Source organism: Cavia porcellus, unplaced genomic scaffold, assembly GCF_034190915.1.
Source record: "Cavia porcellus strain 051 isolate PalLab524CR breed Dunkin Hartley unplaced genomic scaffold, mCavPor4.1 scaffold_2, whole genome shotgun sequence".
NCBI lineage: Eukaryota > Metazoa > Chordata > Mammalia > Rodentia > Caviidae > Cavia > Cavia porcellus.
This window is the reverse complement of record NW_026947485.1, coordinates 131880760-132024938: the sequence shown is the minus strand read 5'-3', so window position 1 is coordinate 132024938 and position 144179 is coordinate 131880760. Positions and strand designations below refer to the sequence as shown.

Below are 144179 nucleotides of genomic sequence, written 5' to 3'. Positions count from 1 at the left end.
AGTTTCTTTCAACGACATTGGAAAATTATGCAGTATTCTCCTGATAGAATAGTAAAATCTTATTATTGTTATTGTTCATTTAATTTTACCCCAATAAAGGATATTGAAAAACAAAAGTAGGCAAAAACTCTAATTCTGGTGGTGGCAAACCAGATCCCAAGAGATCAGCAACTCCTCTGTTGTGATTTTTTCCCCCGAGCTTGATAGGAATGAACACAAGATTTACTCCCCTTTCGATTCCATCGGTCTGCTGCGCCCAAAGCTAAGAGGAAGCCACAGCTGAAAAACACTTCAGGGAGGAGAGTCTCTTTAGGTTTTATGAAAGTAAGTTTCAAAGGGGAAGAAAAGCCTGATCACTAAACTTTTTACCTCACTTTTAGTAACATACTTACATGTATTTTATAGCTCTGATTTGGGTCCACATTATTTTGTATTCCTTTTTATACTATCTCATGTAAGTCTTTGTGGTCTCACGTTTCCAGACTCGTGAAGAGTATGTCATCAGCATGTTTATATGTTCTTCAGGCCAATTTTTGTTGTTTCCAGTATTCAGCATATTTGCTAGCCCTACTCTGAACATACTTCTACAAAGCACTTTTTTTCTGCTGGTTGGATTGATTTTCTCCATGGGTACTTCTGCTAGACAGTTTGGAGCTCTGCTTTTAAAATCTGTGTTGTATGTATGCGTGTATTTTGTATGTATTTTTGTGTTAAGCATTCTAGTTTGAGTACTCTTTTTAACAATAATGTAATGTAATTTTTTAATATAAATGGCCGCCATCCTCTTTTAAAACCAAATAGCAAGTAAACATTTCTTGAGTGGAATCAACCTGATGAAGGGTTTGAACATTTAAAAACCCTTAACAATAATAAATACTTAGTGCATATTAACAGATTACTCTCCAAAGATAGAAAACCAATTACACATTGTAACATAACACAATTATCCCACAATGCCACCTTTAAAAATTTCTAGAACGATTGATATTGTTGCTGTAATATCTAAGTTTCTTCTTAAAGACCTATAAATACTGTCTACTGGAGAAAAAATAATAGGCATTGGATTTCAAAACCAAGCTTGCTATCTAATTAAAAATCTACTCTGGCAAGAAGGTTTATTTCTTTGTCCTTCTATTTTTCTATTCTCACTAGTAATTTTTACTTTACTAAATGAGAAAAAAATATACACAATGTTTAGAAATGCTCAGAGATAGGAGGCAATTATGTTTTTACAAAGTGACTAATGTTATCATAAACATTAAACACAAACACATTTAAAGACTAAACAGAGTGTGTCATTCAGATTAACAAATAAGAACTATTAGAATTTTATACAAAGATGAAAAAGATATGTTCCTTGTAGAAAGTAGCCTTATATAAATATGTTATAACAAATGCCCATATTGGCTCTTTCTGCCAAATGGGGTATGCATATAAGTTTAAACTAGTTCTGTTTATCAGAGATTTATCTTAAAGTACTCAAGCCAATAACTGTGTCCCCTCCACATACCTTCACTGTTCACTAGGTTTTGTTGCAATCAAAGGAAAGAGAAAACCCTGCCTTATGCCCTTCCGCTGGCTGCTTCAGCCCTGCCTCTGGTGCAACCGACTACAGCATTAACACACAAAGTGCCAGCTTGAAATGTCCCAGTCAGAGCACATTAGAAGCTTCTCTTTTCCATTTCTATGCTTTCTACTTTACACCAGTCTATTTGGTAATGCCACTGCATACTTTTGTTTCTAGTCTTTGGTTTTTACCAAACCTTTGGCATAATATCATACAGATGCTTCATATTCTATAACAGGCTTATGTTCTCCCATATATATTGCCTCTGCCTATGAAAGAACAGGTTGGGACATGAAAGGATAAAGAAAAAGGACATGAAAATAGGGGCTCACATGGGGCCCATGTGCCGGGAATATCCTTACTTTCCTCAGTGGGGTTAGCAAGTGATGTCTTGAGCCAATTGTGTCATTAAATGAATGAGTTCCTTTACCCTCACAGCCGATGCCTTGACAGAATCCACTTGGTAGGCAAGAGGGCCAAGCACACAGCTGCGCCTCCTCACTGCCAGAGGTACAGTTCGTGGGGTAGGTGAAGCTCTAAATCTGTTTAAAGAAACAAAGGCAACCGGGAGAATTTCCTCCCCTCTTATCCCTGGTTTTCCTCTGACCCAAATGAGCTCTGTTATTCTGATTGATTCAACTTTAAGCATTTTAAACAAAACAGATTTATGTGTCCATGAGAGTTATTCTAGTTTGCTCAAGTAATTAAGAGAGAAAGCTTCAGCATTTTAATACCTGAGAAGTTCAAACTGAGCAAATCCTGGTACAAGAAAATCTTTGATCAGGAAGATTTTCTATCAACAGAAGAAGTTTATTCCTCAAGAAGACTGCATTGCCTTATGCAAATATCACCTAACATAGAAGATAAACACCAGCACACTCTTTGGCCCAGAATCAACATGATTCTGCTGCTTCATTTCTGAACTGTTATTATCTCTGTGTGTAGACACATTTTATGCATATGTATGGAAAATATTCTCTTACCTGAATATTTGAAAAAATTATTTAAGTTTACAAAGATGGAGAGGGTTTAAAAAGATGTATTAATATTAAATTAAAAATGATCTACTTCAGTTACCACAGATTAATGAAGGGGGGATACTGGATTAAACAGTGAATATGATGAAATAATTATCACAACTGATACTTGAAATCTCACAAAACATTGACTCAAGCTGTTCTCTGATTATATGATACATAAATGTTTGATATATTTTATCACAATATCCTTAAATTTACCCAGTTAGAGCTTGGAAAAGAATAAAAATGCCTTTACTCTGTCCAACCAAAAAATGACACAAGGGCTCTAACAATTGCTAACTGTGCAGATTTAGATTTGACAGTGTGCATGTTAGTAGGGTAATAGTGTGTACCTATAGTCTCAGCTCTTCAGGAAGCTGAGGCAGGAGGATCACTTGAGCCAAAAAGTTCAATATCAGCCTGGAAAACACAGTGAGATCTAATTTTTAAAAACACAACATGCATTTTATTTATTTATTTATTTATTTATTTATTTACACAGGGTCTAGCTGTGTAGTTGAGACTGCTCTTGAACTCACTATGTAGCGAGGCTGGCTTCCTGCCCCAGCCTCTTGAGTATTGGGAATACAGACACACACCACTATGCCTGCCTATGCATCTTAAATTTAATTAGCCAGTTGTTGTGTATTATGCAATATATTTATTTAATGTATTATAAGATACATTTTATAGAAGCTAGGGGTGCAGGTCAGGGATATATAATGTGCCAAAGACTCTGGTTTCAGAATTAGACTCCTAATTTTAAGGATACTGCACAGTCCACATTGATTCAGTTGTTTAAGATCAAATCAGATGTAAATAATAAACTGTTATCAAGAGGTTAGAAAACAAAATCAAATTCCTATGAGGAACATAAGGTGAACAAGTGGGATCATCTATGATGAACATTCTCATAGGTGCTACATTCTAATGCCAAAGTTCTTAGAAAACAGTCATGAGGACTGTTAGAACAGTCATCGCACTCTTATTGGCTCTGCTTTTCTTAACAAACAGACTTGAACAGAAACTCAAGTTTATGCTTATAAAAGATAGAAGAAATCATAGCTTGCCTCACATTTTGGCACACAGTCTGTAAGGTAATTGTTGGCTTTTCCAGCATACCTGATAAGATGACATGGCTGATAGAAACTCTCAACATTTCCTCTAGGTCCTTCAGTGATAGGAACCAAGGTTAGCATCCTCTGACTTCAGTGATTTTGAGTCTCCTAATTTCTACTCTGTGTGCCATAGGTTTGTTAAATAAGAACATCCCCCCCATACAATAAGTATCATCCTAATACTATATATTTATGAGCACACTTACCCTCCAACAACTCTGTGATGTAGGAACTTTTACCTTCTCCATTTCTCATATGAGGCAGAGAGATTATGGAGTGAGCCCAAAGACACACAGCCAGGTAGTGATGTCATGTCCATCACTCCCCGCGGTTCTGAGCAAGAATGCTTCCTTATCAGTGGGATTCTCTCTGTATCAACTCAGTATTTGTCGGACTTTCAAGAGAATAAGAATCACTTGAGGATCTCCCCAACTTCAGTGCCTCATTCTGGATGAGTCCAAGAAGTCCCAAGTTTGCCAGCGACACTGATACTACCAGTGTGAGGATCACATTTGGAGCAGAAATGTCAACCACATCTCTATCAATTCTATGGCTCAGGACTGCGCTGCGGCACATGGGCTGTCCTATTTGCTGCCTGTCACCTTGTGTCAGATGTGGAAGGAGGAACACTGAGAAGCCGTGGGAATCCAATGTGACCATCTGAGTTCTGCTCTGACAATTATTCGCTTTTATTTGTACATTAAAATTCCTTGGGAACCTAGCACTTGTCTGAGTTGTTAGTCTCCTGTTGAATCCATTCCCCATCATCAGTATGAAAAAGCAGGGTTACATAATATTTTCAGTCTTTTTCAATTTATTTCACACAGATGTGCTCAAGAACTTAGGGACTTAGAAACCGGTGTAAAAATATGCTTCTGTTTCTCTGGGAGAGGCCGGTAGCTAGAAAGCTACTGATATAACCTCAAATCCTCAAGACAATTTACCCAGGAGCTGTAGCGGCCAACAACTGTGCTCCTGAAGAGAAAGTATACAAGAGAAAGAAGGCATTTTGCAAGCACATAATATTACCAGAGCTACGAAAACTGAAATATCTTTTTCTTTTTGGATTGAGGATTCAACCCAGGGTCTTCACACTGACTTCCCAGCTCTCTCCTTCTTCTTTTCTTTTTCTTTTTCTTTTTGAGACAGTCTTGCTAACTCTCCCAGGTATGGGTCACATTTGCAATCTTCTTGCATCAACTTCCTAAGCAGCTGGGATTACAGGTATATGCCCCTGTGCCTTGCTAAAATAGCTCCTCTTATCATATTAAGCACTTCATTACGTGACTTCAAATTAAAGTCCAGATTTTAGTTATCACAATTACACTGTGACTTTCTCATCTATAGGTGAAACAACCAAGGCTTAGATTTTTATAAGATAATAGGAAGCATTTGGGACTTCTGCAAACACAACACATTCTCCGCATCTTGCGTGGGACCATGGTGTCCTTTCGGTCTCCACAGGAGCCAAGACAAAGCCAGGCTCACCTGCGTTTGCATTCCCAGCTCTCAGACTTACTAGATACATAAGCTCGAGCAAGTTGCTTATACCTTCTAAGGCTCAGGTCTTCAGTATTTGAGCAGAGGATACTATCTTTTCAGGTTTGTTGTGCAAAGGAGTTTAGGGCAAGGAGAATAATGTGTGACACATAATAGGTGCCAAATAAATCATAACATGTACAATTACTTTGTAAGTTTAATAAGGTTATCAACCAAGAAACTTACTATAACCTCGATTCAGCTAGTGCCCTATCTTATCTCCAAATGCTCCATGCCTTTGTTTCACTGTCTTAGATGAAACTGTAGTACAATTGCCTGTTTATATGTCTGCCCCCCCACCAGACTATACACCCCACTTTGTCTTATTCTTGCTTGGACTTCAGCCCTACCACTGTTACCAGAACATGATAGGCATGCAACATATGAGTATGGGTAAATTATATATTGTGTGAGAGAAGAGAATCTTAAGAGCAGTACATAGTCTAACTGTGCTGATGAAGAAAGAACTGTCTCAAGAAAGCCAGCATGTTCCACTGGAATCTGGCTGAGAGAAAGTTACAGTTATTCATTCCTGTTGTTCAATAAATACTCATTGAACCCAGGTGGGTAGTGTAAGCCTGTAATTCCAGCACTTGGGAGGCTGAGGCAGGACCATCACTGCAAGTTCAAGGCCAGTCTGGATTATACAGTGAATTCAAGACCCAAGCTTGCATATTATTTGGCACCTATTATGTGTCACACATTGTTCTCCTTGCCCTAAACTCCTTTGCACAACAAACCTGAAAAGATAGTATCCTCTGTTCAAATACTGAAGACCCCAGCCTTAGAAAGTATCTCAAACAAACAAGCAAACAAATACGCATTGAGTAACACAATGGTACCCACAATGATAAGCCTTATTCTCATGGAGTTTGAAAACCAGTGGGAAGCTGAACCCTGGCACAATTACAACAGGGCTGTGCTATCGTAGTAAGAAAGGGGCGTGTTCCAGGGAAAGTAGGAGAGCTATGTCTTGGATGGATCAGAGAGTAAGATCTGAGTCCTTACAAGTGCACAGAGAGTCTTAAGGCAGAATGTAGGATGGGACAGGTTGAGAAAAGTACATCAGTGGAAACAACTGTGAAAATTTATAGGGTTAGGGATGAACATGTGGTTATACAGGAAGTAACAGGCATTCTGAGTTGTTGGCTCCTTAATCTCTCCTCTACCAACATGAGCACCACCAAGGCAAATGCTATGATCTCCCAGCTCAGGATAAATTCTCATTGTAAGTATTTACTGGCATTAATAGATATTTCGGAAGTAATGACTGAATGGAATAAATAGATGAATGAAAATGTTTAATTCCTTTTGCTGAGCTGGGCTGCAGGAAGATTCCTGGTGCTACAGATTGGATTCTGAATGCTCCCAAAGGACCACATGTTAAAGGCTTCATCCCTAGCTTGGTGCTTTGGAAGAGGTGTGGAAACTTGAAGAGGAGGGCATGGCAGGAAATCTCTGGTCACTGAGGTTGTGCCTTTGAAGGAGACAATGGGATCACAGCCCCTTCCCCCGCCCGACCTCTGGCCACAAAGTAACTAGTTGTGCATTGCTACATCCTCTTGCCCCGGCATTGTCATGGGCCCAAAGCAATGATGTCAACCGATCATGGATGGAAACTGCTAAAACTCCAATCCAAAATAAACCTCATCTCCTTGTAAGCCAATCATCTGCAGTATTTATTATAGGTGCAGAATCCAACAGGACTGGTCATGTATTGCTTACCTACTTGCTATATATTTTCAGTTTTTTCCATTGGCCTCATAAAGAATACAGAAATTTGTTAACTTAGGAAGAAGCCTAAACTCAGTCTCTGCACTCTCTGGAGAATACATTCAGAGTCACATACATTGCTTAGTTATTTGGACTTTCACTTTAATTGCTCTAACAAACCGTAGTCTGAATGTTTTAACAATAGAAATTTTATTTTTAAAGTTCTGGAAGTGGAGAAGTCTAAGGTGAAGATGCCAAAAGATTTGATTTCTGGTGAGCGTTCTCTTTCTGGCTTGTAAATCATTTCCTTCTAGTTGTACTCTCATACAGCAGAGTGGCAGCTGTGGCTTCTCTTTCCCTTCTTACAAGGATAAGAAAAGCTACAGCATCATGACCTCCTCTAAACTCAATCCTTTCCTGAAAGCCCCAGCTACAGGCTATCTTATTGAGAGTCAGGGCTTTAAAATGTGCATGTTGTGGGAGACACCAACATTTAGTCCATAAAGGACCTTAACCTCTACGTCTAAAGTGAGTATATTTTACCTCTGTTTTCATAGAAGTATATTTCTATCTTTTATGTTTCAGATACCACAATATTTTAAGGATACAAATATTACAATGATGAAAACAACATTATTCTCTGACTTTGTCCTTACCACATCCCATTTCTTAAAGAAGTTCTGATTCAATCCACATTCTTTCTGTAACACTTGGTATCCACCATTTTATCTTTTTCTGCTCTGTTGCCTCAGCGGCTGCTGATACCAAAGCCCTGATAGGCTCGAAGCATCCCAAGGTCAGTGTCTTCCTGCTGATCATGTTACACTGTGGCCCTTTGCAGGCTGCTCGGGTGGGAGCTGCAGCTCAGGGGTCAACTGTGGAGCCTGTCTCTAACCTCAGCCACCTCCCAAGAAACAGCGGGGAAAACAATTCCGACTTGGCAGAAATCAGGTGAAAACCTGGGTCCATTATTAATATCCCCAGCAACCTCCGAAACCTCAGTAAGCTGTGATGAACACAGCTAGCCATCCTGTGGAGTCCCTGTTTTCAGCCCTGCCATTTTCCTGGACATGGGGAGGCTCTCAGTCCACATCCAGAGGCCCCCACCCTCTCTGGAAGAAATCTAACCTGATTGTAGCAAGCTTGAATTTGAACTGAACAGTAAAATACAGTTGGACCAATCAATATGCTCGGATTGGAAGGTTAAGTTTCTACCAATTTGGACCAATCGGTAGGCTCAAATTTAGATTGATCAGAGACTCAATTCTGGACCCATTACCAGGCTGAATTGAGCCAATTACAAGCCTGCTGCTTCTATGTAAGAAATCTCCCTATTAGGCACTCCTGTGCTTCAGCCCACTTCCTGTTCAAATAATGTTTTGCTCAGGTGGCCAACAATATACTATTGTAGTTCATTTCTCTTGTAGTGTGGACTTGGAAGGGCCTGTAAATCTACCTGGGATTCTTTTCTTTGTATGTGTGGAAAGAGTGGTTGCCTTAAAAAGAGGTATAAATAAGCCCCTGACACTAGCAAGCTAATGAAGACCAGCAACAGAGACCAGCAACCAGCTGGATCAACTGAGGGTGTCTGGCATTAGCTGGTATCAGTTGGTGAGGCCAGCAGTGGAAGATACCGGAAACCAACAGAGTGGCCTGATGGTGTCTGAGTTTCACTGGCATTGACTAGTGGCCTCAGGGCCCAGACTTGTAGTACTAATGGTTAAGGCTAAGTGTACATTCCTCATGAGTACTGGCACTCAAAGCCTGAGGATACCAGCAGAGCACCATTTTGTTAAATCATGATTTCTATCTGAGTCAAACAAGTAATTGGCAATAGTTTCACCAAAGAAGATGATGTGGTAATGCCACAAACGGTGACCAAAGATAAACTTGCTCCTGCCAGTGGCAGACAATGAAGGCCATGAAAGAAAGAGGCCTGTTTTTATGCCTTCTTGATTTAGAATGAGGTTGTACTTGGCCTCTCAGACCCTTCAGGCTCCTTCCCTGGTCACACGCCAACCCCAGAACTGTTATCTGATATTCAAGCCGCAGAGCTGGACCTACTTGAGCTTTGGCTGCCTTGCCAGACAGCTTTTTGTTTTTTACACAAAATTTTTTACAACTTTCTTCCAAAGTCAGAGGCGTGCATCCACAAGGGCTGAGTATTAAACTCCTCTCTCTTTATCACTGACCTGTTGACTCTAGATCAAAAGCTTATAATTAATTTGTCCTTTCCATTAAATACATTCATTCATTCTCCTGAATTCCAGCGGACAGACTGAATCCAGGCTTGATGAAGCTCCTCATAAACCCTTTCTCTAATACACTGGACAAATAGTACTTAATTCTTTTTTATTTAAAACTGGTCTAAGGATATATAGTGTTTATGTTCCATAAGGGGGAAAGCGACTCAAGAATTCTAAGAATTTCAGTGTATTTCAAGAAGCCTGTTTCTGTAAGCCTCGCTCAGCATATCATGTCAGAACATGATTGCCCTTCCACAAATACATCACAGATGAGCAGCAAGTATAAAGGTTTGCTTTGAAACGGAATCAGTCTTCCCTGTGGAGGGTGCAGGCTCCAGGACATCACAGTAGAATGACCATGAAGACTTTCAGTACATGGAAAATTAAACCTCAGCAACAATAACGCTCTCTTCTCTATCTTTTGAAAAACTTACAAAACGTAGTATAATAGGAAGAGAGAAAAGAAAACATTCAATGGTTTTCCACCAACCTTTCACGCATTGCAGCCTTACGCACCTCTTGTCTGCTGAACATGCCAAAAATGTTCTCTTCTCAGGACTTTCTGGCTGCTGTTTCCTGCACCTAGAATACAGTGACCTCAGATAACTCACATGGCTTGGTCCCTGGCTTCATTCAGGCATCTCTTACACAATGCAACTTTTCCTGGACACATTTCACAGCAAGCGGTCTCCTCTAGGCTTTGTACTCCACCACATCTCACGCTCTTCATAGTGTTTAAGCACCTTTTGGCATCCTGTTCCAATAAGCCCCACTGAGGCACTGGGTCCATTATAGCAGAACACTTGTTTTGCTTACCATGCTATTCCTAATGTCTGACACATTATTGGTGTTCAATTTTTTAAAAAATTAAAAATGATTATCGAATATATTTTAGGATATAAAATACTGTTAGACAGTGTTTACGTACTATAGGGGAGGTGTTTAGTGTATTACATTCTACAGGGGAAGTGGCCCCTATGTCCATCCACAGAGAGATGAAAAGAAAATATGGTGTTTAGACACAACAAAGAAGTCTCCTAATTATTGGCACCTAGCTTTCAGCCCCAGACATTTTTTATGCAACTGATATAAGGTGTGGCTTGAATAATTTTCTTTCATTTCTATCTTTTGTGAGGAAAGAGCACACCTACTCTGTATAAGCACCATACACTAACTGCTTGTGCCACTTGCACCCCTAGAATACACTTACTCTGCAGAAAAGACTAGCTGAAGCATCTGTGACTTTTTATGCACAGTGTCCTGGTGTTTTGTTTGTTTGCAATACTAGGGATTGAACTCAAAGTGTTACACAAGCCAGGCAAGTGACATACGCTGAGCTTCATCCCTAGCCCTTTTTAAATTTTTATTTTAAGACAAGGTCTTGCTAAGTTGCTCAGGCTAGCCTCAAATTTATGATCATCAACCTCCTGCCCCAGCCTTCAGTGAAGCTTGCATTGCACCCAGCCAGCATCCTGCTTTTAATTTTAAAGAATCACTAGGAATTCTAAGAGATGAGGTTATAAGATTTATAAAAAAATCTGTGTCCACAGATTCCATATTGAGCTAAATATTGGCATGATCTGGTAAGATTTTTAACTGCTTACTGTGTGCAGAAAGGAAAAGATGACAAACGAAGTTGGAATTTTATTTGTAATAAAGAGCTGAGCGAAATTCTAGACTTGAAAAACAACATTTGGACTAAGAATTTTATTATGGCTAGTGTCTAGATGTTCTTCCTAAGCCTGCAGGTATGGGGGTGCTTTTCAGAGGTGACTGGATCTAGAGAGTGTGGTGCTGGGATCACAGATATATGACAACTAAATCAGCCCACTGATTGGTTTGGCATAGTGGCTGCACCTGCTGTGCTGGTTACTTTTCTCTCAATGCTGGGACAAAATATCCAACCCTCAAAATTAGGGAAGGAAAGGTTTATTTAGCTTACAGTTTTTGGAGGTTTTAGTCCATACTCAGTTGGCTCTAAGGCAGGGTGTTGTGGCTAAGGAGCAAACATTCATGGTGGCTGTAAGCAACAAGAGTGAAAAACACGAAAGGAGAAGAGCACTGAGAGAAAACTCTTTCTGTTCCTTATATTATATGTAGACCACACGCACTGTATGTAGGCCACAATCCCCGCATGCAGTCCTGCCTCCATGACTGCATGAGGCTGTGGGGGGACATCCAAACTCAAACCATGACACCTATCCTAGGGTGGGTAGCCTGCATAAAATATAAGGGACCAAAAGAGGGCTAATGCATTCTCATCTGCCTTCTCACTGTGCACTATTTCTCCTGTTTCACATTTGTAGGCCACACTTTACTGGAGCTTTCTTTCTAGCCAAACTCAAAATATTTTAAATCATTCTTCTGTGTGCTTTGCTCTTTAGTCTCAACATAAATCTGGCAAAAGTCCTCAGCAGTAGCCATGCCACAGACTCACATTAGACTGTCTTGAAATTTCTTCTTCAAGATTAATTAGTCTGCCGCCCTTAATCTCAGACTCAGGCAAAGTCTCTGGACATGAGCAAAATGTAGGCTAAGTTTCTGCCAAGCCGCAACACACACTGTCTGGAGACCAACAGCCGATACAGTCCTTCCCAGCAGAAATCCTTGGTTCCAGCTTTACCAGGAGTATTCTCTCAACATTTGTTCTCTTTTCCCTACCACGAACTGTTTCTCCTCTGCGATGGCTCTCTGCCTTGCCACCCTGCCTTGGAGCCAGCCAACTGGACTAAACTCTCTACAAAATGTGAGAAATTAGTAACCTTTCCTCCTTCAACGTTTGATGTTGGGTATTTTGCCTTAGCAACAAGAAAAGCAAGTAAGGCAAACTTTATAGATAAATGCATTAAAAATTAGACATAAAAACTAAAATAGTAAAAGAAAGAATTACTCATCTATAAGAAGTCAATAAATGTCATCAAAAATGAGAAAAACACATTTTATGTGTAATGTTTCATTTAGATTAAACAGAGATTTCTGAAAATTGGTATCGTCTAAGTATATTTTTAGGTATCAAGAACCGTGAAGTTCTGATTGGCTTCAAGCATCCCCAAAAAGAATGAATCATGATTATATCCTCATACTGGATACTTCTTTTAGGAATACGCCCTCCTCTTGCTGTTTGGGTAGGGAAACTAGGGGGAGTGAGAAGGACTTAAAGTCAAATCAGAAACCCCTCACCCCTGCCAATTCCTGCCGTGGCCTGGAGACAGGTCTGGCTGTGTCCAGCATGAGGACTGTGCATCTGGAAGAGGTGGCCTGCGGTGGCCACTGAGGGTGAAGTTTAATCTCGCAGTGCCATGTGGGCCTGAGAGAGGCAGGAGTCAATGGTGGAGATCAGGTTAGTCGGGATGGATCATGGGCTAATTACACAAACTTCACTGCTGAATCTGTATCCCAAGAAGTTTCTGCTTTGATTAAACAGAAATGGGTCCTCAGAGTGTCTGGGCATGAGTCTTCAGGGGCTGAGCATTTGCCTCTTTATTTCTCTTTTCAGTCCAGTTAGAATAACTGCCTGGCCTACAGTGTGGCTCAAACAGAACAGAGAAAACCTGAAGGTTGACTTTCCTGAGACTATAAAGTAACAAAAAATACTCTAGTTTTTAAGAATATTTATCTATTAATTGTGCTGCTGGGATGGAACCCAGGGCCTCTTGGAGCTACATCCCCAAATTAAAACGATAAAGAACAAGAAATGACAGAAATCTCAATTGGGCCCATAACTACGAGAGGCGCGTCACGCAGTACCATCTCCTTAGGAGCCTGGAATCCAGTGCCCCATTGTGATTTTCAAGAATAAACACACCGGAATGTAGAGAGAGAGCGCTGCCCACTGGCGTGCAAATGACTTCCAGGACTCGGGGTTAGAGGACTAGGTCTCCCGAGATCCCATTCATGAGCAGGGCCGGAAGGTGACTGACACAGAACAGTTGCTGCTGCTTGTAAGCTAAGACGTGGACTAGTTCCAAGGGAACAGAAAAGCTTTGCCCACACTCACCTTTCAAAATAAAGTAACAGGATAGCTTTAAAAATAACAGCAACAAACAATATATCACTAAAAACCAGGTATCAACTGAAGCAATAAACTTCTTCAGTCTCGGTGGGTGGGAATCAAAACCAACTGTCAGACTCACACATCTGCTTCTTTTCTGTTTTAATTCAGTTGCCCTTCATGTGAATATTGGAATGGGCCTGGTTGTTCTGAGTAGCGGAGGAGAAAACCTAGGAAAGTGGCTGCTGCACTTTACAAGGAAAGAATTGTGGATAATTTGCCTCTTTTCCTGGCTTCCTCATTCTCTGCCTCTCTGTTTGGAGGTCCCACCCCTCTCTACCCAAGCTCCTTTATTTTATTGTATTTATTTGTTTATTTTGTCACAGAGAGCATTCCACAAAACAAAACATGGGTAGAATATATTCCAAGCTGAATTAAAACTATTAGCCTATTGAAAAATCACTCCGAGGGAGAGGAAAGGAAGGAACTTCTGATGGACACAAAGGAAGGATGGTGCTTACCTGGGAACTGTGTTCATCCTGAAAGGCTTTTACAATTAGATTATTTAATGAAAGCAGAGAAGGAATTCAGGTTGGCAAATTAGTTTGCTTGTCTTTGGTCAGGTACGATTAGAGCAAAGGAACCAAGTTTTTCAAAGCTGTTACTTTTCACGAGTTCTTCACAATTCATTCTGGGAATCTAGTAACATAAAAACATTAAGCCACACTTTGTTCAGTAAAAATATGTCTGAGATACACAGCAAGGAAAAAAAGAGACTGTATCTGTCAGGTTCTTTCAAGTTGCCTGAGCTTGGGAGGTATAAGAAAATGACACTAAGAACAGGATTTGATTCCAAATAATGGCACCATGGAAAGAGTACAACCTGGCTTAATTTAACATGCCTGCCGAGGGTGTTCACTGTCCTGTTTTGAAAAATAATAATAATGCTATAAAGTACTCCACAGTTTACAGATTTAATGGAGAAACCTTGGAATGGGCAATGGACAAAAATGAAAACCACATTCTCCCCTTTGTTTCTTTCCTTCGTTCTTATAGGTGGTCTTTCCCCAACCGAAATGTGATTGTAAGTGAAGCTCCACTTTCCGTTCCGCCTTAGCAGCTGCAGCAAACTTCATTGAGGGCTCGGCCGTGCCAGTCATCTGTCATCTGTGCCAGCTAGCACAATTGAGTAGGTGTCTGGTGCTCCTGAAAGTAGCATTTTTCATTTAAAAAAACACTGCCAAGCTAGTCCTTGGTACTCAGTTGGAGCCCAAACTTGGTAATGAATCTATTATTTAAATTAGGAAATGTTTCCGGGACATATTTTTAAAACATTGTTCTTATTTTGGAATTCAAATGGCACCTTGCCTGGTCTGTTTTTCTCAAGGAAAAAATGTTATTCGTTTTACGACATAGTTACTTGTGTTTTCTTCATCCTTAGTTCACTGAGTTGGAAAATACATAGCAAGGGATGATAAAATGAAATAGAAAAATAAATAACATATTCACGGTATTTTTCCCTTTTTTTAACTTACTGAAAAGCAGACTTGATTAATTCAACATTGGAAGCAAAGAGACACTGTGTGTACATCAGCAAGAGACCTAGGACCTTGCTGAAGGGAGTTAGTCAGGCAATGTGTCTCAAAGACTTGTCAGTATTGGAGGCACCGCTCCCACCCCTTCCTGTTTGCATTCCGTGAAGTCGGATTTCAGCAAAGGGGATGGAAATTAAATAAAGGTGCGTCGGAGAACACATAATTAGTCCTTAAATCATCAGATCTCCAATTCATGAAATTTCATCAAAAATTTAGCTAGAAATCAAAAATAGCCTCTGGGGCAATCCAAGTTTCCGCTCAAGAATTTAATGTTAGCATATTCAAGTAATTATTACTTATAATGCGCTTTTGTGTCAGACTGAGAATATTAGTTTTTCCACCTGTGGAAGACACTAATTCACAGAAACGTGTTCGTGCAGGCCTGTGTCCACGTGAAGTTCACGTCCAGGTCCTCAAGGCATCCTGTCCTTCTGGTAGTTGTTTCTTGCCATTGTTCTCATTGGCAAATGCATCCCTGTACTATAGGCAATCTTGAGATCCTTTTTTAAAAAAGAGGATAAAGAGCCTTCCTGTAAAGACAAAGGATACCGTGGGTGGGAAATCAGAAGTAACCTTGAGGGAGGCACATATTTCAAGCTGTAGCAATTTTAGGGGAAAGTAACATTGTATCACAGCTTACATATGTGCTGATTTAACCCCCGTTGGGGGGAAAAACAGTAGAAAAAGAAAGTGATCAATAATATACTGACAATGAAGGTTCTATGGAAAAGAAAGTACTTTTTAAAAAAAGGCTCAAAAAATCCTTCAGAACAGTTGTAGCTAGATGTTCTTAGACTCTTCCTAGCTGAAATGTATGAGGAAATCATCTGGCTTAGAATCAGTCCACCACCTCGATATCACTATGGTTTGACAAATATTCCCCAAAGGCTCCTATGTTAAAGGCTTGTTTGCCAGCCTATGGAGGACTCTGCCAGGATGGAATAGAACACTCACTACATGGAGGAGGCCAAGTCCAGGGCCATGCCCTTAAAGGGAAGCTGGGACCCTGACTCCAACATCAGAAGGTCCTCCAGAACCACCACAAGCTCTATGCCACAGACTCATACATGCCAGCTCTCAGCGCCTATGTGGAGGGCAGCCCTAGGAAGAAGTATCAGAATACAAATTGTCAGAATGCAGGGCTGGGGATTTAGCTCAGGGGCAGGCGTGAGTTTGATCCCTGGTACCGATAAAAAGGAAAAAGACAAAAAAAAACAACAACAACAACAAGAACAACAACAAAAAACTAATTGTCAGAATGCAAGTGTGTGATATTCCTGGTGGATGTGAATCTATATCTCAATATATCATGAATGTATTTAATAAAATATTTCATAATTATTACTAATGAGATTTTACATCAGAGCTTTTGCTAGATGTAATTTTATAAAAAACCAAAACTTCAATTTTATGCTTATTAGCCTTCCTTAACACTCAAGGAAAATTCTATGATGCCAGCCTCCAAAGGAGATTCTTGGGCAACATGAGGAGCTGTGACCCACAATTTGGAACCATTATGCCATAAAACAGAAGCAATTTGCGAAAGCTACCACGCAACTCATAAAGTGATAATGCATTTTCACATAATGTTAGAAAACATTCTGAATCTCTGGACTCTACCATTTAATGTAAACTAATCTCCGAAGGATTTCCCACAGCCATATCAAATAGGCACTATGTTGAGTGCTGTAAAATGCACCGCTTTTCAATTTTGGAAGCTTCCTTCTTTGCTTTGGAGCCTGAGCTCTTCACAGAGACATGGACGCATACCCAGAGTACTGAAAGACAGATGATAAAGCTGATGGATTAGGAGAAAAATTTACTGTTTGAAAAGTAGAAACACAAATATAACCACCAACAAGATCTGCTCTGTTGCTGGTCAAGGAGAAAAGCCATGTGCATCTCTCAACTCAGGTGATCTTGAAAGGTTCTTTAGAGCAGCATTCCTGAGAGTGACCACCGCACACTAGGACCAGTCAGTTATGGGCAGAGATACCATTCTAGTTATTTTAGGCAAAAAGAGGCTTAATTCAGGGAATCATTGGAATAGCTAGAAAGATGTACTCAAGGCTGAGATTTAGAAATATTTTTCAAAATAAGTATGAAGCCAATAGCAAATGCTGGAGGGGATATGGGGGAAAGGAACTCTTCTCCATTGGTGGGAGTGCAGACTGGTGCAACCACTGTGGGAATCAGTATGGAGATTCCTCAAAAAACTAGGATTGGAGGTCCCATTCAACCCAGCTATTCCCCTTCTGGGTATTTTTCCAAAAGAATTAAAAACATCATACCACTGTGATATATATGCACCCATGATTATAGCAGCACAGTTTATAATAGCCAGATCTTGGAAACAACCTAAATGCCCATCGACTGAGGAATGGATAAAAAGATTTGGTATTTGTATATAATGGAATGTCATTCAGCCATAAAGAATGAACTGAACATTTTATAGGTAAATGAATGCACCTTGAAAGCATACTTATTAGTAAAATAAATATGGCATACATGCATAATCATCATATTATTTCATTAGTATGATATGGAAAAAAACACTTGTATTTTGTCCCAGAGAGAATGACTTCAGGCAAGCAATGACTCAGACCATACTTACCTTCCCTTTAACCCACTGTGAGCCATTTTGAGTTGACTTTTGGATGTTTTAAGAAATTTTTGATGTGCTGTAAGGTTCGGGTGTTTGAATGTGGATATCCAGTTGTTCCAGTATATTTGTTGAGGGTACAATCCTTTCTCCACTATTTGCTTTTGCATCCTTGCCAGAAATCAAATGTCTGTTATGTGGGCGTCTATTTTGGGACTTTATAATGGTACTTTGTTTCTCTATGTTGATATTAATGCCATTTTGTCATAATTGGTAAGTTGTGGGATTGGGGAGCATTGGAGTTCTAATTTTGTTCTTTATCAAAGTTGTTTAGAGTATTCTGAGTCTTTTTTATTTTTACAAAAATATAAGAATCAAAATGTTAATCTATATGAAAAATGATGTTGACAGTTTGATAAGGGATTGTGTTTTCCGGTCTTTATATTTCCTTCTATTAGATTTTTGTTTCATTCTGTCTTTTATTTTTAATTTTTACAGCCATCCAGATACACACTAATGATTTATGCTGTTTATAAATTAAAGGACATTGTCTCAGTGAGATTTATTCGTGTTACTTAGACTCATCAGACAATCAAAGCTTTCCCCTGCTCTTCTGTTTCCTGTCCGCTCCACTCTTCAATCATTGCTTCAACTAATCACCATTTCCTAGATACTGAATTTGACTCATAACTATTGAAAAGAAAATGTAAAATCTCCACCTGTACTTATTTTCATTCCATTGCAACCCTGCCAAGAAAACTTAAAGTCTCCTCTCAAAACAGAGCTCATACCCTAGTTAGTCCAAAATCATCTACGCACAGAGAGACACAAACAGGTCATTCTTCGCAAGTTTAGTTTCATAGACAGAAAGTCTCAGCAGTAGTGAAGGGCCTTATACTTAGAAGGACCTTGCACTTGTTTAATGTTCTTTTGTTAGAAAAAAAAAAGTCTCTGCAGGACTGGCCTGCTAAGGGAAGTGGTACCTCACTTACAGTCAGAGAACTGGGACTCTGAATGCTGCTACAGCAACCACAGGCCCCAGGATTATACAACTTCAGTTGAGATTTAGGAATCAAGAAATCCCCTCTGCAACCGTGGTTGCCCTGCCCTGGCATAAACACAGAGACTAGAAGTTGTTTCTAGGACTCTTGGCTCTAAAGTCATCCTGCAACTGCTACATCTGGACTGGCTACAGAGGGTACTCCTTTCCATTGCCTCTTCCCTGAATTAAATCTGGACTAAAACTTGTACTAGTTCAACTAAACTAAAGAAGCCTACAGCTCATTAGAAATCACAGTAGGAAATGCAGTTTCGTCTTCCTTAACCTGAGAGCTGTTAGTGTGCAAATATATTAGAACATCTAAGATGTAGAGTACACAATCTCTCCTGAGATTGTTAATGATCACCCATCAGACTGTGTTTTCAGTGAGCAATTTGTAGAACTGGAACTAAAACCTGGGCTTCAATTTGCCAACTCCATACACACACTGTCCCTTTATACAAGATAATATTGTTTCCTATTCAGGATTTTACCACAGCTGTCTTACTGTAATTTAATCATACTCATAAATGATATTCAATATGGAGCTACATTAAAAGACAATGTTTGCTTTTCAATAAAGTTAGGATTTCATGATGACTGTAGGGCATTTTAAAGCATTTTAAAATGAAAGACTGGGAGAAAGTCGTCAGGACAAAATGCCCTCAGAAATAATCGCCTGTACTTTTCCTAAACATTGGAAATAATAACTCTACGAGCATTAAAAATAATGACGGGGGCTGGGACAATAATCTCAGCAGTAGGGCTCAGGCTTGGAATGCATGAGGCCCTGTGTTCAAGCATCATCACCACCGATAATAAGAGGACTAAGAGGGAAACTGCCCCATTATTCCTGTTTGAATGCCTTGCTGTGCACAGGCCATTTTCTCTCCAGGAAATTCTCACAGAATGACCCCACATCCTGTGGACACCATTCCAGGACACTGTGAAGTGTGATAATGTGGCCAGGGAGCCCTTCAGCACAGCACCTAATGACTTTCCCAGGCAGGTTGTGCTGTCCTGAAACAGGGCCCTGGAGGAAACCTGAAGGCACCTTCTTTGCCTCAAATTCTTTTCAGCATCCCTTTACAAATATGGCCAAGTGTGAGCCAAGTCCTTGGCCCTGCCAATGTAAAGGCACTTTGGTTCCCTTGGGCAGAAATTGCCAACCCTAATGGGTTCCAGATGTTGCATGGTTGAGTTCCTGCTCAGCCAGCCTGCAGCTTGCCCTGGCATTTCAAAGGGATACTACCAGGCCTGTGTCACCCCCCATGTACAAGGCTGAAGCTGTCTTTGAACATGTGGCCTTGCCCAATTGATGTGTATTACCTCCAGGGGAAAGGAAATGGCTTCCTTCCGGTGGCATGGCCTGGCCAGAGAACTAGGGAGCTCAGGTTGCCTGGATTACTTGGGAGACCAGCACAGGAAAGCAGCTTCGGATCTGCTCAATTAAGGTGCGAATTTCAGCAATGTGAGCAAAGCTCAAAGGCACCTAAGAGAGGACAAATTTTTCATCTGCAAATCTTTGTAGCTCTTGGGGACTTTTACACTCCAATACATTATGAGGTGAAAATCCAGTGGACGTTAGAGCTGAACAAAGAAACGATCAGTGTTTGATCTTCATTTCACAGAAAGAGGTTTGTGCACGGAGGAGGGACCCAAGTCCAGAATCCCATGTGGGACCTCACTTTGGAACTCACTTTGTTGCCACAAAGAGCAGTCACCCCTGCTGATGGAGCAACACTTGGATGCTTTAGCCCATTGTCTGGCTTAGAAAAAATGGTGGGAGTTCTTAGAAAACTGAGATGTTTACATCTTTTATACTAAAAACAGAATGTTTACTCAGTTTACTAAATCATTTTAAGCTTCTATATGAAAAACATGTATGCTACCAAATTTCAATAAAATGGCCTTAGGGTAAAGGGGTCTTATCTGAAAGTCTCAAATTGTTAATCCGTATACCCTATTTACAGAAGTTTAGATTGGATCTATGTATTGCTTTTGAAAAGAGACAATCTAGCCAACATCTAGAAATTGAGAGGGCTTTTGTTTTGTTTTGAAATTAAACAGCAGAGGTTTGTTTTAAACCAGAATATCCGACTACACCCTTCTCAGAAATGGACTCTCGAATTTTTGAATTGTTGATGGCTAAAGGAACAGTTCTCTGGGAATCAAGGTTCCCCAGTGCCCTCTGATGCCTACTCAGCTCATCAGCAGCTTCTGGCATGTATCCTGGCACTTGAACCATGTTTCTGTGTATTACAAATTTACAGCTCTTGGCTTAAGGTTATCTGTGTCACCAAATTAATACAAACCTGCCAGGGCTAAGGAGTTTGGCATACAAAAGTTGATGATGGGCAGATGCGGTTAAGAACAATAGAATATTTACTAAATGGGTACATGACACGTCAACATTTTATAACCAAGTATTTAAGACAGAGGTTGCCAGGGATGAGACATGTGGCATAACACAAGGGTTCCCTAGTGGGAAACCATGGGAATCACTGTTCTCAATTCTTCTTTCTTACACCTGAATTAAAAAGTTTTTCCTCAAAGCCCTGCTTTTAAAATAACAATGAAATATGATAAAGTGATTGGTAGGAATTCACAGAAAGTATTGTTCCCAGTTAAATACATTTATAAGTGTTTGTAAATGGTTACCTTAAGGCAACAATGCCTTCATCTAAAGATTACCTATAAAGGAAGGGACCTCAGGCACTGGGCAAAAGTATTTGAGAATAATTATGAACCAGTGGTTGGTAGGTGCCTGTTCCTCGTACCATCCTGTTATGATCTGGGTCATAAATGCCCTCCAAGACTCCTGTGCTAAGGCTTGGTTGCCAGCCTGTGGCCCTATTGGGAGGTGGTAGGACATTCAGTGGGTGGGTCCAAGTGGAAGGAAGTTAGGTCACTGGAGGAATGACCTTGAAAAGGATCTTGGGCCCTCTCTCTCTTTATTTCAAATGGTGGCTGCCAGGAGGTGAGTAGTTCCCTCCGTGATGATGAGCACCTGCCTTTGTTATTTTTCATTGCTGAGACAAAACACCTGGCACCCAAAGTTAAAGGAAGAAAGGTTTACTTAGCTCGTGGTTTGTAGAGGTTTCAGTCTACAATTGGCTGGCTCAAAGGTAGGGCTGTACATGGCAGAGGGGCAACTATTCATGGTGATGGAAGATAGCAAAATGACAAGAGAGGAGAGGAGATCAAACCTCTTTCTGTCCCTTATATTGCATTCAGGCTACCTACCCTGGGGCAGGTGTAGTTCTCATACCCTAATCTCAGCGTTAGACCATGACTCAATCACAAACTCTAGATTCAGCCACCTCCGAAAAGCCCATCCTCCATGACCTGCATGAGGCTTTGGAGGGATATCCAGACACAAACCATAACAGCACCCATTTCATCAGAGGCCCAAAGCAATACAGCCAAGACACCATGAACTAAAACCTCTTAGACTATAAGTAAAATCAAACCTTCCTGCCTTTAACTTGTTTACTTCAGAAATGTTGTCACATGATATAAAAGTGACTAATGGACAACCCTTACCTTACCTTGGTCCACTTCAAGTCCTGAACCAAACAGTCTCAAGAATCTAGTGATGATTACAATTCTCTTTCAAATCCAGCTGGTCCTTGCATGATTTGAGGAATTCAGAAAAACCAAGCTTAGGGTCCTCTTCTTTGCCTGACATATGAAGTACTTGTCACCCCCAGGGCTATCTCTGTATAGATGATCTTACTTTACACCGCCCAACTTGGCCAGAAAATACAGTAGTTTAGCTGCTACCACACCAGGGGATGAGCCCTTAAGTAATATCTAGTTGTCCCTAAGCTTGCCTGTTCCTCTGTGTTGCTCAGTCTTTTTCCTCGGAACTGGAGCTCTTCTACTTCCAGAACATGAATAACCTATACACCTGCCTTTCATCTGGATGCTTGTTAATAAATCCCATTTCAAACTGGAAGCCCCTAGAACTGTACTTTTGACTATGCTGTTTCTTTGAACAATGCTTCCTCCTAAAATGTGGCTCTGCCAGATTATTCTCCTTCCCTTCCATCTAAAGTCTCAAACCATGCATCCATCTCTAATTCCTATTTTTGGGAACTACCCATAATGCCTGCACTGAAGGAAAACCAAAATATTGCTTCTGTGTTATTCAAATGACCACAGAAAGAAGGCATCAGATGTTTGCTTGACCTGTTTTATTGGCTGTGAAGTGGTGCTCTTGGATTTCATGCTGCTTCCAACTAAGGACTGTTCCAAAGTGCCTAGAACACATCCTGCAAGTTTCAGATATTTCTGTACCATATGTTTTATATTTCTTTTTTCTAGATTCTCTCAGCTTAGCTTGTCTGCTTCCATGGTTAACCTGTCATGAATAGATTGAGAAAGGACAGTTACTTAACAGAGAATTACGAAAGCTATTTGAAAAATCTTTTAATCATCATTTGGCACCCCACAAAATGCTCCAACTCACAGCCACAGTTAATGTTCATTCCATCCTTTACAGTTCTCAAACACAGCAGAGTTTATTCATTCATATAAATGGAAATACGCTGTGGAATAATAAAGAAATAAACAGTAAGTAATACATTGCTAAACATACACCTTTTGAAAGAAGCATTAGCTTTTTTTTTTCATAAAAGGAATGAAATTTAATTCCTTTTCTGACATTTATTTTTGGCATGCCATGGGCATATCATTTAGCTCGCTGGTCTTTATTCTTGCTTGGAAAATGGGGAGAAGGATGGAGAGGAGCACATTAAGCTAACTCTAAAGTCTTGTGAAACAACTTCCAGAATTATGAGAATCATAGCACTAAAGAAAGCATCTTGGAGAAGAATTACAGTAATAGCAGCTTTGCTGGAAACAATGCAGAGACCCGGAGCATCCACTCCATGGTCTTCACAGTGGTCCTGTCAGATAGAACCGTCAGCTTTAGCCGCAACAGCCTGTGCTGTGGACACATTTGAGTTTTAGTTTTAATTTTTAGGATTCTTCTCATTACAAGTTACAAAACAAAATCATCAAACAGAGAGTAGGTATGAACATTTATTAAAAAGCAGGGCGATCCCCACTGAAGTATTTCCCATTTGAATCTCCAAAGCGAGAGGGAACCTTTGGGGGGGCAATGTCTCCCTTACTGTAGCTATTTTTAAATTTAAACATTCACTATGTGTTTTGATCATCCCTTGTTTATAGCTGCTCCTTAATGGTGTCTTTTTAGGATGCCTACCACCAAGTTTGCCTGAGACTGAGGGGATTCCTGGGATAGAACTTTCAGAGCTCATCCAGGAGAGTCTCAGGCAAACCAGCACCGCTGCAGTCCATGTTTGCCCCAGAGGGCAGCTTACCAGTTAGCTTCACAAATTCAGCCCCTGTAGCTCCTTGGAACTAATGCACCGAGTCCTTCTAAAACCATGTCTGGGAGGTTTGGAGAATCTAACGGAACCTGCTCAGACTGTAGTTTGTTTCCCTAGCACTACATTTTCATCATGTCCAATCAACTTTGATGACAGGCAGACACATTACCTACCCACAATTCTGTGTACCAAGTTCTCTAGGAAAGGAGTAGGGACAATGCTGGGCATTTGTAGTTTACATGTATGGCCTAGCACATCTTTCAGATGTCCCCAGCAAGGGTGGTCTGACTGGGATCAGGCGGGGAAAAGGATGAGGAGCATGGTGTAATTGTTGGGTTTCCTCAGTATGCTCTCTCTCCTTTCTTCTCCTTTCACTTGCTTATGTCTCCTAGAGTACTGCTGGTCCTCATTCTGCTGGCTTTGATAATGTACAGAAGGTACTTATACGCTTCTAATGAAAGGAGAAGTCTATGGATCCTTTGGAGACACTCAAGACTTTTTCACGACAATTCTGGGCTCAAAACTAATTTTCAAACTATTTTGTTTCATTGTGTGGACATTTGCACTCACGGTGTAGAAGCAGTGCTCATAAAACTGCTGATGCCTTAGAATGAACACGACATGGCACCAAAACTGTGTAAGTAGTCATTTCATTCTTTAGAAACATATGGTAATACTAAAATAGACAACAAATGGGTGTGAGTACATAGTACTTTTCTATACTATCTCTGAATTTTTCTGTAAATATAAAATGGTCTTTAAAATGAAGTTTATTTAAAGTTTCACTGAAGAATGTCTTGATAGCACAGTGAAAAGTAGCAGTCTTATTAAATCTCGACCTTTGATCACATACCTTTCTAATATTTTTTATGGTGAATTGGAAAGCACTCACAAGGCTCTTTTACTCCTTCGAGAAACAGATGGTTATCTCCAGGCAGTGTACTTGCACATTTGAAATGTGAGCGCAACTAGCCACTTTTCTTCAGGTAGCTCCATTTATACTAGAAAGAATAGTGAAACATTGTGATTTCTGTCCAACATCAGTATTTTAGTGGATATTTTTTCAAAAATTAATGAACTGATTAGCATATAAGAAGACATTCACATATTAAGAAAATGCAAATTAAGGTGATTAAATGAAACAGTTAAACCTGGAAATGAATAAAAATCCCCCCCCCTTGAGGAAAAGTGATGTATTCATACCAAGGAATACTACTCAGCAATAATGAGAAACAAGTTACTGGAACATAAAACAGCTTAGATATATCTCAGAGGCATTATGAGAAATGAAGAGTCATGCTTAAAGGGTCCCATACTGCATGACTGCATTTATGGAACATTCTAGAAATAAAACTATGCAGATGGAAATCAAGTTAATGTTTGTTAGAGGTTAGGATATGAAGGGAGAGATGTGGGTTTAACAATAAAAGGATCCACAAAGGAAATCTTCATAGTAAAAAGATTGTATCTTTTGGTTGTGGTTACACAATTCTACACATGTGATGAAAGAATACAAAGCTATGTACTCCTTCAACCACTTGATATTATAATTATGAAAGATGCAACCTCTGAGGTAAAGGGTATCTCTTGTACTAATTTTGTAACTTCCTATGAAACTAAAATTATTTCAAAATAAGAATTTAATTAAAATTTAAAAGGTTTAAAAAATTAACAAATGGATCCTGTTACTTCAAGGAAAACAAGGTAGAGTATTTGTTGCCAAGGATAAAATCTGAGCACTCAAGAAAACAAAATTAGTACTTTGGAAATCTTTTATCAGTCACTAAGCATAAAACTTTCTAAAACCTACGGATTTTTTACTTCATGAGAAAGTGGAAGAATTAATGAATGTGGTTTTCTTTTTGAAATGTATGCAGAAATGAGTATCTATTTGGATTATTTTCATAACTAAGCCAAAGTTTTCATATGACCACTACACAATGTTTCAAAATGATTCACAAGTAGCACTTGCATTTAAGGTACAATGATACACCAATGGTTTTTAAATGGACAGAGAATAAAATTCACTGTTACAATTTCAGATTTGACATTGCAACTAACCTTTAAGGAATAAAAGGTTAGTTGAGTTTTGATGATCCAAGTAGAATATCTGGAAAGCTTATGAAAATGCTCCTCCTTTATCCAGCTACATATTTATATGAGACTCAATATTTCAACTAAAAATACATATTATAATAGATTGAATAAAGAAGCAGATCTGAGAATGCAGCTGTCTTCTATTAGTCCAGACATTGGAAGTAATTTGCAAAAACGTAAAACAATGGATTTTTAAGTTTTGGAAAATGTAGTTATTTGTCTTAAAACTGTAATTTATGTTAATATGTAATCAGTTTCTTCTGTTATGAAAGATGCTATTAATTTAACATTTTTTACATTCTCAGTTTTAATTTCAAATAGAGTTAATATTAGCTTTACAACCCACATAAATAAAATGAGCCAATAAATTTTCATGCATAATTACAGTACTATGCAGTTACAGTTTCAAAAGGATAGGAGAAAAGTTACAATAAAAATATATTTGTGCTGTCTTTAATGTTTACCTGCATAGTAAATTTTATCTTGAGTGGTGTCCTTCATTTTAGCCCATGGGACTCCCTTTAGTAATTCTTCTAAGATAGCTATCCTAAAAACAAACTCTCTCAATTACGGTCCATCTGGAATAATTTAATTCTTCTTTATTTTTGTGACATATACAATTCTTGCCAAACTTTGTTTTTCTATCATGTTTTTAATATGTCATTACACTCCTGGCCTCTGTGTTTCTTGAAATCAGCTGGTTAGTCTTCTTGAGTATTGCCTGTATGTGGGAGGAATTGCTTCTCTCTCGTTGTTAATATTATCTGATCTGTTGCCTTTGATAGTTTATGATGCAGGTATCTTTGAATTTATCTTACTTGTAATTCATAGCACTTCTTAAAGGTGTGAATCAAATTTTTTATTCAAGTTTGTGGAGTTTTCAGCCATTCTTTATTAACAAATTATTTCTGTCTCTTTCCTCTCCTTTTGGGACCCTTGTTATAGTTATGATAGTATGCTTGATGGTGTCCCACAGGTTTCTGAGACTTTCAAGAACCATAATGGATCATTGAACACAGCTGTTTGCAGTCTCTCTGTTTGAATGTCCACTTTGTAATCTTTGATACTGTGATTTGAGCAACTATTTCTAAGATGATAATATGTAATCTATTAACAGGTGATTTCTTACTGTTTTTTTTTTTTTTTTGGTATTTCTGTATTACGTGTACCCTTACACCACTTTGTTTTGTTTTGTGTTTTTCTCTTTTTCCTTTTAAATAAAATTTTAAAAAAAGAACCATTCTTTATCTTTCTCTTCCTCATATCAGTGTCAATTTCACGAACTGCAAATTTATAGATTCTTTTTGTTCCTGTTCAGATCTGCTTCTAAGATCCTCTAGTGAATTTTTTATTTCAGTCATTGTATTTTTCAACTCCAGAGTTTCTATTTGCTTTATTTCTATAATTCTGTTTTTTGTGGATATTCCTTATTTGATGATACATCATTGTCATATTTTATTTTGACTTTATAATTACTTTAAAATAATTTATTCAAAATAAATCTGATATATTGGCTTTTGCAGCAGCAGCAGTTTCTACAGTGTGGATGTTGTTACTATATATAACTCATACTTTCTTATTTGTAAATTTCTTTGTTGTTATTGAAACTGGAGATTCACATGGTATGGCACTTTGGAAATCAGATTCTCCCCTCCCATGTTTTGTTGCTGTTTCTGCTACTGCTTGTTATATTAATTTGTCTAGTGATTTTCAGGAGCTATTTCTCTAAACTCTGTGTATTTTTCATGTGTGGACACTGAAGACTTTACTTAGTAGCACTGTGATCAGACACCTAGAACCTTAAACACCTAGAACCAGTACCTCCTAGTCTTTGCTATGTGCATGTGGAGCACATTGTTAATGCTGTTAGCTAGTTGACAACTCTGTGTTAGTCCTTAGTTCCTTTTCTTGTACCAGGTATTTAACTCAGGACCTCACATTTGCCTGGCAGGTGCTGCACCACTAAGCAATATCCTCAGCCACTATCCCTTACTTCCTGTTTTCACAGACATCACTCAGTCACATAGGGAAGTCTAGGAGTTTCTCATGTCTCTTCTGCACACGAGGCATAGCCTCAAATATGTACATGGTCTCTTAGATTTCCAGGAATATAGTAGAATTTTTAGAACCTGGTTTTGAATATTCCATTTCTCAGCTTTTCTTTTTAAGCTTCCTAGTTATTTGTCTCAACAAATCAAGATATTGAAATACTCAGTAAAGACTTCTCTTCCCACAAGCTTCGAACACTGAATTCAATGAGACAGCCCTATTAAATATAACCTTCCAAGACTGACCAAATAGTGACCTTTCTTCAGAGATAAGGCCTACGCTGCCCCCTGCATTATCAGAAATGCAAGCTGTTATTTTTCAAGGCTGCTGCGGAACTGAGTAACAGGGGAAGGGATAAGTTTAAAATACAAAAACTCATTGTTTTACTGAGATACTCCATTTCTATTTTTCTTACTATATACTCCCTAGGATGCTTATGAGTCTTTGGTTAATTTGGAGGTTTCTGAACAAGTTGGTTCTCAAAAATTTTGCCGGTTTTTTCTTGCCCTTTCATGCAGTGGTGAACTCTCTGAGGTCTTGCTTTCCCATTTTCACTGACACCACTATGTAATTACATTTTGAATATTTGGTAATTTTTTCTTTATGGTGAGTTATTTTTTCTCAAATTATTAAAACAAGAGAGTTACCCTTTTTTTGGAAGACATGATTTGAACCCTCTTGTTTTGTGTGTCTGTTTTACCCATTTCCCTCATGCCTCCTTCATCCTACTATAGTCCACAAATCACTGAGTCCTCACTACACAGAGTTGTTGATTTTGTACCTGGTTTGTGATAATCAGGTCCTGTTCATATTTGGTTTATATTTGGAGAAAGTTCTCCAGGGACATAGATGAGGCAGATTACAGCTGCCATATTTTTGGAAGACTTCAATAAAACACAATGCCACAGAAGTTCACATATAAGGCATAGTGAGCAACGTGAGTATGACTTCCAAAAAACTTTATTTTAAGCAAATGATGAATTTTACTGCTCAATGTAGGATCATAATTTCACAAGCATGGATGGGTTTGCCATCCTGGCCTTCAGTTTGTATTGTATGCAGAATATTCTGAGGCCCTGCCAGCAGTCCTGACTACTGAAGAAAGGAGCAGGTATTTACCATGTATGGTCTGTACTGATTGAGAAGGAAGCTCCATCACGTGCATTACATGGCTAAAACTCCTAAACTTCTATTTTAAGACTTGCCTTCTTCTTTTCACTCCATCCAGCATGTGCTTAAACATCTGTCCCTATTCTTTCTCCTGGCTGACCTGCTCAATTGTTCTTTATCTCTTTTTCTAATCCTGTTTCCATCCAAATGCACCTGCTTTCCTCCATCCCTACCGAGCCACTGGTGAGCTTGCATGCAGCAAATGAGAGGTCCCAGAATGCTTCTTGGTGTCTCAGAAGGTTCTGCATGAGTGGGCTAGAGTATGCACGGAGCGTCAGCAAAGTAGGTATTTTGCATCATGAAGCATCTATCTCAACATGTCATCACTGAACAAGCCCTTGAGGAATCTGGAGCTACACCAACTCACACAGAGAGTATTTTCTGGGAGTGGTGGTGCACACCTGTAAGTCCAGCACCCCAGAGGCTGAGGCTGAAGGATTGCCATCAGTTCAATGCAGCCGGTGCTAGAAATCAAGACCCTGTCTCAAAACACAAAAACAATATTTTATCTTCTTCCTTGGAGTCCAATTCCTAATACTCTTAACTCTCCTCCTTGCTTGGTTAATGTACTCTGAATGCATCTTCTGTGTTTGTCTGCCAACTGTTTTCAGAATTGGCCCATTAAAGAGTAAAAGGAGGAGCTGCAGGTTGAGGGGCCTGAACTGCAGTTCTCTTCCATATCTTAGGGGTGGTTACACTCAGAATTACTTTTCATGGCAAACCCACAATCTGCGCTTCAGGGTAAGCATGGGTTGACCTTGCACATAGGCTAACGTCTCCAAGACAATAAGGCACACCTTGAAGATGAACATTCTTCCTGCCTGTCCAAGGAGCTTCATCTCACAGACCCCTTTCCTATGGGACCTGTCACCCCTTTGAAGGAAAACAAGCTTGCGTTGTTTCCCCTTGGAGAGCATTCTGGGTTCCCTAGGAAGATATTGGCTTCCACAACTCCTCCTACCTTTCCCAACTGTTCCTGGTCACTCTTGGTGAGCACTAGGCATGGACAGAGCCATCAGAGTCCCTCCCCAACCCCGGCCCAGCCCTTCTGAAGGCTGCATCCCAAGCACATTTTGAAAGGTGTGTGCAGACTGCTGATAATTTAAAACAAGGACCTTGGTGGATCAGAATTCCCACTCTGACTACCAAGGCTACAGTGTAGCAGCTGAAACAATGGAGGCAGGTGCCTGTCACCTAGAAACCAAGCAGATAGTGTGTTTTCTGTAAAACACATTCAATTGATTATTTTCTGGAATGTTACCCTGCAGGCTTTCAATCACAGGTGAACTATAAATCCTTTTATTAACCTTTGGTGCAAATCAACACCTCTTGCCTGACAAGTCTATCTTAAACACTCTTTGTTCTTGCTTACCACACAGAGGAACTCAGACAATGTAGCGCCCTTACAACTCACATTTAAGTAATAAACCTCATTTATTGCTAACTAGAATTTAACAGACACCTGGAATGAAAGTGAAAGAGGTGATTAACTTCCCACCTTTTGTTATGCACTTGGAACACCCTTTGGAATGAATACCTGTTCGGGCACTCAGCGGATCAAAGTGTCTCTCTCTGGTACCCAGGCAATGACACGACTGTTAAACATGGCATGTAAGCAGCATCTGCAGAGAGGCCCTTGCTTCTCCTGCTGCACACCCAGGTGGGCAGAGAGGAAATCTAGCAGGAGTGGCCCCAAGTCCACCCCTCTCAGGCAGGTGTGCTGTCTTGAGGTGGGCCACAGCAAACCTAGTGACCTAGTATAAATTCCCCCACTATGATGCTCTCTGCTTCTGTCCATGAACAGTGGAGGCTCCATTCCCAAGGAGCAGAAATGAGGGCTCCACATCTACTATGTACCACACAGGCAGTTTTATAAAACCCAGATGGCACACTCCTGGCTGAGCCAAGTGCGGCCATGACAGCCGAGCCTCCTGTGCCCACCTGGCACACATGGCAGATGCAGTATTTACTAAATAAATGACCCATGGACCATATTTACAAGCATGTCCTGGATTTTCTCTTCTCCTCAATGTATGGCTGCTTCTTCTCACCCAAAATCAGGATGCCCTCACTATTGAACGCAAATTTGCATGCTGGCCTGCCAGGAAAAGCATAGTTCAGAAGAAAAATCTGTTGCCAATTGAAAGATATAAAGTTTTCCTCTGGGTATAATGTGTTTGTTCGAAGTAAGTAGTTGATAAACTGCTTGCAGTAAGGAGTAAACTCCCAGCAGTACTGTGTCCAAGGCAGAAGGGGTGCAGACTGGTGCTCTAAAGTGTGGGGCCAGGGGCAGAAGTAAGAAGTCAGCAAGGCCTCTGTGTGTGTGTGTGAGTGTGTGTGTGTGTGTGTGTGTGTGTGTGTGTGGCAAAAGTAGGTAGAAAGATACACCAGAACTCCAGAAATGGAGAGGCTCTGGAGAAGAGAATTGAGGATAAAGCTCTTCGTCGCAGCATGGGAGGGCAAACTTCCTCTCAGACGCTTCTAATACATAATGCCTTAGGGAAAACCTATCTTGTTAACTAATGCTTTAGTGTTAGGGCATTTAGTCATAGTCATAGAAATCATTATTTAAATTTTAAAAAAAATTTTTATCGTACTGGAGTTTGAACACAAGGCCTTTGCATGAATTACATTGATTTGCTATTGTTGGTTTGTTTAGACATAGCTTTTTGCTAAATTGCCTAATTTGGGGTTGAAATTTCAGACTTCCTGCATCAGGCTCCCAGAGTGCTGAGATTACAGGATTGTGCCACCACACTCAGCTGTGAAGGAATCTTGAAGAAGTGCTGAATTTTCTTCTCAATGAAGATAAAAGACTGCAGACACACTTGCCCAGCAGACGAGGGTCACCAAATATCCACACTATGTCCTCTCAAGAAAGATCTAATGGGGGCTGGGGATTTAGCTCAGCAGCATAAGCGCCTGCCTTGCAAGCAGGCAGTCGTGAGTTCGATGCCCGGTACCGATAAAAAGGAAAAAGAAAAAAAAAAAAAAAGAAAGAAAGATCTAATGGACAAAGTCACTGATTTAAAATTATCTGTCTTCTCATAAATGTGAACTTCCTTAAGTTTCTCTTTTTGGCAACATAAGGAGATCTGTTGAAAAACCAAAACCAACAGCAGTGTATGGCTAAGGACAGAAAGTCTACCTCAGCTAACTTCAAACTATTTAGGAAAATGGTTCACTTTAAATTTACACTTATCCAGGGAAGCTTGTATTTATGTACCACCCATCTAGGTCATGAAATGTCATGGCACTTGTCACTTCATCAATAGTAAACAGCCTTTTATTTCTCTATACCGTTGGTGGTGGAAACAGAGTCTGTCTGCACTTAATTATGTTAGTACCTTCAACTTGAAAGAATTGTAAAAGCTCCTCTGTAGAGATTGCAATATTTGAATCATTCACACTATCACATTATTTTGTTTAAAAATTAGGGTAGTTTAATTTAGTTCCACACACAGCATTAATGAAACACATACCTTTTTCAATAGCAAATTTCATTATTCTCTTTTTTAAAAATTTTATTTAAAGAGAAAAAAAGCAAAAACAGAATAAAGAGTAGTAATAATACAGAATTTCAAAAAAAAACACTAAGAAATCACTAGTTGATAAATTACATGCTGTCATCTTAGAAATAGTTGTTCAAGTTACAAAATTAAAGCATACAAAGTGGACAGTCAAACAGTAAGCTTGCAAACAGTTCCACTCAATGATCCAACAAAAACTTAGTAATGTGGTTATCTGCCTTACACACTTAAACATACATGCAGTTATATCCTTTAGAGCATTGTCTTTTCCTCTTTTTTACAATAGCAATGACACATTTTGGGTTTTATTACTCCTACAGTTCTTACTACTTTTTAGACTAGAGATACAATGTGATATTTATGATTCTCACTTATTTCACTTATGATGATGGTCTCACGTTGCCTCCATTTACCTATGAAGGCCCCAAGATCATCCTTTTTATAGCTCAGTAATATTCCACTGTATAAAAATTTCACATCTTAACTTCATGGCTTCTGGTTGCACTGGACCAGCGCAGCAGGTCATGAGCGGGCATGAAATGGCCTCCCCATTTCCAGCCATGCTTGGTGGACTCTGGAGTTCTAAGCAAGCGGTTGCCTTTGGTTCCAGAGGCTGGGTGGCCTAGGGTGAGTGTCCTCCACACCATCCCCTGACCCTAGCTAGCTTGGGCCCTCGCTGGGCCCTGGACAGGGAACTTCATGGCTTCCGGTTGCACTGGATCAGCTCGGCGGGTCTTGAGCCGGCCTGCCCGACCCCCAGTGCCCCTCTCTCAATCTGGGGAACTGAGCAGCCAGAGTCTCAGAAGCTGAGGGCATAGTAGAGGATTTCCAACAGACCCTGGGGAAGCCTTGGAATAACACTTGAAACACAAAAATATAAGAAAATGACAAAATGAAAGACCAAATTACAATCTCAAACTTCCAGTCCATCCCAAGAAACCTTAGGAGCCATGTACATAGAAGAAAATGTATGTCATACACCTGAAATATGAGACATAATAGCAACTGAAATAAAGAGGCAACTCTGGGAAGCTTTAAAGGAATTCAAACTAGAAATAATCTCCCAGGTAAAAGAAGAAATGATAAAATAAATGAAGGAGATGCTGAATATATCTAAAGAAAACACAGTTAAAAAGTTGGAGGAACTAAACAAAAAGATAGAATCCATAGATGAACAATATAAGAAACAAACAGAATACATAAAGCAGATGCAAAGAGATATACAGGAAATCAGAAATTCCATTGAAAGTTGTAAAAAGCACCTCAATAAAAGTGAAGACAGAATTTCAGACCTCAGAGACAAGATTGCAGCTAGTGAACAGGAAAGGAAAGATCTTTTTAAAAAACAAGGAATCAGGAAATAACAATTCAACAACTGCAAGATGATGCAAAGAAAAAAACATAAGGTTGATAGGGATAAATGAAAGAGAAGGGGACAACATAAAGAATGTCAAGAGGATATTTAGAGAAGTAGTAGCTGAAAATTTCCCAAACATGAGGTTGGAAACTGACATCAGGATCAGTGAAGAATATAGAACTCCAAATAGTCATAACCAAAATAAAACTACACACAGACATATAATAATCACCACCCCAGAAATCCAACATAAGAATAGAATATTAAAAGCTGTCAGAGAGAAAAGACAAGTCACCTGTAAAGGAAAATTTATCAGAATCACAGCAGGTTTCTCAGCACAAACAATAAAGTCAAAAGAGCACGGAGTGAGGTATTTCAGATCCTAAAGGAAAATGATTTCCAAACTAGACTGATGTACCCTGCAAAACTGCCCTTCAAAATTGATGGAGAAATAAGATACTTCCATGACAAAGAATAGCTGAAGAACTTCATGATCATCAAGCCAACCCTGCAAAGAATACTGAAAGACAGTTTAGATATACTTAGGAAAAAAACACTAAGCAAAGCAGACAATTAAAGAGAACAGAAAGATAAAGATGCAACAGCAGAAAGATAACATGTCAACAATAAAGCAACATATAACAGCTATAACCATTAATGTAAATGGTCTCAATGTACCAATTAAAAAACCAGACTGGCAGAACGGATCAAAAAACAAAATCCAACCATATGCTGTCTACAAGAAACCCATCTAATTCAAAAGGATACTCACAGACTGAAAGTCAAAGGATGGAAAACAATACTTCATGCAACAGGAACCCCCAAAAAGCAGGGGTGGCTATTCTGTTTGCAGACAATGTGAACTTCAAGCCAAGAATTATCAGAAGAGATAAAGAAGGTCACTACATACTGGTTAGGGGAAAACTTCAAGAGGAAGAGATAACAATCTTAAATATATATGCACCAAATTCCAGAGCACACAATTATATAAAACAAGTATTAACAGAAATGAAAAACCAAATTATCAGTAACACAATTATAACAGGAGACCTTAGCACACCATTGACACCAAGGGACAGATCTACCAGACAGAAAATCAGCAAAGAAATAACAGAACAGAATCACACCTGTGAACAAAATGGACTTGATAGACATATACAGAGTGTTCCCTCCAACATCAGAATACACATTCTTCTCAGCAGTACATGGGTCATTCTCTAAAATAGACCATATATTAGATCACAGAACATATTTAACTAAATGCAAAAGAGTTGAAATTTTCCCTTGCATGTTATCGGATCTTAGCACCATGAAATTAGAAATTAATGATAAAAATACTGCAAAAATCCCATAAACACATGGAAACTGAATTACACACTCTTGAGTAATCAGTGGGTCACGGAGAAAATTAAAGAAGAAGTTAAATAATACCTGCAAACAAAAATACAAATTCCAGTAAGTTTACCAGAATTTGTGGGATGCAATGAAAGCTGTCCTCAGAGGAAAATTTATTGCACTGAGTTCCCACATCAGGAAAACAGAACGAATACAAATAAATAACCTGATGTTACACCTCAAACATCTAGAAAAAAAGAGAAATTCAAGCCCAAAGCCAAAAGAAGAGAGGAAATTATAAAAATCAGAGCAGAAAACAATGCAACAGAGACTAAGAAAATAATCCAAAGAATCAATGAATCAAAGAGTCGGTTCTTTGAAAGAATAAATAAAATTGATAAGCCCCTAGCCAAACTTATTTTAAAAAAAGGGAAGAAAAAGCTCAAATTCATGCAAGAAAGAATGAAAAAGGCAATATCACTCAGAGTCTGCAGAACTACAGAAGATCATCAGCACCTATTTTGAAAACCTCTACTCTTAAAAGGTTTGATAACACAGAAGATATAGACAGATTCCTAGAAACATATGAAGTACCAAAGCTAGGTCAAGAAGATGTAAAACTGCTGACTAATCTAATTTCTATTAATGAAATTGAAAATGTAATTAAGTCCTAATCTACAAAGAAGAGCCCAGGCCCAGACGGATTCACTGCAGAATTCTACAAGATACAAAGAAGACTTAATGCCAACACTCCTCAAACTCTTCAATGAAATTGAAAGGGAAGCAATCCTTCCTAAGTCATTCCTGGAAGCAAATATTACTCTAGTACCAAAATCTGAGAAAGACCCAACTAAAAAAGAGAACTGCAGACCAGTCTCCCTAAAAAACATAGGTGAAAAAATCCTCAATAAAATATTGGCAAGTGGGATGCAGCAAATCATCAAGATTATACACCATGACCAAGTGGGATTCATCCCAGGCATGCAGGGATGGTTCAACATATGTAAATCAATAAATGTAATTCACCATATCAATAAAGCAACAAGTAAGAATCACATGATCATTTCTATAGATGCAGAAATAGCTTTTGATAAGGTTCAACATTAATTTATAAGAACTTTACAGAAAATTGGAATAGATGGTCTTTAACTCAATATAATAAAGGCCAACTATGACAATCCAACAGCCAGTATCATACTAAATGGCCAAAAATTGAAGGCCTTTACTTTAAAATCAGGCACAAGACAAGGATGTCCCTTAATACTGGCCAGAGCAATTAGACAAGAGAGAGAAATGAAAGGGGTAAAGAGAGGAAAAGAAAAAGTCAAATTATCGTTATTTGCAAATGACATGATACTCTACATAGAAGACCCCCTAAACTCCATTGAAAGACTCTTAGATATAATAAATAAATTCAGCAATGTAGCTAGACACAAAATCAATACACAAAAATCAATAGCATTCCTATACACTAACAACAAAATCACTGACAGAGAAATAAGAGAAGCCACACCCTTTCACTAGCAACCAAAAAAAAAATGAAATATTTAGGAATTACTCTCACGAAAGAAGTGAAAGACCTATACAGGGAAAATTATAATGCAATGAAAAAAGAAATTGAAGACAATCTCAGAAAATGGAAAGACATCCCTTGCTCATGGATAGAAAGAATTAATATTGTGAAAATGGCCATTCTCCCAAAACTGCTATACAGATTCAATGCAATCCCAATAAAAATACCATCAACATACCTCATAGATCTAGAGAAATCACTCCTAAAATTCATCTGGAGTGAGAAGAGATCTAGAATAGCAAAGACAGTTCTAAGCAGCAAAGGCAAGGCAGGAGGCATCACAATCTCTGACTTGAAGTTATACTACAAAGCAACTGTACTAAAATCAACATGGTACAGGAATCAAAACAGAGATGAAGATCAATGGAATAGATTAGAAGATACAACCACAACTACAAACATACTCAATCACCTTATCTTTGATAAAGGGGCCTAACAAGTTCACTGGAAGAATGGCAATCTCTTTAATAAATGGTGTTGGAAAAACTGGCTCTCCATATGCCGACAACTAAAACTAGACCCAGGCCTATCACCATGTACTGAAATAAAATCTAAATGGATCAAAGATCTGAATATTAAAACAGAAACACTAAATCTATTGGAAGACAAAGGGGGTAAAATCCTTGAAGACATAGGGGTAGGTAGAGAATTTCTGAACAGGAATCAAACTGCATGGGAAATACTTCCCAGAATCAATAACTGGGATCACCTCTTCTTAAAAAGTGAAAAGAAAACCCAAAACCTGGGAAAAAAATCTTAGTGAACTGTCCCTCAGACAAAGGACTTCTGTCTAAAACATATAAAGAATTTTTAAAAAATCAGACCCCCAAAATTCAAGGAGCCAATCCAAAAATGGGCATCTGAGATGAATACACAATTCTCAGATGAAGAAATGCAAATGGAAAATAAATACATGAAAAAATGTTCATCATCATTAGTCATTAGAGAAATGCAAATTAAAACCACTACTGAAAGAATGGCCAGGATCAAGAAAACCAACAACAACAAATGCTGGAGAGGCTGTGGGGGAAAAGGAACTCTCCTACACTGTTGGTGGGAGTGTAGACTGACTGGTGCAACCATTGTAGAGGTCAGTCTGGAGATTTCTCAAAAAGGTGGGACTGGAAGTCCCATTTGTTCCAACTATTCCACTGTTAGGCATATTACCAGAAGAACTGAAAACATCATACCACAGTGATATATGTGCACCCACGTTTATAGCAGCACAATTTGTAATCGCCAGATCTTGGAAACAACCTAAGTGTCCATCAAATGAAGGTTGTGGTATTTTTATACAATGGAGTACTACTCAGCTATAAAGAACGATCACATTGAGATATTTATAAATAAATGGGCGCAGCTTGAGACCATACTCATAAGTGAAATAAATCAAACTCACATGTATGAATACCGAATACTTTCCCTAGTGTAAGAAATGATAAGAATACATAAAATTATGTGGTAATCATGATTCCCAATCATATTGGTTTGAAATCTTATAATGTTTTCACTCATTAATTGGAATGGTTTTATTCTGAGTTGTTTGATTTTATTGTCTGTGATGGTATGAACAGTTATTTTGAAGAAAATAAGATATAATAGCTAGTGCTGGTTTAGTATCATCTTGTTTTGCAGTCCCACCAAACTGTTGTTCTTGTCTCCATTGGTTTTATCATGTTGTATCTTATTGGATTTTTTTTATTGGTATCAGGGATCAAACTCATGACTGACTACTTGCAAGGCAGGTGCTTATGCCGCTGAGCTAAATCCCCAGCCTCTGGATTTTATTATATGTGATAGTATAAACAAAATTTGTATAGGCAAGGAGATAATATAGAAACCATTGTTCATTTTCTGTTAGTTGGTTCTAAATACTCTATAATACTTTCATTCTCTTGAATGGTTTCACGCTATCTTGACATGACTGATGCTATAGTATATGAAATTGTACTCAAATATTTCAAGGAAAGAGACACTGTGATAACTACTATTATGTCGGTTTATCTTGTGGTGAAACACTATGTTGCTTAAACTGTCCTGTTCTGACCTGTGTTGTTATGTTGTTATGTCCTATTTTATCTCAATCTCCTTGTTTTAAAATTTTATTTATTTTTTAATTAAGGGAAAAATAAATAAATAATAGCAGGATATGTTATAGTAACTTTTTTGATTTCCTATTAACTTGATTTGAAGCCCTGTATTGCTATCACCATCTTGTTTTGACTGATTTTACTCTATTCTGCTTTGTTTGATAGTATCAAGTTTGAGGGTATAGGCAACTACTTTGAAGGCAGTAAGATTCACTATGATGCCCATTCTGGTTTGACTATTATCTTCTTTTGAAGTCCTGTAATGTCTCCAATGTTTCGGTTTTATTGCTTTTGTTCTGTACTGTTTTGTTCAATTTTATTATATCTGATGATATAGGCAATTCTTTTTAAGGTAGCAAGAGGCATTATGATAACCATTGTTGATCACCTTGTATTCTGCTTTTACATCATGTACTATGTCCATCATTTGTTTTGACTGACTCTGTTTTGTTTTGTTACATTTGGTTTTATTCTCTTCCAAGAAAAAGTAATAAGAACTGTGAGAGTAATAAAATCCAAAATGTGTAATTGTTATTGTAAAAAAGAGAGGAAAAGAAAGTGCTCTAAAAGATATAACTGCATATATGTTTAAGTGTGTAAGATAGATAACCATATTACTAAGTTTTTGTTGGATTATTGAACACAACTGTTTGCAGTCTCACTGTTTGAATGTCCACTTTGTATGCCTTAATTTTGTAACTTGAACAACTATTTCTAAGTTGACAATATGTAATCTATTTACTTACTGTTTATTTTTTGAAATTCTGTATTACTTTTACCCTTTTTCTGTTTTGTTTTTTTCTCATTAAATAAAATTTTAAAAAAATAAATAAAACTTCACATCTTTTTCACCCACTCTGCAGTTGATGATGCAGTTTTGGTTGTTTCCGAGATTTAGCTATTACAAATTGTGCTACTATGAACATGGATGCACATATACCACTGTGACATCACCTTTTCAGTTTTTCTGGGCAAACACCCAGGAGGGGAATAGCTGAATTGAATGGAACTTCCAATCCTAGTCTTCTGAGAAATCTTCATAGTGACTTCCATAGTGGCTGTACTAGTCTATACTCCCATCAACAGTGGAGCAGTGTTCCTTTTTCCCCACAGCCTCGCCAACATTTGTTATCAATTGTTTTCTTGATGGCAACTATTCTTTCTGGAGTGAGATGAAATCTCAATGCTGTTTTGATTTGCATCTCTTGAATGACCAGTGATGGTGAACATGTCTTCATGTATTTATTTGTCATTTGTATATCTTCATTTGAGAAATATGTGTTCATCTCAGATGCCCATTTTTGGAGAGGGTCTTTGAATTTGGGGGGCTTGATGTTTTTCAATTCTTTATATGTTCTGGATACAAGTCCTTTGTCTGAGGGGTTGCTGGCTGTAATTCTTTCCCATTCTGTGCGTTTTCTTTTCACTCTATTGGTGATTTCTTTTAAAGTGCAGAAACTTTTCAATAATATGAAGTGTTTCCCATGCAGTTTGCATTTTGTTCATGAATTTTCTGCCTACCCCTATGTCTCCAAGACTTCTACCTACCTTGTCTTCCAGTAGATTTAGTGTTTCTGTTTTAATATTTAGACTTTGACCCACTTTGACCTTAGTGTACAGTGATAGGCATGGGTCTAGTTTCAGTCTGCAGCATGTGGAAAGTCAGTTTTTCCAACACCATTTATTAAAGAGGCCATCCTTCTTCCAGTGAACATGTTTGGGCTCTTTGTCAAATATCAGGTGGCTGAGTGTCTTTGTAGTTGTGCTTGCAACTTCTAATGTTCCATTGATCCTCAGGTCTATTTCTTTGCCAGTACCATGATGATTTCATCACTGTGGTTTTGTAGTATAGTTTCAAGTCAAGAATTAGGATGCCTCCTGCCTTGCCTTTGTTACCCAGAATTGCCTTTGCTATTCTAGGTTTCTTCTGTTTCCAAGTGAATTTTAGTAGTGTTTTCTTTAAATCTGTGAGGTATGTTAATGGTATTTTGATGGGATTGCATTAAATCTGTATTAGAGTTTTGGGAGTATGGCCATTTTCTTTTTCTCTTTTCTTTTTTTTATTTTATTTAAGGAGGAAAAAAAAGCAGAGAAAGGGTACAAGTTATACAGATTTACAGAAAAAAATAAACAGTAGGAAATCACTAGTTAATGGATTACATATTGTCATCTTAGAAATAATTGTCCAAGTCACAAAATTAAAGCTTGTAAAGTGGACATTCCAACAATGATACTGCAAACAGTTCTGTTCAATGATCCAATAAAACTCAGTGATATCATTTTCTATCTTATACACTTAAATATACATGCAGTTATATAGTTTAGAGCACTTTCTTTTCCTCTCTTTTGTACAATGACTATTACACATTTTGGGTTTTATTGCTCCCACGGTTCTTATTACTTTTCTGGAAGAGAGTAAAACCAAATGTGACATAACAGAACAGAGTCGGTCAAATCAAAAGGGTGGACATAATAGATAATGTAAAAACATAATATAAGGTGATCAACAATGGTTACCATAATGCCTCCCGCTATTTCTAATAGAATTGCCTATATCATCAGTTATAATAAAATTGAACAAAACAGTAAAGAACAAAACCAACAAAACCAAAACATTGGAGACATTGTAGGTCTTCAAAAGTAGATAAAAGTCAACGAGAATGGGCATCATAATGAATCTCACTATCTTCACAGCTGTTGGAGTATGGCCATTTTCACAATGTTGGTTCTTCCTAGCCAAGAGCAAGGAATATCTTTCCATTTTCTAATATGCTCTTCAGTCTCATTTTTTAGCATAGCATAATTTTCAGCATATAGGTCTTTTACATTATTATTTAGGTTGATTCCTAAGTATTTAATTTTTTTTAGATGCTATTGTGAAAGACAATATTTCCATAATTTCTCTCTTGGTGAGTTTTTTGTGTACAGAAATGCTATTGATTTTTAAGCACTGAATTTGTATCCAGATACACTGCTGAATTTGTTTATTACCTCTAGTAGTCTTATAATGGAGTGTTTTGGGGTCTTGTATGTAGAGTGTCATGTCATCTGCAAATAGTGATAGTTTAGTTTCTTCCTTTCCTCTCTTTATTCCTTTTATTTCTCTCTCTTGTCTGACTGCCCTGGCTAGTATTTCCAGAACTATATTGAATAGGAGTGGTGATAGTGGACATCCTTGTCTTGTGCCTGATTTTAAGATGAAAGCTTTCAGTTTTTGTCCATTTAGTATAATGTTGGCTATTGGTTTGTAATAGATGGCTTTTATGAGATTGAGGTGGATACCATGCATTCTGAGTTTCTGAAGGGCTTTACTATGAACATGTGTTTGACTTTATCAAAAGCTTTTACTGCATCTATTGAAATGACCATGTGGTTTTTGTTTTTAGCTCTGTTGATGGGGTGTATTACATTTCTTGATTTGCATATATTAAAGCATCCCTGCATTAATGGAATGAATCCCACTTGGTCATGATGCATAATCTTGATGATTTGCTGCATTCTATTTGCCACTATTTTATTGAGGATCTGCATCAATGTTCACTAGTGAGATTGGCCTCTAGTTCTCCTCTTTGGTTGGATCTTTCTCTGGTTTTGCTATGAGAGTAATACTTGCTTCCAGGAATGATTTAGGGAGGATTGCTTCCTTTTCTATTTCATTGAAGAGTTTAAGGATTATTGGCATCAAATTTTCTCTAAATTTCTTGAAGAATTCAGCTGTGAATCCATCAGTACGTGGGCTTTTCATTGTTGGTACATTTTTAATTACATTTTCAACTTCAATAGCTGATATTATATTTAAAATTGCTATATCTTCTTGTTTGAGCTTTGGTGGTTCATATGTTTCTAGAAATCTATCCATTTCCTCTGTGTTTTCCACTCTGTGTGAGTAGAGATTTTCTAAGTAAGTATTCATTATCTTTTGAATTTCCATGGGATCTGTAATAATTTCCCCCTTTTCAGTCTTTATTGTGTGAATTTGGGTTTTTTTCTTTCTTTTTATTGATAAGATTAGCTAGAAGTTTGCCAATTTTATTTATTCCCTCAAAAACCAGATTTTGATTCATTAATGCTTTGTATTGTTTTTTTTACTTTCAATTGTACTGATTTCTGCTCTAATCTTTAAAATTTCCTCTCTGCTATGAGCTTTGGGTTTAACTTGCTCTTCTTTTTCTAGAAGCTTGAGATGAAGCATTAGGTTATGTCCTGTGCCATACCCCACCCACCGTAGCCACCCTAAAGCCGTCACTGTCACAGCGCGCCCGGGTCTGGCGCGGCCCGTGAGCTTTTCAGACCAAAGCCCGCCTAACTTCACACTGTGCCTCTCCCGCGGCCACAGCATACTACTCGCCCCGCCCCACGCGCGGGGCTCCACGCAGCAAGCAAGCCGTGCCTCTGACTGCCCCTGCCGCCGCGGCCACCCCCTCTGTCGCCCACCTCAGCCGTCGCCCCGCCCCTCCGAGGGACCAAACGCAAGCCACAGCTCCCATTGGCGCCAGGCGTCAACTGGGATCACCACTTGGGGCCTCCAAGCCCCACCCCTTTACGCGGTCGCAGCGAAACAACGTCATTTCCCTGCGCCGCTTAGCGCGGCACAGTAAGCCTCTGTTCTCTGCTTACGGTGTCCCGCGTTCGCCCTGCCCACTCTACACGTTCCTTGCCTGCCCGCCCCTCCGCGGCACCGGGCACACAGGCTGCCACTGCTGCCTCACAACCAAACACGCGCCGGGCGCGTGCCACGGATCTCAGTGTTTCAACCTGCCTTTAACACTACACGTTTCCAAAGTCTCACGGCCCTGCCCAAACTTTTTTTGCAGTTCAGTTCCACTCGAGAGAGGCTATTTTTTCCTTTTTTTTCCTTACAGTTTTTCTACCATTTGTTCACTATTGCTGGCCACCTGATAATTTTACCAACCGGCCTGCCTTATAATCTTAAATGCTAATATTAAATTCCTACATACTTACTTAATTCTACTATAGTCCAAATCCCAAACAAAAAGGCAAAACTTGACCTTCAAACCTTATAGAGATCTTAATATGGTTTTTCATATTTTTAACACTTGTGACACTTGGAGTTCTGAGACAGGTAAACCTACATAAGGTGGAGCTGCCTGCCCCCTCCATGGACCACGCTCAAATGCAGCAGAAGACGCCCCATCCTGGCATTCTTTGAGACCTTACTCCAGGGCTACTGGACTGTCCTAGCCACCAGAGAGTGGGTAAGTCATCCTAAGTAATAGCCCTTACAAAAAGTGTCGACACTGCCAGATTCGTCACCGACAGAAAATCGCTGCTGGAGGCTGAGGGGGTTCAGGGCAACAACAGCCCCCTTTAAGGTGTCTGTCTCAGATTCCAAGTCACACTACAGACTCAGGTAAGATATTCTCTATATTTGTGGACATCGAGGCCATATATACAGGGTTCTTCCTGAGTATTCAGGTTGCTATATTAAATCAATCTCTATGACATGGTATTGATGGTCAACCTATGCCATTTACAAACAGGCCCATTTTTATACAGGTCCCAGTCCTAAATCATAAAATGCTTTTATTCCCTTTTAAAATGCCATTCTGGTTTCACATCACTCAGGCCCTAGATCTAACCATCCTTTTGATGCTCATCTCTGCCTTATGACTCACAGGTTGTCATGTTTTGTTGTCCAGTTTGATTCTTAATTTCTTACATTCTATTAATAATCATTTCTATAGCAGGAGTCCCTAACACAGTTGCCTACAGACTCCAACATCGTATATACCAGAGACAAGCCTTACCTACCTACCTTTTAACTTTTATGCTTTCATAGGGGGGAGTAAACACCTCTCATAACTTCACTCCTCCTAATCCCACGTTTATTTTTCAGAATTCTGCCTTGCCACCTCAACGTCACCCTGATAAAATACCATCTCAAAACCAAAGTCACCTTCCTATCTACCTCACCTGGGTCCTTAAATATAATAGTGCCATGTCTCCTAATAACATTATGTCTCTTTGTTTTTCCAGTCTGACACACGTACATTCACCAGTAAAGTTGTCCTGGCTAAAACACCTGGCATCAGTGTCTACCTGGGCATCAACCTTCATCCCGTCAAACTCCCCTAGACCCCCAATACAGCGCCCTCAGCCAGCAGGAAGTAGTTACAGAGAGAAATCTTCGCCCCTTTTCCTAATAACCATAAGACGGGCTATGAAAGAGTTGCTGGCTCAGACTGAACACTGTAACCAGAAAAGGCTGCAGCTAAACTCCCCCCCCTGCCCCCTATGGACTTGATTGTAACCCTATATCCCCATCCTTAAGAACCTGTGCGCCAATGAGATACCTATGCATCTCTAATGGCCTTAGGGCGCTGCCCTAAGCTTAGGCTATTTAGATTCCCCCACGCCACGTGTCCGAGAGAGTTCGCCAGAGAGAGAGAGCTCGCCGGATTCCAGCGGCCAGCGCGCCAGTCTCCACTCCCCGTGTTCCCGGAGAGACCACCGGCCCCGGGTGCAGAGATGCTGTGCCCGGGGCCGGCGGCGGGGGGCCCCCTCCCCGTATTCCCGGAATAAAGCCACCTGCTGCCCACTACTTTCACGGCTGTCCACTCCATTCCTCCCACGGACTTCTTCTCTCTCCCTCTCCCTCCCATCCTCCCCCTTCTCTCAGACCTAACATATTTGTGCTCATTCTTTTTGATATGACAATTTATTGCTATATATTTACCTCTTGAGACCACTTTCATTGCATCTCACAAATTGCAGTATGTTGTTTCTGCATTTTCATTGAATTGTCATATTGCTTTATTTCTTCTTTAATTTCATCTGTAGCCCACTGGTTGTTCAGAAGATTGATATTTAAGTTCCATGTATTTATGCAGGTTTTGCAATTTCTTTTGCCATTAATTTCCAATTTCAGTGTGCTATGGTCAGATATAATGCATCGGATAATTTCAGTGCCTTTGCATATACTTAAGAATGTTTTATGGGATAATATATGATTTATTTTGGACAATGTCCCATGTGCATCTGAGAAGAACGTGTTTTCTGATGTGGTTGGGTGGAATACTCTGTAAACATCTACTAAGTCCAATTGCTCACATGTATGATTAATTTTATTGTTTCTTTGCTGACTTTTTTCTAGTTGACCTATCTCTTTGTGACAAAGGGGTATTAGGGTCCCCTGTTATAATTGTGTTCTTGTGTATTTGGTTTTTCATGTCCATTAGTATTTGTCTTATATAGTTGGGTGCTCCTGTATTTGGTACATATATATTTATAATTGTTAGTAGTTCCTCTTGAATTTTTCCACTAATGAGTATATAGTGACCTTCTTTATCTCTTTTAATCATTTCAGGTTTGAAGTTCACATTGTCTGCAAATAGAATAGTTACCCCTGATTTTTTCTGGGTTCCTGTTGCATGAAATACTGTTTTCCATCCTTTCACTTTTAATCTGAGTTTCCTTTTGCGTCAGATGTGTTTCTTGTATACAGCATGTTGTGGGATCAAGTTTCTTGACCAATTCTGTCAACCTATTTCTTTTGCTAGGTGAATTGAGGCCATTTACATTTATGGATATCACTGATTTGTACTGGCTCAACTTTGCCATGCTATGTTCCAGTTGTTTGGTTTCTACTTTTCCCATTTGTTTAATTGCTTGTCCTACATAGTGGTTTCTTTCTGTTGTTGTTCTGGGGATTCTGTCATTTTTTTTTTTATCTCTGTCTAGTCTGTCTTTCAACATTCTTTCTAGGGTTGGTTTGGTGGACATGAATTTCTTCAGTTGCTCTTTGTCATGGCAGTATCTTGTTTCTCCATTAAATCTGAATGAAAGTTTTCTGGGTACATCAGTCTGGGTAGAAAGTTGTTTTCTTTAGGACTTGAACTACCTCACTCCAAGCTCATCTTGACTTGAGGGTTTGTGCTGAAAAATCTGCCAGTATTCTAATGGTCTTTCCTTGATAGGTGAGTTGTGTCTTTTCTCTAACAGATTTTAGTATTGTTTTTATGCTGCATGTCTGGGATCTTATTTATGTGGTTGTGATTGTTTGGAGTTCTACATGCTTCTCTGATCTGCATATCATATTTTTTCCCCATCTTTGGGAAATTCTCTGCTATTCTGTGAATATTTTAGTTATGTCATTTGCATTGACTCCTGCATTGTTACTGATGCCTATTAGTCTTATATTGTTTCTCTTGGCATCATCTTGAAGCTACTGGATTGTCACTTCATGCTGCTTTATTTTTAAAAGTTCTATCCTTTTATGATTGCTAATTGCAATCCTGTCCTCACGATCCAAAAGTCTATTCTCAGCTTCATTTAAATGGTTTTGCCAGCTTTCAATTGAATGTTTTGTTTCTTGGATGTCTCTTTTAGTTTGTTTCCTAAACTGCTTGTTTTCTATATTGTTCATTCAAGATTTCAATCAGTTTCCCATGCTCCTGTACTTTTTTTTATCTATTTCTTTTCTAGCTCCACTGAGCAACTCCTTTACTAAGGTTGTTATTTCTGTCTTTACATGAGACATTAATTCTAGTTTGATTTCCCCTATAGTGTCATGAAATTGTTTTTTTATTTCACTTGCTATCTTTTCAGAGATTTCCAGTGTGTTACTTTTGAAATGCTCTATTTTATTATCTCCTGTACTTGCCCCTGCTGGACTAGATATTTGAGATTGCATGTTGCTTTTTCATTTTGCCATTTTCCCCTTTTGGGTTAATATTTGGTTCTTCAATCCCACGAGTGTCAATCCCACGAGTGTCAATTGTGTATCCTATTGTAAGGTGAATGTTTGTCCAATTGCTGGGTCCCACAATGAAGAGGTGGGCCAGTCATCTGAATGCTCCCTGTAGGGCCTGTTGGTGAAGCCCTATATTATTCCTAGGCTTACAAGTTTAGGAGTACTGATGGAAATCAACCCCTAGTTCCTGATGTTATACCTTCAGGTTGTTCAGTCACCAGAACTCCGTTTATAGTGTTTGTCTCAGCTGGGACTCTACTGTTCCCTCAACCTACGCTCCTCCACCTACCTGATATTCTCTGTGTGGAAGAAGAACTCACCCACCCACTTGCCAAGCTCACCTATGGCTGACTTCTGGAGGCAGCTCCTCTATTGCTCCTGTTTACCCACTGAAGGTGGTAAAGTTTATTCCTATTTTAGGGGCAAACTCACCTCACTGATGGAAGCCTTCTGAGTTCTTACTGAGTCTCCCCTTGACACTGCATGGTTAATTCACTGTAGTCCAAGGATCTGGGGGTAGATGTGGCAGCCAAACATCAACAGCAATATTAGGTCCAGGAGGTGGGGGGATTAGGTCCCCCATGGCAGCAGTGGGACTGCGGGGGTGTGTATCACAGGTTGGAGTTCCTAGGTCCTGAGGTGAGTGGCCAGGACTGCAGGACATGGGAGGGGCCCAGTTCTGGCCTGGCCCCATGTGCGCCACTGGCTGGAGTTCCTGGGTCCTGCAAGGTCATCTGCAGAGATTGCAAGAGTCACAGGAGGGGCCTGGGTCTAGCCCAGGGTCTAGCCCGTGTGTGCTGCTGGCTAGAATTCTCAGTATTGGGGGGGGGTACTGAGGATCAAAGTCATAACCTCATGCTTGCCAGGTAGGCACTTGTGCTGCTGAGCTAAATCCCTTGCCCCTTCAGTATTATTTTCTTCAAGAAAATGTCACTGTATAGTACTTTTCAGAGGTGATGCATACAGTTTCTAGATACACATACAAATCTAACATCTGTTATTGCATGGGATTTTACCTGAGGTGTTACCTTTGGTGCCCTTAATCTGTGCACTAGAAGTAGCTAGACTAGGTCATATGGGAAATTCCTGGAAATACTAACATTCAGAGATCCTAAAAGATCTGTCAAATATTTGAATCATGCTATCCAATGCATAATTTATAACTTTTTTCTTACTAGAATTGAGATGAGTGTGTTTCATTCTGTTGGATATTTGAGGCATATAAATTGAAAGACTTTATTGAGCACCTATAAAGCACTGGCCTTACTTTCCCATGTATCTGTGCCTTGTGTTTTTACTGCAAAATGTCTCACTATCCACACTGCAGATTAGAAGTCAGTTTATTTTACATTTACCTACAATAAATCAAAATTTCCATTGTGAAACCAATGTAACTACAATGCCTCCAATCAAATAAAATCTTGGCAAATTTAAGGCTTACATTTATAAAAGGCAGGTTAGACTGATAGCTACTTTTCTTATTGCTGCGACAAAATAATACCCAAAGTTAAATGAGGAAAGGTTTATTTGACTCACAGTTTGTAGAGGTTCCAGTCCATAACTGACTGGCTCCAAGGTGGGGTGGTCTAACAGACACCACAGAGGGGAAATACTTCACAGCAGGCAGAAGGTAGCAAAGAAAGTGAGGCATGATCACAGTTCTTTCAATCCCTTAATCCTAGCATTGCACCATGAATCAATCCCAGTGTCACACACTCTAGATTCAGTCACCTCTGAAAACCCTCACAATGACTGCACATGGCTTTGAGAAGACATCTAGACAGAAACCATAACAGACCATACTTCTATAACTTCCTAATTAGCAATTTATGTAACTTCACCCAATTTTAAAAATCTACTTCCATTTGTAATGGAGCACATTGCATCCAAATATTTCAGAAAGCATTAGGCAACAGAAGTTAGGCCTCTGCGTGTGCTAAATACTGTGCTAGGAACATCTGCAGGTATTTTATTTAATTCGAACAATCACATAAGGTAAAAGTAGGTAATATGATTTTAAGTAGAAGAAAGTCAGATTAAAGACAATTAATAACAACTCTCTCTTTAGGTGGAAAATAGTTGGACCAGAAAAAGTTCCACTCCTATGCTCCAAAACCTTTCATGCATTTTAGCTTCTTGAAATCATTATCCTTTAAATAGTAGCAGTTAATATTTCTGTATTTTTGTTGAACTTAATAAAGACAGACATCCTTCTGAGACAAAGAATGTAAAGATACAAAAAGCTGAATCCATTGGGCAACTAACCTGAAATCCTGCATGCAACATCTCAGGATCTCTTCAACATTTACATGGAAGAGGAGCGACAGCATCAGTAAATAGTGAACTAAAGGACTTTCCATGTCCACCTTCAGCTGGTACAGAAATGGCCCCACTAACGCCTTGACTCCCCTATCCTGATGCGACTTCATTTTCAGACTCCCTTGCAGTCTTTTGCCTCCTTGTCACCTGCTTGTCAAAAGTTCAACTTTGATACCTCTATTTTATTATGCTATTACATTCTTTTATGAGTATGAAATTCAGGTTGAAAATTACTGATGTGAAATAAAGGTCTCAACTATAATTAAGCTCAGCCAACAACAGAATTCAAAGTGGTCCCAAAAGTGTATTTAACTTCAACAAAACTTTGGTGTTGACTGGACATGGTCCACGGAGGAAAGAGAAAGTATTAAAAGCACAAAGGATTGGAAACTTTTTACTGATTATTGGAGCTAAAGGGTGGATGAATGCTTGAAAGTAGTTTTTGTTCTCTGATAATATAATATCACCTCTGCAGCATTTAAGCCAGCTGTTAAGTTTGTATGTAAGTTTTAGTAAATACTGCTAATTTCACACGTTTTGGGAGAGGGGAAGCTTTATGGTGAGAACGAGAGAAGGGAAACAACGAAAATATATATAACCAAACCAAATTCTTCTGTACTGAGTTCTCAAAGTGATTGTAAAAAATAGGGAAAAGGTTATTAATCTCCATCCAAAAAATCTATTGGATTCAAAGCATTCAAAAGACTTACAGTAGATTTTTGTTCAATTGTTTACTGTGGATAAAATATATTAAAAAATTTTAGCCAGAATTTTGAAATAAAAATCTTTGCAGCTTCTAAGGGCATCTGCCTATATATGAGTAATGATCATCATAAGACATTTTAAAAAGACATAGTATCAAGATTTTGTTACCCAGGAAGTAGGACTTTGGGCATAGGAGTTAAGGGACTTAGTATTTTGGCCTGGAAATGTCCAACTTTAAATCTTTATAATTACTTTAAAAGAGTACTGTTTCTAGTACTCATATCTGGAAGCCTATGAAATTTTCAATTCTCCCTCAAACAAATACTCCACTTGTATACAGACCTTTCTAGGAAAATAACTGTGGCACTGTCCCTTCAAAAATGACATGCACTCACACTTTGACTATACCTGAATCCAAGCAAGGAATGTTCTATCTTCAGTTTAACACAGAGTGTGTTCCTTGGCTTCATTGGCATAGGCAGTTCTGTGGCTCCTACTGAGTTATGTATTATTACTGTATTTACGGTTGCCTAGAGGATTGAGTGTTTGCAAGAACTGCTTCAGTCCAAGTGTCATAGATACCTCAACAGAGGGCTGGGGAGAAGTTGCTAATATGATCTAATGGCTGTAAGTTGCAAATTCCCTTAAAAGCCAGAGCTGCCATTACATAGATGCTCACAGCAAAGAACTCTCCAGCCCAAATGCCAACAGTGTGAGCCTGAGAAACCTTGAGTTATTCACATAAGTACATGGGGGTACAGGTGAGATAGGGAGACAGTTAGGACAAAAAATACTGAGGTTTTCTTTCACAAAAATGTCACATTCTGGCTGCATTTTTTAAAGTATGAAGAGTGGACACAATATTTGTATTTAAATATTTTTATTTCACAAAAAAGCAACAGTGTTTGCAGTTACACATGCCTTTCGATCAGTGCTGGTCATATGCAAAACAAGTTATCAGAAATATAAAGAAAAATAAGCTTTTCCCTTTACAAGTGAAACAACACAATTTGCATATACAGTATTATATATACATATTTTTAAAATCTTTCACAAAAGACAGGTTTTTATTATACAAATTTAGAATTCCATCCACAAGCTCAGACTGAAGGAATTAAGTATCTCTATAGGTGTCTAAATACAAAGATGTAATACATTTACAGTTTTCCAAGTAATTACTTTCCAAGTATTGAAGGAGACTTCTTCACAGCAACATGGAACACTTGGCTTTAATCAAGGCAGCTGTGAGACTCAGGTTTGTCTCAACATGAGCTTACTGATTAATGCAAATACTCCAATTATGCTGTAATTCTCATTTTATACACAAACACACAAATGCATTACTGTACTGATGGTTTACACAGTCCGATTTCTGGAGCATTTCATTCAGCTAAGCCATGACCTTTACCCCCTTTGAAGTATTTCAAATAAAAACTGTTCAAAAATATCACTAATGACTACCATGACTAATTCCAAAAAGGTGCCCCTTTCTCTTACTTATGATCAAAGTTAAATGTGTCATGAATAAAAGTTATTTTTTTTTACAGCAGCAAGTATAAGTAATAGCAACATATAGGCTAATTTTTCAACAGTAGAACCTGAGAGTTTGATATAGCAAATAACATTTTGATAATTTTCTAGAAGTCCTATCAATGTTTCTTAAATAAGATATGGCAAATCTTCAGCACGGAATAGTATCACTACACATGTGAAAATAAACAATGCTAAAATGCTAAAAAAAAAGAAGGGAGGGAGGCTTACACATGCATTTGCTTTGATTTGCAGACAAATGTGTAGTCATAACATTTACCATGTGCTGGATGAAGAGACAATGTGAAATATGATACAAGAATGCTCAAAGCAAGCATACAGGCCTGGATGAATGAAATGCACACAAAAATGCAAGAGTAATGTGGCAGCATTAGTTTAAATTTTTGAGTGCAATTGAAGATAACATTTAACAGTTCAGGGATTCCAGACAAAAGGGAAAAAAGAGAGAAATGGTTCGGCTAATGGAGAATGGATGGAGGAGAGAGATGCAGCCACACAAGAGCTCTGGGTAGGAAAGGGCCAACATGTTCCGCCTCATGTGGGTGTTGAAAGAGAGAAAGGGCTTGTGCCAAAAATTTCTTTTGGGTTACTTTTCAGGCCCACGTTGTCATTCACCAGAGCAATGACAGTAACTCAAAAGGTTCATTCCAAGAATAAGTCATTTCTACTGGATACTCAAGAATATGCTACTGATGGAACTGCACCAGAATTTTGTAGATGAATCCAATTCCAGGCCACAAAAAAAAGCTACTCTTTAATCTCTTCAAATGAGTTGTTGGGAAACTACTGCTGGCTTATCAGCTCCAATGGCTTACCAGTTACTGAAAGATTAACCAGCAAGGAAGTTAAAACACACTTTTACTCAGCACTGTCTTCTGCCTCCATGATATTTACAAAAGTAGAGGACCCTTTTAACTATCTCATTCAGCTCAACACAAAAAGTGCTGGGCCTGATTAGCTTTCACAGCTCAACCATATCCAATGTCCTCTCCAGTCGGACTTGCTGCATGCCTGAAGCCATTAGTTACACTACCACACTGCCACACCTTCAAGCCAGATGGCTGGAACCTAGTGAGCCTGTACTATTAGTGACATTTAGAGCCCTGCAAAGGATTAAATATTAAGGGGAAATGATGATGGGGAGAACAAATTACAAACATAGATATAGATACAGATCTCCTAGGAAATAACCACAAAGCAACTATACTAGCTATTGCTAAATGAGAAAATATGTGAGAAAGGAAGACGTGCTCTGTCATATTATGAAACTATTTTCATTAGGTCTTCACACAGCCATGCAAAGAAATAATACAAAATGAAATAAGGAAATAAAAATAGATTTGCACATATTCAGAATACCAAAAATATATATCCTTCCAAGACAAATAAGTAAAGTAACATAAAACTATTCTACTATTGCCTAGACAGGCAATCAGGGGAAGGGGAGAATGGGAGATTTGTCATACACTGATCCTCGATTTTCATTGGGTACCTCTATATCCATGCAAAGGACTGAGTACCCAATCAATAAGATAAAGATATTTACATACATTTAAAAAGGATTATATGCCCTATTTCCCCTGTTACCTACCCCAATATCCCTCCCCACAAAAAAAACCCCAAGTTATAAAATGATTGCCCCTAAAGGCAATGAGGGAAGGGGAGCAGAGGAGAGTTATCATACGTCTGGACCGCCATATTTCATTATGTATCTAAAGTCCCAGCAAAGGACTGGGGTCTACAAGAAATAACACACAGAATATAGCAAATATTTATATACATTGAAAAACATATATGCATACAACCAAGACCTGCATCCCAAAAAGAAATCAGACATCTATTCTATCATTGCCCAGCAGGCAATCAGGAATGGGGAGTATTGGAGATTTTTCATAGAATCAATCTCAATGTTCATTAGCTACCTACACAGTCATGCAAAAGACTAAATTCAAAATGAAATTAATGCCCAAAAAGGGCAAAAATATATATGTACACACATTTTAGTTTAATATATACATATGTAATGAAATATAAATATTTTCTAACAAAGAAATTCCCCATTAAAAACTGAAAAAAAACTAAAAACACAAATCAAGTCCTGCAGTAATCACACACTATCCCCTATGTACCCAGGGTACAGGAGAAGGGAAAAAGCTGGACCACACCTCTGGGTCCAAGCCGCTCATTACATTTGATACCTAAAAGTTTAAAGGAAAAACATGTTTGGGAGTGAAATAATGAAAAAAGTAACACATTTTTATATACACTAAAAAAACACGAGCCCCAAATCCCCACCCCAATCCTTGACAAAGAAACCCAAACAACTATTCTACTAGCCATTGCCCAGTCAGGCAATAAGGGAAGGGGAAGAGTGGGATTTTTTCATAGAATGAACCTTAGTTTTCATTATGTACTAAGTGCCCACAGGAAGGACTAGGTACAAAATGAAGTGCCAGAAAAAAGGAGCAAAAGCATTTATATACAGATACAGAAGTACATACCTGGTTTTTCTAGATGAGTGAAGTTTTAAAAAATCTACGCTACTGTACAACTATTGCCCATAGAGGCAATAAGGAAAGGGGAAAAGAGGAGATTTTCATACATCCGGACCTCCATGTTTCTTTAGGTACCTCTATGTCCACGCAAAGGACTCGGTACAAAATGAAGTAACTAGTAACACACACACACACACAATTATACACATTTTTAAAAATGCACACATTCTATTAGCCACCCCAACTTAAAAAAACTCAAAGTATTTTAAAACTATTGCTCACACAGATCAAAACGAAGAGGGAGTAAAGGAGGCTGTTACACATCTGGAGCTCTACAGTTCATCAGGAAGCCACAGTCCAAGGAAGGACTGGCACCCAAAAGATGCTCCAACAGAAGTAAAAACACACACATACATTTAAAAAAGCATACACCCAACACTCACACAAGCCCTGAAACTATCAACTACTCTACTAGACACTGCCCACATAGGCAGTATAGGGAAGAGGAGAAGAGGAGACTTGTCATAGAATGATCCTCAATTTTCTTCATATATCCATGTAAAGGACAGATATGAAGTAAAGAAAAAACTATAAAAACATGTATATACATTTTAAAAGTATTTTATTCTTACTCTGCAACCACTTTTCTACTCTTGCAAGAAACTTGAGCTACTCTAGAAGGTATTGCCCAAAGAGGCAAATAAGGGAAAGGCAGAAGGGGAGACTTGTTATACATCGGGAACTCTATGTTTCAATTAGGTACCTTCCTCTGGGTACCCAAGAATTAATACAATATAGCACTAAGAACATTTATGTACATAAATACAAACATTAAACATACTTTCCTGCTTCCCCCATCTCTTCTGCCCACCCCTTAAGACTCAATTATTTACTGCCTCCAAGGCAGCAGAGGTGAGGGAGGAGGAGCAACTGTCAGGCATACAGACCTCTACATTTCCCTAGGTACTTTCACAGCCATGAGAGGGATAATGTAGTAGCAAGTGTGTTTATCTATACCAAGGACATTCTCACTCTCTCCTACATCCAAACAAAACTCATCTATGATCTATTACCTAAAGAGGCGATAAAGGAAGAGATATGCCATTCTCTGGACCCCAATTTTCATTAAGTATGCATGCATCCATGAAAGAAACAAGAATAAAATGAAACATTAAGAAGGGGCAGAACATTTACATACACTTGAAAGAATGGCAGACAACCTAATTCCTCAAGCCAGATGAAAACAACAGCTGCTGTGACTGCTCTGTTAGTTCTGTCCATGCAGCAGTAAGAAGCCTGGTGAACGCCACAAGGCCACCCTGTGGACTGCCCAGGGTTATATGCATGTCCACAAGACTGGGGAAGTCCAAAGCAAAGCAACACTCACACCATAGGAGCAAAATCATTTGCACACACTTTTAAAAGAAGTTGTCTTCCCAACACAACTGCCTCCTTTCAAAAAATGAAAACCAATCTGTAACTACTTTGTAACTATTGCCTGTAACCGGTGACATACAAAGGGGAGATTTTCATTAGACAGTATTTCACTTATTAGGACACAATTTATAGAAGAATTGTAAAAACATCTAAATCCACATATGTACAGTTTTAAAAAATCCCCCCTCAAGAAAAACTCAAAAAAAAAAAATCCTCAGCTGTTCTACTAATGACTGCCCCTGTGACCTGTAAGAGAAAGCGGGAAGAGGAGGCTTATCATCCTGTCAGACCTTTTGCATTTAGTCCTTGTCAATGCGGAGAATGAAGCACAAAAGAAAAGAACACAAAACCCTGAAAAAATGTCTACCTTAGTTTAAAAATACACAAATGTGAGAGGGAAGCTTTTTAACAAGTGAGTTAATCCCAATAAAAACCTGTAATGAAGGCAACGGTGAGGAGAGGCGCACAGCCGCACAAGCCCAGCTCTTCCACAGGCTGCGTAATCAAACCCAGCTTGGGTTGTGCAGTTCAGCCCAGGAACTGCTGTGCTTGGTGACAACACATCTGAGATGCATTATACCTTTCCTGCAGCTCCATGAAATGCATGGCAATTACGTAAATGTTCAGAAACCTGACTGTGGACTACGGTTCCAGATGCTGTAAGCTGAATACACTCTTTTAAAAGCCAATTCAGTAACAGGCTATCAGCAATGTAACAAACTGAGCTCTTAATTTTAATGTCTTATTTCTCAATACATATCCAGAAAGGATTCTATTTGGTACCCAATTACAGTGAAGCAGCTTGATTTGCTGCCTGTACTTAGGACTCTTTTGATGGCTCCTTTGTTCTTACAGTAGCTTAAGTCCCATAGAAATGAAAACAGTTAATGTTAAAGAAAAATTAGAACTTAAATACAACTGATGATAGAAAGTTTGCACACTGATACAATGACAGCACAATTTCATTTGAAGAGACAAATAAAACAAGATAAAAGCACAAGCTTATAATGGAAGCTGTCACTATTTACAGATTAATATATCTATATATCTAATAGTTTTCATTTTAACAAAACAAACTGGACTCTTCCAATTTCTACTTTTATAACCTTTCAAATCTCCAAAGCCTAAGTTTTTTTTCTGTAATTCTAGATTTCCAATTCTATCTTTCCTAATTATCTGGTGTACCTTTTATATTACATTCATATTATAGACCATTTCTCTGTAATGAACAGAAAACTTATTTAAGTAAGACATTCAAGTACTCAACTGTAGCAAGAATCTGTGTGCTTTGTATGAAAAGCATACTTTGACTTCTGTGCTTCAATCTGAGTTCCCACATACATATGCACAACAGAACGTTTTTGAGAAGAAAATATGAAAACTATCAACACAGTTACTGTAAGTTCTACCTTTTACTTAACTTTATATTCATAATTTAAGACTTAGTTTCAGGAGGTCCTATATAAATAGATGAGTGTGACATTAAACAGAATTGTGTGGAAAAAATGTAGATGAGGTCTACTAAAGTACAAATAATTGAAGGGCAATACACAACTAAAACTGCAATTACCTATCCAGTACCATAGGAATGAACAGCCTTTGAGTATAAAGATAGCAATGGATCATGAGTTACCCTTTTTAGCACATGTTTTGATGAAGTTTTACTTCTAACACCCCATACCACCCCCCCCACACACAACTCTCTTTCGTACACACACATACAGAAAAATTATATAATTTAAGACAAGATTTGCCATATGCAGAATTAACATATTTTAAAAGTAATGTAAAGATGGACCGTAAAAATAAAGAATCTTAAATGATTTTGAAAAGTAGCAAAATTTAAATTCTGCATTAAAGTGGAAATTCGCACTATAACATGGTAAAAAAAAAAAAACCTCAAAAATTTAGTATTTCTCTCTCACTCAGAAAATACAAAAACACATTAACTTTCAGTATCTACTTAATCATCATTCACTTACCAAAGCTTTAGAGGAGTAAAGGTCTATTATCACCTCAGTTTTAATGTCTATAAATGATTCTATGATCCTCAGGATATATTTTCTACTCAAAAACAGAGGGAAAAATGTTTAGAAAAGATAAAGCTAGGGGAAAACACACTAGGATTAAAGCAGACTTTTAGTTTGATAGCCTTTTAAACTGTTATATAAAAATATTTTCATAAAATAAAATACAATTTTATACACAACCCCACATACATCTGCTGAATAAAAAAAGTGACCTTTCCCATTGTCTGACTCTGTGGAGTATTTTAAGTGCTCATAAATGAATAACTCCAATTTTTATGTACATAGACACTATTTTAAACAAAATATAAAGTTCTCAAGAGTTTTTAGGAAGAAAACGTCTAAGAAACAAAGAAACACAACAATCTAGATATAGGTCTGCATAGCTCAAAAAATTCAAGTACAGTATTTTTCCTCCAGAAGGAATAAAAATGTCGTATGATTTTGGATATCTTCTTTCCTTTTTCCTTCTTTTTTGGCCACTCCATGTAATGCTAGTTTGGCCACAATAAAAGAAAGACTATGATTTTGTTTTCAACCAAAGAAAAGTATATTTTTAATAGTGGAAAAAACTCAGAGCTCACCATATTAAACGTAAATTCAAATTACTTGTATTCCACAGTCTCCTTTGCTTCTGTAAGGTATTATGGTGAACTTCAAATAAAATTCTGTAATTTTTCAAAGGCCCTATTTTAAAATATACTTCTAATATGCCACTGTATCATATAAAGTGAAAATCTACAGAAGGATGTGATTGGGAGAAAAAGTGTCTACAATCTGTGAAGACAAAAGGCTATGACAAAAAATACCAGTGTTTATAGAATGTTTACCACAAATACTTATTTATAACGAAGTCAATCTAGGGCACGAGTAATGACCATTTCAGATGTGGGGGAATACTGGCATTTTTGAAGGAAAAAAGTAATTACAATTAACTCAGTTTGGAATATTCTCCTGTGGTAAAATGATACAATATAAAGAATAAAGTATTAAACATTTGCACAATTTAACTTTGTGGCCTGCTTATTTAGTTATTCAATACAACAAAAAATTTAAAAATTCCATAGCACCTGGCTATTCTGCAGGAAAAAATATAATTGTTACAGGTATTATTTAAAGTTTTCTCAGAAAATAAAGGATTATTCAAAACCCCAAATGCAAGTAGATCTGCACACCTGAGATCAGTTCTCTACCGTTGGATATTTCAAAGTCTTCATTCCAGTACTTTTCAAGGCTAAATTTGTACCGCATTCCAACAGCATCTACCAATATGAAGCAACGAACAGCTGACAGGTCAGCATCTTGCAAAGATGGTGGCTGGCGTGGTAGATCTTTCCTTATTTCACTGTATGGGTAATTTTCCAAATCCTGAGAAATAGAATAGTTCCCAAACCAGTTTTCCCCCATTGGTATTTCCTCAAGGTTGAAAAAATATTGATTTTGTAGATGACTAGCATATAGGTGAATATAATGTAATAAATACACACTGTCTAAAGACATTTCAGGAAAGATAGATGAAAAACACAGTCGGGCCCTGAGCTAACTATAACTCCTATGAATGCAAACAACTTGGCAGCCATCCTGGATTCACCTCAGTTTTTGCAAAAGCAGCAGAGCCCAAGTTCACAAGCTCTCCGAATGGGTGACAAGATGAGGTGTTTCGCATGCTACAGCCACAATGTCAAAGTTTTCAGGTTCTGCTCCATCCACTGAATATTCAACTGAATGACTTCCAAAGCCTCCCGGACACACCGAAGCCGAAAGGTTGTCTCTGACTGATTTTCAAAAAATGCCTGGACCTGTAAGTTCCACATAGAAGTATTTTAAAAGAAGAAAGGAACAGTAAACTTCAGGTAACTCAGTTTATCCTCTTAAGATAAGCTTTACTTTATGATGGCCACAATGACATCTGAAAGCAGCAAAAAGTACTTTAACATCCATGATAACTATGTGGAGTCCTCAATGAAGCTTGGTGACATCTGAAGAGATTTTAACAATACATTTTCCTTACCCCTACACACGGAGGAACCTTTTTAGCTTAAAAAAAATAATGTTCTAGAAATAATAAATAAGTAGAGTCTGATAGGCCTGGTGCTATAAATTTACTTTTGAATTGAATTATCACTTAAGATTACTAGCATTAGGCAGATAAGGAAACAGCTGAGAGTGCAAGCAGAAGTTCCCTTCCTTGCCACATATCTAACCTTCTAAAAGTAACCTCAATACAGAATCATTAATGCTGATGAAGGCAGATGGGAGAAGAGATAGGAATTATTATGAGAAATCATCATCTCACTTAAACTGAGAAGCCTCAAGGGAAAGCATCCTCCAGTCTGCCTGCAAGCATTTTATATCACCAACCTCAGAAAAATGTGCCTTCGTTGAAAACAGGTGAGTTGATCCAGCAACAATATTTTGTATGGTATAGGATCCCAGATGGAACCTGAAGATACACAATGTAAAGAGAGACAATGAGGCAGCTGTGGATCAGCAAAGCACTGTTTCTGATTGTGAAGTGAATGTTTTAATGCCAAAGGCAGTGTAGAGTCCTGCTGGTGATAACTATGGTGTGCATGGGCAGACAGTGTTGTCCACATACACCACACCAGTGATGTGAGCCTTTCAGAGCTTTCCATGATAACCAATATCCCACTGGGCCAGGCATGCTACAGGTTCGCCATCACTGTATTATACTTACATTGGTAGAAAGGAAAGATGGGAGACAAGGGGGGATGTTTGGGATACCTAGATAAATTTTTAATGCATTTGATGTTCTCATCATCCACAACTATCAAAACTGCTTTAAAAGAGAGAAAGAAACCTATGTGCTATCTAGCTCTAATGATGTGAAGTGTAAGTTCTAAATGATGCCTTGGCAATGAAGAGCTATGTCAACATGTCTAACTAAACAGCTGTCCTGAAACAGTCTGTAGCCATGTGGTGTTGAGTGGTCTGGGGTCAGGTTTAGCTGGCCTTGATTAGTATTTGAATGGAATGCCACTGTTAAGTGACCTATGTTTATAAATGTAAAAAATTCTGGGGGTTTCAGTTACATTGAAAGAGCAGCATTTTTCCTCTCAAAGCAAATCTAACTTTTGTGAATCAACATACAGCATTGGGGTTTTTTTCCCATGTGGAGTACCAGAACACTGTGACATACTGCTTTTCCAAATACAGAATACTGAAAGTCATTCTCTGAAAAACTTACTTCTGTACAAGCTTATCCCAGTTTTCTTTGACAAAATCCCATGCCAACAAGTGTCCAGCAAAACTTCGGCCCACTGTCCTAATGATAAATGACAACTTCTGTGTTCGGATGGTATCTCCCTCAAGGCTACTTTTCATTAACCTGAAATGCAAAACAGATTTAGCCTCCAAAATAATCATTCACAAAGAAGTGATGACTGATATGAATACTGGTATCTTAACTAAAGCTGTTTAGAAATTCTAGGGAAATAAGTGTTAGCTTAATTTAACAGTGATCTATTGACTGAAAACTTGTCATTTTAATTTATTTCTTAAATAAAGGAAGAACTCAACAAATAGGGAGTCACATAACAGTTTCTGATATAGTAAAGACATTTAGGAAACAAATCCTGGTAGAATTTATTACAATTCTGGAGATTTGTTTTTCTTCCTAGTACAAACCTTACTGGATTTGAATAGGCAGGAATATAGCTAATAAGAGACTGGGCTGTTAAATTGTTTGTCAGTGAAGATACATTTCAGAATAGATTCTTATTAATAGCATTTATTGATACTATGTACTAAATAATGCTGCTAAGTTCCAGAAACAACAGGCTATGAAGTAAACATTTGTTACATATCTCTCTTTATAAAAAGTTGAAGAAACTTAACGCTGGGTAATTGTCCCACAGTTCATAGTCAGTAAATAATGAATGTATTCAGTTCTGGCATCTGAATGTATTTAGTTGTTGTCTACTATGCTATACTATCCATTCATATTAAGGAAAACACACTTCTCAAAAAGAATCTGGTTGCATTTTTAGGAAGGGAAAAAATTCAAATGCCTGGGAAGATGAATTGAAATAGGTTATAATAGATCCATACTTTGAAATACTGTGCAGACATCAAAATGAAGCAGGCTTTATGAACTGACTTGGAAAATGTCAAAGACTGATCATTCATTAAAAATACTGCTGTAAAATACTAGGTATAGGATAAATCCATGCACACACACATGCATGTATATGCAGACTGAATATTCTTTACCCAAAATGCTTGTGAAAACACCTAATGTGCATCTTTGAAAAAGTGGGCCTGGGAGGTGCTGAGAATGTGCCTGGGACACTATGAGGGTGTATCTCAATTATGCAGGAGAAGCAATGTGCCCTCCATGCCTCCCTCTGTTACTGGAGAGAATTTCAATCGCAGTGCCCTACATTCCAGACACCTTCACAGTCCACTTGGTGCCAAGAGCCTCTCTGCCCTGCCACTGACTCGTGAGGTCCTCATCCCTGCCCTTTTTCCATCCATGTGAAAATTATTTCCAGGCTGTTACCAGCTAAACATTAAAATGGCAAAGTATTACAGATAAATTCCTATGAAGGTAGAACATATGATCTTTTTCATATTAATCTTTTCTAAACTATCTGCATTTTCTTTCAGTGAAAGAAATACTTTGGTCCAAAAGAATGAAGTACTGACCATGGTGTTAAAGACCACTCGTCAAGCAGAACACCATGTTTCTGAGCAGGAGTAATGGGCAGCTGTGCTTACAAAGCAGATTATGCCCAGCTATAGAGGTTAAGTACTTAAAATGAAGCCCAGCATATGCAGGCTCCAATCACACCAAAGCAGGCCTAATTTTGACAAAACAAGAGGAAAAAGGAGATCTCAACAAAATGTGCTCCAATCCAAGGACCAAAGTGCTTCTGTATTTTTGTTTCTATACAACATATTTTTGTGTGATTGCATACCAGTAAAGTTTCCTTGTATCTGATGAACTGGCAAGAGCTTCAAGTATTTTGTTTTTCTCGGCTTCAGACTCTAGAGAAACATACTTGCTTAAGAGGAATGACCAGCCGGTATCAGTTTTTGCTCCAACTTTGAACACAGCTGTCATAACATCAGTAGGTAGGCTGGAAGAGAAGAAAGGGGTAAAACATGAGAATAAGAAAAATTTGGAATACAAAGGCAAGGGGTTGGCTGGTGGTGGTGTTTTGGGAGTCAGAGTAGATGATAATTATAAAGGTCTTAATTATGCAATAGTCAAGAAAGTTAATTCAGTGACTCTTGTTTTCCCATTATGCACTGAACTCTCACAGAGAACCAGACAGGTAGCTGAGTATGGTGACACATGCTTGTACTCTCTCTCAGCAGCAGGAGTGCCAGGTGCACTGAGTTTGAGGCCAGGGATCTACACAGAAAGTTCAAAGCTAATGTAAGTCACATAGTGAGATCCTGTCTAAACATACAACAACCCCAAACAAACAAAATAAAGAACAGGCAGACAAGGAAGAAGAAACACAGTCCATGCCTTCTAGGAACTCACTGGTTATTACCAAATACAGGATGAGGAATAAACATATAGAGCATAATACAATGTAGTAAGTTCTGTGGTATAAAAGCAAGAGGTGAGCAGTTTACTATTTTCGTTAAGAGTTTAGTGTTGTAAAAGACTTCAAATTCCTCAACCTAACTTTTCATTTCATACTTGAATCTTCGCTCCATAAGGTACAGAAGTCGCCAAAAATATGTACATATACTTCAGCAGTTTGCTGTACTAATAAGAGTCTGGAAGCAAATGGTTACCACTTTGAACATCTTTTGTAATTGTAGAGGCCAAAAGTAACTTGTATTAATCTCGTGATGTCTCAATAAATTTAGTATTAAAATATTTATACGAGTTTCTTTTCATGAGGCATACATATTTTTGGTGCCACCCTATCTCTGTCTCTCATCTCTGCCTTTTTCTCTCTCTCTCTAATGTGTGTATCATAGTCTATCTTGGTGGCCCCCAGGGCTCATGAGTTTGCATTGTACATTTGTGATTGGTTTATTGTCTAGAGCTTAGATTGATGATGTCAGTGCTACACCCACATAGGGGTGGAGCCAGGATGTGATGTAATGGCAGGAAGAAGGTGTATTTGCTCTCTTTTGCCAGTTTCTGCCTTGCTGTTTGCAGCTGCCATGAACTGCGGCCCAGCTGAATATGGACTGAAATCTCTAAAATCTGTAGGAAATAAACCTTTCCTTTCCCTGAAACTTTGGGCTTCAGGTATTTTGTCTCAGTGATGAGTAAAAAGTAACTAAGACAGTGTGTGTGTGTGTGTGTGTGTGTGTGTGTGTGTGTGTGTGTGACTGGGAAATTGTTTAATGGGTACAGAATTTCAATTCTGCAAGAAAAAAAATGTTCTGGATATTGTTGCACTCAGTATGACATACTTAGCACTACTGAATTGCACATTAAAGAAAGGTTAAGATGGTAAATTTTAAGTGTATGTGGCCACAATGGGTTTTTTTTTTTTTTTTGTCTTTTTCATTTTTCTCGGTACCATGGATCGAACTCACGACTGCCTGCTTGCCAGGCAGGTGCTTATGCCGCTGAGCTAAACCCCCAGCCCCAATGTTTTTAGTCTTGTTAGGTAACACAGATATATACAGTGGATCTATATCAACATTCATGACCCAGGAGAGAAGTGATCTGAGCAGATGTATCGCTCACCTTTGAGTTCCATTAGATGCCACCCACTCATCAAACAGTTTCATGGCAGCAGCGCTGCAGTTCTCCAGGTTGTGGGTACAAGCAAATTCCAGCAAGACTGTGCGAAGCTCTCTGGTGGATGGGGTGCCCTCATCAGTCCAAGTCTGTTGTTGGATTTGGTTTTGAAGTAATGTATGTACCCTGGCCTACAGAGACAAAATGGATTATAATACACTAATAGTAATTTGAACAGTTGGAAAAATCAAGACAACTATATTTTTTTCCCTATGAGGAAAAAAGGGGGCATAAATATTATTCATTAAACATCAAACACATGAAAACCACATATAGCTTGAATAAAACCACTCAAGATAAAAAGCCAATATATAGGGTTAGTTATACCCAAGGAGGACTTTCAAGGATACAACTTAGCATTAATAGTGTTTGTAGAGTAGAGAAATGCTTCGCTGTGTATACTAAGAAGTTATTTTCCTGTCAAAACTATCATCTATATACCATTGCTGGAAGGAAGTTGGAATTTTCTGATCCTATAACTTTAGAATCCATAAATGCATTAAACAAAAAGAAAAACATGTATCTTTGCCGATGGTTAATCTTTAAAAGTTTCTGAATCAAATATTAAAAGTATATTTAAGATATTAATAATTTGACATGATAGCAAATTAATTTAACCAAATTAGCAAAATAAATGAGTCGCAGGATATAACAGTTGTTCAGAATCTGTGTCTCCCAACTTTTTATGTTAACATTTTTAAACCCATAGAAAGTGCAACAGTAAAAATCCACATGCTATTCATCTAGATTTATAAGTTTTTAACATTTTTTCATTTACTTTATTTCTGTATATACTACACTATACATATACCGTTTCTAGTTTAGCTGAAAGTTATGAGTAAGTCATAGATATCTTATTTAGTTTAGAAATACTTTTTAGCTTGTAACTCCAAGAAATAAGAACATATCCCTATATAATTAAAATATCATACTTAAGAAAACTGATAATTACTCAGTAATATCATTTACCACCTTACCCACCCATTGTTATAGCTACTTCTGAATAGGATGTAACTGCAAAAAGTATACTTGTATTAAGGAACCAAAAGCCAATGTTTTAAGCTGGGTGTGGAGGTGCACACCTGTAGTCCTAGCACTTGGGAGGCTGAGGCAGGAGGATTCCCACAAGTTCAAAGCCTGCTTGGGCCACATACTGGGTTCAAGGCTAGCCTGAACTATATAGTGAGGTCCTGTCCAAACAAAACAAAATAAAGCCAAAAACAAACAAAAAACAATGTTTTTATTTCTCTCCTTTGTTAACACCTACAATAAATCTTATTCACAGTTTTAAGCTATTGAGGCTACAATATCAGCAGATTTTCTCCAAGTAACCTTTGAATAAGTCTCTTGAGCTGAACAGGAGAATGGAAAAAAGAATCTGTGCAAGAAGGACTTAAAATCTGTGGTAATTCCAGCCTGCCTCTGCTAGTTTCTAAAGCAATGCAATAGAGAACAGACATGTGATGGAATGCTTGAATGGTAAAGCTGCAAGTTACTGGCAGACGTGAGGTGGAAAAGCACGTGCCATGCTCACTGAGATTGCAAGGCACATAAAAGCAGTGCAGGCAATCCCACTGGGCATACCTGACTGTGCAGACATGCTGGTCTGACCTTTCAGAAGCATGGTAACACAAACTGTCCCAAATGACTCAAGAATGAAACTTCAAAGTTACCCACAAATGTCAAACAGAAACAAGGAAACAATGGGGTAAGTTACACATTTCTAAAATCTCAATGGAAAACTATGGAAAGGCCCACTGCGAGTTTACAAAAACACAAAGGAGCTAGTGGGAAAAAAGCACTTTAAAGTAGTGTGAGCAAAAAAAACTTGATGCTTGAAGATGTTATGGCTAATTCCTTACATGAAACCATTGTATCACTGAAATTTCAGAATGAAATTCTGCTAGTTTCTGTATCAAATGATTCAAAGGAATTCTCCAAATGGCTGGCCTTAAATATATTCTAAATTTTAATAAAAATTTTGTTGAAAGAGTAAATAATTCTATTTTTAGAAAAATCCTGCTGTTACAAAACATGATCATTTTAGTATAATTAAAGTTATATTTTAATGTTAATTAATGAAGAATGGCAGGTGGTCCTAAAAATTACCTTTCCCTTTCAGAAATAAAATGAAATCTGCTTTCCTGTAGTTTATCAGTTAATTTTTAAGTTTAATCTCATTAAACCACAGAATCTAACTGTATTATTTAATAAATAAAAAAGGCAACTACAGAAGAGAGATAGATGGACCGGTTATATAAGCTACAAAAACTTGATATGCTATAAAATCTAACAACAATAACACAAAGAGGTTTTTAAAATAAAACAGATAAGAAAAGATGCTGGAACTTATGTTACATATTACATTTTGATTTACTGCTTTAATTTTACACTGATACACCCAGGGAGTTCTTTCCTGGGTCAACTGAGTTCCTTTAACGTTATATGTCAGCTTTTTATTGCAAAAGGTTTACCTCATCAATGCCTTGTATGTAAGAGAATGGCAGATTTGTAAGTTATAAAATAGGAATATGGCTAGGATCAGACATTAACATCAGGTGTGAACAATTTAACACAGTTCCAATGTGCCCCTAGACCCAGCCCTCACAAAAACATGGCATACATCACAAAATACAGCACACATCATGTGCAGTCACACAGCAAAATTAGCAATAAATGTATAGAATGCTCTGGTTATAGTAACACGAAATTTAATTAGCATTAATACATCTGAACATTGGATCCAAGGACTCAGAAATGCCTGCCATCTCAATTCCAAACCACTGTCAGGTTTCACAGTTTGAGAATTTGGATGCTACCAGTTGCACTAAGAGTAGAATAAGAACTTTAAAGAAACAGGTTCTTTCATTGTGGCCTCCCCGCCACTATGACTTGACCGATTCTGTCCTGTTATGTCTCATTTGGTTTTACTCTCTTCCAAAAAAGCAATAAGAACCGTGGGAGCAATGAAACCCAAAATGTGTAATAGTCATTGTACAAAAGAGAGGAAAAGAAAGTGCTCTAAACTATATAACTGCATGTATATTTAAGTGTATAAGATAGAAAATGATATCACAGAGTTTTATTGGATCATTGAACAGAACTGTTTGCAGTATCATTGTTGGAATGTCCACTCTACAAGCTTTAATTTTGTGACTTGAACAATTATTTTTAAGATGGCAATATGTAATCCATTAACTAGTGATTTTCTACTGTTCATTTTTTTCTTCTGTAAATCTGTATAACTTGTACCCTTTCACTTTTTTTTTCTTTTCTCCTTAAAAAATAAAATAAAATAAAATAAAAAAAATAAAAAGAAACAGGTTCTTCCTTCTGATGAACCGGAGCCAATCTGGCTTTTAGCTAGCAAGATGAAGATTTACAGCAGTGAATGAGGGAGTTTTAGAAACACACACTAAGCCTCTCGCTCTCTATCCATCAGTCCCCAGGATCCCACCCTGCAATATATAATATATGAGAAGCATACTGCTCCTAATAAAGCACATCTGCCAGAAAACTGGAAATCATCCAGGATGAAGATGCAGCAGGAAGAAGAGTTACCTGAGTGCCGACAGGAAAAGATTCAACCCTTTGAACTGAGTTTAACACCTGTGTTTCCAACATAGAAATAGTCTGAGGTGTGTATCTGAGACTAACATTTAAACAGAGCTACAGAGAGAGGAGGGAGAGAAGAATGGCTTCTGGTAACCGGAAACTAAACTAGCTGCCAAATGTGTGAGTAGACAGACATTGTGCCTTCACTTAGGGTATATTCAGAAACAACATTATGCAATTGTGGGGAAAATGAATGACACATACTAATCTTATTCACTGATACCTGTAATGTACAAGTTTACCTGGAACTTGAAGTGTCTTTGTGGATGTAATCAAGTTAAAATGAGATCTCCTGGGTTACACTGGGCTCTAATCTAATGACAGGTACCCTCTGAAGAACAGAAACTGGAGACCCAGGGCGCAGGGAGAATGCACTGTTGACAGAAGCAGGTCTTGGAGTAGTATATATACTAGCAGGGGGGTAGGGGGTGGGAATGTAATGAATTGCAGGAAACCCCCTGAAGCTAAGAAAGAGGTAGGGCACAGATTTCACTTTAGAAGATACAAACTATGCTGCTAACATCTTGACTTTGGACCTCTAGCTCCTACAAGTGTGACAGAATAGATTTATGTTACATTTAGACATGGAATTTTTAACACTTTATTACAGAAGTTCTAGGAAATGAATATACTACCTCAATTGGTATTGATTTGACACATTCAATGCTCAAAGAATTCTATAATTAGTATATCCACACATGTATGCACACACCCATCAAATATATTGGTGCTGGATTAACTAGGTACCCATACTGAAAATAATGAATATTGATGTCTACCATACATTAAAGAACAAATTCCAGATCCATCATAGATCTAAATGTAAAAGGTAAAATAAAAGTTTTTAGAAGTAAACATAGAATATTTTAGTGGTCAAAATTTCAATACATTAAAGAACATTAAAACTATAAATCAAAAATATCATCAACAGAGTGAAAAGGTATTTATAAATATCACACAGGTTATTTGGAAATAACGAAAGATTCATACCCAGGATACATAGAGAACTCATAAATCAGTAAGATTTGAGCAGGCAGTTTAACAGGAAAGTAACAGACTAGAGCAATTTATAAAAATAGCAAGCCATGGCAAGAAAACAGCACACCTAGACTTTGTATACATTGATAATGGAAATGTAAATTGGTATGACTATGAAAAAATACTTGATAGTATGGTACTAACTATGTATGTTCTAAAAAGCAACAACTCCACTTCCAGATGTATACTGTATAGAAATTCATATACTCATATATAAAAATATTCAAAGTGATTTTATTTATTATAGCTCCAAAACACAAAAAGTCCATATAACCCATCAACAGCAGCTGACTTAGTTAACAAATGTCCAATCTTCTAATATACCAGCAATAGAAAGTCCATGTTAGAATCTAAGGTTTGCTTTAAAGAGAAGTAATCTGCATATTTTTTGCTAATGCACACAAAAACTATTTTAATTGTATTTAATACTGTTAGTAATATTTATCTTATTTTATATTAATACTTTAGATATTAAAAAATCTCCACTAGTTAACAACTTCATTTTCAAGTAAATAACCAGATGTGTGTTTGTCCTTTTAAATCTTTTAAAAGAAACAAGTTGTAGCAAGAAGGAAAGGTTTAATTTTTCTAACAAAAAGTTATCCTGGTGAGATGCCATTGCTGGAATACAAATAAATTTAAAATATAGCAACATTTCACAGAGAGTATGCACTGCAGTGAAACTAATCTGGGTTTGAATCTCAATTTTGTAATTTACGAGTAAATGACTTCATGGGAAGTTATTTACTCTCGTTTATCTAACAGGGCTAGAAATTTCTATTTTGGCAATGTGTAAGGATTAAATGAGGTAATCTATGTTACTTTACATATGTGGGGTATGTACAACATAGGAAGCACTCAGATGCATTTGTTTCTGGTGTATTTCACCTTAACTGAAGGTTACTCTGAGCCAGGTATTGGTTTTTCCTAGGGCTGCTAGCTTAAAGATTTGTTAAGTAGAAAACAGTAAAACTCTTAACATCAGAAGAGGCCCCAGGTAAACATCTTACTTAAGCATAGGTAGGGGTGGGCTGCCTCCTTTGGAGTCAAATCAGAAACATGTATGTGTCGGGGTGTGCTTTCCATCAATCATACTACCCCCTGCCCTGTGTTCTCTCTCCTCTGAAAATGGCAAAGAACTCATCACAGAAGATGTGCAGCAGATCAACCATAAAAGCAAAAAAAAAAAAAAAAAAAAAGGTTTTAAAAGTGATTTAATCCAACTCCTTCCTTTACCAGAAAAGATACCAAAACCCTAAAAGACTCACTTGAATTTCTAGTCCAACACCTTCTTCTTTTTCATAAAAGCCGCCTTTTGCCTGAGTCCCTGGAGAATCTGATTCTAAAGCAAGCCCTATTGTCAGAATCTGCTGGTTCAGCGAATTAGATAAAAAGAATTTCTCATCTCCTTCCTAGTTTTAAAGACTCAATAAAGAGTTTAACACTGAAAGTGTCTAGATAAAGATTGCTAAAATCAGGCAATCAGACCTAGGAAAGATGACGTCTCTGATAACAAGGCTTTAGTGTTTGCTGAGGTACTCCTGCCCACCAGCATCACCACCTGCTGGGAAGTAGTAGGCCAGACTCCTAAGTAGCATATTCTTAGTGCAAACACAATTGTCATTTTATAATGACCACTAGCAAATTAATGGGGATGTCTACTTTGCAAACAGATCCATGTAAAGCATTCATTATATAAAAGCAAAAAGATTTCAAATAAAAAAATTTGTTTTTCATGTGCCCTATTTCAATAGCAGTGTCAAAACTCTGACATTCAAGTAAGACTAATGCCTACTAAGCTTTTACTAACTCTTCATGATAAGCAATGACATTTTAATTCAAGATACAGATTTCACAATCAGCAAGGTAAAAAAATAGAATTTAAGTGTTTGCTTTTTTGACCCACTGAATGAATGAATTGTGAATAACAATATTAAAGACAGGTACAAGAAAATCTGGCAAAAAGGCAGACTTACCACCAGTCTCGAGGCCAGATCAACGTGCCCCACCTTTTCAAGAAGGTGAAAGATGAGTCCTGTCTGGAACAGGGCTTCAGTGATGGGTGCGGCATGGCTCTCATTTTTAAGATAATCAATCAAATCAAAGGCCCTCTGAAGGGGCACCTTGCCTAGGCTGACAGATAAAAAAACAAGGAAAGTGAGTATTTTGAGGCTTACAGAAACACTATGCATGCTGCAAACTATATAGCTAGATGGTGAGTCTTGAAGATAAAACATTTAAACTTAGAGTGCCATTCTACAGTCCTAGCTGATTTATCTGTAAGTTCATGTGGGCCAATGTTAAAGATGCACTTCAAGAGAAAGATACATATTAGCTCATTTTTGTCCCATAAGTCACCTGTGAGTTGCTACTGATACATCTATTTATTAAATTGAGAGAAGGAATGGTATAGAGTATCTGAATCAGAAAAAGACATTTTATTGCTGTATGAAAATTTATCAAACTTATTAAAGGTAAGGTCTATTGTGAATGTACAGTGAACACATTTGAAAACTTAATCATTTTATAGAAACAGTAACAATGATGGCAAATATAAGGAGGCTATTCCACAATAAATGAACCAAAATGAGAAGGTCAAGAGTGGTCACAGGGAATCCTCTTGAGTGTTCCTCCTGCTTCTAGGTCTACCACCAACCTAAACTGGTAGTCTGTCCAGAGGATGTCTCTATAAGTAGCCAGTCACATTCCTGGCTTTGTGATTCTAACATGTGTGAATTGGCTGGGAAGGCAAACAGTATAGAGATGAAGAGGCTCCAGTTATCAGAGAATGCTGGCCAAGCATTGAACTTCACAAGGGGGGCTAATTGTGGCTAGAAAAGAATTCTCTCACAAAATAAAACTAAATAAAATAAAACAAAATAAAAGCTTGAAGTTTTAAGTAATGTATTTAGCAAAATATGCACCTCTGCCTATTATTTAACTGTTCAATACATTTATAGCTTATGTTTATTTCTCCTTCTCCTCCTCCTCCTTCTATTTTTGTAATAAATGTTTTGGTTTTTTGAGACAAGGTCTTGCTATGTAGTTCAGGCTGGCCTTGAGCTCACTATGTAGTACAGGCTAGTCTCAAATTCGAAGTAAGTCTCCTTGCTCTGTCTGCTGAGTGCTGGGATTATAGGTGGGGACCACCACACTCAGTTGATGTTTCTAAAGTTCCTGAAAGCAAAGAACATGTCTTTTATTTTCCTAAACATCCAAAATGAATTGTCCTTAACAGTTTATACAAACTAGTTCTTTCAAATTGTTTTTCTGAAATGTTCTTTACATCAACAACATTTATCTAAAAAGTAAAACAAAACTGTAACAACTCAAACCAAAATACTGTACCCTGCAAGTTCAAAGATGTTGTTGATGAGGTTGGCTCGGTCTCTGTCACTCAGAACATAAGGGTTCCTTTTCAGCTGCTGGATGAGTGCTGTCCAGTCATCATCTCCATAGTGTACAATGTAATAGCCAGTCATGTTTGCATTGACTTTGACCCAGTGCACTTGCTCTGTGAGATTGATGATACCTAGGACAGATCATAAATGAGATGGTAAGAGAATGTTCGGGCAAGAAAAAAATTTAAATGAGCTATTTGTTTCAAAGTTAACATGGCATATTTTCACACTTAACCCTCTGGTAGGAAACTAAATACCTGCTTTCTTAGGTACCTATTTTCATGTAAGTGAAGATCATCACTCATTCAGTAACTATTTTTTGTGCACTACTGGGATTGTACTAGGCACTGAAGAGCAAATGGTGACCAAAGTAAATATGTCCCTGCTTTTATGGTGAATGTAGTGATGGCCTTCAATGAGAACAGTCAGTTGTGGGATGTATTCCATACGGTCACTACCACTAGATAGGTGCCGTATCACACAAATGATACTGATGGAAAAAACAAAAACAAAAACAAAAACAAAAACATGACCTTGAGTGCCAGTACACAGAAGAAATGTTTCACCTAGTAGGGAAGGGCATGAGAGCTCTCACTGAAGAAATGACATCTAAGTTGTCATTTTTCTAAGTGACTTAGAAGAATAGTTTTCCATTAGGTTGGTGCTAATAGTTAGTAAAGACCTAAGTGTTTAAGGCCAAGAGAGAAAATGTACATGACATCCATGCATTGGCCTGGCTCCTGAGTTCATTATAACTGGGAGACAAGGAGAAGGGAAATTGTGTATAGAGAGGGATAGGGGAGCACAATGAGACATCTATAACTCAAAGCTAGCAAAATAAAGGGAAAGTTTCAAGTTTCGTTAGACACAAATACATGAAAACTGATTTAACAGAAAAGTAGTATATACTTTTTTGATCCCTACAATGACACATATAAATGCTGAGAGAACTGTTAGAAATTTTTATTCAATTTTTTCAACTAATATACAAATAACAAGGAGCTAACTAGCTGAAGGATAAAAGTATGAATTTTAGAAGTCCTTAAAATTACTAATCAAGAAATGTCCTGTAGAGTTGGCAAGAATGTGGATTTAATATAAATATGCTTCCAATATGCATCTTAGTGTTTACTACTTACTATATATAATATAAGCCCCACAAGCCATTTTGCTCACTGCTAAATATATCAGCCTCTAAAAAAATGTAGCTAAAGGGTATTAAAAATATTTACTAAAAGAATGAATGAAAATATAATGACTATACCGTGGTACATAGTTTCAAACTGTATCCAAACAGGTTGTAGAGGTTCATTAGATAATTTTGCTCCTATATTTAATGAAAACTTTTTAAATTTTTAAAGTAAAAAAGACTAGATATTTGAAAAATAATCTAAACTGAGACAATGAGCATTTTGAAGACTATTTCCTGTCAAGTTTTTCCTTAACTACCATAGTTTAAACAATCTATTTTGAAGCATTTAATGTTTTTTTGCTACCATATTATTTCTGTAGCAAAATTTTTTCTACATAAAGTGCTTTAAGCCACATTTTGAACTCAAGAATTATATTTAGTACTTGAAGCTTTAGGGTTTACCAACTTCAAAAGCATAAAATATTCCAATTTATCAGATTCTCTTTAGTATCTCTGAAACTCCAATTCTATTGATATTGAAAAAGATTTTTAAGATTGAAAAGGCAATTTAACCACATCTTAACAGGCTGTAACAGTTGAGTAGTCTCTTAAATATATTCCATACTCAATTATGTTGTAATTCTGACATAGCATCAGGTGGGAAGGATCCATTCAATAGGTTTATTCCTTTTTCCAGAGCAGAATACTGTGGCAAAGAGTATTTGTGATGACAATAGTACCTGCTTCAAGCTGAAACCATTTTTAATGAATTTTATCACTAATGAAATTCATTTTATCATGAACTAATAAAAAATAAATTCATCATTCTCCGATCACCAAACACAATCTCCCATAGAGCTTTTTCAAGAAAAGGCCGTGGGGAAAAAGACTGCAGAGTCCAAATCTCCACTGTCCAAATGGAGACAAGAAATGCTATGCATGACAACTGTTTGCCTGGATGGATGCAGAAATCATGAAGTACTGAGTATTCTGGCTGATAAGCAAGTTTCCATGCTGTAAACCTAGCCAAGTCCAGATGGTAGAGAAGAAGAACGCAGCAGGAAGTATATCTGAAATTATTATTGTCATCAAGTTGACAGAATGTACGCAGTGTAGCCAACGGCACAGAAAGAAGAGTTATCATTTAAGGAATCAACATATTATTCTCTTTCTGGGTCTTCTGAATGATCCAGAAAGTAGGACCTTAAAATCACAACTATCTAAAACAATAGTTGCACACAAGGGAGGTAATAGCCTGGAGCTCCAAAGTAGATGAGACTACCCTCATATGTTTTTAATTATAATCACTAACAGATTAATAGTTCAATTTTCACAATCCATTCAGTAGTAAAAAAGAGTGAATTACAATCCTAAATGGCAGAAACTAGATGAAGTAACCTAGTTATGATTTTAAAAAACCATTTGTCAATGAACTATGAAAATGACCCACGGTTTCACAAACAAACATTAAAACACTGAAACAAATACATGTTTTTATCACAAAGTTACAAAATTTGACCTCTAGTTTACTTCAGAGGGCTAGTATGATACAGGCAAGCCAACTACTTTCCCCTTGTTAAAAAGCATTCCTTTCTCTAATAAGCTTTCATTTATCCTTTTACTAGGGAGGAAATAGACAAAAGCAGAGGCTTGCACATGATAAATATCTTGCTTATGCCTTCTTCCCAAATGCCTTTTTCTCCAATAATGTATCTTTTAGTTTCACATAAATATTTCTGGAACAATGACATACTGTTAAAAACATAAATATTTCCTGTTAGATTTAAAATAAGTATCTCCTATAATTAAAGACCTGAGGTTTGAGTAAGATGTTGATAAAGATGAGAAAGGGAAGGGAAAAAGGAGAGGACATCATTGTTTTACTGTAAATTCTTTAATATGGAGTAATAAGTAGCCCTTTTTAGCTCTTGTTATGCACAATAAATAACTTCAAAATTCATGCATATGGAGAAAAGTGACAAATTATTGACAAACTACAACTCCTGTCTATGACTGAAATAGTGATGGTCTAACACAGCATACCTGAAGTTAGAATATATAAAAACATACTACATATTTAACAAATTATTAAAGTAATACACTGTAGTAAAGTTGTATGTCTGAGAACAGAAAAAATTAAAATGCAATTAAAGTAAGAGCAATTCTTACTGCAGTATTAGGAACCAAGAAAATCCAATTCATCAAATTTTTTTTTGTATGAACAGACATTTTCAACATGGTCTCTCAAAACCTGAACTGGCAGAAATTAAAACAACAGCAAAGGCAAGGAAAATAAGGCACTGAGCAATAAGAGGTACAGCTTCCACTGTTCATTGGTTCACCTACAGCTCTGGGTTACACCAATTGTATCACAGGACATTTTGTATATTTCTGTTAACTAAGAATCTTTTCAAGTGAAGGGAAATGAGGTATTTCATAAGGATTTGATTGTTCTTTTCCTAGAATACTGTGTAGACAAATTTGAAATTAAGTTACTTCGTTAGAGCTGAGCCTTTATTGATTCAATAAATTTTTATGTGTCTCCTGAGTGCTAAGTGTCCCACAGTGACTCATGTAGCCACAGTCCTTATCCTCACTGGATCTAACACAGGGCTAGATAGAAGTGAACAGTACTTAAGAGTAAACAATGAGTAGAGTATTACGACAAAACGCAAGTAGACATCTGCCTTGTCTTGGGACGAGCAAAGGCTTTCTGGAGTAAGCAGTGGCTGAGTTACGACTGAAAATGAACAGGAGCTCAAGGAAGTGGTGAGAGAAGGGTGTTCTTCAAGGAGTGAAAAGGGCACATGCAAAGGTCCAGCAACAAATATGGATTCAGTTGTTGAAAGAATTTTTGTGCAGCAAAAGCAGAGACCCATCAGTAAGGGTTAAGAGAAGTCTAAAGCTAGTCTATATGCCATGAGTCTGAAAAAAAGTGCAACAAGCTCACATGTAAACTAAGCCTTAACTTGGAATAAAGAGACAAAAGCAAATTGCTTATCATTCTAATAGTTTCTAATACAGAAAAAAATTAAGAATATTAATGGGAGGCTTGCACAGTTTCCTTACTGATTTCTTGTAAATGTTCTAGCCATATTTTGCTGTGTTGCTAGACATAAGACAAAGCCATTTTTTCTCTTAGGGATAAAGGAGCCGTCTGCAGCCCACTTAAAATTTTAGAGTTTGGTTTCTCCAAAGAAGGCAGAACTTTCTTGGACTCCTAGCCATGCTAGAGTAATCAGAGCTGGGATGACAAAACTGACTGCTCTTCATGCTTGAAATAGTAAGGCTGCTGTTGTGGCTGTTACTGTAACACTCCAGTGTATTTTCAGTCAAACTGCAACAGAAGTGGCACATTCATATACTTGGCTGTCAACTGCCACCTCATAACAGAGCAGAAATTTAATTATGTGTCTCACATCATAAATGGTACCATAGTCTTCATTTTTTGAGAAATATTCCCAGTAAAAAGTTCATATAAAGATAGACTCAAAATTTTTATTGGGGAATGTTTTTCAGTGAAGACAAAAAGAGAATCAAGTGTCCAATAGTAAGGCAAGCCAAGTCAATTACTGTGTAACTTTTTTTTTTAAAGGTAAGAGTAAAAAAGTCACATTTATGATTATTCCAACTAAGTAATGTTATTATTACTTATTACTTAGTTGAAAGAAATATCAGAATAAGATCTGCTCTTTACTTTCCAAATTGTGTGATGTGCATATATTAAAGTTTTTTTAAAAATAAGAGTAATATTAGTAATAATAAATAATATGTACATAGTACATAACACATACAAGGCTATTTTAGGACCCTTCACATGTTTCACTTAGGCACCCTCATAAAAATCTCACCACAACTCTAAAAGGTAAGTATAATTACTATCTCCAGTGAGGCTCAGAGAGGTCACATAACTTACCTAAAACCATGCAAGTAATTGATGGTAGAGCTGAGAAGTGAACAAGACAATCTGGCTCCAAAGTCAGTTCCTACATTCACCTCTCTAAAACAATGCTCAACCATTGGATCCTAATTCAAGTAAGAACTTTCCCTTTTTCATAAATCTATAGCACTGTTAATGATTTCTACACAACTCAAGAGCCTTATGTTATTTTAGGACACAGATTAAGAGGATACACAGTGTGGTACATCACCACGGTATTTAACAGATGGTCACAAGCTACACTTCAAATGCTTTTTATAGACTACTTGTAGGTCACCTTATACAGACTGTCCCTTATCTGAAATGCTTGAGACGAGAAGTGTTTGAGATTTGGGTCTTTTTTTTTCTTTTTTTCAGATTCTGAAGTATTTTCATACATTTTACTGGGTGAGTATGGCTAAGTTTGAAATCTAAAATGCTCCAAAATCTGAAACATTTTGAATGTCATGGAGCTCAAAATATTTCAGACTTTGTATCTTTGGATTAGAGATATTCATCCTGTTCCCTCTGTTTTATTATCTTCCTCTTCCTTGCTATGACAGCTTCTTGGCCCATTTTCTCATTACCACAAAATGCATGTTCTGTCTGCAGGACATATTATAATTATTTACCCTAAATCTAGGCCTTGAATTGACCTTTATTATGTACATAAATCATCCAGGAGGCTTGTTAAGATGCAGTTGCAACATCTCATCCCTAGAAAGTAGACTGCAGGTAACATTTTTTAAGAAATGGCTCTATTTATATTATTCTGAATTATGTAAGATGAAATATTTACTCAAGGCATTTAAAAAAATTGTTATTTTCTACCAGAACTGCCAGCATGTTCCTTCAAACTTTTTGTACATATTTCTTATAACTAAAAGCTCTTCCACATACTCAAAATCAGTCTTCCTTACAAAACCAGCTCAGAGAGTACACCCAATGGAATGTGTGGTATCTTTATCTGCCCCCTTTGGTCTGATTTAAAAAATTATGCTGTCTGCAATTTCTTATCAGAAAGGTGTTAATTACAGTCAAACCTGATTTCTTGTCCAATAATGATACTGCTCGATACTCTGAATAATTTTTTCCATCAGTTACATAGGATATTGGAATATGCCACGGGTAGCTATAAAAAGAACACATTGAAAGATTAGCTCTCTAATATTTCAGCATGCAGAAGAAATTTTTAAAGTTATTCCCAAACAGGGATGATATTATTAGGTTTTATAAGAACTTATGATTATAAAACATTTAAAAATACTTCAACGTGAAGGTACAAAAGAGACATCATGGAATGAAGGTATAGTATGTGTACCTTGCATCTGAAGACTGGATTTCAGGTTTCATACTCAAGAAAAATCTCTCTTGTTTTATAGAAAGTTCCATTCCTTTCCTGTGAACAGTCACTAAAGGAAATCCTTTCTGCAGGGTCCATGTTTTCATCATTTTCTTTACGTCTAATGTTTTGTTTGTAACCTATAAAATAAGAATAAATATTTGGCTTAAAGATAAAAATTAGTTTAAATTTTTTATAGTTTAATTCATCCATACTTTTCTTTTTCCCTAGCTCATTTTATAGACTACATTTAATGTTCATATTTAAAAGGTATTAATGCTGAGTTGAATTTACATTTATAATCTAGGTAAAGAGAAAAACTCACTAAATGAAAAGTAACCTAGAACAGAACTGAGTGATAACTAAGGGTGTAAGAGACAGATTATATTGAAAAACAGGACATACAATATCAACCTCCAATTCACTAAGAGTAACATCCTTGAAGCTGGGTGTGGTGGTGTGTGCCTATAATCCCAGCACTTGTGAGGCTGAGCAAATGGATCACCATGAGTTCGAAGCCAGTCTGTACTAACCTAATGAGTTCAACACCAGCCTGAAATACAGAGTGAGACTTGTCTCAAAAAAGAAATAGATTAACATTCTTAGAGTCATTAAGATTGAAACCCCTAAAAGGTACAGCCTTTCAGGTCACAATACTACTATTCAGAAGATATGACTGAAATGTATTCTAGAATGAGACTGGCTATTTAACACTGTGACTCAACTGAGTCCAGGTTTTATTCTCCTACTCTGTATCTTGTACGTATTTGTCTTTAAAGACTTAATCCTGTGGGAGTGCCAGGAAGCAGCAGTAGCAGAAGAGTCAGTGCCCTTGACTTTGATTGTCTTTAGAGAATACTATTGAAGTTTCTTGGTGGCTATAGATCTTCTTTCCCTGAAGATACATGAATCTGTAAAAGCTAGAGTTTAGTGTCAGAAACAGACCTTTAAAGCCCACTCTCCCCAAGGCATCTGCTATCAATGACATATTTGCAAAAAATCATGTGCCTCAATCCATAACATTATACCATTATGACAGGCTTTATCACAGCCACTGTATGCCCATTAATTTAAAGCACAAAAGAATGGAGCAGTTTTTCCTCAACTCACTGTGACATTAATCTTGCATTTCTCAGATCTTGTATATATTTACTTCTAAACTAGAGGATGACAAGAAAAGCAAGGTACTTTTAGGTGTTTGAAGCAGTACTAAAATGAAAAGGCCAGCACATCACTAACATGGATGCTGAAAACACTGAGGGTATCATTAGGACCACATTGGATGTGACATCATGATGCAAAGACTGAGTAAGGAAGGAGAAACATGTTCGAAATGCCCAGAAATAAGACAAAATTCAAAGAACAAATTAACCGAAGAGCAGTATGTAGCTCATGGAAGTCGATTTGTGATACATTCTCTACCAGAGAGTAATCTGCACTTAAAAGATAAGAGATTCAAAGGAAACAGTGCAGAACACCAAGAATAGAAGGTAGAAAAGATTAGGAAAATAAGTTTTTGAAAAAAGATCAAATTTCAAAAATATAGTAATATCTATCAATGTAGAGAAGATAACTCCCTAACAAATTAGAAATGACCATTAAGATACATAGTAGCTCCATTGTTTTCAACAGTACACCCGTTTTTGACTTTAAAATTAGTGCCCTATTCACAAATGTTTATACACCAAGCTCCATCCAGCTGTTTCCTAAATAACTACCCTTGGTATCCTAGACTCACTCACACACATGATAAAAATATAAACAAAAAAGCTCTTTCAGTAAAAAGTCAGAACTTGAGTCAAGTATCCAGCTTACTCACCTCATTGAAGCTGTCCCACAGATCATCACTCTGAATGGATCCATAGCTATGATTATGCAGGTAAAGAATAATAGCATGTTGAAATACATCTTCACTAAGGTAAGTTTTCAGCATCAACAAGAGAGAAGCTCCCTATGCAAAAGAGGGAGAGACAGAGAGAGAGAATAAGAAAAAAGGAAGAAATAATGAAATTTTATAGATGACAGTACTGAAAATCTAAAATTCAAAATAATCATTCTAAACAAGTGTTTTATATATATACCACCTCATTATATTACTAATCTCATACAGCTTAACATCAACTTTGTTCAAATTATCTGAACATTTACTTTAAGAGATTTGAAAAATAATGGAATTAGATTCCTATAAATACTAATTCTACCATGTGTTATTATATTTGATCAGTACACTGTTTGAAGTGTTACTAGTGGTATGTCCAGTATTTATAAAAATGTATTTTAAATTAAAAATACTAAATCCTCAATGCTTAAATATCAGATGACTCCATGAAAGGTATACTGCCACACACAAAATAAATTAACAGAGCTCTCCAAAGTCTCCTTGTTAGGTACACATTACTTTCTAAAGTTAGTATACTACCTTGCTGAAGTAAACAGCGTCTCTCTTCCTGCAGAGTCAAGTTTAAATGTGTTTGAAACCAATGAACATATAGGGCAACAATTCACAATCAGGTACTTTACTCTACAGGCCACACTGCATTGAGTCATGCACAACTCATCATTCCCAACCTCAAAATGATCCCCTCCTTGGTGACGTCTTTCTTAATTTGAAACAGGAATCCTATGTCTCCATCTCCAGTATGAATTTATATTCTATTTCTTCTTCTAGTCTGTACAATAGTTGAGGGACTAACTGGAAAACTCAACTACATTAAAGCAATGCCTACTACAATGCCTAGCAGTAAGCGTTAACAAGTTTTTGACTGAATTTCACATGATAAAAATGTATCAATGTTAAGCCATCAAGATTATTAGTACATATAAATTAATAGCTATTATTGTTTTTTTTAATTCATAGCTATTAACTGCTCTGTAAACTGAAGTACTCATTCTTGGTCTCAACTGCCCCCACTTCTTCAACCTCACCAACTTTTTCTTCTGTGCTGCAATGCTCTCATTAACAAAATAAAAACTGAGGCTGGGGGCTTAGCTCGGTAGTGTGCCTGCTTGGCAAACACAAGGTAGTGAGTTCAATCCCCGGCACCAAAAATAAATAAATAAATAAAAACTATTTACCATTCCTAATTTTAAATATGTCAGACATTAATCTGGAAAACTGTCTGGTGTCTTCCTTACCTATCTTATTTTTATGTACCTGCCTCTCCTCTGTGTTTTTATAATCATGGTTTTCTGTTGACCCTTATTATCACTCCTTATTCAAATTTTTACCATTACATGACTGAACCATATCATCAATTTCCTGACTTCCAGTCTCTACCCCTTTCAATTCACTTTATAAATTGAAACTAATTTAATTTTTTCCTAAATCAGAATTCTAATCAAGTCACACTTGAAAATCTTCTAAAGCTTCCCACTGCACACAGCAAAGACATCCAGGTTCCTTGTGACATCCAGAACCTTCTACACCTATCTGTCTCATCTTTCCCCTCCTTTACATGTGGCTTCCACTGTAGTTAACATGTATTTGCTATACGAATGTTTCTTGCCAATCAGTATTCTTGACTATTTATTTATAAATCCTATTATTCCATCCCTGCCCTAGCCTGCTCTCCCATTCCTCTTTACCTATATACTTATTATTTAACTCATTTTAATTCTCATTTTTCCAAAGAATCTCTTCTCAGAATGCCATGAAAAAAATCTCTGTATTACTTTAGCACATATTACCTCTGTTAGTACTCCACAGGTACTCATCACCTAAACTTTGAGCTTTATGTGACTTGCATCTCACGTTTCATGTATTATCTTCCATATTTAGTAGAGAAATTCAAATTAATAAATTGAGTCAATAAGGAGGCAAATGGGCCATAATATGCATGTCTCCATCATTGCAAATATGCATGATGATGTTTTTAATTTCTATTTTTCTTCATCATTAAACCTGGAGTTTGTGTTTCTGATTCTGTACTCCTATCTTTGGTTCTTACAATCTCTTTTTGCTTACTTGTTTTTGGGAATCCTAACTTTAGAATACATCTCAATTCTGACTAAAACAGCTAAGGGTTTACTCAGAACATTCCCTGCAACTTTAAGATGTGTGGAGTAAACCAACTTTAACAGATTCATTGTTGTAAGATCTTAGTGAATGCCTGGAATACTACTTGAAGAACTTAGAAGAGAGATATAGAAACACAGAAAAATACTCAAAAAATTAAGGTCAAACTTTAAATAGATTTAAATGTTTAAAATTTAAACATTCACAAATTCAACAGGACACCTGAAAATAATACTCATGTAATCCTTAAAATAATCTAAATCATGAAGCTTGCTTATATACAAAATTAATTTGAAGCCTACTCTAGGTACTTTTTTTGTGTACAGCAGTACCTTAAAATAGGGAAGAGAATCAAACATTTCTTCAATTTGTTCTGAAGACTGAACAGATGATAATATTGGACGAGATGAATTTAAAGCATCTTTCTTCATGGTTTTAAATCGAGCATCTAAGAAATCTTCATACTAGTAAAAAGTTGAAACAAAATCAAAGATAAAAGTAACCACAGCAATTATTTACATGAATTATTCTATTAAAGTTGTTCTGAAAAAAACAGCTAAACTAAACTTCAGAATATAAACTTGTGGAAGTACAGAAAGATTATGACCCTTAGACATATTCCTTAGTTATAACCTAGAAACATGAAAATCAGCATTTGCTAAATAAGAACACAAAATGAATAATGTATTACCAAAAACGTCAAACAGTGACATTCAGATGAATATTCTCAAAAGGTTAAAATTTATTCTAAAATAAAATGTGAAGTTTAAAAAAGAAACAAAAACCAAGCCCTTAAACTGATTTTTCACATATAGCCCATATTTTACTTTAGCATACCGTAACACTTCTTTAACATTTCTCTTGAGATTTATTTTCAATAAGACTTTTTAACAGAAAGAACTGAGACATTGGCAGATGAGCTTCCCTAGACGGTATATTAGGAATTTTTAAACATTCTGGGCACCACCAAGTGGTGAAAGTGTGTATCTCATTGCTTAATTAAGTACCACATACAGATTGTGAATACTTTGCTTATCATTCTAGATAAAATTTAATTCCTTCTATTATCTGAATCTTTAAGGAATTCCTAAATAAAAATTTCAAACTGAAAGCTCTAAGAATAATTTTGTTCTAAAGCAGTTTTGAATCATGTCTCCAGGAAGTTTAATAGTCTCTGAATTACAGCTGAAAGTAGTATTTACATTTTCCTTCCCACAACTTGAATTTTTTTTTGTAAAAATCTGTATTATATCTGAATGTCACTAAAGGTAGGAAATGTCTTCACAGAATCTAATAACATAATGACAACAGTATTATGCCTGTTTATATTAGTATTCTAAGTGTTTGAAAGAGGACACAAAAGATGGTTTGTAGCAGATTTGTTTATATCAACCTGTATGTCTGCTATTGTAAGAATGCCCACAATGATAAAAGAACACTGCTACAAAATGTTTTAACATTTTACTCTATATACACAGAATTAAAAAGTTTTGTTTTGCGAAACGTGGCTTTTGAACCTTATCTAAATTGCTTCTGACAGAAAGGACCACATTTGTTAAAAATAAAATAAAGCAGTGTAATTTAAGATAGTCATCTCAATGGCAAAAATATGTCACCTTACATAATTTCACCTTTTAATGAAACCAATAAATGAAAGCTTAATTTATAATTTATAAATTATAAACTGTTATAAGCTATTATATCTCAAGAGGTACAGACATCAGTAACAAGGGTCAATTTTATTACAGCTTTCTAGAAGTATTTTCATCATCCCAAAGGCACAGAAAATACATGGCAAATGTAAGCTATTTTAGCTCCTAGCATTCCCAGTAGGACCAAGACATACTATACTTACACTAGAGAGCTCTTTGAATATTTTTTCCAAAGAGAAATATTCCATAAACGTTGCAAAACCTTCATTTAGCCACAGATCGTTCCACCATTGCATTGTTACTAGATTGCCAAACCACTGCCAGAAAAACAAACTGTTAACCAACAGGATATACATACCCTCAAGAATTTTCCAACAATTGGCTGAATTGTCAGATTAACTCCCCATAACCAGATTAGAATATTTTAAAAGTGCTTTAGTATTATAATCCAAATAAAGTATAGGCAGATCAACTAGGATTTATTAAAAATTATATAATTCTACTTTAATAGTATAATAGAAATTTTCTCATTTTATCTTAAATGAAGGAGAAAAACAAGAATGATTACTAACATATTTATTCATTAGCAAATGTATAAATGAAAACATGCTATAAGATGAAAGCACTTTTTTAGCTGTCATAAAAGGACTTCTTAGACAATGAAATCCTTTCACTTCTTACTATAAAGTTAGGAAGATTACTTTCCATTGTATCTGTAATCACTCATGACAGCTGAAACTTTCTATGTAGGAAATATTGCTATAGTCGGAGGGCCTGTACATGATATTTCTCCTCAGTTCCCAAACTGAAGACAGTGTTTGCATGATTTAAACTAGAATTCAAACAACATTTTTAAAGAAAGCATGTGTGTGTGTGTGTGTGTGTGTATAAATGAAAGCAAAAAGCAAAAAGATCCTCAAGTGTTTTCTTCTATGAGGCAACAAAAAGAAAGAAAATACAATAGGAGACTGTCCTAAACAAACTATTGAAAATCCTTCAAATAAAAAGTGGTCAAAGAGTGTGTAATTTAGTCAATGTGGCCCAGAATTTACCTCAAATTAACAGCAAAAGATGGGGTAACTGCACACTGACATAAAATATTTTCACAATAGTGAATTTTTCTAAGAAGTTTTCTCAAAATCTTTTCACAGAAAGATGATCTATAAGTCTTAAAGAAGAAATAACAACAACAACAACAAAACCACTCTCAAAGGGGTGATGGGTGGCCCACAAATAACAGAGATCCCACAAGAGACAGCTTATCTCTATGGCCCATCCTAACAGTAAACATATGCTTCCGCTTGCCAAGAAGTCTTCACAAGTCGACAAAGCCATACAGAGATGGAGGTAGAAAGTAAATCAACCAAAGCATTTCCTATTTTTCTTACACATAATCCACTCCATGACATCCTAAACCACACCCAGTGCTGACAAGCACCGCACATCCTGGGCCCAATAGAGGTAGACAACATATTCCCACACAATTGCCTTTTTTCTCTATGCTATACAAACAGTACCCTAATTTTTACTAACAATATCCCTCTTCTATTTATATGAGATAGCTGAGGAGTAGCAAAGAAAATGAAAAACATAAAACCAGACTTAACTATGGCTCAAGAGTCGTCAGAAGAGATTACAATTTAGAGGGAAAGATTCTTCCCTACAAAATTATACTGAGCTGTTGGCATTTCTCAGAGAAAAGCAGATTTATGAGAGGAAAAAAGAGATCTTGAAGAAACAGCAACACTTCAGGCCCAGTGTTACTTATTATTAGCTGTGTGACTTTGGGCAAATCATTTATTTCAGCCAAGTCACAGTTTCTGGACCTATAAAATGGGATTATCACCTGCCTTACAGCAGTTATGAAGTGAAATAATGAATGTAAAAATGCTTTAATTGTAAAGTTCTACACAGCATTTTCTTCTGGGAATTTAAATTTGTGTTAAAAAAGCATCTTTTGATTATTAAAGAAAGCAATACTAAAAGAAGATGGAATAATTAGTAATGTATACATATATTCTGAAACTCTAAGACATGAAATAGACAGCACATGAGATGTAAAAGCACTTGTTAGCACCTGGTGGGCCAGCTCATGAGCGATGATTTTAGTAATCAGTTTTCTATCCGCCACTGAAGAAGTGTTATTGTCATATAGAAGTGTCTCTTCCCGGAAGGTGAGTAAGCCCCAATTTTCCATTGCTCCTGCTTCAAAATCAGGAATGGCCACCAAATCTGTACACAACAGGAAAGAAGTGATCAACTTTCCCTTATGTAAGGTGCTCCCTTGCTAAACCAAAATATTTTACCCTTGAGTTTGTCACTGTGAGGTTGTGAATTCTTTTCACACTCTGTAACAAACAGAGTCACCCTTACTGCTGGTTCCTTCCACACCTCTCCAAAGCATTTGGGTCACTGTTCCACTGTCCCTTAGCAAAGGAAAAAAGTAGCTAATTCCCTCCAATGAACTACATTCTTAGATTAGGAGGATGAAGTTCAGGGCCAGTTCACACTGAATAATACTGAAATCTTCTTGTTTTCCTGAACTCCCATTATGTAGTTTTTACTTTTTAAATTAGGATTTTCTTGAAGTTTCTCAAACGCAAGACAAAGCCCTCAGTAAACTCATTTTTACAGCACCACTGTGACAGGCCTATACACTTCCTAAGTGTTTTAAGTTGCAAGTTCAGAAAAACTCATGGAATGCAAACCATTTTAACAATTTTTAACACATTAAAAACTTTTTTTCTTAAATAAGTTTGACAAAACCTCTTAATAAACATTTATAAAACACATTTAGGTAATAACTGCAGTAAAAATCAGAGACATTGTTTGATTCTTACCCAATTTTTTAAGTGGGTACTGAATTTCAAAGTAGTTCTGATAAAATTCAAGAAGCTTCACTGTGGTTTCCAAGGCATGGTGAACTTGACCAATCTTTTCTGGTACAGCATATATAGAAACCTAAAGGGAATATTATACAGGATGTGAGGACAGCTACTCAAAATACTGTAATTCAGAAACAGCATATTTGAGAAATGCAAAGATTTCTGAGATCTTTCAGGACAGGAACTATTATAGTTATTTTAGTCTTCACAGAGTTTTGTAAGTATTTTCAATGAATATAACCCTCCTCCCCCTAAAACAAACCTTAATGTTTCCTTTATTTTCAAGCTATCATAACTTTCCAAATAAACTAGTTTGGGCCATCATATAACAACTTACAAAAGTTTACTCATTTAATATTATGACATTCTTCCTATTTCATTACCTGCAGTTGCCTATCCTCACTTATGAACTATGAAGACTGAATTATTTGAAGTACAAAACATTTTATCTTTTGAGCACCAATCGTTAATACTTGGCATCTAAATACAGAGAAGTCACATCTTACAGTGGAGTTAGTTCTAAAGATAACTTATGAGGCATAAAGTACATACTTCTAGAAACTGTGTTACAGAAAACTGATTAGAGATAAATATACTCTCATTAAATATGGATAGCCAAGTTTTCTTCTAGTGCTGAAACTTACTTATATATTCATTTTTTCAGTTGTTGATTTGTTTTTACAGATCATGTTATCATATACATATAGTGAACCCTTATACTGAGTAGCACACAAAACTAAAACCAACTAAGGAAACAACCGATTCACGTCTTCCACCGCCCATTTACTCCGGGGCATTTGCTAAGGAGAAAAGTAGATAGAATCATCCACATTATTTAAATGGCTATTCTTTCTTTTTGTGATAAATACGTAAGTTAAATACATATAACTATAAACACAACTTAAATCTGACCCCAAAAAAGTACTTATCCCTATTTCTGGAATAGAATAGCTAGAAGAAAAATGTAGTTTGCTAATTTCTCTTGTTTCCTCTTTTTCTTTCTCTTAAAAGAACATGTTTTATGAGTTTTTACTAAAGAGAAATCTTCATTAACATTCTAAGAGCAACAGAAGCAGTAAAAAGTAAAGAGCACAATCTATGTCTGCCAAGGAAGTCTTGGAACAGCATTCTGGGCTTGAAGAGATCACTGGTGTAGATGTAGCTCAGTGGGAGAGCCTATGCTCAGCAAACCCAAGACTATGCTTAACTCCCAACTAAAATCCCACAAACAAACCAACAAAAACACTGTTAAATGGAATTCTGCTGGTCTTAAGATTTACAATTTAAAACTTTTCTTGGCAGATCTCTTACAAAGACCTTATGGTTGATTCTAAAAACAAAAATACTGTAGAAAGATGTGGATCAGCTCTGAGAAAAAGATTCTTAGTTTCTGAAACAACAGATCTGTTAGGTTTCAGTTATCTTTTCCTTACATTAATAAAAACAAAAACCAACAGAAGCAAAAATAGGACCAAGTTCCATTTTCTCCACAAGAAGAAGAAAGAAAGAAAAATGTGGCTTACAAGATATATAAGGAGAGAAAATACCAAGTTTTAATACTACATTTCCTGAGAAACACTGGCTTCCCAGGTAACTGGACACAAAAAAGCATATGTCACTAAAACAACCAAAAGAGTATCGGGTCTATCTAGAATAATTAGACGGACCACAGGTACAATGTCCCAGGCTGGTAAAAAGATAATTGAGGCAGAAAAAGTTTCAGTGGAAATTTCAAACAAAATCATACCCCTGATTAAATGTGAATAAACAAGATTATAACCACAAAGATAATAATGATGAAGATTATTTAAATGTTGATTGCTGGATGTGAACTAATCATGAATTGTGATTCTACCAAGTAGGACTGTCTATGATTAAAGCAGTATATTCCACCACCATTTTACCCAGAATTTTCTAGGTAATTCTGACAGTCCTGGAGGCAGAGAAGTCTAAGGAATAAGGGCAAAGAATAAAATAAATATTGTTTTCTGTTTAAGCCTTTAACATGTTCTTCTTTTTCTCTTCTTTCTTTTATTTCATTAATACATGTTTGCAGTACATGCATTTTAAATCATCTTGGGGAGCTGGTACATGTATGGAACACAGCTTGCTGCTTTTTTTAACTCTCCTTCCATTCCTCTTGCTCTCTCCTCCTTCTGTTCCCCTTTATCCCTTTTCATCCTTGTTGATATTATTAATCTTAGTTCATATTTCCAGGCTACTAGGTAAGTACCACAGAGCTACACTTCTAGCTGTAAAGCGTCTTTATTACTGAATGGGACATGCTACAGTCAACATTTTTACTTGTTTGGTAAGAATCACACTACCAACTACAGCCATTTTTCCTAAATCTTGTCAAATATATTTACTGTCAAATATCACAAAATAGAAGTGATCTTAGAGACTGCTACATTTTAACACAACCAAAGTCCTTGTAAAATAAAAAAAAAAAAAAACCTCTCCATGTTTTGAAGTTCTAGTCACCGTATCTCCAGAAATTATTTGTAACATTTGGTGCTTACCAAAATACAAAGAAGCAGCTGTGAAATTTCCTCTGTCACTTACTGGCTACACAGTCTTAGCTCAGTCTCCTTACCTGAGACACTGTTTCCCCACTGGCAAGATGGCATGCTTAGGTCCTCCACTCAGTCAGTTATAGAATGAAAAAAATGTTTATGATGCCTAGCACAGCTGCTAGCACAGAGTATAATTCCACACGTTACGTTAGTCATTTTCTACTAAAAAGGGAGGAAACTATTAAAAATTGCCATTTACTTATGTAAAGTTTTCAAACCATATCACCACTGGATAACAGTAAAAGCTAGATTATTTGTATCTACTGACAAGCAAGGTATTTCACAATATACTTATATACGAGACAAAGGAAGTGTGCACCCTATATACGTATATATAATATGCATGCTCACATTATGTGGATTTTCGTGTGTGTGTGTTTGTATGTGTGTATAATATTAGAGTTGTGGAAGGCGGGGTATAATGAAGATTAGAATACAGTTTTCTCAAGGGCTCAGAGCTGCTAGATATGTGGAAGGGATTCTGACTCAGGAAGACTCTGGGGGCTATGCTTAACCATGCCGCTTTCTAATATAAGTAAATAATAAAGGAGAAAAAAGTCACCTGAAACTCTTTATCAACCTTTGCCTCTCTTTCTAGATGTACACACAAACACACACACACACACATACAGGGATATAAGAATGAATAAATTCAGCTTGACTAGCTTGAGAATTCACACTGGAGCAAAGGAAAACATAGCTGAATTTATAAGGAAAGATTTGAGTATCAGAATGAGTTTGAATACAACCCTACAGGTAGTAACAAGCCAACATAGCAGATGAAAGAGAGACAAAGGTGGAGTGAAGGAAGCAAAGGGGTAAGAGTCTTTAAAAAGCCTTTTATTCTTCTATATTACCAGTATGTGAAAATACTAAGATATTAATTCTCTACTATTAAAGTACAAAATCTATTTAAGTAATCTTTTAGAAACAAAGAAAAACAGAGAACCCATATTAGAATAAAGGATCTATTTTGCAAAATATAAATAAACCAGACCCTTAAGTTAAGTAATCTTACTCATTCTCTATAAATAAACTTGGCCAGGACTTTCTGGGGGTTTTGTTTTATGTTTTGATGCTAGAGCTTACATCCATGTCCTTGCACATGTTCTACCTAAGCCACCTCGCAGCCTCCAGGATGTGCTTTAAAAGGGCAGGGGGATCTAATTTTATAGTCTATGCAATATGACAGCCTCCAGCCCTAGGAACATTCAGAGCATGTGACATGTGGCTAGCAAGACTGAGGAAGTGAATTACAAGTTTTATTTAATTTTGATCAATTTAAATCTAAATAATTACATAAAGTTAATAACTTCTGAACTGTTTAACACATTTTTAGAAAACTATAGACATATGTATGTAAGTTGTCTTACTAGAATTCCTTTATAAAAGTAATAAGGTACGTAAAAATTATTGGCTTTCAAGCAGTGAGCTAAGAATAATAAAAGTAAGTAAAAGAGTATTTCTGGTATAAATTGTCAGAGTGTGATCAAAACACTTACTTTTCTTCATAAGGCAGAAATTAGTAAGAAATTTCTCTGAACCTCCTTTGAGACAGTTTTTTGGACAATTACTGCATCAACCTACCAGAGTTCCATTTACATCCTGACTCAGGTTCTTCATCTCGCCTACAATGATGGCAACCAGGTAGGTGCTCATCCTCACACTCTCAAAAAACTCATCCTGAAGAAGTCCGTCTCCCACAAGTGCTGAGGATTTCTATGAGCAAAGAGAAAATGTGACAGTTCTATAATTGCAGAAATAAATGACAGTAACAAACATACCGAGAAACTACAAAGGACATGAATAGCAAAGATGCTGGCATATTTTTCAACCCCTCAGCCAAAATTTCCAGAGGCAGCATGGCCCTTGGTCTCAGTTTGTTCCACCATCTTTCATCCAGAGGACACACTAGTACAGTGGGAATTCTTGAGTTTGCAGCCCCAGGCTACCTTTAAATTCACGTATGTTAAGAGTTCTGGTTCCATTTCTTCCCCTTAAATTCCACTAAAAACCTAAATTCTTTCCTATGACCTGGGGATCGCTCTACTTTACTGCTACAAATACAACCACAGAAGTGGTAGTTACAGCTCTGCTACTCTCCAAGTAATGGGAAAGGGCTTCACAGAAAGCCATATTGAGAAGACCAAGGCAGCTTAGTGGGATAAAAGGTCATAAATCACCAGAAGTTTGTAGCAGACACAAAATAAAAAAATACAAACAACATGTAGGGCTTTACAATCATTAATTAAATGCTGGCAAATAGGCATCCACTTGGTTGCAAAAGATTAAAGTGAAGAGTGTGGTCAGAAGTGGAGCTATCAGAGTGGCGTTCCAGACAGAGCGGGATCACGTTGTCTCCTGTTGCCTACAGGAATGGGCCCACGGGCTACTGTGTATGGTTCTCCTCTGCCTTAGCCTTAGTGGGCAGCTCCTTCAGATGTGTGAGACAACATAACCACACCCTAGGTTCTGGTTAGCAAGGAAATTCCTGCTTAGTTTGATGCCCACTGCCTCCCACTCAGAATTAATGCTCACAAGGCTCCTGTTCATGTCATCACCCTCCAAGTTACTGGGACACCAATTTTTATTTACAAGGAAAACACCAAGAACAATCATGATTCCACACTATCAAATAACACTATTTGGATCAGCAAATTCACTCTCAGAAATTATCATTTTCATCTTGTACTAGCTCATAGTAGTAACATTTAAACAACTTTCACATAGGACACATTTTCTACCCACACATTCCAAGTCCAATAGGCCTTTTTCTTTAGTGCATTAACAGGTCCACTTCTCAACCGATCCCAACAAGTACCAATACTTTATTTTTTTATTTAAGTGCTATTAATGTACATGACTCTATTCTCACCTTTAGCCTGGCAAAGAGGAAATCTGGCATTCTTAAAGAAGCAAATCCACTCAAAGATTTCACATTCAAAAAAAATGGAACTGTACCTTAGGCATATTTGATAAAGCAGTGTATTGCTCCTCCCTTGTGATCCTGATGATAAATGTGGCTTTAAATGCTGGTTCGTCAAAACAAGGAAAAGCAGATCTTGCTGCCAGCGGTTCAAACTGAGTTGCTGCAAAGTACCTAAAACAGATACAAATTCAATCTGATAGTTATTGGTCACTTGCAAAATAAGATAAACACGATATACTCCTAGTTATTAAAGGACCCCTAGCTATTAAAGGACTCCTAGTTATTAAAGGACTCAGTGGAAAGCTGAAGCTTATGGATAAATACTTATGTCATAATGCAAATCATAGTCTAACAGTGAAAACAAAGCAGTAGATAAAAAAAAGGTATGGAACAAATTCTAATTAGAGGTCAAATTCACTGTTAGAAAAGGGGTACAAAGTCCACAAAGGGCCTTAAAACATGAGGAATATTTGAAAAGGTAGAGAAAGGAAGAATGTACTGAAAGAGTTGGCAGCACTAGGATAGAGAGCAAGCAGTGCATGTCTGGGGCAGGGCAGCTGCCAAGTGTGGCTGGAAAAGAAGCCACAAAAGGTAAGCTGCAGCTTGCCATCGGGATCTTAAATAGGTTTCTCACGGAAGACCAATAAGGAAGGGTTCTACTAATTAGCTGTACAAAGTCTTGCTTTGTAACAATAAACCTCAAATTTACAAGCTGCATTTTCATGAGTACTGACAAATACAGGTGACTTGTAGTACTCTGGTTTCTCTTACTTTTTTTAATGATGAGTCAAAAATTTCCTTTCTTACCTACCACAGCACCAACTGTTAAAAGATTTTAACACATATAAAGGTTCTTAATAATAATAATATAATAATAAGACTAAGGAAAAAGGATGAAAAGAAATGGAAAAGTGCAGATTTCCAAATAAGTAGAGAAATAAAGCAGGTTTCCATTTGGGAATGTATCTAAACATGGTCACAAAATAATAAGGGTAGGTGTGGCCCTGTTGTATAAATTCCAAGCACAAACACCACTACCCCACAGGAGTGTCTCTTGCTTAGGGCTTCTACTGTTAGAAGACAAATAGAAAAGAAAGTCTGGGATTTGAATTTTAAGACCCAAACTCTAACGTTTATCAGCCATATGACTTTGGGCAAATCAGTGACCTAGGTTTCAATTTCCTTATTTGTTACTGTGATTGAGAAAGACTCCCCTTTCAAACACCAGACAAAAACCACTTGTATACTATAAAGCCTTACATTCACAATACACAGCTGTAATATTTATTGCAAATGCTACACAACCACAACTGTTTTATACTTAAAATCACTGTATTTTTTTTCCTGGTAAGGACATGTCTTAATACCTGTTTCTATCCTGTAAACTATAATAAAGGTAGCAATCACCATACAGGAAACAATTTAAACATATTAAGTTTTTAATATTCCATTTTTTCACCTTGCCCTCAGGATTCTTATTTAACAGAATGAAATAGTAGCCAGGGAATAAATTTGATAATATACCTATTCTTCCTAAGAGAGCCTAATTATGGATAAAAACTAGATTATAATATTTTAAGACAAATAAAATATTAATATTAAAAGAGAAGCAATGATTTTTTAATTTTTATTTTTTGAGACCGAGTCTCACTATGTGCAGCGATTTCCCCTAACTCAGCCTCCTGAGTGTTGGGATTACAGATATGTACCATATACCTAGAAATAATAACTTTCTTATAAAAATCTTTTTGAAAGGCGTGCTTCTTGATGATACTTAGAATTTGCCCTATGTAGGAGAAATACTCTGAGACTTCTCTTTCATTGCCAACTTTCCTTTTAGAAATACTAGTTAAAATTCTATGGCTTTGTCAAGCAGCGCTAAAACAAACGCAATTTCGCAGTTAGGCAGTAACAGCACTGTAAATACTAGGGATAACAAAATAACAATGTAGAATCATTCATGGGAAAATGGATCCACCCTGAGATTATAACATTAAGTGAAATAAATCAGACATACAAGCCTATATATTATATAGTTTCTCTTATATGAGAAACCCAAAATACAAATAAAGAGCAAGAAACAAAACAGTAATAGGAAGGGCATCAAAAGAGATGAAGAGAAAGGAGAGGGAGGGAAGGGAAAGAAGAAATTAAGCTGTGTTATGTAAAAGTATCAACTCCCCCACAAGGAATGTAAGCATGTACTGGAAATATATACTAATACAAAAAAGGAAAAGCAGTGTGAACTAGGGAAGCAGCGTATCACAGTGGTAAAATGGATGTAGTTAAAATGGCTTTAGGTTTGAGTTCCTTGTCTGCTATCTGCTAGCCATAAGACATAAGAGGCACTTTACATGGCCTTTTGTTTCCTCAGCCATATAGTGGAAACACTACTTCTTAGTGGGTTTCACACGACTAAAGACTAAACATATGAAATGCTTGGAACAGCTTCTAACATTTCAGCTCCCTATAAATCCTGGCCATGACTGCATTATCACTACATATTAGGAAAGGGTACACCATGTTCAGCACGGCAGATGAGGGCTGTAAGAAAGAACTAGAGTCAAATAATGAAAGGTCTTGAACCGAATTGTGATAGAAATGAAGTGCTGAAGGACTGTAAGCTGAAAGCAACATGACTGTCAATACTTACAGGACAAATACAGAAATAAGTTGACAACCATGTAGAAAACAAGGGTAGTGGCAGAAGTTGTAAGAGTGCACATTTTTTAAAACTGCAAAATCTAAATCTTTATCTTCTATCAAGAAACATAAAAATGTGGGGGCTTTCGTTTCATTCTAACAGGTAAGTTAAGGAACTTATAATTTGTTTAAAATAGGAGCTTTGTAGACTATTAAAATACTATTTTTATTTTTTTGTAGACTTTAAAATACTATTTTTAGTTTTGTATTTCTCAATTTTAAAGAATCACATTATATTTTGTAGTATATTTCACAACTCAACTCAGCCCAGGGCAACAGCCAACAAGTGTTCATACCAAAACTCAACTTACTGTTATACAACATTTGTTCTTCCCATTACACAGTAACTGGCCCATGGATTCTGGACAATCATTTGAGCAGATGAGATAGCTAGGGGGCCTGCTTCAAAGGTCTTTTTTGATACTAAGTCATTGTTTTTAGGTATGTCCTATATTTTCTAGGGATGATAGAGATTATGGACAGAGAATTGAAGCCAAGAACTTCTAAATTGCCAAAGGAATTCCAAATTTGTGTTCAATGTCAGACATCATGCAAGAATATTTGAAAAGACTTATGTAAAAGAACAAAAACTATCTGAATAGAACTATAGAAGTTGCTTTGTCCTCTCTCCATTTAAGAAAGATCAAATAATTTCCTGAACACAAACATAAGTCACCTCTCTTTTTCAAGACATATTAACATACATTAGTTAATTGACCAGAAACAGTAATTTACATCCAGATTTACAGGTTAGTATGAGAGAATGCTCCATTTACATATAGCAGATGTAACAAAGACTGTGAACATTAAGAGAATATTCTGACATTATTACTACTTATAAATAATCTACATGCAGTATACTGAATATTTTTTCAGATATTCCAGCTATAAACTACGAATACTGAGATTCAAGTACTAAATACATGGTCTAAAGAAGGGGCTCAATATTTTTGCTTAATTTCATCTTTCCATCAGAAATCCAATAGTGAGAGAAATTTTTTTAAAAAAGTAAATTAATACAGATTAAGGATATTGAATATGATATTCATAAGCATATCAGACTTCCTGCCTTCTTTACCTCATTAAACACTGCCTCAAAGTTCTGCAAATTAGAAAAATAAACCTAGTTTTCTAATCACTTCCTATTTCCTCTGCTTCCCACTTCATAGTCACAAAAAATTACATTTATACTATAACATGAAAAGCTCAAGATAACTTAAGCTTTCATGAGACTATAATTGATAAAAATCTTTATCCCCCACTATCAGCACATTCCTAGCCCACGCCACCATGGTACATGGACAAAGCTTTGCCTAAGAGAAACAGGACATTCTTCCAAATCACCATTATATTCTGAACATAATTTCTTAAGTTTAAAAAAAAAACAGTTCTTGTCCCTGGGTAAAAGGATCCCTATTGCATAAGTTATCATAAAGCAAAGAACCAGAATCATTCAAGAGGGCTACATACTTTTTCTCATTACTTTCATCTTTGTAAATGATGCCATAAAACCCATAGTACGAACTAGATATATTTGCTGAATACTCTATCTTCAAGGTATAATTGTGACCTGGTAGAAGGGCTTCTGGGGCAACAATGGCAATTTGTTCATGATATGGATATTCCAAGACTTCAACTTGTTTTTCTTGGCTTGAAACTGCTGACATGAACATCACTCTTGAAATATTGTGACCTGTGCTATGAAGAATGATATTCCATGTGGCTTGAAGAGCCTGAACTGAAACTGTCACAGAACCCCTGAATGTCATTGAAGTTAAGTTTGGGTGTAAGTCAAGTTCATAGCGTTGTGGTATAACGGCAGTAGGAAGCCTCAGTTGTGCCCATGGAAATAACTTCCCATTTGTTGCAAGTGGCTGAATTAGTCTCATTGTTTGATTTTTTTTATGGCAGCCTTCTTTGGTAAAGGTACATCTAGGCAGTAGGTAAATCACCATGATGACGGAAACGGCAACCACAATGACAAAAGCACAGATCACCAAGGTCCTTGCAGAGGGTACCGAACAAGCCCCCTCCATACCCTGCCTGTAGCCAGCTGCACTGTTCCGAAGGCCAGAGCTTCTGTTCATAAAGGACATGCCCAGCAGCTTTGCAGATGACTCATAATCCTCTTCGTCTTCATCCATCTCATGTTCACCAAGACCTCGCACCAGCAGTCGGGAGCCACGGGGTTCATACTCCACTTCATCAGGCTCTAAGGGATGTAAACAAGGCTCTTTGGCTAAATCCACCACATCTGGTTCTTCCTCAAACATACTGTTTTCAATCATATTCCTGGGGAGCTGAAGTCTATCTAAAAAGTCAAAACATAAGAACAAAGCACAAAATTAGGGGGAAACATGTAATACCATATCTTCTAGCAAGACCAAATTTACCTAAAACTTTTTAAATCATTAAGACTTGTTTCCATTTTAGAGCTACTGAATTAAATGGTTATAACATTGTTGAAACATCCATTAAAAAATCAACCATGAATAAAAGTATACCACAATCATAAAACAAAAAGCTAATAAACATATTAATTCCAAAAAAGACAGATGAAATTACATATTAATTTCCTTAACACATTTCTGCCCAACTACCTGGGCCCCTGCCATAGGTATGAAGAGGGCTACTTTGGCCTGCCTCTGGCTGTGTCTGTCCCCAAAGTGTAAGGAGTCAATACGATCAAAAGTATGTCACCACCTATAATCCATGGCCTTCTTTCAGAGTTCATTTACGTGGACTCCAGAACTACTGTCTCAAAGCCTGCAAACTTGCTTCTATGACCTTTGTGATCTCACCTTTGAGTCCCCCTCTTCCTAGGGAGCACAATAAACTGCTAGGCCTAAGCAACAGGATGGACTATTGTTTCTCCCCCGAGACAGGGATGTTCTTGTACCACACAAGGCAAATTTCCATAAGGAAGCATATAAATACATAAGACTCTTAAGACTCAGATAAAACTACAATGCAATCTATTTTACACACTTCCATCACATTCAAGAGTACAACACATTCCCATCTGTAACGACTATACTATATATATACCATGAGTGTTAGTATCTTGGGGTGAGGAAGTGGTAGAAGCTTTTATAAAACACAATGAACTACTCCAATTTCCTTACAATAAGTGAGAAAAAAATAATACCATATATACACACCAATAAGTCTTAATTCTTAGCATTAAATTATTCAATGTTCTTTACTTTAAAATAATAAAACTTTATTCTGTAAGAAATTTCAAACTACAACTACCACTAACTTTCCCTACAAGTTTTATCTCTATCATTTCTAATCCTCAGAACACTTCTGTAAAGTGCCAGATATGATAGCTTGAAAATGAGAAAATGGAAAAACAAAAATGGGTTAATTTATTTTCATAGCCACATAGCTATTTTAAGTCATAAAACTGATATTGGAATCCAGGTCTAAAAATCTAATTTCAAATGTTGGACTCTTTCCATTATTTTATTGCATCCTCTTAAACTAATTCAATATGAGAGTACTGTGTACAAAGCCCTAGGTTATAACTTGGGGCTGGGAGAATAAAAGATCAGAGCGTGTATCTAATCTATCCTGTACCTAACAATGAAGTTGCTAAACTCATTATTCCATCAGAACAAAGAACCCTACACTAAACTATTTAATATCTAGCTTAACAGAAATGTATTTTTGTGCTAAAATAATAGAACAGTAGCAATTCATAATTCATGACATGAAATACTGATAAATACTAGGATAAAATTAATAGTTTTGTAACTCAAAGTGATATGCTAACCGGACACATTCACATCATTTTGTATTTTACTAGAAAAGCGGACTCTCATGTTTTTTCTTAAACACGAATTTCATAAAATCCTCAGGTGACTTACGTGCATGTTAATCTAAGCCTGTTCCATGTTTCCCAACTGTACTCTGCTCATCCCAGACTGCCACTGCTCTGAAAACAAGACAGAATATACTATTCTCCAAGTGGTTTTCTCCCTCTATTCCTCCATCTGGATGCAGCATTTCTCCTTCCTGACCCATACTACCTGGGGAATATCTGTTACTGTAAAAATCAGTTTTAACTATCTACAATGTAAATCAACGAAAGCTATATTTTGTTTTTCCCTTTTATACATTTTCCTGGTTTTTTTGTTTTTTGTTTTGTTTTCATTCTCCTGGCTTTGAACTCAGTGATCCCCCTTTCTTGCCTCAAACTCAGTGATCCTCCTGCCTCAACCTCCCAAGTGCTGGGATTCCAAGTATGTATCACCATACCCAGCTTTTTATTACCTTTTAAAAGTAAATGTTCTAATCATTTTTTTCCTTGACCATTCTTGCTTTGGGTGACATGCAAATGCCAATGAGAATGACTTTTCCCACCTCTCTCCATTCTGAACTTTTACAGTTATGCTATAAAAGTTTTCTTTTAATAAAAGTTTAACCATTTCCAAAGTGTGGATTTAACAAGCTACCATCTATCCATCTTCTGTGAGAAGTCTGAAAATGAAACAGTTGCTATAATATTTTTGAGAACTTTTGAGAACTTAATTTTTCTAAGCTTCCTATAAATGTCTCAACTTCTTGTGACAAAGTCTGTTTGATAGTTAACTGATTGGGGGTTATGCACTTCATTAACAGAAAAAATACTGCTATATTTGAATCTCCACCCCCTCACCACTGTGCTAATGTTTTAGTACATGTCACAGTGCTGCAAAATTAACTGTGTAATTTATATTGCTTTTTAACAGTATCTAAAAGGCTTTTTCTGAATTTTTTAAACTCACATGGGAAGATTATGCTCCCTTCAGCATTTGCCCATGTATTTTCTTTTGTGTGGGACCTGATGCGGACAACAATAGGCTATGTTCTGTATGTTTTTATTTAACAAATTTCTAACTAAGTTTAAATAGAGTCTCACCTTATAATTAAGCATTCCCATCCCTGAATTCAAATCCCTCAGAACTTTCTTCTTTTTTGGTGCTGGTAATCAAACCCTGACTTCAAGCAAGAACTTTGTTTTCAAGTCTAATTCTTCATCTATGTCCTATTTAAGGTACAGTTTGACTATGGACCACTTCTTGTCTGTACTTCATTAACATCTAATCTTCTGGGAAAGGCTTATTATTTAGTAATTAATAAATTCAGATGAATAGTTATACAGAATTTTAATCTTTCAGAAGTAGAGCTCATCAAACCATCTGCTATATTTTATTCCATATTAGAATCACACTTTTTCAGTGTATACTATCATAACAAGTTAAATGTATCAAACCAGGGAACCTACTTTTATTACAAGTAGCTCATGAAGAGTGTACTTTAAGATTATTTAGAAAAAACGGTGCTGGTTTCATTCTTAAGTCAGCAAAATGTGAGTTTATCTTAAATCATAATGTAACAAATTATTACTTTTGCTCTAATGGGATCTTATTGCTACCGAAAGATACAGTCTTGAAAGAATAGGGAATTTTCTAAAACTTCTTTAAATCTACATATACAAGCCATCTATATGTCAAAATTACGAGTTTTAAATAACACAGGTCCATGTGGTTTCAATCTAAGAGAATGAAGACATTCCTTTTCATCTAATACTGTGATCTAGTTCTCCTTGATGGTGTTGGTGGACCAGTGCCAATCCACAAACTGTCTCTTAGCCATCTGTGACAGGATACACATAGAAAATCAGCATTCAAAAACTTATTGCAATTGGAGAGAGTATTTTATGTCTCTCAAATTTAAAATTTAAAATTGTACTAATTTTTCACATGTCTTTAATTTCTTTTTCCTAATGATGAATTTTTTATATGCTACAAAATTTCTTCAACAAACCAAAAGGAAAAAAAAAATCTCATTCTTTAGCTTAGATAACCTGAGAAGCAATGGGTTAGACCAGTGGTAGTGAACCTATAGCTTGGGTGTCACACAAAGCTGTTTGTATCACTGAAACCTAAAACATTCACCATAATGAGGGTTAGACTGCCACTATAACAGCAATTCAGGTAAGATAAGGTTTTCAACTATGATGCTAGCACTGGAAGTGAAGAGGAGGGAAAGACTGTATATTACGTTAAAGAGAGAGGATGCATAGGAATTTATGCTCCTTTGGGCCAGAGGCAAGTAGAGCAGAGACTTGAGGAAAATTGATGTCAACTTCTATGCACATTGTACGTTGGATAACCAAAAGCAGTCCCTCACTGAGATTGAGAATATAGTATAGATCTTCGTATTATTTCTTTATGAGGAAAGGAAAAAGTGAAAATGAGGTTCTGAGATAGCATTGAGTATGGGACATACCTATACGATACAGCTGAGTAGAAATGATTAATTATATTATAGAGCCCAAGGTCTGAATTTTCATGGAAGTTCAAATTTGGGTTCTATCAAAAACAGGTTACCTCTGTTAGTCTCAATTTCCTCACCTATAAATGTGGACATCATTTTTCTATAGGATTGTCACAAGGATTATGTGTTACGGGACTGGGGCTCAAAAGAAGGATGTAGGTAGAAGACTAAGATCTTCAAGTTATCTGGATATAAACACTTCAAAGCATGGAGATGTGTGAGATCACTGAAAAGAGATGAAACAGAGAGTATTAGACTTTAGGAGAGAAACAAGGAAAGAGGAACAAAAAAGGAGGAGGAGGAATGGACTAGAAATAGGAAAAAAAGTAAAATCTTAGAAACTAAGAAAGATTTTCTTAGAAGAAATGAAGAACGAAGTCACTACTGGAATTAAATGTCTTACAAATGTCAATGAGGCCTAGAGAGGCCCCTACATTTGGCAAGCAGGGAACTAACAACTTTATGAGGTACATTCAGTGGAGTAGAGAGAGTGGAAGTCTGGTCCCATTCACCCAAAGAATGGAAAGTAAACATCCTCCCCAAGTAAGAAAAGGCAAGGGTCACAGACTTATTTCTTCAAGGTACACAGTTGTTCATCAAAGGAAACACACAGGGTCAAACTAAAAGTATGATGTAGAAGAAAGTTAAATCTGTGTGTGCACACGTGTGTGTTCAGTATGAAAACAATTTAAGCATGTGTTTAGAAAGGAAAAGAAAAGCAAAAGAAAGAAAATGTGTGAAGGTGGATGGGAAAGAGAAAGGAAACTGTTGGAAAATATCCTAGCAGGAGAGGGACAGATCACAAGAACTCCACAAAGAGAATAATCTTGCTGGACACTAGGCATTCTTCCTAGAGCCTGGAGGCGAGGAAGAGAAGACAGAGGAGTTTCATGTCCATGAAGCATAAAACAGCAGAGAACCTTTGTGCTCTTTGGGACAGAAGCAAGGCCATCTGCCTAGAGCCACAGGCACCTATGGGGAATGTAAGGGTAAGCCGAAGAAAATAACTTGGGACAGGTGTCGTGGAAGAGCACCACAGAGTGGTAGACCGAAGACAAATTATAGCTGAGACATTCTGAAAGCTCAGTGGAATTTGTCAAGTAACCAGTTTCCATAAAGCATCTTTAGCAGTATTTTCCAAGGTTGGTCTAAAAGAAAGAAAAACTGTTGCAATTAAAAGTAAAAAAATAGTAAAATTGAAATTAAAAGTGAAAAAACTTTAAAAAGTAGAAAAAAATTTTAATACATGTAGGGAGGATGTGGTGAGAAACCAAGGGTGAGTATACTGACAGTATCGTCAAGAGAGTGATTAACTATGAGGTACACTTTACAAACAGGCCAGAAAGAAAAGCAATGACATAGAACACAGCGAGGAACTTGATTCAAAAGATGCAAACTTCCCACACATTGTAATCCCTTCAAACTACTGCCACATTTTCAAAGAAAATGAAATGGGATGTATCTTCAAATTAACAAGCCAAAATAATTTTCAAACAGGCCTAATCTAAATAAGTCTTCTAGGGTACATATTAGGCTTATTACACTCAAATGAAACTCCAACAATAAAACGTTATTTTTGCTCTGAAGGACCTATATTTATATAAAGCTAAAAGTTCCAAGCATGAAACAGCATTTACATCTTCTAGATCATTCCCAAGTAGAAACTTCATTAATTTTCCAAAATGATGGTTAATTATCAAATAAAATAGCTGTTTCTCCGAGACTCTTTTCCCATCAAGAGATTTTATTTTAAATAAGTTTAAGCTTCACAGAAAAAGGGATAGAATTCAAAACAAAAAGAAGTGAATTTTTTTCTGAATAGGTTTAATGAGGCAAAACACTATCCAACCTTCCTAACCCATACCAAAAACCTCTTCCTATTACTCACAGTATTTACATTAAGTTACAAGTTTAGTTATACCATTATCTCACCAAAATCTGAAGGGCAATCACTACCAGAGAACAAGTGTGCTTTGTTTTGTTTTTTACTCTTCTGAGACAGTGTTTCACTATGAAACCTAGGATGGCTTTGAACTCATGCTGTAACTTAGGCAGCTGTCAAACTCGCAATAATCGTCCTGCCTTGGCCTCCGGAGTGCTGGGATTTGTAGGCATGTGCCACCATGCCTGGCCAGAGAACAAGTTTTGAAGGTGTATGTAACTCTTCCCTTGCCTTAACACAGTCTGTGTAAGCAGTGCCACAAAATACAAACACAAAAGTCCTGCATAAAACATTACCTTATCACTTATGGGGCAATTGTATTCAGTTCTCGTCTAGTTCTGTTTGTGACCAGAATCATGGAGAGAACTGAGTTCATGAACTGAGGTGCCACTATGATGCTTTTTAAGAAACTAGATTTAATTGTCCTGTTGAGATGAACAGACAAAGTCATAACCCTGGCAAGATCCAATAGTAAGGTCCTTTTCTCTTGCTGCTGCTCCACATAGCCCAGCGTCTCCTTTGTGAAGACAGAAGTGAACAGGTGTGTAACTTAGGAACGGGAGGAAAGAATACAAAAGAAATGAGACTCTGCCCATAAGTACCATAAGCTTATTTTATTTTATTTGGTTCTAATAAATCAAGATTCACTTTCATTTTAAGTTATCACTAAAGTTCACTTTTACGCAATTAAAATTCTTGTACAAAACTTTTAATTTCAATCTATAGAGTAACTGCCACCAGACTATGCCTTTTCTCGTAAATCATTAAACCAGACAAACTGAACACAATGGTTTTCAAATACTGGAAAACAACAAGAATGTGACCTCTCAGAAACGGAAAAGATGAATTCATAATCACTCTGATTTTCTACACCGTACACCACAAAGGCCTCAGTTTAGCAGCAAAAGTCATCCCCTAAGAACAGTGGTAGCAAACCTATGGTACACATGCCACAGCAGGCATAAAGAATCATTTCTGTGGACATGAATGCAAGTCATCCGGGCAGCCAACCATCAGAAAACAGTTGTTTTTTCTAAACTAAAACCTCAGTATTTAGGTTCAATTGTAGTGTTGGCATTTTTTCATAAATAAGTGGGTTCTGGGTTGCAGTTTGGGCACTCCGTCTCTGAAAGGTTCACCATCACTGCACTAGAATAAAACCTACTGTAAATGCATAGTAACAAAGCCCCAAATCATGCCCTAATGAAATCTGCAGGAGAAAAAGAATTTGTGAATGAGTTGCTAAAGGAGCTTGGGATCACCCTGGGCATCCCATAGATCTTCCCTAAGAAACAGTGAAACTAAGCCTCAACAGGGGCCAGTAACTAAGCTACCTACTAAAACAAAAAACATGGAGAAATTTTTCTTTTAAAAAAACCATCTAATATGCAATTAAAGGTTCCTAGGCATCCAATGAATCAAGAAAAAGACAACAAAAACTGGCATTAAGAGATTAAGATGGCCTTGATTTCACATTAGCAAAATCTTCAGAGGAACTAAATACAAATATGACACACACACAAACATATATATATATATATATATATATGTATATATATATATATATATATAAAATAGAGCTATAACTATATGACTAGATGGCACTTTCAGAAGAGAAAGTGGGACTACTGTAGAATTAAAAGAGCTAAAATTAAAAAAAAATCACTGAATGTACCTAACAGCAGACTGAAGCCAGCAGAGAAAAACAGATCAAGAACTTGACAAGTATTAGTAAAGGGATTATACTAAATTGTATTTATGAATTGAGTGGAAAATGAAACGTCAAATAAATGTATAATGCAGGATGTGAAAGGATCATGTGCAAGATGTGAACTAGTAGGCTGTTGACTCTACACAGACTTTAGTATATTAAGAATCCATATTATCAGCCCTAGAGCAAATTTGAAAATGCAATTTTAAAAAGAAGTATAGCAAAATCATTAAAAGGGACAATGGAGTATTTAAAAGTACTTAACCCATAAAGAAGCTGTATAGAAACAACAAAAACAAAAGAGGCAAATGATAGACTTAGAGCTGACCACATACATAATTACACCCATTATGAACAGATTTCAACTGGCAGACAGTATCACACTGGAGTAAAAACGCAAGAACCAACTATATCCTGTCTGCAAAATATATTTCAAATTTAAAGCAGAAGGACACTTCATGATGACAGAAGAAATCCAATAGGGCTAGATACCAATTTTAAACATGTATATATCTGATGATATCTCATTAAAGATAAAAATTTAAGATAAAAAAACTGGGGCTGGGGATTTAGCTCAGTGGCATAAGCACCTGCCTTGCAAGCAGGTGGTCGTGAGTTGGGTCCCCGGTACCGGAAAAAAAGAAAGAGAAAAAAAAAAAAGAAAAAGAAAAAGGAAAAAAAAAGATAAAAAAACTATCCACAAACATAAGCCAGAGAAACTACTACCTTTCTCTTCATAACTGATTGTATAAGTAGACAATAAATAAGTAAGGTCACAAAAGATACAAATAATACTATCAAAGAAATCAAGGAATTTAGAGAATATTTGAAATAAATAATACATCAAAATGTCACAGAAATTTATTATGTATGTATCAATGCCAAGAAAAAGATTTAAAAATATGTAACACACAACTTCCCATCAAAACAAAGTGAGAAAATAGCGAACTGAACTTAAGTAAGTAGAAGTGTAATAACAGTGAAAATCAGTGAAGTAGGAAACAGATAAACACAGAAAATTAAAGCAGAAATGCTTTTTAAAGAACAGAAAAACATGAGTTTTGCCTCTAAATCATATTGTTTCAGAAGCTGGCTGAAGATGTCACACATCAAATCCTAGTTGATCTCCATTTATTTTCCAAGTCTAGTTAAGTCAACCAATAAAAAAAAATCTGAAGAGGTACGTGGGCTATACACAAAGATCTTCTTTAACAGTCTGTCTAACATCTGTCCCCCTCAAGGATACCTGGCAAATAACAAATCATTTAGCCAGTGAATAATGTTAGTTATTCCCAAATTAAGAAAATATACTTGCCCCACAACCACAGTAAAAGCCCTCATTCATTTTTGTATCTAAGTTTTTGTACTTATTCTTAAAAAGTACAACCTCTTTTAAATGTCCATTTAAGTTATGAATAAGAACAAAAATGAGGGCCTCGTTTTTAAAAATCCAATTTAAATATTGTACTTCATTTACGCTAATCACAATCCTGAGGCTCATTTTGCAGAATTACTTACTGCCACCATCCTACAGTAGTTAAGGTTCCAATAACATGAAATCAATCTTGACAGCTAACTCCTTTATCCTGAATCTGAGACTCAATGGTCAAACCTATATATAAACTAACTAAATCTATTCTTGGTTGTTAGCCATGCTTTCACAAATCCAAAGAGCACACACCACCACACCACTGCTTCTTAATTGTGCACTGCTTCTACATTAGAAATATTTTGGTTTCTTTCAAGCATGGCTGCTGTGGCCACTTTATTTTTGTATACCTGCTATACTTTATCCTTTTCAAGCCACAGGATCTTTTTCTCTCCTTCCTAATAATTGTACTACTGCAATGTAATTTTCCAAACCTTTGGTTTCTTTTATCTCTTAAATCAATCCAACTATCATTGGAAAAGCTGTCTTACTCTGACATTTCTCCTCTTTTCCTAAAAACAGCATGTAATAAAAATTAAGATGATAACTCTTTTTGTAAAGAAAAACAAAAGACCAGAAGGGCCTATGTAAGCAATAAATAAATACTTACATAGGCCGGGGGGGGGGGGAATCAGTAAGATAACTATATTACTGTAATTCACTTTTCTTTCCTCTGTGGTACCAAACTACTGGGATAATCAAGGAACAGCAATCTGATTTACAGTAAGCTTCACATTATCTAGTCATCATTTTAAAGTAACTCTGCCAACTTAGAAGATCATCAGGTACTGGCTTGCTTCTTGTGAGCCACTGCAGAGTTGTTTATAATTAGACTGTGCAGTGCTAAATTATGCTGTTGCCTTGCCAGTGTTCTACAGAGGTTACAGGGAGAGAACACCCGTTCCACAATTATGAGTCACCTCACTCTCTCCATCCTACAGACCCTCAAACTTGGAAAATGGAAACAGTGCACACTATTTGCCTGGATAGACTACCAGATTTAGAACGAAATACTGAATTTCAAAACTTGTATCATTTTACTTTCCTAGAATAATGAGTATATTTTAATCCTGGTAACAGTGCTCATTAAAGAATTATAGTTCGAAGGAAAGATGATTTACAAAACTCTCAAGCCCTGGTTTATTCTGCAGAGAAGGAAATTTCCGCATAAACTGCAATTTCAAATTTTGCTTTTCACATATATTACACCTGATGGAGGCTTTTATCTCATTCACCTGGTATTCCAGTGTGTAGCATGGAAGAAGTCTACAATTAACGTTCAACTAAAAGTAGCAATATTCAATGCACTAACATGGAGTATTAACTAATGAAAATTACCACATCCATGCAAGGGCTAACCTAAATTTTATGAAGCTTGGAATAAGAACTTATATGCTAGTTATGAGGTTAACAAGGTCCCGCTGACATACACTGTGGGGCTGAGTCAGCAGGGCCTAGAAAAATTTCAGTAATGATGGCGTAGTCACTGTTTCATTTTTATTGGACACTGATTCTTCAGACAACTCAGTACAATTCTCCTCAAAGCTGGTATATAACATAAAACATGAACAGCTAATGCAACATGAAATACAGTGGAAACTAGGAATTCTAGTTAGGGCTCCAACACCTGGAATACATTAGAATTTCGGCTTTCTTGAAACATGAAAAACTGCTCTGGCTACTTCGATTGGCACAAGAATCATATACGGTAGGCGACTCACATTATTTCACAAACTATGATGCTATAATTGATGAATTCACTGGTACTATATTAAGGTAGAAGCTTCAAAATCATAATAAACACATCTTTTACTTTTCAGCCAAGCATACTGTACTAGTATTTCAAGTTCCTCACACACACTTTCACTATAAGAGATAATGTTTACATGTCATTTGTAGCACAAATTGGTAGATAAAATAACTTAAAAAAAAAAAAAAGAATACAGAGACTCATTTTGCCTCAACCCTCATAAATGCCAAAGGATCAACTCTGGTCTCTAGTATTTTAGGATCAGCTAGGGTACTGTTCATACAACACCTTAACTACTGTGTACATGTAAGTATTATCTGTTTCACAGAATCCACATGATTTACATTTCAAGTCTTCTCAATTCTTTTACATTACATAAATTAATCATCTACATGATTAATCCACGATTTACATTTGAAGTCTTCTCACCTCTAAGATGTTTACATTTGAAGTCTTCTCACTTCTAAATAGCTTCCTTAATTCAGAGATGTTACAATTGCTTCCAAAACATCCCTAGGAATTCAATATATCTAAATTCATGCTCATTTGCTACAATCACATTTACACATTAAGACTCAGATCTGAGAACAGCTACAATTTGTAAGACAATTTAACTTTATACACCTAATTTTTCTGTTGAAATAATCCATAGCTATGAACTATACTTGACCAAACTAAAACACTGGGTAACAAACAATAAATCTCCCACCATCATCAAATTCTCTACTACATTTTATTTACTGATTCTAATCACAGCTGCTGTTGTCCTATGAGAAAAAATAACTCAACATTTCAGTGCTGGAGAGAGAGAAAGATGAACTACTCACTGGTTTAATTTTGCAGCTATGAAGCACACTCTTAACATATGAGGGAGAACATTTAACATGGAAAAGAGAAATTCCAATGACCAAAGAGAACATCAAACAGAAATAATAACTGCAGCATATAAAGAAGCCTTCTGTGAAATGCTCCAGAGAAATGAGTTTAATGTAAAAAATCAAGAAAGGGACAAATAAACACCTGCTGTAATACAAACTTTAAATGGAAAACAAAGAGTACAAAAATGAAGAAGGCACTTCCTTCAGAAAAAATGTATTTTTTACTTCTACAAACAAGGTAGAAGTAATCTATGACTACTTAAACCTCTAAATTAACCAAAAATCTTCAATGCTTCTATAAAACATTTTCTGATGCCACAACTACTCGTTGCTTTCCACTAAAGAACTACTTACTTTCTTACTTTCTTACTACTTACACCAACACTTTTGGCCCCATCAGAGTAGTTGTACTCTTACCAAGAATCAGTTGTTTGTTCTCAAACTAGTTTGTGCTGGCCAAAATTATAATAGCAATTATATAATAAATGTTACATTAAATGAAATTATAGCAAAAAAGTTCCTGTGAAAACTGAGGTGTCAAAAGGCCTTATGTACAAAGTGCAGTTTGTAAAGTAACACTGCTGCCAAATGAGGTATGAGCACAAAAAAAGTAAGAGATGGGAGGGAAGGAGGTGTGAGAAGACATAATTTTAAAATTTTTACATCCAGTCTTGGAAGTTTTCAATTTAAAGACAACAAAGGAAAATATTTGGAAATTATGGACAGCAGATTTCGTATATAAGATAACTCTAATCAGTGGATCCATATTTGGTTCATCCAAATCACCAGCTAAGTATGCATAGTTTGATTTGCAGACAAAATGTCAAAGGAATATGTATTCCTTTATGGTTTCTATTTTTAAGTGACTTTAGAAATGTTTCCTTACATCATCTCAAACATAACACATCTAGCCCTTCAAATTTACTCACTAATGAGTTTAAACCAGATTCTTAAAAATCACATCTTCCTAGAATATACAGAAGTCCAAAATATATTTGACCAAGGCAAGAAGAATTTATACTAAGAGTATGTATGGAGGAAAACTTGTATTAATCGATTTTGCGTTAAGTACAATTTGTTATTAAGGCTGGGTTCTTATAGAGATTTATTTGGCTTACAATGTTAAAGCTTCTGAAGCCCAAAAGCAAAGCATCAACTCTGAGAGGGCCTCTCTGGCTGCATCACCTCATGGCAAATACACTACAATGCTAGAAGCATGTGTACAAAGAAGATACCAGTCTGGCAGGAAGCCAGAGTGAGGGGTAGGGCCTGGCTCTCTCTTTTTATAACAACCCTCTCCTGCCAACTAAGTCAGGCTTCCATGTCAGTGAATTACCTAAATACCTTCCGATGGCAGTGCTCAAGTGGCCTTAAGGACCTCCAGGAAGTCCTACCTCTTAAGGCTCTAGCACCTGTGGGACCACCACACTGGGGATCAGGCTTCCAATACATAAACCCTTGGGGGAGAAACTACATCCAAACCATACCACAACCTACGTGTTTAACAAACAAGAGGGTAGATATTTTCATATACAATAAAATGCTTGCAGACATAAAATAGTACAGATAGAAAGGCAGGTTTTAGAATTTTAAGTATTCACACAGGTGAATACAACCTAAATAAAAAATGTTAACAGTGCTTACTGAAAGAGTTGCTGGCCCAGACCAAACACTGTAACCAGGAAAGGCTGCAGCTAAGTTAGAAACTCCTGCCTCCCCCCGCCCCCTATAAACTTGACTGTAACCCTATACCCCTCCCTAGGAACCTGCTTTCTGGCGCTAAACCTGTGCGCCAATGAGATACTGGCACATCTCTAATGGCCTTAGGGCACTGCCCTAAGCTTAGGCCATTTATATTCCCCCACGCCACGTGTCCGAGAGAGAGATCGCCAGAGAGAGATCGCCGGATTCCAGCAGCCAGCACGCCAGTCTCCTCTCCCCGTGTTAACCACGGCCCTGGGTGCAGTGGAGAGGCTGCGCCCGGGGCCAGCGGAGGGGGACCTCTCCTGGCATTCCCGAAATAAAGTCACCGCTGCCCACTACTTTCACGGCCATCCACTCCACTCCTTCCACGGACCTCTACCTCCACCTCTCTCTCTCCCATCCTCCTCCTCCCCCTTCTCTCAGACCTAACACTTACTTCTGAGAGGTGAAGTTAAGGATATGGTCAGTGTCTTTATTATCTATGTCTTCTTTTTATATGTAAAAATTGGAATTATCAAACATGTACAAATCACATTTTAATTTGCTTACACCTAGAGTTAAAAATTATTTACGATAAAAATATCAACACGTTGGGCCCTTGGGCAGTGAAATCTAGAAACATGCATACCATGATACAATTTACTATTACTCTCCTATGGACCTGCTATTAAGAATCTATATGTGGGGGCTGGGGATTTAGCTCAGCGGCATAAGCACCTGCCTTGCAAGCAGGCAGTCGTGAGTTCGATCCCCGGTACCGATAAAAAGGAAAAAGACAAAAAAAAAGGAATCTTTATGCGAATCTATACTGGCCATGTGACTTGCATTTGTCAATAAAATGAAACAGAAAGGATTCTGTGGAATTTCTAACCATGAGCTTCAAGAGGCCTTGTTACTTCTTTCCTTCTCTTGACAGCTCCATGAGATGAAATCTAGCTAACTTCTATATGGGTGAGAAACCACACAGAAAGACAAGTCCAGCCCATAGCCAGTACCAAATACCAGATAACTAAGTGCAGCTACAGCAGACTATCCAGTTCCCTATGACTTGGATAGCCAGGGATGGTTGCAATGAGTGGCCTCGGGCAAAATCAGTCTAACAAACACCTAGCTAAACCCAGTCTAATCTGTCGATTTAAAGAATTAGGAGCAAATAAAATGGTTGCTGTTTTAAATCATTAAGCTTTGTGATGTGACATGAAACAAGTAATCTCTTTATTTCCCACACAGTATCATTGTTAGTATTTTGGTGAAGCTTTGTGGTGGTTTTGTTTTTTTGTTTTGTTTTGTTTTTTGTTTTTTGCTGGGAACTGAACTCAAGGCATCATTCTCTACCACTGAGCTACACCCCCAGTCTCTGAACTATTCTTATAGACCAATTTATCCCAAGACCAAACTGAAGTTATACTGTGTATACTATTAGTGTTCAACAGTTCTGAGATATCTTTGAAATGTAACCATATGCAGGGCCTCATGGTTACTTTAGACTTCAGCTAAGAAACATAAGGAAAAACTGGGACACTCGGTATGAAAACACTTTGCATTCTTTATACACAAACTCCTGTGTGGAATTGTGGGCTTTTTCTGCTAAAAGTCTAAGAACTTTGATGTATATAACTTCATAATGTCTCATTCTCTCATCAATGACTAAGAGAAAACACTGTGTTGGATCCAAGTATGCAATCAATTACACAGTAACAAAAGTAAAACTCACGTCACCACCACCACCATCACCTTACTACCACTGCAAATAATGACTATGAACATAAGACAGCACCACTCACTAAGGGCTTCACCATATGCTAACACTGGGTGGAGCAATGGAGGGAAAGCACAGAAGATTAGCTGAGAACCGCCCTGGAACCAGATGCTCTGCTACTTCCTGTGTAACCCTGAGCAAGTTACTTCTTGCCAAGCGCAGTATGTTCATCCTAAAAGTTCCTTTCCAAGTGAATTATGAAAATTAAAGCATTTAGAATACATCCAAGCCCCTAGTAAGTGCTCAAAAATTATCAGTTTCCTATTTATTTATCTATCAGTCTTTTATATGTCATGCCTTATAACACTATCCAGAGGGAGACAACAGACTTGGAGAGGTTAAAAGAACTTTCTAGCAAGTTCAAAGCCCACAGCCAAGTTCAAAGCCCACGTTTTTTGACTGCAGAATTTAAACCTTTCCCTATGACATGACATGACTTTGGAATTTAAAATAGCCCAGTTATTTAAGTCATGTCCCGAGTGTGAGAGAAATGTTTTATATTTACACAGCCTCCACAGCAAATTCAATAGTTACACAGAGGCTTAGGACTGTCCTACTCATATTACAGAAAAACACAATCAACGAGTCAGACACTGACACTCTGGTTTCCACAACTCTCACAGCCAAGAACTCATTAGGTATTCAAGAAATACTGGCAGCTGTTGTCCACTGAAGTCACTGCATCACTTCTCCATCACAGGCAGTAAGTTGCACTTTATTTCCTCTTTCATGAGACTATGAAATTATCCAAATGCATCAGTGTCCACTGTATTGAAATTTTACATTTTGCTGATAGAAAACTAGCCTTTTTAAAAGACAGCCATTATTGCTATTTGAAACTACTTTTTTTTAGAGAAGCTGTAGTTCCGTTACATTATAGATAAAACAATTACCATTTGTTCAAAGATATCCAGCTGGTTAGTAAAAATGACAAGAACAAAATAATTTCTTTTAATTTTTAAATGTTAACTTCTCTACAGGAAGGTGGACACAAACAAAACTGCTCAGCTAAGTTCAGTTCTACCTAAATTCAGCTTGGTGATTCTGAAAACAAGCACTCTCCTAGATTCACAGGAAATGGTTAAGCAACCTCAGAGAAGTCATTTGTTTATGTACTATAGGTTTTTTCAAAGTGAACTAGTTTAAAGTATTAAGCTATTTTAAAATTGTATAAGTGTTCATCAATTAAAGCAAGTCTAAATGATGATACACGTTATTTCTCTCTTCTAGATATTCTTATTCCATTTAAAAAATGGAACTCATTATATAAAATGATTTTTTTTTCATTTACCAAAAAATGAACTCTCAATGCCTTAAGATAAAATCAGAAGAATAAAAATTTCAGCAGGAGACAAACAGGGTCAAGACTCAACATCAAAGTTTCATATAGATAACAGACAGGGCAGGGATACAGCCAGGTGTAATGGCACATACCTATAATCTCAGCCATCACTCAGGAAGACTGAAGCAAGAGGATTATAAGTTCAAGTCCACACTGGGCCATACAACAACTGAGCAAAACCCTATTTCAAAATAAAGCATTTCAAAATAAAAGGTATAGCTTACTGCAAAGCTGTGGGTTCAATTCCCAGTACTGGAAAAATAAATAAATAAAAATAAAAAATATCACACTGGAAATTACTTGTAGGAAAAATATTTTTAAAGAAATTTCTGATGATGTGCTGTAGATTTTTTAAAAAGAGAATAAGAAAAATAGAAATAAAAACAAAGTAGTTTCAAATCAGGCTGACAGGAGAGTAACCATAATTAATACAATGCAAATTGTTATCTTCATAGTTGTTACTAAGTACATGATACAGCCATGAAATAGTGTCCAAATAATACCAGTACAAACCTTTCTTTTCAATTAAGAGAAACTAGGTGACCATCTTAACTATCTTGTGTATAAATATATATTTTTCCTTTTTTCTCCTTTCTCCCATTAGTTTGTTTTCTTCTGAACAGTTTCTTCCCAATTCACAGTATCTGTTGCACATCATTCAGTTTCTCACATCAGTGAGATAATACAGAGTTTGCACATCTGCTGTAGGCAATCTTTGAGAAAAATTTATCTACTGTTTCTTTTTACCATGCAGTACCAATAAAATGATGTACTTGGGATAAAAGACAGTAATTTCTAACATACAGGTTCTGAGTCTAAGTGAAGAAACTGTACTTACTAGTATTTGAAATAAGCTTTTCTACTGCAAGCATTCCTAATAAATTTAACAACTGTCTTGTCTCTCACAAACATTAGTCTGAACATATGAAAAATCTATGCACTACTGCTTGTTGAGACACTCAGAACTCATTGTCCTGGCTCACAAGGACACGTGTAGGTAATGATATCCCAAACGTTACCTCACAGTTTGGCCAGTTAACCTAAAAAGCATTTCAATTAACAATTTACAGTTTATACTAAATCACATACTAAAATACACATCCAATCATATACCAAAAGCATATTTTAATGTTTTATTCATTGAATCAAATTTCACCACAGCTGTTTATTTTTCAGAAGATCTGTAAGTTCAACTGAAAGGTAATTTTGATTATCATTCACAATATCGGACAGTGAACACTTCTACTTAAATATTTATCTTATAAGGAAAATTGTGAAATTTGTGAATTAACATATATTTTAAAAGCAGTAAGTTGTTATATGTTGAAATACACACATTATTTACCACTATCCTTGATATTAGAATCACATGTAAGGCTTGAAATTCAAAATACATAAGACATTTTTACAACCAAATCTGAGCAAATGTTTTCTATCTTCCTATGTTCAAATTTCCAAAAATACTCAATGTTGATAGGATATAAAAAACCATGGAGTTAAGACCAGCTAAATTAGTTTTTAAAAATTTAAAACTACAACCATACTGAAATAATAATATCTACTACAAAAGATTTCAAAAGTTGTTAAAAAGTCATTTACTGAGGTTAGGATTTACTGAGGTTTAGTACTACCTGGTATGTACGATTCACAGGCTTGAATACCAGCACAAAAGCAAAACAAACAGAACAATGTCTAACATAAATGGGTATAAATTTTATCACGAGTTAAGCATTTCAGCTAACTAATAAGTTAAGGTAATGTAATTACACGGCTGTTTGGATGAACTAAGGATAAAATTTTGGTGTATTATGAACCACACCAAAATAATCTCACTCTCATCACTTCCTCAAAAACCACAGAACCATAGAACGCTTTGTAAGATAGAGACATAACTATATTAACTATAGCTTAATTATAACTAAAATAACCATAACTAAAATAAAACCAATCTTGCAGAAACTACTTGGGCCCAATATAATCACAACAGTCTTCAAAAGTGGGAAGAGGCTGATGAGAACACAGTAAAGTAACATAAACGGAGTTCATTTGCCTTCCTCAGGAGCCAAGGAATGTGGGTCACCTCTAAAACCCAGAAAAGTGAAAGAAATGGACCCTATCGAGAGACCACAGAATTCCTTGATTTCAGCCTGGAAAGCCTTGTGTCAGGTTTCTAAGGACAATAAGTCGGTGTTGCCTAAGTTTGTGATCGTTTGTTAATGTGGCAATGGAAAAGTATTATGCTGGTCACACATAGTATGCTCACCACACTCCTCTCTAGCACTTCACTGCAGTTACAAGCTGACCCAAACTCAGCTGTGGCATTTCCAATTACACTTTTAAGTACCTACTAGGAAATTCAACTAACTTATGAAATATATATTAAGAAAGCTATTCTGAGAAGATCAGATGAAATCTTTGGGGAAACAGTAGAGACAAGGCATGAAACTAGTTGTTTGAGCCTGAGAAAACTAAAAGACTGGGGGAAAACTGAAAAAAAAAACACTAATTTTTCACTCATAATTTCATAGGTGTCCATATTTTCACTTCCCTTTCCAGTGAACTATGGAGTCAAAACCTGGTGAAACAATCTATATAGGGCTGTCTGTTTTAATTTTGTTCTTTTTTCTTTCTCTGCTTTGCCCTGTGGGCTGGTTTCAGTTTTAAAGAGGTGTGACAATGCTAATTAGGTGAAACTTCCATTAGCTCCAGGAAACAACCAGGAAAAATAGCCCTTCAGGCCATACAGTATGGGGATGGCATGGGGAATAGAATCAGAGGCAAGGATCCCCTAAATCTATCTATGAAATCACAGAAGGAATAGAATAACCACTAAGTTATATATGTGTATGTCAGATGAAACTAATATGGCAAAGTATATTCATTTATATTGCTATTACCATCAAATTACCAGAAATTTGGGAGCTTAATTTAAAACAACACAAATCTGTTATCTTCCAGTTCTGGAGGTCACAAGTCCAAAATGAGTCTCACTGGGCACAAGTCAAGGTATCAACAGTGCTCTGATGCTTCTGAAAGCTCTAAGGGAAAATTTATTCCTTGTCTTCCAACTTCTAGAAACTCTGTTCATTCCTTATGCCCATTTCCATCTCCAAAGCCAGGGGGAGCCAGGCAAGTTTTTCTCATACAGCACTACCTATACCAGTGGTGGAGAACCTATGACACATGTAGCTCAGCTGACCATTAGTTATTTTTGAAAGCTCTAAAAGGTTCACCATCGCTGATCTACACTGGTTTTTCTGTATTTCCTCTCCACTTTTAAAAGCCTTTTGACTACATTGATCCATACAGATAATTCTGGAAAATTTCTTTTTTAATATTAACTGCTCTCTTAACTGCAACCATAGTTTCCCTTTACTAGGTAACTTAAAATATTCCTCAGACCCATGGATTATGACAATGATATCCTTAGAAGGAATTATTCTACTATCTATACAAAAGCTAAAGGAACTGAACTGAGATTGAAACTGCTATCCACAAAAGGAAAAACAGACCTCCAGGTCTGAACCTAAGCAGGTTGACTGCTGACTACAATGAAAATATGAATATTCTTTAGAGGACTAAAACAGGACACAGAGTCCACACAATATGACATTTACAAAGTCCTGGATACAATCCAAAATTACTCCATGTACAGTACAAGAGACCGAGAACACGTAAACAATCCTCAGTGAAAAAAGACATTCAATAAATGAAACTTTCATACAGGTTAAAGCTGTTGCAACTATTCTGAGGTAAAGAACATATTAAAATATGTGAAAATAAAATTTCCAGGAAAAAAATTTAGAGAACAAAATGAAAATCTTAAACTGCAAAATACAAAAACAGAATGGCCTCAATCAGCAGAATGGTAGAATATCATTGAAAAAAGAAATATTGAGGCAAAAAAGTCTGAAATACATATAGGTAGAATCCCATAATGATGGGAAAGAATTGAGGAAAAAAATGAACTGAAAAAACAATGGTCCAAAACTTTACAAAGATAGTAAAAGACATAAATTTAGATTTAAGCCCAAAGAATCTAAACAAATAAAGTAAACCAAACGAAGCCTTAAAAATCAAATCAAATGTAGTTTTAAAAAAAAACTCTCAAAATCATCAGGGGGAAAAAAAACAACCCTGACATATTACATATAGTGGTAATTCAAAGTACCACTGCTTTCTTAATAGAGAATAGTCTCTATACAGAGACTAGAAAATGACAGAACATCACCTTTGGTTTTTCTATAGAATTTATATTATAAATATTAGGTCCATATAAACATGTATCCAAAATAATCAATTTTCATCACTTTTACCAATAAGGTAACACATAATCCAACTTAACAAAATGGGCAAAAGATTTAAATAGCCGTCTCACAAAAGAAGATATGCTAATGGGCAAAAGATAACTGCCAGTAGATGTCAGGGAAATGAAATTAGAACCTCTCTGAGATCTAATGGATTAATAAATCCATTAGACTGTCCACAATTAAGAAGATTACACTAAATTAATAAGCACTTTCATACACCACTGATGGCAATGTGAACTGGTACAACCAGTTTGGTTAAAAAGTAAAACACATAGCTACAAGATAACTCCTAGGGTATTTGCCCAAAGGAAACAAAGACAAATATCTGCATGAAGACTTGACCAGCATACTCACAGCAGCTTTAGCTATAAGAGCCCTGAACAAAACAAATGTCCACCAAGTAGTAAACATACAAAGTATGCTCCATCTGTACAAGGGATTATTACTTAGTAATTTTTTAAAAAAGGAATCGATATGCTATGTGAAAGAAGCCAGAACTAAAAGAAGTATAAACACTCCTCATTTAATGACCAAGTTACACACCTATAACCAGGTCCTTAAATGAACTGATCACTAAATGAGAAATTGTATATAGTATGTATACTACAATATTCAGAGCAAAGAAATAACAAACTCTAACTTGATGACTTTGCTTTTATTTATGTAAATATTATATATACAGTACTACACTGTAATATATAAAACTAATCCTGTACTATACATTTCAATTAGCAAAAATTATAGTACTGTATAAACAAGGTGCTTTGTACAAAAAAAGAGACTGAGGCTTTATGACCAAGATGTTCAGAACTGACCAACAAAAATGATCGGTCATAAGCCCAAGCAGTGGGTCATTAGTCTGAGCAGCGCACCTCAGTTTTAAGTCCCACTACAGTCATTAAACAAGGAATATCTGTACTATGATTCCATTCTATAAAACCTTTAAAATTTATATACAATTCTAGAAGATGCATGACAGATAGCAGATCATTGACTAACGAAGGAGGGAGATAGAGGGATGGGTGGATTGTAAAGTTTTTCTTTTTGTTTTGCCTTGACTTTACATTTAGAAACTACAACACCAACAATCAGAGATATGTAACACTTCAATTCTCTGATTTTGAGAGGATTATGCATTTGAACAATTACTACATAATCACATGCCAGACTCCAGGTCTCTTATCCACAATTACTTTCAGTCCACTCACACAAAGTAACAATATGCAAAGTCTTCATTTAGTATAAAAGCATTTTTGGTAGTTACTATAAACACCAAAAAAATGGAGAACTAATTCTCCATGTTAGCAAGTGTTTTGAATAAATGAGTTAAGGTGGGTAAGTGTATCATCTACTTTTCCAGAACTCCATGTTCAATCAGTGGAATCAATATGTACATTCTAGGATATGTATGTTTACATTTGGTCACAGTTTACTATATATTTTGGGAGAGGGAAAGGAAAGACAGTTTTAGGGTAGTTACTGATAAACTTAGACCTTCGAGCTTCAATCTCTATTTTATCATGGAAAAATACAACACTGAAGTCCACAGAAAGCCCTCAAGAACCAATTACAACCCTAGTATGGCCAGGTTAGTACACTATATGGCCTTGCAACAACTTTATTTATTCTGAAATGCACCTAGTAATCAAAGATCTGACAGGTATTTTAAAATTATCTAGTGATCATCCCCTAAGCTCAAGGATACAAGTGAAAAACACTTAGAAACTGCTACTTGTTTAGAACTAGAAATAACTTTTGCACTATCCCACACAAGTAGTTTTTACATTAACTTCTGCTAGCATACCTGGAGTATAAAATAAAATGAAATTATTTATACACAATTTCATAAAACACAAATCTAGTTTGCTATTAGAAACAAGAAAAAAAGAGAACATTAAAACACAATTGGGCAAGAGTAAACTTTGAAACCAACAACTAAGGCATGAAAGTCCTGTAGACAAAAGACACACTTCTCACATTGCTATATATGGAGACATACTATCTGGCCACATATTATGTTTCATATAAGGGAAGTCAGTACAAGAGTGAATGCCCCTTCCCATATCGTTTGATTTTATGGGATAAACAGGACCTTAAATGGAGTGAGTGTGTGTGTGTGTAGAGACAGAGGGACACAGAAACAAAGAGACTTGTGGAGGAGAGAGCTTGAAGGTGGTAGTTGGTAGAACAAAATTAGTTTGGATTTAAGCAAGTCTTAGGTACTAACTAAACTCATCAAATTTGCTCTGAGAAAAGGACAAGAGAAAAACTCTCCAACCATTTTATGATGAGACTTGGCTCCAATTTATAACATACCTGCATTTCACATTAAAAAAATGCCAATCAGGATTGTAAGAGTTCAGCCCTCCACATGTAAAACATCTAAATGAAAATCAGTGTGCAAGCTCCCCGATTGTCAGCCAAATGGAAATTATAGCTACTTAATTACAAACTAACTGTCTATTCCAGATATACTCAAACTCCACAGGCTTGTCCCAGGTGCAGTGCTTGTGAATATATCAATGCAAGTAATTTATGTTCCCAAAGATCCCACCATCACTCCCCCCCCCCCCATAAAAGAAACTTGACTCTTTTTGTAAAGGTCTTCTTCACTCCATGGCAGGCAAGTATAGACAAATTCAGTTCCTGGGTCCACAGATCAGGACAAGTAAGAAAAAAAAAAAATAGCTGATCTTCACCATGTAGCCCTTTAATTCATTCAAGATCGACCTAGGAAAGTAGCAAAAGGCTGAGAAGTTAACTCTACTTTTGTAATGTAGCTCTACTTTTGTAAACTGGAAATTTGCTGGTGTTGGGAAAGGAGCAGTTGTTAAACCCTTCAGTATAAACAGAAATTGGTGTCCAAGGATTTATCTTAGTGGCAATAAGCGTCTGACTGCCAAGTGCAAGGTCCTGATTTCAAAAGAGAGGAAAGAAATTGGTAAAATGTTTTTAAATGTAATTAAACATCTGTGTCCTCACTTCGGAATCAGCCAAGACCGAAAGGTATATAATCCTCAAATAAGCAAGGGATGTTAGACATGTCCGCCACAGCATTTCAGCCCCTTGCAGTACAAATCTGTCCTGAGAAACTTGCTGTGCAACTGCACAGCTTCACTGTCCATGGACCATGAACTCCTAAAGTCATTCTTCTATAGCTCCTAAAAAAGGCAAATTTAAGTGAGGCCTGTAGCCCCAGGCCTCTGCAAACCTGAGGCAGGATGATCCCAGGTAGCACAGGCCAGTGGCCCCAGGCCTCTGCAAGACTGAGGCAGGATTATCTCAAACAGCAGAGGCCTATATCCTCAGGATTTTGGACTGAGGCAGGATGATCTCAACTTTGAGTCCAGTCCAGACAACTGATCAACTCAAATCCTGTGGCAAAATAAAAAATGGAAGGGAGGTGGTGTGCTGGGAATAAAGCTCAGTGCAAAAGCCCAGTTCAATCTCCAGTACCATTTTTTTTAAAAAGTAGATTTACTATTTAAAGTAAAAGTTCTAAAGATACGGTATGGGTACCTTTCAAAACCCTAATACCCTTCAGGAAATCTTTGAAGTCAAAACAACTTTCACAGTAATATTATTTTATATTTTATCTCTATTCTGTGATGAGTATACAAAAGTTTCCAGTAGACTATATGAAATGTAATACAATAGAGTGAATGCTGAGGTACATCTGAAAATTCAGTTAAATTCAGTGTTAAACTTAACACTAAAGATTTGCAACAATGTAAAATAATGCCTCTCACCTTCTTGTTTTGGAAAACAACTATTTTTTAATTTAATAGTATTTATGTTAACATGTAAAAACAGATTATTAAATTTTTAAATTGTTTTCTTAGTGTTCATTTCTAACAGTAATCACCTAAAAACAGAACTCACATAAAGGAGGTTTATAGGTCCACAATAAGTTCTGAGAGTATAAAAGGAGCCATAAGACCAAACAGATTAAGAAGCATAAATCTATCTTCAAAAATAAAGAAAAAACTAAACTCTCCAAATAACTTGCTTTGAACATCTTGGGATACCGCATTAGCATACTATTTTAAAGAGCATACTGAACAAATATACACATGAAAAAAATACAGAAAGTTTTTATTACTCCATGACAGGAGAAAAATGGATTTTTTGCATCACTCTGGATACTGAGCTCAGAAAAAAAATAACTACATATGCTTCCCTAAGCATCTCCAGCCAGTAATATGAATTCCAACTTATTCCCATGAACAAATACTATCTTCTTTACTCTACAGTTTCCAGAAACAAACTACCCAAAATAAAGACTCCCATTATACAATGAATTATATCATTTCAAAACTTATTTGTTGAAGCTTTAATTCTTCCACACATCCCATGACTGTACTGGAGATAAGAGCCTCTAGTGAGGGAATTAAGATTAAATGAAATAACAGCAGGTCTCTAAGATTTGTATTCTTAATAGAAGACAGGAAACACCAAATTTTGTTCTTCATTTATGCAACAGAAAGACCATGTGTTAACCTGAATGCCCTCATCAGAAGACAGCCATTCTTGCACCTTGATGTTGGACAATCAGCCTCAGAACTTTGAGAAAAAGTATTGTCTAAACTATGCAATCTGTGTTATTTTATCACTGCAGCCAAAGTAGATCAATACACACTTCCTATACTCTATTCCTGTATTAGTGATGGTGAATCTTTTAGTTTTCAACAATACAAACATGCATGCCATAGGCTTGGCACTACTGTCCTACAAAATCATTCTATAAATATGAGAGTGAAAATTATGGACTTTTTTTTTTGTACTGGAGATCAAACTCAGAACCAGGCAGGTGCTTATGCCGCTGAGCTAAATCCTAAGCCTGGACTTTTCTTTTTAAGGGGGAAGGGAATAGTGAGTCTTATGTCCTTATACTATCATGTACTATAATTTATATTATGTGGCCACTATGGTATTATCTAACTTTTGTTCTCAAAATGACATTTGGTTTTTATCCTGATTTTCATCATCGTAAAAACATCCATAATTTTTCCTCGTTAGGGTCAAATCTAAAATTCATGCTTTTCTATCTCAGCTCATACTACATTCACTCATTATACTAGCTATTCTGTTATGTCACTAACAGAGTCCTGTCTTTAGTGTCCTTGCCCAATGGACAGCTATGACATAGCTTCACCTTCTTACTTTACACAAGGCCACATGAAAACCTATGTGTGACCAATTCATGATTTCTTATCAATTCTGTAGAATATTAGAAAATTCATTTTTAAGCCATGTGTGGTGCTGCACGACTGTAATCAAGCAACTTTTCTCTCACTGCTGAGACGAAACACCTTGCACCCAAAATTAAAGAAGCTAAGATTTAGCTCACAGTTTGTAGAGGTTTCAGCCCATAAACAGGTGGCTTCAAAGCAGGGTGGCAGCAAAAGACAGCAAAGGCAGGAAGAGTGAATGGGGAGAGCAAGCCGCTTTTCCTCCCCTAGTAAGCCTTTTCCTCCCTTAGTAAGCCGTTTACTTGCCCTAGAGCCAATGTAATACTTACATCATATCCCTGATCTCCCCTCGAAGGCTTGGAATGTTTACAAAGTGAGGACCCTGGCTATCTGCTGAATCACTTTAACTTCTCAAGCTGACACAAGAATCAACCATTAAAACACCCTAGAGGGGGCTGGGGATTTAGCTCAGCCACAGGGGCACAGTTGTGAGTTCTAGCCTGGTTTAAAACACACACACACACACACCCTAGAGCACAAACAGCAGTCCTACACAGCATGTCTTCTACATCCTAGGATGTAGAACTGCCCAGTTACTTAAAACTTCTAAACCTCTCAAGTTGACACAATGTATCAAGCATTATACCAATTCCATAGAATATAAGAAAATTTCTTTTTAAGCTAGGCGTGGTGGCACATGCCTATAATCAAGCAAATGAGGCAGGAAGATCACCAAGAGTTCAAGGCCATCCTGGGCTACATAGTGAGTTTAAGGCCAGGGTAAAGTATATAGTGAGATCTTGCCTTAAAAAAACAAACCAAACCAAACCAAAATAAAGCAAATTCTTTTCATGAACTAAATCCAGATGAATTAGTAATTGCTTATGTGGGTCAGTGATGAAGGGTAAAGTGCCCATGTAGGAGTCATCAGGAAAGCCCTTCAACACTGTAGACTGAGAAATCAATCTAACTATACCAGTTAGGTCTCAATGCATACCAGCTCTCAAACTATGAAAGCACGGAAGAAAAAGGAAAATTGTGGTCATTCTTTAAATTCATCTGGAAAACTCTCAGAATAAAAAATTCCTTCTCCCCCACATCACTTTTCTTCCCTCGATCACTAAGGCTGTGTCATATTTAGCACTGTCTTCTCTGTACACAGCACAGGGTCTAAAACACAGCAATAAATGCATTTCACTGGAAAGATAAACTGAATGAACACTAATTAGTTCCAAAAAAGTGATTTGGATTTACTTTATTTGACATAGAGAAGTTTATAGAAAAAAGAAAAAGGCATTTAATTCAATGTTTCTTGAAAAAAAAGGAAAGAAAAATTTCTAAAAGAGTAAAAACAAAACTTTTATTTGCTTGAAAGTTGTTTGAAATAGTATTAATCTCAGATAACATTTATTAAGCAACTGATAATGTAACAGCACTGTGTTAAATGCTAACTATAATAGTAGATACCAGAGAACTGTGCTTTTCTCTTCTGTGTGTAATAGTTTCTAGATGAAGAAGCTGAATTTTCTTTATATGGAACCCAAACCACTTAGAAAATGAAATCCTAAATAAAGTGGTACCTCTTCTTTTGTAACCTGTCCTTCATGTTATCTTGAGCTTCTCTGGGCAGAAGTGTTATTCCGGTGGGACAATATGATCTGTTTATTCCAAGATTTCCGAGGAACAATGGTGGAGATGCAGCTCTCTTCCCATGCAGTCCACCTATGATGTCATCAAATATATATCCCATATATCCTTCACCCTGGAGTCTGATAAAAATCACTAGTTTCTGTGTTTAAGTTCAAAAGTATTATCTTTATGGGGGGAAAAAACAGAAACAAAGAAGCAAAGACTAACAGCAGAATAGAAGTAGGAGGTAAATCGTCAGTGTACCATAGAGTCCCAAAGCCAAAAGGTGCTGCTAAGTTACTTTCATTCAGCAAATATAATAATCATCTCACAACCACTAAAAGAAATACAAATTAATTAGTAACTCTCTTATTAAATTTACTGTCAGGAAACATTTAAAGCAGATAAGAAGTTAAATACAGATTATAGATATGTTTGCTTGTATGTATGATATGAATGAAACAGATTTTGTTAACAGAGCATGAAATACCTTTATACTTTGTTATTCTACCTATTAGGCAAATTATATCTAATACCTGATGCTAAAATTAAAAGTTCTACGAATTATGAAGTTTTGGAATATGGGAACAAACGGTTCTTCTAATTCTTAGGTAACACTACCCAGAAAGTATGGTAAGTTTATAGTAATTGTTAACAATTATGAAATGGAAAATATCCTGCAAAACTGGCTTCAGGAATTTAATAAAGAATTAAGATGGAAGAAATATCATTTATTCCCAAATTTCAAAATCTCACCATGGCTAGAATATGCCCACACTACTCTGTATCTTATGTACCAGAAAAAGTTTGGAGTTTATGCTTACATTTTAGTTTTTAAACTTAATATAGAGGGGCTGGGGATTTAGCTCAGCAGCATAAGCACCTGCGTTGCAAGCAGGCAGTCGTGAGTTCGATCCCTGGTACCAATAAAAATGAAAAAGACAAAAAAAAAAAAAACTTAATATAGAAAAATATCCTAAAATATCTTCAACTAAAAAAATCACAGAGGTTGGGAGTGAAAAGCCAGGATTTGAATGTACCCGTCTGAATGTTCTTCACTATTATGTTACATACTATTCAAAAATTTAACTAATGCAAATTGCATAGAGCTCCAAAATTTTTTTTAAAAAGGTATACAATCTAATTGTTCAAAGAAAAAGGTGTGGAATGCAACCTGTAACTCTCAGTCTGACAGTTTGCAAAGAGCCTACCAACATACGCAATAATTAATTCTGATAATGTAAGCTCCTCATGTACATGGACCATGTTAAATTCATATTTGTACTATAATTAACAACAAAGCTTAGAACAGTTAACAGAGAGTAAAAAGATATTTTAATGTATTTAGAACGTTATTTTTCAAAAAGAAAAATGGACACAAGTAAACGGCAAAGTAATATTAAAATATTGTTCATGTTGGCAATTTTAAAAAATACTTATAAATAATCTATTTTTATTCTATCTCCACTACCAACATTGCCCCCATTCAAAAAAAAAATGGAGTTTTGGAGAACTAGTTTGCTACATTTTTATTCTAGGTATTACAAAAATGAATAACAAATTATTAGTATGATGTAAAAACTCAATAAAAAAAGATGAGAAAATATAAAAAGAAAAAAATTTTATATCTATTTGAACTCTAGTATTCTCTGGTTTCAATAAAATACAATAATCCCAAAGCATCCATCTTTGAAAATTTTATATATGTAAATACTAAATATTTACAAAATCTATAATGATTTATATAATTTCTATGATTTATAATTTAAATATAATAGCAATATATTTCTATATTTTTCTTAATTTCCACAATACAAAACTAAAAAAATTTTAAATTTACATTAATATATAATGTTCTAATAATAGCTACTGAAATCTTAAACAAATAGTCATTCAGAAACACTGTCAATGCCATAACAAGGACAAAAATATTGCCAGTGTCAAATGAAGCACTATAGTTAAAACCCTAGCTATAAGACACCTCTAAAAAGCATCAAGCTGCCAAGTACAACATAATATACCACAGACTAAAAAACAAAGCGATTAATACAGGAGTGAAAACTGAGAGCATTTATTTGCTTTATCTTTACATTTGTCATTACAGCAAGGATGAAATCCACATAAAGACATGCCATTTTATTCATTTAAGAGATAGCCATTGTCATTAATAAGAAAACCAAATTATTTTAGCTCTCACTTTAAAGTTCCTTTTCTTTTCCTATACTAAATTTACACTATTTATATCAAACTTTTCCACTAATCAAATTAACGATTTTTATATTGTCAATATATATGTCATAATATACATCAAGCAATCCTTAATGATTCTAAGGGAACCTCTTAAAAAGATTTAGCTATATAAAAGGAAATGAAATTGTCAGGGATGGCTAAATATTTATGCTGGTTAATGGCAAGAAAACCTGTGTATACTTTTGTAAGTTCTAAAGGTAAAAGCTTATTCTTAATTCCATCAACTGTAGTTTTAAAAGAATATCTTAGCCCATAGATGACAAACCTTTTAGAGCTTACAGTGATAACGAACAGCCTGCTGCAGCATGCACGCTATAGGTTTTTTACCACTGCCTTAGCCTCTGGTAATTCTTTAAATTGAAAACATGCATTAGGCACATTGAATATCTGTGAATTACTGAACAGAGAATGGGTATCACTGAATCGGTTTTGCAAAGGAAATTAATAATTCTTTATTGTATACAGAAGGCTCTATGAGTTAGAACTCAGCTGGTGAATAAATTTGCCAGACCTGATCTCAGATGGTTTGAACAAAGAACTATTTTACTGAAAATTTTCTGAAACACATTTTCATCTTACTCATCAGATACAAAACCAAACTATATAACAGTCCTAAATCTCTACAACAATAATTTTCCCATCATTTCACAACTGAGTGGCAATTTTCTTATAATTAACCCATTTTTTTAAATTAGTGATGGTTACTTAAAAGGCTAGAATTGAAACTTTTTTTCTACCAATACCCACTGTCAAACTATGTGTCCAAGAAACTATGCACAGCCAGATGTGGTAGCCCATACCTCTAATTCCAGCACTCTAGAAGGTCGAGGCAAGACGATCACAAAATTAAGCCTTATCTATATAGCCTAGTGAGATCCTATTCCAGTTGTCTGGTAAACACTACCACAGTTGTCTGGTCAGCATTTGTTGTGAGAGGAAGGAAGCACACCAAACCCACACAGGTGTCCTTCGATCACCTCTGGTTTTCCAGTTTCTCCAAGTGAAAAAGCTCTCCCCTCTGAAATATCAGGACACTTTCTTTAACTTCTTTCATCCCACAGTACTGGCTTGGTCTCCCCTACAAAGTACCCCCAGAGGCAGGAGACTCTAGAATCAACCAGTTTATCACCACCCGCCCACCCCCCCACCCCCCATTCCCCCCCACCCCGGCTCATCTCAAGAAGTCCACACAACTGGCTCCAGTTTTGTTTCAGTGACTACATTCCTGAAATACATGGAATGTCCAAGAGGAACTTCACGGAGCAACACAAATGAGGAGGAAAAGAACTTCAAAAGGTCTCTTACAATTAACCTTCACTCTTCATTGTTTTTTGAAACTCCCTTGGAAGCATGAATTTTTTTTTTTAATTTGGCAAATGACTTTGGTAAATGGTTTCCTCCTAGTTTAGATTCTAAATTTGAAATTTAAAAAATTACTGATTCATTGTTCAATCATAAGCACCAAAAGAAAACTGAAACAGAACCAGGCAAGAATTCTAAGTGATTGCTATCATTGTGGGAAAAGGTAGAGAGCTCTAGTTTATAGTTATCTTCATCGTTGTCATGGTCATCTTCTTCCTCTTCTTGAAACCAAATCTAAAACATTCAGGAGACTGAGCATTCCTTACAAGTGACTATGAATTTTCTAACTATGACAGAATGAGATAAAATTCCTGAGAAATGCTTTCCATCTCCTGTCAGAGCTTGCAAATGCCAGCCTTAACTCTTCCATTGCTACACAATTCCTTTTGTGTAACCAGATCTACTAACCTCCTCCCTCCCATCCCTCACTCTTTCAGCTGCATGCAACAGCATCCTTGCTTCCCAACACAGGCTCATTTCTTAGCCACAGATCTGTATGATCATTTTTAAAATCTCTGGCTATCAGCTTCCTCTTTACCCCCAAATCTCTACATTTCTTTCCTCTTCAGCAATAATTCTCAACTCTCAATTTTCCCTAAAGATCTTTGTAGCATCTGAAGTTCTTAGGGGTTAAAATGGACTTCTTAATCATCCTTCTTTGGAAACAGAAATTATTAATGTTCTACTTTCTGTCCAGTAACTGTAGGCAACAAGCAGCCTTCTCTACAAACGCTACCAGATATAAGCAGAGCCATACCACCACTAAAGATCCAAAATATCCCTCAGTTCTCAACCTTCTACTTTTTGTTTGGTTTGTTGGTTGGCTGGGTTTGTTTTGTTAACACTCAGAAAAAGTACCTATATAGAGAATCCAATTTTTAAAAGATTTTGTCTGGTCATACAGCACTATTATGGAAATGTCTAGTAGCTCAGCTCCAGCCCTGTATAGCTTCAAGGCATGAAATGACTAACAGAAAATGAACACACTCTGCTCTGCACCTCAACTGCCAAGAATCAAAGGCCTAATTTGAGTCTAATTCATATTCTGGAGCAATCTTGCTTAAATTCACTTCATATCTAAATTTCTTAATGTTTTCACAAAGAAGCTAATAGTGCTGCTGCATCCTAACAGAAATACTACACTGAATCAGCAGAGATGTGTGAGCTTACTAGTGACAGAGGTTATTAAGAACAAGTTACATGGACGATTCTGTACATTTCCTTCATAATCAGAATGTTGCCTTGGATAAAGCTGCTTTTTTATTTTTACACTTTCATACTAGCATGAAAACAAACAATTCTTCCAATTTGTTTCTCATATTTAGGTCAGCACTATCTGATGACAGTTTTGTGTTTGTTTAAACTATGACTACCAGAAAATCTGCTTGAAAATGAGCAGTCAAAAGAGGGTGACTTACAGAGCAGAAACCCATCCCTCACTTATTTTCCATGTGACAATTTCCTTATAATCAATCTTTCTATCACTCAAATTGCATTCCCAAAGCCATACAAAGATCAATAATAACCACTGATTAGAACCATTTCTAACGTCTTGAGCCACTCCTGGGAATGTGTATGGGACAACAAAGGATGTTTCTACTACTTCTATTTTAAAAATTGCATTTTTATTATAGCGCAGTCTGAGATTATTAACAATACTGTCAATTTTTAAATAGCCTTTTTTCCCCAAACATGTCACAGAGAACCTTCTCTTATTAACAGAAATTATGATCTCACATTTCATAGGGTTTTCTCTCAAGGCAGTAATTTATCATACAACTACATCTGTTTCTGTATCTGTATGTACAAAATGTGATAACCTCACATTTTTGAGAAATGACACTAACAATATGATCAGAAAAACATGTGTACCTGCAGAACAACTATTACTTATAAGATGAAAAGATAAATCACAATTGTGTACTTCTCTACAACCCACAAATACATAACTTATTGCCAAGACTTTCCATTGTGGAAACTGGAAAATACTTTCAACTGAATACCAATCTGAAAACAAAAACAGAAGTGATTTCATAAAATACGAAAGCTCTTATTGTTTTATTCTGTACCAGGCTACAGTAATAAAGTATTCATGAAGACTAAGTTTGTATAGAAAAAAAAGATAAAGTGATCAAACTATGTTTTCATTTCTGGAACTGTACAATACCAATGCATTCCCAATCTCTGGATTTACTTCAGATCACAGGCCAAACAGAAAGTAAAAATAAAATATTTTGTAACAGCAACTCCACACAGCAGGAAACTCATTCATCAGCATGTTTCCAAACCCTGAATTTACCTCATAAAGTCAAATTTCTAGTAAAAATCACTAGAGATCCAAAGCCAGAACACATATCCAGCCTTCATCACAGTCAGCAGTCCCTCCCAAGGGCAAGGCCAAAAATATCTCCTGAGCCAAACAGAAATTCCTGGCGCAAAGGTTCACCCTTATAAGCCTTTTCTTTAGACACGCATTTTAAATCAGTTGCAGCAGCATATTACCTGTACAGATGTTCAGGAAAGGAACCTACCAACATCTGCAGGCAGAGTAACAGGGCTTAAGAAATAAGCCTTACCAGCAGCAGTATCTGACATAAAATAGGGAAACTACAGAAAACCCCATAATGGTGTGCATGAGTAACAGAACACCAGAATGACATGACAGAAACTAAATTCACTTCCCTTATAAATTTACAGGTCAGAGGTAGAAACGACTCACAAGATTTTAACTGAGAAATGCAGTCCTATATTATTAAAAGTATTTTTGTTACACTCCCATATCTCTATAAACAAATATATAAGGAGTGTTAAGTGGGAAAAAGCTTAAATTTGATAAATATTGTGCTAATAAATTCTAAGACAATAAAATATTCTTCCACAAAATGCCCAGACCTATAGGAAAATTATATGTGCCTATATTTTGCACTCAGTGGAGTCAGCAAAAAAATAAACTTTCTACAGTACCTGTCACTTTTGAAGACACTAGTAAATGCCTACCCCACTTTAAATCTGAAAAGCACTTTAAAATCCCAGCATCTAATTTCTTGTTGACTTTGGATGTTAGTTTCTTGTTAAAAGTCATTCCATGAGACTTCAAGGAATGACTGCTATATTAACTAAAATGATACACTGCTTATCTGTCTGCAGCATCAACTCTAAAAATCTGCAAGATAAGATAGAAAAGGATTAGAAATCTAATTTCCAACATGAAAACTAAAGCATTACTTTTTTGTTATTGTTGTTCTCTGGGATTTTCCATTGTCTTCTCAAATGTCACTATGCAAATATTCACAGATAAAATAGGATATTCTCTGAAGGGAGAAAATAATTTTAAGACGAGAATGTACTTTAATTCTGCAGGTGAAAATTTAGCAAATCAGCTAGCATTAATCGAGCAATGAGGTGACTCAAGCCTTGTCATGGAGACCATTTTTTAGGTGAAATTTCACATTTAAAATCCCATAAACAGTGAACCTCCAAGTATTCTGCCTAGAGCAAAAAAATATGCCACCAGAATATTTATTTGCAAAGGTTTAAGGATCTGGATCGGTCATGTTTTACACTCAAGTAGTAGATGGCCTCTATGGTTCCTTTCAGTTCCAATCTTCCTTAATTCTGAGTAACTTTACCAGACTCTTCTGAGAGCTTAGTAATTACAAACAGAACTCGAATAGGTCAGAGAATTCACAAAGTTGTCATCAGTAAGCCTGATTAAACAACACAGAAAGATGGCAAAAGAATAAAGCATTCTGAAGCAGGAATAAGGAGAATATGAGCAGTTCGCAGCCCCATGAATAAAACACAGCATACAACACAGTCTGGCAGGGTTTTGGACAGAGTGGACAACCTCTGGTTGCCTCTGTGAGGTGGCAACTAACTCACCCAACCAGGGACAGACTTAGTAGTCTCCTAATGGTTTACTCTTCCTGAAGTAGCCAAACTCCTGCTGCTAAACCATGTCAACCAGAGAGCGAGTCTCCTAATTTTAGCGCAGTCTCCTCTATTAACAGTTTTCCTACTTCAGAGCAAAATCCATTTCTCAACGCTGCAAAATGGTAAGACACCTCGCCTCTCTATGGTGACTCTCTCACTTATGGTCCAAACAAAAGCCATCATTTTGACTCGGGTGAGATTAAGTCTTCCATCCTGTAAAAGGGCTGTGGCTATCTCCAGGGTACAGGCACCTGCGCTGGCTCTACCCTCAGTCACCATTGTGCTGTCACCGTGACAGACTCAAGATTCTTTTTTTTTTTTTTTTTTAAACGAGTCCCGACTGACAAACGGATCATCTCCTCGCTCTCGAGCGGATGACAGGAAGCGCGATCGCCTTGCCGCAGACGGGCGGGTGGCAGTGCAGTCCGCACCTCGGCGGCAGCCACAACGCAGCTAGCGAACCCTCCAAAGTTTCTCCTCCTCCCACCCTGGCGGCCAGCCGAGCCGGCGCCCCCAGCTGAGCCGGCGGGAAGAGCCGAGCCTGCGACCTGCTGAAGGGCAGGGACAGCTCCCGGGCGCCGCCGCGCCAGCTGGCTCCGCTCCCGCCGGCCGGGCGCGGGAGTCAGAAGCGACCCCGCCTTCTATGGGCGACCCAAGGCTGCCAACTTTTCCGCGGCCCCTCCGCGGCCCAAACTTTGCGGGCCGCTTACCCGGCCGCGGCCGCGGCCGGGACCGCGCGGCGCCGACCTTCACGCCCGCCCGAGCCCCCCACCGCCTTCCCGGGTGCCCCCTCCCCGTGCTCCTATCCCGGGTGGGAACCTCGAGACTGCGGCCCCTTCCCACAGCCCACGGCCCCCGGGGACCCTGGGAGCCCAGTCCTGGCGCCTAGGGCTGCCCGCTCACCATTGGTGAAAGGCTCCATCTTCCCCCCTTCGCGGCTCCGCTCGGCGCGAGCGCCCAAGCTTCCTACTCAAAGAGCTGAAGCGGCCCTGCCGACTGAGCATGCCCAGCGCGGCCGCCCGGGGCTGCCGGGGAGGTGCGCGAGGGGCGACGCCGCTCCGCCACTCTGGTTACGCCGTGCCGGGTTTTCCCGACCGCTGCAGAAAGGGAGAGGGAGGCGAAGCGATGAGCGCCGCCCAACTCTGGAGGGCTTGGGGGCGGGGCCATGTTAAGGCCCGCCCCCCGGAAGTGCCCCAGACGTGAAGCCGCCGAGTCCGAAGCGCTTTCACTTCTTCTGGCTAGGTGATATCCCGCTGCATTCCGTTGGGCTTTGCGTGCCGCAACACCCGCAGTGTCCCTGCAAAGCACAGTCCCGGAGAGCTGACGTCTCAAAAATGGAAAGCAAACAGAAAACACGCGACCGTGAAAACGCCACGCTGTGCCTCAAATGGCGCCCCGCTAAAGAGTAGTTCGTCTGTTGGGCGCGGCGAAAAGCGGCCTCGCTGAGGTGCCACTGAGGCCGCGGCCTGAGGGCACAGTCGCCTCTGGACCGCGAAGCGTAGGCTGCCCGGAGACCTTGTCGGCTCGGTTCGGGTAGCTGGGGAGCAGGCCCAGCCCTGGAACTGCGCTGGAACTGGGACGTCGCGGGGGCGGGGACGCCCAGGTCCTGTCCTTAGGTTGAGGCTCCGAATATAAGCGGATAGCAAAACCCGGCCAAGATCACCCGGTCCGGGCCCGCAGGGACTACAGGAAAGGGCTGAGGCCCTCGCGATCCCCGCCCTAAATCAACACTTGCGGTTTCCTGGGGTGCGGCGGCTGGGGCTGGGGACACTAGGCCTTAGAAGCTGTCTTCGCCGCCTGTGCTCCCGACCCTCACGCCGTGGCCCCTACCGCCGCGTCCTTCTCTCCGGGGCCAAATCCGAGCAGCCCCTGCAAGCTTGGGGCCCTCTCAGCTCCGACGATGCTCGTCCGCGCCCGCTTCCTTATTCCTCTCCTCTAACCCGACACCGTCGACACCCTTTCCGTGGAGGCCTCTGCGCTCCCGCCAGCAGCCCCGGCCCCTGCAGAGACTTGGCTCTCGCTGCGCCCCAGTGCGCCTGCCAACTGTCACAAGCTCGGAGGCTGTCAACAGCAGGGCGTGCAAACAAGCCTCTTGGAGCGCACAAACAGCCTGAGCAAACAGGAACGGCGGGATGTTTTTTGATCAACACTAGAATTATAAATTAGATTCAAAGAAGATCGAAACACAGTATTGTATTTTAAAATGACAATTGCATTACATTTCCTACTTCCCAACCTGTCTTTAGAATTTGCAATGGACTTAGAATTGGACTGAGAATAAAAGCAAAATTCCCTCCCTAACGGGGACCGCATCACACATATTCGTTAAGATACGGCCACAAAGGCCTTTCTGTTCAGTCGCCAAATTCTCCTGTGCTGTTAGCTACCCACCCCACTCGCGTGTTCCTTGCATAAGGACTGTTCCTCGTGCTTGGTACTTTCTCTGCTGATTCTTCTTGTCATTTAGGTCTCAGCTCAGAGAACCCTTCACTGACCACACACCTAAAATAGCTACAAACATAATCCATTTATATTGACCCGACTTTATTCCTGCCCCCCACCCTGTACTCACAAGCCTTTAAAACAATGTTTTTGGTTTGTCACTTACCAGTCTTCCTCTCAAGCATACATGTTAAGCCATTGTATTCTAATGACTAAATAAATGTGCGATGAATACTTTTTTAGCTGAGTAAGTGAATGGTATTTACAGTTCTTATTCACTGATATTAAAAACCCTTCAACAAACATCTCAGTATTGAATGTCTCTAATTGTTGTGTTTGTGGTCAGTCATTACAGAGAAAATATCTGTATTATAGGATACCTCAAACTCAGTCTCTCTCTCTCTCTCTCTCTCTCTCTCTCTTTCTCTCTCTCTCTGTCTTTCTCCTCTCTCCTCATCCTCTGAAAGATAATCAGGGCCCCTGAAAGGGCATTTCATAGCCACAAATAGAAAGTGAACCACAGGGCATATAGTGTTTCAGTGTTCACATATTATATATTATAAGTAAAGCTGGATTCTGTGTAAATAACCCCTCATAATGTATGGCTTAGATAGAAAACTTTTTCCCCCATGTTTCAGGTCATGTCATGATCCTTTGGCGTTATTTTTGTAGCCAAAGCACTTTAGTACCAGAGATATTTAAAACTCCATAGCTTGTTAAATCGCCTCACCTCACCTCACCTCATCTCACCTGTAAGTCACAGTCTATCATGCTTTGAAGTGTGAAACACATTATCTTGTGTTTTGTTTGAAATGCTTCAAGGCTGCAGACTTGTGGTTAAAAAGGCTTCACCACTGCAGTGACAAATAAAGGTGGATGATGGTACCTTTCTGAGATTTTTTTAAACATAAAAACAAATAATCTCTTCCAATTTCTTGTCTCTCCTTCCTGAGATATCGGACTATATATTAGTTGTAAAAAGACTAAACAAAACTAGGATGTTTCCGAATCTTACCTATCCTCAAAACAAATTTTGTTTTGTTTTGTTGGATACTAGTTTACATTTGCCTTCCTAAAGCCTATTTTGTTTTGTTTTGTTTTGTTTTGTTTTTTGGTTTTTTTTGCGACAGGATCTCACAGTGTAGTTCAGGCTGGCCTTGAACTCAGTGATTCCCTTGCCTCTGTCTCCCAAGAGATTGGGATTGTAGGCATGCGTCACCATGCCCAGTAAGTCTCTATTGAGAGAAAAAGATTGCATGATTTTACTAGTGAAACACCTTACACTTCTATCTTTAACTTTCCTCCCACATAGAATTTCCTTTTTAGTTTAAAGATATAACACTTTGCATTATTAGAAAACTAATATTCACTATCATAGGAGATAGTACATTATCTAGTGTGCCCAACTACCATTTTCAGAATCATTGCTGTATATCACTTAACATTTGGATTGTAGTATATAACAAGAAGGATGAAAGAAAAGATGCATTTTATAAAGAACTAAGAATGAGAATTCAAATTAAAACAGCCATGAAAACAGTGTAGCAGTTCCTCAAAGTATGCCCTGTCTATCCTATTCCCGGGTATGAATCTAAAGGGAAAAAAAAATCTATATCTCAGAACTATCTTAGAGATAAATGTATCTGAGAGAAACTCTATGCCCATGTTTAGTACTGCCCTATTTGTAATAGCTAAGATGTGAAATCATCCTACATGTTCGTTAACAAATAAATGGATAAAAATGTGGTGTATATATACACAATGAAATATAATTCAACCATAAAAAAATAACATAGCACTGTTTACAGCAAAACAAATGGAATTGGCCGAAATTATGTTGAATGAGTCAGATACAAAATGACAAATAGCATATGTGTGTCTCATACATGGATGCTAAAAATGCCAATCAGAATTTACATTATAGTGATTATTAGATGCCAGGAAGAGTGGGAAGTAGAGGAATAGAATTACATTGGGTAATAGGTATCAGGAAGATGAGACAGGAGATAGAAATAGAAAGCTTTAGTCTACAGAGGTGTGACTAGAGTTCACAGTGCTTACATGTTGAGTATATGTATTAAATCATCATTCTGTACCCCCAAACTAAAATTTAATGAAAATAATAATGTTTAAAATCCTGAGTTTAAAGTTTTTCAGTTAAAATTAAAATTCTCATATTTCTGTTTAAATAAACACTCCAATTTAAAACTGCAAGCCAAATTTAAGAAATAAAGAACTAACAAGCTGGAAATAGCAAATTTTTAATTAAAGCGCTTGGTCTGTCACAGATCAATGAATCAGATATCACATTTAATGGGTAAGGGATCTGTAGTACAGAAAAGGTAAATGGTTGGTTCACAGTCCAGGAAAGGTATAGGCTTGAACTCAGGCCACCTGTGTTCTAAATCAGTGGCCTGGGGGTTACTGTTACCTCTTCTATCCACTAGGAAGTTAAGGTCAATGGCAATACTCCAAAAAAGAAACTGAAATCAAATGAAAACATATCTAACATCCAGCTATCAGAAAGTTAGTCCATTAACTATGTAATTGATAGTCCATGTCAGATTTGGATTTATCCTTATAAAGTTGTTTTTCTAATTGTTTTGAAATAAACAATACATTAGTTGAGTGCATACATTTTAAGATATAATTTGATCAGTAGTTGAGTAAATGAGGAAAGCTGCTTTATGTTAAAACAAAAATGACTACTATGAGGTTTCCAGATAACCCTAAAGTCTGAAGGAGTCTAAATCTCATTACCGTGGAATTCATTCACAGAGCATTAATTAGTGATATTTGAAGTTATATCAAATTAAGACATGTTTAAAGTACAAAAGAAAGTGGCATACTTGTGGAACAGAGTTCTTACAGATTCTGATATCAGTCAAAAAATTCAACCAAACTTTTAAAAAGTTATTCTTATGAAAGAGCAGTTATATACTAGTTGAGATTCTTTGGGTGTCAAAAAACCATGAATCAGATAAACAATAAGAAAACTTAAAATTTCAGAAGTGCAGAGATAAGACAATGTATAACTTCTCAACTTTATCAGAAACCCAGCCCTCTCTCCACTCTGTGACAAATTTTCTGAAAGACCAACAGGGCATGCGGTCAGAAAGTTGGCTGCGGTAGGGCAGGAAGAGGGACCTTACTCTTTCATATCTGTTTCTTGAAAACAAAAAAAACTTTTCTCAGAAATCCCCCATTAGAATTCTCAGGTCTCAATGACCAAACCTGTGTTTTGTACATTTCTAAGCCAACTCCAGAACAGAAAGGTTACAATGATTGATTCCCAGACAAAGCAGTCCTGAAGTGCTGAGTTGAGAGTCATCCTTGTTTCATCCAAAGGGCGGAGGATTTGAATAAATTTTTTTCTTATTCAAAAGGGAAAGGCTGAATTAAGGAACCAAAATATTAATTAGGTAGCCTAAGTGTCCACTAAACTCACAGCTGCGGATCATTGAAGTCTAAGATGGAGATGTTATATATAAAGGTTATATATACTATTTTGTTATGTCTTAGAACAAGTTCTATGATAGTTGTACAGGAAAAGTGAAGCTTGAGCCCATTCCATACAATGTAAATTTTATATAATTGAAAAATACAACCAAAATTACAAACCAAGGAATGGTATATAGTATTATTAAACCTTGAATTTTAATCTAATGTAACAACTAAAACTGAAAAATAAATCTAACTTTTTGCATTGGGCATTTATATTAGCTTGCTAGGACTGCTGTAAAAAATATTATTATTAGAGTGACTCAACAGAAATTTACAAACATATCTCATTTAACAGCCAAGTTCATTTCTTGCCACTAGGTAGCTAAATGAATTGGTCACCAAATGAAGAATTGTATATATGTATATTATAATAATCAGAACAAGGAAATGGTCAAAGGAAACTCCAACTGGATAATTTTGTTTTATTTATATAACTTACATGCAGTATTGCAACATTTAATAGGACATAAAACTACTGTACTATACAGTACAATCCAAAAATTACAGTACCACATAAATGTAATGTATAAAAAAGATATTCTATGAACAAGGTATACAATACTGTCCAAAAAAAGAGACAGGTTGTAAGTCCAAGAAACAGATTGTAAGTCAGAAGTCATTAAATAGGTAGATCATTAAATGGAGAATATCTGTGGCATCTCACAGTTTGGAGCATTGAAATCTAAGATGAAGATATTGACTGTGCCATGCTCCTCTGAAGATACTACAGAAAACTCTATTTCAGGCCCTTGTCCTAGGCCATGGAAGTTTCTTGACATTTTTTCTGTGTATATATCTGAGTACAAATTTCCAAAGGACAGTGATCAGAAGGGAAGTGTACCTTCCTCCAGTTGGACCTTAAATCACTCAGTCTATGACAATGCTGTTTCCACATGAGGTCTCATGTAAGGCTCTGAAAATTATGTATTTAATGTACAAATTTCGGGGAGACACTATTCAACTCACATTAGAAATATGATTGAAGTTAATTATTAAGATAGATTTGATTTCAGAGTAGCATCAAAAAGAGAAAAGGCCACCCAGAAAATAGGATAAAATATTTGCAGTTATATTCTTTGCAAGAGATTTGAATCTAAAATATTTGAAGAACTACTACAACTCAGTAATAAAGTAAACAATAAAATATGTTTGCATCATACATGCAAAAAATAAATTTCTATGACATATTCCAAAGTGATAATTTAAAATAACATCCTGAGGAAGCTGAGTTTTCAGAGTCAAGTTGGCCTCTGAACTTGATTATCAGAAAGGCTCATGTAGGAAGTGACAGGGATGACGGGCCCTGCTGCATCCATAAAAATGAATCCTAAATCCTCTTCTATAAAAGCCAGGCAGACTGGCAACATTTTTAGAAGGGAACCCTAGCTAGTAACTGATTGACTTGCTCTTTCTAGGGAAGTGTTTATACACCTGCAGATTCTGATTTAGTTTTCTTCTAGTTATATCTGACAGCTAGCCTGCATCAACCTCCTATAACATGCACCCTTTAGCTCTTTGTTTGTTTTTGTAGCATGAGAAGACCATGAAATATTTATGCATAAAATTACGCTTGACTGTGATTCTGGACTGACTCAGGTGTCTTTTTCCTCCCTCTGGCTGAAGGCTGGCAGCACAGGCTGTCAATCACTCAGCTGTATTTATGGAGAGCTCATGGTGTGCAGAGCACAAAAAGAACAAAATCCAAAACAGAACCCAAAGCTTTGCTTCTAAAGTACTCCTACAATCCACGGGGTCAACCAGGAAAAGCATGCAAGATATATAATATGATGCATGCAGACATGTGCAATCATGAACTGAGGCAGAATTGCAGGTTAGATTTGTCTCTGAGCTCCTTAAATCCCATTTTCTTTCCTTTCCATTTTTCCAGGTGCTACTTTTCAGCCAACAAATACTTATCATATGTCATCTATCAGTCATGCAACACTTGAGTCAGGGACAGACATTGCCCTCCAGACCTTGTTACCCAACGCTATTGCCCACTTGCTAGAATTCACTCTCCAACCTTATTCCCATCTTTAAAGTCCTTTCTTCAGTGCCTATTTCACAGCTGGATATAAAAAAAAATTATGCATCATATTTTCTAAAGGTACATTAAAGTTTGACTAAGGGTTGCAATTTAATATTTTAACCTTTTATTGGCCCAAGGGAATGAATCTGTAAGATAAAGCTATAAAGTGAAGGTGACTGGTTAGGATAGATGTATTTTGACAAGACTATGAGGTTTTATTTTTCAGATTGCCCTTATTAGGCTTGAATTTGCAGGGCCAATGTTGTTGGTGTTATTTCTGTCTAGATCCTCAGACTGAGAAGCCAACAGTTGATGCAGTCTCTTTGACCTTGAAGTCCAAACACCTGTACTTCCAAGAGGCACAGTTACAGAAACTAAAAGAACAATGTGCTTTTCCTACTCAGTAATAGCTTTTGTATAAGGTTGATCATTGCCTTAAAAATCACTTTGATTAGCAGTGTCAGAATTAATATCTCTATATGAGACAAAACTTAGAAGAATGAATAGATACACGTCTTTCATTGTTATCTGACTTCTTTCATGAGCCAACCTGCTATGCAGAGTAGCTTAAGCCATCCTCACTTGATCCCTGAGCACAAGCTGAGTTGGTCAGCCAGGACACAGAGGCTGACAGTGAGCTCTGGTGTGTGCAGCTTGTACAAGTTATTTCAGATCAGATTTTCCTTTGATCCCTATCAGTGTCTATGTGGCTGTTTACCCATGCCCGGCTAGAAAATCCTGTTTTTCTTCTGATGATTGCTTTAGTCTTTGGATTTTCACCTGGAGATATGGACAGGAAGAAAACATCATCACTGGCCAGAAATCTTATGTCATCAAGATCATTGCTTCTATTTCAGAAAAGGTTCTCTCACCTCCATCTTGGTCTCTTTATATTTTTTTCCTTAGTTTTAAAAGAGTTTTCTGCCTATCCTTATCCCAACTCTAACCGAAAATATCAGACATGAGCAAGCGTTCCCAAATTCAGAGTATTAAAATGTAAAGGGGAATGGTTTTAAAACTGAGAAGTAATTTCCTTTGTATCCCTTAGGACTTTCTTTGGCTTACTGTGAAGTGGGTTTATAATTTTAACTAGAGTAATGACTAGAGGAACAACCTAGATAGAATTAATGTGGGAATTCATTGTGTAAGCATGAACCTAAAATATACCAAAAAGCAAAAACGAAAGTATGATGCAATAGAGTTAGGCATGGGAAATTATGTGTGTAAACACCTGTAGATGAGAATTGTTGAATCATGTGCTGAGAAGAGAAAACCACTTTCCCATCCTTACCTGCAAGCATGGAAAGATTGAGACTTGTGAGGATAAAAGAATAAATTAATAAAATACCTTGAAATATTGAAGCAAAGATTAGAAATAGAGCTTTTGTAAACAGGAAAAGGACCAAAAGTTGGAAGTAGCAGGAGGAGTTGGGGGGGGGCAAGGAATGAAGATGTGTTATATCATGTTCAACTCTCCACGTAAGTAGAGTCATTATCTACTGCAAACATGTGCTAACAAAACCTAATGTGGCCAGAAAAAAAAAGATTTTGAAGATGCACTTGAGAAAGTTTGAAGAAATAAGTGAGAAGTAGCAACTTTTTTATATTTATAGGTAGGTCTGTATTTCTTAGACTTTCTAATTATTTTTCCCTATAAATATCAGAAAAAATTCTGCTTCTACATCCTGGACAAGTGACCTGTTTTTATTAGCAACATTTTAAGTATGATGCAATGTTAGGCATCCCACAACCATATTTATGAGAAATTAATACTACATAGTCAATACTGTAAACTAGTTTTCATACTAAGGAGCTGCTTATATAATATATTAGGAATTTGCATATTAAAAAATAAATTATGATAGTTTCTGGGAATATGCGAGAATAGGTACCTTAATTGATCTTCTTGCTAAAAGTAATTATGCATATAGAATCAAATTATTTAAAGTTTGTTTTATTGCATCGATGACCTGGAAAGTCAGCAAGGAATACTCACAGATCAAAAAAAAAATCTAACCAAGGGCAGGAACCCAGCCAAAGACTAAGGCCAACTTTCACCTTGAAGGCTTCAGAAGCTTTGGATTTTATATCTTTGAGAAAGAAAGAGCTAGATAACAAACTCCAAGTCCTACCAAAGTTGAGGAACATAACAGGAAACGAAAATCAGGTACAATGTAATCAGTATACAAAGAAATCATCTAAAACTGAAGAACATAGAAAGGTTTTAAAAACTAGCGGTAAGCCTACTTAAATATCACAGGGAGCTATCCTTTACAATGGTTTGCCTAGAGCTAAAAGATAAATGTCTGGTACTAACAAGTACAGGATTTAGGGATAAGAAGAAAACAAACTAACACTCCTTTTGGAAAATAATCTATCAAAATCTATTCAAATAAAAGTTATATAAATTACATGTGTGATTTGATCCAGCAAAACCACTTCTTTTGTGATCCTTTTCCACTTTCTTCTTTGTGAGTTGGAGACCACAATTTGGTAAGAT

General features: G+C 37.0%; 1 protein-coding gene across 1 annotated transcript; it reads right to left on the bottom strand.

Annotated features, from left to right (window-relative positions):
* Window positions 1-51590: 51590 nt before the first annotated feature.
* Lnpep (leucyl and cystinyl aminopeptidase) lies at window positions 51591-136196 on the bottom strand. The gene is made up of 18 exons (XM_063245406.1): window positions 134608-136196; window positions 97657-98497; window positions 93516-93654; window positions 92142-92273; window positions 87934-88054; window positions 87171-87325; window positions 85297-85410; window positions 83774-83905; window positions 81246-81377; window positions 79406-79566; window positions 79128-79216; window positions 72981-73164; window positions 71609-71765; window positions 64926-65110; window positions 63178-63339; window positions 61446-61586; window positions 60599-60680; window positions 51591-60036 (listed from the first exon to the last, which is right to left on the bottom strand). Exons 1-18 carry the CDS (start codon window positions 134624-134626, stop codon window positions 59905-59907), a joined length of 3078 nt encoding a protein of 1025 aa, XP_063101476.1. The 5' UTR covers window positions 134627-136196; the 3' UTR covers window positions 51591-59904.
* Between the last annotated feature and the right edge of the window lie 7983 nt (window positions 136197-144179).

Bases quoted from the DNA above. Each gene is read 5' to 3' on its own strand.
- Lnpep (XM_063245406.1), bottom strand. The intron at 85,411-87,170 runs GTGCTAACAAGT...TTTTTCTGGCAG, and splicing joins CTCATGAGCTGGCCCACCAG to TGGTTTGGCAATCTAGTAAC. The intron at 73,165-79,127 runs GTTTGACTGTAA...GATCTGTCCTAG, and splicing joins ATTATTGGACAAGAAATCAG to GTATCATCAATCTCACAGAG.